At 39.6% G+C, this 144179-nt stretch overlaps 1 long non-coding RNA gene across 1 annotated transcript; it reads right to left on the reverse strand.

Annotated features, from left to right (window-relative positions):
* Positions 1-20603: 20603 nt before the first annotated feature.
* On the reverse strand, positions 20604-118654 carry LOC103352227 (uncharacterized). The gene is made up of 4 exons (XR_519730.4): positions 118018-118654; positions 22891-22947; positions 21847-21910; positions 20604-21365 (listed from the first exon to the last, which is right to left on the reverse strand). It is a non-coding gene; the product is annotated as an uncharacterized lncRNA (long non-coding RNA).
* Positions 118655-144179: the final 25525 nt, after the last annotated feature.

Consider the following 144179-nt stretch of genomic DNA (forward strand, 5'->3'; position numbering starts at 1 on the left):
CAAGTTGGGAATTGATAATTTCTTTTTTTTTTTTTTTTTTTTTTACAGAGGATCAGTTTAGTATGCATTAAGTAAGGATTTCAACAGTTTGCACCCCCATAGAAACACAAAGTGAAATATATTGTTTGAGTACTCGTTATAGCATTAAATCTCAATGTACAGCACATTAAGGATAGAGATCCTACATGAGGAGTAAGTGCACAGTGCTGTTGTTGAGCAATTTTTTACATACCTGTTGGTCATGTGTATGTCTTCCTTTGAGAAATGTCTGTTTAGATAAATTTTTCATTTTTCAATTGGATTTTTTTTGCAATTGAGTTGTTTGAGTTCTTATACATTCTGAATATTACTCTTTTGTCAAATATATAGCTTACCACTATGTTATCCTATTCTATAGGTTTCTCTATGTTGATTTGTTTCTACTGCAGTGCAAAATTTCTTTAATTTGTCTTTTTGTTTTTATTTCCTGTGCTTTGGGGGTCTGATCTAGAAATTCTTTGACCATTTTGACATCCTGAGTGTTTTCCCATTTTTTTCTTTTTTTAAAAGATTTTATTTATTATTTGAAAGTCAGAGTTACACAGAGAGAAGAGAAGGAGAGAGAGAGAGAGGTCTTCCATCCGCTGGTTCACTCCAAAATTGGCCACAACAGCCGGAGCTGAACCGATCAGAAGCCAGGAGCCAGGAACTTCTTCTGGGTCTCCCACGCGAGCGCAGGGGCCCAAGGACTTGGGCCATCTTCTGCTGCTTTCCCAGGCCATAACAGAGAGCTGGTTCAGAAGTGGAGCAGCCAGGTCTCGAACCGGCACCCATATGGGATTGCCAGCACTTCAGGCAAGGGCATTAACCTACTGCACCACAGCGCTGGCCCTTTCCCTTTATTTTCTTCTAATAATTTCAAAGTTTCTGGTCTCATACCTAGATCTTTATTCCATTCTGAGTTTATAGGCATTATATTTAACTAATTTATGTTTTTAAATACCAAGTGTATTCAAATGTAGATACAGAAATAGCTTAAATTTTCCATACTCATGTTTAGACTTTCCTGCTTTAATGTTTCTTAGATCAGGATATATGTGTGTATATATATATGTATATATCCATGATATATATTTATATCGTCTTCAATAGTAACACATTTAATCATATTTCAACATCTATAAAAGATGAAAAATATGTTCTTTTTGTGGTTCTTGCAATTTATAAATGTACTTACTAAAGAATCATGAAATTCAAAAATGTCAATTAAAATGGAGGATGAATTGCATTCATCGACATCTTCATTAGTGTAAAAAGCATGATTGACCTGCTGGCTGGCCCTATATTCTTTCCAGAAGCATCTCAAGCACAGAGCTTTTGAAAGTAGTTACACAGAATCATAAGACTACCATATTCCATTGTATCTTTTTTCCACTCTAAATTAGATCCTTAAAAAACAATGAGACACAGGACATAAAAGAAGCCATATAATAGTTTTATAGCAAAATAAACCTTGTCTCCATTACTAGAAATCAAAAAGATGTATTTTCAGTAAAATTAACTGAATAATAAAAGATATCATGAATATTTTAAAAAGATAAAAGGAGTAAGAATCAAATGGTTGGCTTTAATTCTATTACATAAAAGTATTTTAGATCATATGTGTGTGTGCATATATATTCTTATTATAAAAGTAAAGCATGCTGATTTGTAGACAATTTAGAAAAGAGCCACGAGTATAAAGAATAAAATAAAATCACCCATTAATCTAGAGATAATTAGTATTGACATTTCTCTATATATTCTCTTAGTCATTTCTTCATATGTTAAGCATATGTATGGTTATATTTGAGTGTATAACTAAAGAAATACCATATTTTAAGGAGTAAATGCTTTAAAATGTGATGTTATATATTATTCTTTTCCACAAGTCACATGATGACTATGGATTTGATTGCCTTCCTATAGGGATGGGTTTTGGCCTAACAATCAAGATGCCTCCATGCCATGTCAAAGTGTTTGGGTTTGATTCCTGGATCCAGCTGTGGCTCCAGGTTCCAACTTCCTGCTAATGTGGACCCTGAGAAGGCAGCAGATAATGGATCAAGTAGTTGTGACCCACATGGAGACATAGATTGAGTTCCTGGCTGTTGGCTTTAGCCTTGCCGCCTTGCCTTGCCTTAGCCTTTGTAGGCATTTGGTGAACTAACAGACGGAAGCTTGGGCTCTCTCTCAAATTAAAAAATGAGACAAAATAATTATCCTTCTATTGAGAGTCATATGCAGACATTTGCCAGTTAACTATGGTTTAATTTAAGAATTTTCAACTTTATGATGCAAAAGCAAACACATCCAAGTGAAACTTTACTTGGAATTTTGAATTTTGATCTTTTCCTGAGATAGCAATATGTAATTCAGTCATCTTTTAGGATGTTGGGCAGCTCCCAGTCAGCCCTGCCATCATGAGACTACTTATACTCTATAGTGAGCTTTGTGGCTGAACTTTTATGCTCAGTAGGCTATGTGTATTAAATGCAATTTTACATATATTTTTTGTTTCCGATGGCTTTGGGGGGACATAATTCCATCACAACTTGAGGAGCATCTGTATATTAACAGCAAATTTTGCAGCTACTAATAAACTTATTTTTTTATTATTGTATTCCTTTCAAAATTTTACATTTCTGATGATTATAGAAATTTAGCAAGCAACCAATCAAAGCCACAGCTAGATCTGGTATTTAAATAGAGTTTATAGAGGGTACAAATGAGAAGCATAAAAATACTCTCAAGTATTTCACAAATAATTACTCTTTTTTAGACATCATTCAACTGGGGATACATCAGTAGGCAAAACTTATAAAATATTTGATTCATAGAGCTAGGGTGCCATTATTCTCGTTTGTTAAGATAGAACAAAAAGTTAGAAAAGAGACTATTTTGCAAGAGTTCAGGAGGGAAGGGAGGTTGAAGTATTCTGCTTTGGTCATATTGGGTTTAAGGTGTTTGTGAAATATCCAAGTAGAGCTTTACTAAAGGAGCTCAGAAGATAAGGCATGCATAAGGGAGTTAACACTGTGGAAGTGGATATAGTCATCCAAAGAAAAATGCTGACTGAGAATTATTAATAACATAGGACTTACAACTATGGAATGTCAACATTTTAAAGAGGTATCTGCAAAGGATAGGGAAAGAGAAAAGAGATGAAAGAAGCTCCTAGAAGTAGAGGGCAATGCTCTTTGCAGATGGCATAATCCTATACATAGTGGATCCAAAAGACTCCACTAGGAAACTACTGGAACTCATAGAAGAATTTGGAAATGTAGCAGGATATAAAATCAGCACACAAACATCAACATTCTTTGTATATGCAGGCAATGCCACAGCTGAGAAAGAGCTTCTAATATCAATAGCTACTAAAAAAAAAAAAATCAAATACCTTGGAATAAATTTAATCAAGGATGTCAAATATCTCTACAATGAGAATTACAAAACATTAAAAATGGAAAAACCTTCCATGTTCATGGATTGGAAGAATCAGTATCATCAAAATGTCCATACTACTGAAAGTAATTTACAGATTTAACACAATAACAATCAAAATACCAAAAACATTCTTCTCAGACATAGAAAAAAAATGATGCTGAAATTCATACAGAAACACAGGAGACCCCAAATAGCTAAAGCAATCCTATGCAACAAAAACAAAGCCAGAGGCATCACAATACCAGATTTCAAGATATACTACAAGGCAGTTGTAATCAAAACAGCCTGGTACTGGTACAAAAACAGTTGGAAAGACAAATGGAACAGAATAGAAACACCTGAAATCAAACCAAAAATCTACAACAAACTAATCTTCAACAAAAGAGCTAAAATCAACCCCTGGAGCAGATACAGTCTCTTCAAGAAATGGTTGTATTAAAACTGGATCATCAGCTGGCACCGTGGCTCACTAGGCTAATCCTCCGCCTGCGGTGCTGGCACCCCAGGTTCTAATCCTGGTTGGGGTGCCGGCAATCAAATCCAAAATAGACAAATGGGATTACATCAAATTGAGAAGCTTCTAAACTGCAAAGGAAACAATCAGCCAAGTGAACAGACAATCAACAAAATGGAAGAAAATATTCCCAAACTATAAACCAATAAAGGATTAATAACCAAAATATATAGAGATCAAGAAACTCAAAAACAAAAAAACAAACAACCCACTTAAGAGATGGGTCAAGGACTTAAACAGACATTTTTCAAAAGAGGAAATCCAAATAGCCAACAAACACATGAAAAAATGCTCAGGATCACTAGTCATCAGAGAAATGCAAATCAAAACCACAATGAAGTTTGAACTCACTCCAGTTATAATTGTTTTCAGACAGAAATCAACAAACAACAAATGCTGGTGAGGATGTGGGGAAAAAGGTACACTAATTTACTGTTGGTGGGAATGCAAACTAGTAAAGCCACTATTGGAATAACGTTCAGCAATATCTCAGAAATATGAATATATCCCTGCCATATGACCCAGCCATCCCACAACTTGGAATTTATCCAAGGGAAATTTAATTGACAAATAAAGGAGCTATCACACCTCCATGTTTATTGCAGCTCAATTCACAATAGCTAAGACATAGACTCAACGTAAATGCCCGTTAACAGAAGACTGGATAAAGAAATTATGGAACATGTACTCTATGAAATCCTACACAGCAGTAAAAACAACAACAAAAAAAATGAAACCCAGTCATTTGCAACAAAATGGAGAAATCTATAAATCATCATACTGAGTGAAATAAGCCAGTCCCAAAGGACAAATATCATATATTCTCCTTGATCTGTGACAGCTAACTGAGCACCTAAAAGAAAACCTGTAGAAGCAAAACTGATACTATGAGAAGCAATGATTTAATTCATCCTTGTCCTGACGGTGGAGGAACAGCTTACTATTTTATTCTTTTTAGTATTTTCTTTTTCTACTTAATACTATTGGTTGAACTCTTTATTTAACACAGAATTATTCTTAGGTGTTTAAATCCAATTGAAAATTGATTCCTGTAAAAAATAATAGTGGGAATAAGAGAGGGAGGAGATGTACAGTTTGGCACACATTCCCATGGACTTACACCTAAGGGTAAAGCTAAAACTTGCCATGGAACTCCAAATCCCATTAAGTTGGCAGGTACCAATGGCAACTTACTGGTTAAAGTGATTATTTTAAGTGTATAACTAATCATAAAGGTGGGAATAAGTGTCAAAGGGATCACATAAATAAGACCAAGTGTCTGCTAGTAACAATAGACAGAATTAAAAAGAAGAGAAGGATCCAACATGGGAAGCAGGCCACACAGCAGACTCATAGAATGACAAATGCCCTAAACAGCACTCTGGCCTCAGAATCAGCCCATAAGGCATTCTGATCTGGCTAAAAAGCCCATGGGAGCATTTCAGGCATGGAAAGCCAAGACACTGTGGCAAAAAATGGCCTACATGAAAGCTCTCTGTGAGTGAGATCTCAGTGGAAAGAAGGGACCATCAAAGAAGGAGGTAACTTTCTCTGAAGGGAGAAGAGCACTTCCACTTTGCTTATGTCTTTGTCTAAATAATGTCAGAGTTTGTGGACTCAAAAGGCTTCCATAGCCTTAGCAGCTCATGACAAGAGCCTCGGGTTATGTCATAAATAAGAATATCAATTGTTAAATCAACAACGGGAGTCACTGTGCACTTGTTCCACATGTAGGACCTCTGTCCTTAATGCATTGTACTATGAGATATAATGGTAAAACTTGTCTTCAAACAGTACTTTATACTTTGTGTGTCTGTGTGCATGCAAACTGTTAAAATCTTTACTTAGTATAGAGTTTATCTTCTGTATATAAAGATAATTATTCGTACTTTGGAAACGTATATTCATTAAATAAAAGTTAAAAAAAAATATGAAGTATTCATAGAGTGGAGGGATTAACTAAATTTTCATTGATGTGTATTTTGTGACTTGTCAACACTGGGATGACCTTATTTCCTTATTCCATCTAGTAGTAACTGGCATCTCTGATTATTCATTACTAAATACCAGTTTCCAGTGACTTGGTATTTCCACTTTTATATTTATTTGTACTGATTACCACTGATGTATCTGTAATGCCCATTCAGCTGTATGGATTTTACTTTGCACAGATTGATGCTAAGGAAACAGTGTACTATCCTTTTGGAAAACTGCCTTCAGTTTCATTGTGTAACACTTAAAATTTTTCTTACCTAAATCCTAATCAGAACTGAAGCTATCTTTGTTTTTATCCTACTCTTAATGTACTTATATATTTTCACTTGAAAAAATGGAATAATTTAACACATTAGTGGTGATAAATATGTGTGTAGAAGTGAAATAAACCTCACCACCATATGCATTCAAAAAAAAAATAATTAAAAATAAATCTTAATGAAGAATGGAATGAGAGAGTGAGTAGGAAGTGGGATGGGAGTGGGAGTAGGAGGGTAGGTATGGGGGGAAGAATTGCTATATTCCAAAAGCTGTACCTATGAAATTTATATTTATTAAATAAAATCTTTCTAAAAAAGAAAGAAAATAGATCTTAGTAAAGAATAAGAGAAAGAGTAAGACAGGGAAGAGGAAGTGGGGTGGGAGGGTGGGCACAGTGGGAAGAATTACCAAGATTCTAAAGCTAAATTTGGAAATGCTTGAAGGGCATAACTTCAAAGCAGTATAGTCCTACATACTCTACTATGGCTGATCAAAATAGCAGTTTAAGTTTTATAAAGACCAAATAGGTAGATTAAGTGGTAAGTTGACCATATAGATAGGATCAAGTGGTCAAGTGATCATATAAATAGGACTAAGTGTATGGGAACAGTAGTTGACAGAATTATGAAGAAGAGAAGCCTCCAACATGGGAAGCAGTCCGTAGAGCAGACTCATAGAATGACAATTGTTTTAAGTAGCACCCTGACCTCAGAATCTGCCCTTAAGGTACTCTGGTATGGCTGGAAAGCCCAGGTGGAGCGTATTAGGCATGGAAAGCCAAGACACTCTAGCAAAAGGTGTCCTACATAAAGGACCCCTGTGGGTGAGATCTCAGTGGAAAGAAAGGGACACCAAAGAGGGATGTATTTTTCTCTGAAGGGAAGAGAGGACTTCCATGTTGCTTATGGTCTTGTCAAACTAGTGGATCCAAAAGGCTTCCATAGCCAAGGCAGATCATGTGAAGATCCTTGGGCAATTTTGATGTCATTTGTGTCATTTATTAAATAAACAAGAGTTACTGCACTAACTTCTCACACAGGACCTTTGTCTGCAAAGAATGGTACCATGAAACTTAATAGTAAAATTTGTTCTCAAGAATATCTCAAGGATATTATTAAGTCTCATAAGTTATAGTTGTGTCTAAGAGCTCACAAAAGATATATAGTCCCTAGATTTTTCCTTAAATAAAATTAAGATTCTAAGAGGAAAGAAGGGGGAGGAAGGAAGGGAAATGAGGAAGGGGGTAAAAAGTGAAATCACCTTTGAAAAGCAATAACATAGATCAGCCCTTTATTAGACTGTTGAGGAAATTTTCTCTTAGTTTTTTTTCCTTTACTCTATTTATTCTTTTTTTTCTTTTTCTCTCTTTAATTTTTCTTTTTTGGATAAAACAGGACAGAAAACAAGAAGGTGGGGGAGAATGGATGGGAGGGTGAGTACAGTGACAAGAATTACTGTGTACACAGTGTTGTATTTATGAGATACATACAAATTAAAAATAAAGAAAGAAATAAAAATATAACAAAAAATATAGAGCAATGGATCTTAGGGGAGGGTTTGGGGGATGCATTGCCAGCATAAAGTAGACAGTGGTACTATGTCCAAGAAATCAATCAAAATATGGACTGAAAAGTACACATTTGGAAACATTAAATTCATTACTAACAGGAACTAAAAATACAGCCCCACCCTGAGCTGACATACTTTTTTGACACCTTATCTCTGTTGTCTCCAATATCTCCTTCTGTGGTGGTACCTTTTATTTGTTATGGCCTGGTGCCGTGCCACTCCTGAAATGATGAGGTCAGACATTACACTGTCTGCCCATCAACATCACTGCTTCCATTTTACTTACTCAGACACTTCCAAGACACGAATGTCTTTGACACTGGGCCCCTCAACACACTGAAAACTTTTCTTTATGCCTATTAACTTTGTCAGCTTCGTAGTTCAATACTCTCCCAATAATCTAGAACAACATTGACCCGGTAAACAGGCAACTGCACTTCAAAGACAATGATCATGTGACAATGTTGTGTGTGTGAACAAATGGAAAAGCTTTTCTCATGATATTTTCTTTTAATAATTGGGAGATGGATTCTAGCAATCCCCTTAATGTCAAAACACATCAAAAGTCATAGCTATGTTTCTAGAGCAGGAGATGTAGCTGAATTTCCTTTGAAAATTTTCAACCCTCTTGAGATACCCATTAAAACTAAAAGTCAATCTACTGGCCTGAAATTGCCATTCATCCAATTTATCCATGTCATCTAAAAATCTCTAAGACATAAGACTTGGACCTGAGGAAGACAGAGTTGTTGGGTCAAGTGATTGGGCTATCGTATTAGAGTTACTCTAAAATACTAAGATAATGATTCAAGTGCAGTTGGCTTATTGGGGTATGGTATCAGGAAAAATTAATAAGGGAAAAGAGAGTGAGACGGGGAATTGAAGGCAGCCAATAAAGAGTGTACAATTATGTCCATTTCCCATCGAGTAACTGGAGCTCAACCCTGTTGGTGAACTTAGGGCTTCGGCATAGAAAATGTGCTTCAGACTTATCTACATTTCCTAGCCCCCATTAAGGAGTCGAAGTATGTATACTTATTACTAAAAATCCACAACTGGCAATATCCCTGAGAGAGGTAGCAAAGAAAGCCCTCAGGAATGTGTACTTTCATTACTAAGGGAAAACAGCCTCTGCTCCAGCTTGTTCTGATTATCCTGTTATCCAAAGATACCTTAACATTCTGTTGCCAAGGTATAAGCGCTTGTAGAAATGTGTGAATTTCTATTCTGGGAAACTATCTTGTTTTAAAAAATGTATTGATTGGAAGAATTCTACATTAATGTTATTCAAAATGTTCTGATTATGTTATTCAGGACTTCTATTCTGCATAATTTCATTCTACCAAATTGGTTAGAAAGTGTCTGGTTTGTTTAATGGTAAACCCAGTAGAAAGAATTAGGTACACTTTGGTCGAAGAAGACTTAACATGAAAGACAATTTGATCTTGTTCTAATTTTATTTTCCCTAATACTGCCTTAATCAGAATAGGTTGACTTTATTCCAGCATGCAAATTAACCTCCAAATCCCAACAGATTAACACAACAATGGGTTATTTTTTCAATCACAGCATATAGCTTTTGAGGTACGAACAGAAACCTCTGCTCTTGGGGCTGGAGCTGTGGTGCAGTGGGTTAACACCCTGACATGAAGCACTGGCATCCCATATGGGCGCCGGTTCTAGTCCTGGCTGCTCCTCTTCCGATCCAGCTCTCTGCTGTGGCCTGGGAAAGCATTAGAAGATGCCCCAAGTCCTTGGGCCCCTGCACCCGCATGGGAGACCCAGAAGAAGCTCCTGGCTTTGGATTGGCAGAGCTCCGGCTGTTGTGGCCACGTGGGGAGTGAACGAGTGGATGGAAGACCTTTCTCTCTGTCTCTACCTCTCTATGACTCTGTCTTTCAAATAAATAAAATAAATCTTTAAAAAAAAAAAAGAAAAGAAAAGAAACCTCTGCTCCACAGCATCATCCAGGAATCTGGGCTGAATAATGGTCCATCTCACTTTTGCACCCTATGAAAGAGAAAGCTTCTTTTGTCACTGGTACAAGGGGAGAAAGCATGAAGTATCATGTGTATCCACTGTCTTAATGCTTACAAGGCAAATCATTTTGGCCCCCAACTATCCGTAATCCTTAGCTGCGAGTGGCTGATGGAATTCATAGGTACAAACAGAATATGGAAAATTGTTTTTACTGCATCTATCAAATGGAAGAGACTGCAAAAAAAATCACCATTGTTTAAATATTTGTTTATTTTGAAAAGCAGAGTAATAGAGAGAAGAAGGGAATGACAGAGAGAAAGGTCTTGTACCTTCTGTTTCACTTCCCAAGTAGCCCCAATGGCCTGTGGTGGTCCAGGAAGAAGCTAGTAGCCTGGAACTTCATCTGGGTCTCCCACATGGATGGCAGGAACCCGGGTACGAGCCATCTTCCACTGCTTTCTCAGGAGCATTTTCAGAGAGCTGGATCAGAAGTGGAGCAGCCAGGGCTCAATATGGGATGACAGCATCACAGGCAGTGGCTTAACCCACTGTGCCACAACACCAACCCCCAGACCAGGTGTTTTCAATTATTTACTGAAGGAACTCCCCATTAGGGATTCCTGATGCTTGGAAAGTTATTCTTTGTCCCTCCCATATTAACTGGAAAAGTTTTTCTTTAACGTGTTTTTCCACACTGGTGTTCCTCATAGGATTTTATTTGAAGAGAACGGATTCCACTGCAAGGATCTTTTTTCTAAGATGTCTACCATGAATATTTGGATAAATTTATGCCCAAATTTCTTTAAGAAAAGAAAAAGAAGAAAAGTGAAAAAAAGAAGAGAAACCAGAAAGTGATAAAGATTGAAAAGAAGCTTTAGAGAAAAAACAAAAAGGAGGTAAAGGGAGAGTCTCAGAGACATCAGGGCAGGAGCTGTGAAGGGCTGGGAGCACCAAAGAGCGAGCCACTCGGTCTAGACTCCAGATGTGAGTTCGGTACAGGACACCACAGACACTTTCCCCAGATGTCACAGCTGAGCTACGAATCCTGGACTAGTGATAGAATTGGCAATTTCCTTCAGTGTATTACTTGTCAGTGTATGTGACTGGTCACTCCGCTGCTTGTTTTGAGATTAGGATACCAGGTAATCGGAGAGTCTTCTAATCCTGTAGTCAGCTTTTTGACTGACTCTGAAGAAGTGGAGAGCAATGTTGAAGCCCTCATTAGTGTCCAGAGCAGGTCAATAGTACCCAGATAAGCAGATGTGGCTATCTTTCCAAATGGAGAGCAACCTACGTGATGGAAAGAGGCAGAGTAAATCCAACAGGCTACTGCTTGACCACACCAGGGACTTGCATAAATTGCTGAACCTTTCTGGGAATAAGTGGAATAAGTGTCCTCTAAGATTTAAAAAAATCATCTCTAAGTTCCATTTTGAACACTGGACACTCCATAGTCCTATGAAATGGCACCACTGCTAAGGGATAAACAAGAAAGCTATGTCCCTTCAAAGTTTACACACACACACACACACACACACACACACACATATATGTATATATATATATAAATGTCCCTTCTAGGTTTTTATGCAGAAAAAAGCAAAATATTCTGCTTTGCTTTGCTAAGTCAACATGGTAAATACTTGGATTTTCTCTTTATAAGTGGAAAGCCTTGGGAAGATGGAAATGAGTTGGACACACAATAATTAATATAGCATGTCTTAAAAGACAAAGAATGGTTATAGACAAAGGAAATCATTCAAGGGTCAGCTTGATGCATTAATTCAAAGATCAACAGAATTTTTGTTTCTTTTCCTTAACCTTTTCAACTTTTCTCACTATTTTATTCATAACTTATGCTTATTTAATAAACATGTATTCATGTGATGTTATGATATATTGACAATGAAAAATTGTTAAATCAGGGTAGTTAACAAATCCAGTAACTTACAGTTTTTAGTGATGAAAACATTTAAAATCTACTATTTCAGCTATTTAAAAATAGACAGTACATTATTATTTTAGTCACCCATTCTGTGCAATAGATTACTAAAGTTTATTCTTCCTGTGAAATTGCAACTTTGTACCCTTTGATCAGCATCCCTTTGGTTCCAATACATAGCACTGCCTCTGTGGTAACTATCATTCTCAACATTCATGACTTGAACATTTTTAGACTCCACATATGAATGAGATCATGCTGCATTTGCCTGTGTTTGTATTATTCCACAGACCATCTTGTGCCCTAGGTTCATCCATATTGCAAATGGCAGGAATCCTGACTCTTTTAAAGCTGATGGCATTCCACTGTGTATAGGTACCACATTTTCATTCTCCATTTGTCTGTTGATGGACACCTAGTTTGCTTCTTTATCTTAGCTATCATGAGAAATCCTACAGTGAATAAAGAAGTGCAGATATCTCTATAGCATACTGATTTGCATTCCTTTGGACACGTGTTCAGAAGTGGAATTGCTCAATTGAATGGTGCTGTAATTCTAGTTTTGGTTTTCTGAAGAATCTCCAAACTGTTTTTTTCATTATTAATTTCCATTGCCACAGACTAATGTTTCATATTCACTCATTCATTAAACTAATACTTTGCAACTGCTGCATGCTTTGGCCTAGTGCTTTGATGGCAAGAAAATGGATCGGTCTTCACTCTCAGAAGATTCACTGTATAATTTCAAAAAAGAAAGAAATGGGTATTTTGAAAAAAGAGGTGGAGAAGAAATGTTTCAGGCAGTCACTTGAGGTATATTCAGGAAACTAAAGTTAATGCATTATGTATTGCTTGTTTGACCATAAGTATGTTACTTAAGCTTTCTGAGTCTATTTCCTTATCTGGAAAAGAGACAATAATAGGTTGCACAGAGTTGTTTACATTAAACAAGACCATGTATGTGTAGCATCTACATAGACTAACATATAGGAGGTAACCCAAAATTATAACGAATTGTCATATCATGGTATGGCGTTTGGAAATGACAACTTAGGAGTCAAGATAGTGCTTGAATTTCTAGCTTTGGTGATTGTTTAAATGGTGTTGTCATTCTTTCATTTAAGGAATACGAGAAGAAAAGACATATGGGGATGTGTAACAAGGTAATAAATTCAATTCTGGATGTACTGAGTTGGAAGAAAATATGTACTACCCAGCAGATAGAGTGTCCAGTAAGTGGAGTACATATACCTGGAGTAAATGAGAGAGCTGAGCTGAAGACATGAACTCAGTACACACAAGTCATGGTGGATATAAAACATAATGCCCATTGCTTCTCCTTTCAGTGTCTTATTTTGTCTTTTTCTGAAAAACTCCTCTTCTTTGATCTACATTCCTATCACGTATAACTGTCAACAGATAAATTATTAGCTGATAGAGTTGTATTCAACAGTGGGGACTGGAAATGTTAAGAAAACTAAAATTCTTTGAGAACCCCATAAACAACATCAGTGGGCAAGTTTTTGAAACTTGACAATCAGCCAAAGTTGAACTATTGAACTGAGTTTGGTCATACAGATAGCTACAGACCCCCAAGGCAGACTTTTTTCTATACATGTATTATTTTTTGAAATGAACAGGGCACTACATTGATAGGAGCCATCAGACACATCAGCCCAAGTGAATACTTAAGATTTTCCTAACATTTCTTCCTATTCAATCAATCAAATTAACTATAAAACATCACCATGGTAGCAAATCTGCTTGACCCTCTGTTTTTGCATTTGCTTCAGATTAATATCAGATGAAACACTCAGTGGCTTTCATTTGCCATATCAAAATCACACACATACATACATGAGAAAATTGGCACTAAAAGAGAAAAAAAAATTTTAATAAAAAATTCTTGAAAAATTTGAAGGCGGCCGGTGCAGCGGCTCACTAGGCTAATCCTCCGCCTTGCGGCGCCGGCACACCGGGTTCTAGTCCCGGTCGGGGCACCGGATTCTGTCCCGGTTGCCCCTCTTCCAGGCCAGCTCTCTGCTGTGGCCAGGGAGTGCAGTGGAGGATGGCCCAAGTGCTTGGGCCCTGCACCCCATGGGAGACCAGGAGAAGCACCTGGCTCCTGGCTCCTGCCATCGGATCAGCGCGGTACGCCGGCCGCAGCGCGCTGGCCGCAGCGGCCATTGGAGGGTGAACCAACGGCAAAGGAAGACCTTTCTCTCTGTCTCTCTCTCACTGTCCACTCTGCCTGTCAAAAAAAAAAAAAAAAAAAAAAAGAAAAAAAGAAAGAAAAATTTGAAGGCTACAACTGGGTGAGAAATTAAGGCAAGGTCTCTGAAAAGTGTAGCTGTTCAATAGGAGGGAACTGCAGGAGGCTAGGGGCTGTTCTTGAGTTGGTTTCAACGTGATGTCCCTGCTTTGTGAGCTTCAAGTGTCCCTGATATTGTCTCCATCTCTTCTTCTTAGTATAAAACTCTGTCATGCTTCTACTCTGAAATTAAATTCTTATTTTACTTGGCCTTATTTTCTGCTGTTTTCTATGATCTCAGACTTTTTGGAGCCCCAACTTCTGATTTACAACTTCTCTGCATTTAGCTCTTGAGTTCTCTGTCACAGGTCCTAGGCAGCAGAAGCAAGAGACAGCTCTGGCTTCAAGATAAATAGATACATGATAGATAGATAGATAGATAGATAGATAGATAGATAGATAGATTATAGATAGATATAAATTCTTAAATGGAGAGAGGCTAAGGGCTATGAGATCCTGTGAAGATTATTTCATTACTAAACGGCTACTCATCACAAATCTGATACACAACCAGCACACTAAGTTGATTCTTTCACTGTAATGATGTCACCCTTATATTGATACTGTTGTAGCCATTTCTACTTTTAAAAACCATGAGATCTGGCCGGCGCCGTGGCTCACTAGACTAATCCTCCGCCTTGCGACGCCGGCACCCCGGGTTCTAGTCCTGGTCGGGGCGCCGGATTCTGTCCCGGTTGCCCCTCTTCCAGGCCAGCTCTCTGCTGCGGCCAGGGAGTGCAGTGGAGGATGGCCCAAGTCCTTGGGCTCTGTACTCCATGGGAGACCAGGAGAAGCACCTGACTCCTGGCTTCGGATCAGCGCAGTGCGCTGGCCGTGGCAGCTATTGGAGGGTGAACCAACGGCAAAGGAAGACATTTCTCTCTGTCTCTCTCTCTCACTGTCCACTCTGCCTGTAAAAAAAAAAAAAAAAAAAAAAAACAACAACAACAACAAACAAACAAACAAAAAAAACCATGAGATTTTGGATTATAAACTAGATCGTGTATCCTGGTTTTGTTTTCAATGCCTTCTTGAGATCAGGAAAGTCATTGTCAGCACTTGGAACGTCAATTCTGCCCTCAAAGAAAAGGAAGGAGCAAATGCTTTCTTATGTACTCTAGCATCATTTTATTCATATCTCTATTTTAGAAATTCTCACCTTTAATTGCTATCTAAATCCTTTCAAGCTGCTATAGCAGAATGCCATAGACTGGTTGGCTTAGAAACAACATAAATGTTTCCCACAGTTCTGGAGGCTGAGTACTCCAAGGTCAAGGTTCCAACATATTTGGTGTCCAGCAAGGGTCAACTTTCTGATTCATAATTGGCACCTTCTAAGTGAGTCTTCACACAGTAGAAGTGGCAAAGCAGCTCTCCAAAGCCTCCCTAAAAAGGTTAGTAACCACATAAACTAATCACCTCCCAAGTGCTCCATCTGCTAATACCATCACATTTGGGATTAGGCTTCAACATATGAAGTTTGAAAGAGCGAAAACATTCAGGTCATAGCAATTATAATGATTATTCATATGTCAGTGAGATCATGGACTACATCTTTGTCACCTCTTTATTCCCAGAATTTAGAACATTGCATGTTGTAGGTATTCCATGAGGCTTTATAAAGAACGTTAAAAATATCCCTTCCTCTCAAAGTTGTCAAATATATTAAGAGAAGGTATTACTGTGGCTCAAGTTGGAATGTGCACCTGTCTTCTCTTTCAGCACTGAGAAATACAGGATATAGCATAACAAAGTGTTTCTAGTGTAATAAATCTCAGAAAAAGAAAGGAAAATCCTCACGTTGTTAAGCAATAAAGTCAAAGCCAGAGCCTCATCTGACTAATGCTAAGGAGGTCATTACATGAGAATATACACCAAATATCTAGCTATTAGCACTGTAATGTCCATGTTGGAAAAAGAGATATGGCCTTGAGCTCATGTAAGATAAAGACCTATATTTGAGGGGTCTGCATAAAGATGAGTCTGAAAGATTTGCTCCCTCTATGAAAACCAGCCTAGAAAAAGTCTATCCTGAGACAGTGGTAGAGAAACAAGATCTGAATTTTTACTACCAACTTAATTCAAGAATCACAAATAACAAGTACCTAAAGATTTATCTTAATTGAAGATATATCCCATGAAAGAAGAAAACATTTTTTCTATAAGAGCACCATCAAGAAAGGAGGCTTCAATGGAAAAATGAGTTCCAAGGAAGATGCAATAAAACCCAATCACCCAAGTCATTGATCAATCATGAGAAAGAGCAGAAACGAACAGGAAAACTAGAACATGTGATAATAGAATATTTAAAAGAGATCATAAAATAAGTATATTAAATGTGATGATTAGAGACAAAAGAGAAAAATAAAAACTATAATGGAAGAATATGATCCCATGGGGGCAAAAGCAAATTTATAAAATATCCAAATTAAGTTATTGGTCATTGAAAAAGAAGTAAATGAACAGGATAAATAACAGGAAAAAATGACTACAGAGAGAATTAGTGAAATAGAAGATAAACATGAAGAAACTACACAGAATATACTAGCTAATAATAACAAATATCAGAGAATTCAAAAGACATAGATGATGGATATAGAATGAGTGAAATCAAAATTGAAAGAATAGGTTTTCTATAAAAAAAAGAAAAATGGGACAAATGCATCATTTTTAAAAAATGGATGATATTTTTCTGGCATTGAGAGTAGACAACACTGCAAAATATTAAAATAAAATTCTGTATCAAAACATGATAGAACTTATAAAAGAAAACTCTTAAAACATATTAAAATCAACAGAGTAATTACTTAGAGCAGATTACTTACATAATCATACAAAAAATTGCATGAAGATACCAAAAAAGGGGAAGAAGGGAATGATATTTATCTATTTATCCAAGAGCTAGGATAAAATAACTTTGAATTTAGAGTTTCAACAACAGCCAAGCTATTAGAAAAAATGAAAGTGAAATAAAAATTTTAGAAAAACATTGAAGGGCCAGCATTTTGGCATATTAGGTAAAGCCACAACCTGAAAAGCCAGCATCCCATATGGGTGCCAGTTCAAGTTCCAGCTGCTCCAATCCCAATCCAGCTCTCTGCTAATGTGCCTGGGAAACCAGTGGAAGATGACCCAAATGCCCAAATGCTTGGGCCCTGCCATCCATGTGGGAGACCTGGAAAAAGTTCTTGAATCCTGGCTTTAGACAGGCTCAGCTCTGGCCTTTGCTGCCATTAAGAGAGTGAACATACAGATGGAAGATCTCTCTCTTCTTTTTCTCTGTCTCTTCCTCTCTCTCTGTCACTTTGCCTTTCAAATAAATAAAATAAGTCTATAAATAAATAAAATTGGTCAAGTCAGTTTCAACTATCTGTTTGTAAATAAAATATTTTCCTGAACAATAAAAGTAAATAAGATACAAGGAGAAATATTGAGTTTATCTAAATAAAATCATAAAAATAAAGAAAAAAGCCAGAATATACAAATATTTGAATGAATTAATAAGCTGGATTTAATACACATATCTGTAATCAATGCTTATAAATTATATAGTCTTACTTACCACATATCAAATATGTTCATACTAAAGTTTTGTTAGGTTACAAAAGACTCAACAATAATAAAAATTATATAATAATTATATTTTCAGACTTTAATACCAGAAAAATTGACACAATTAATTACAAAAAGATAGCCAAAAAGTTACATATCTGAAAATTTAGATATTTATTTATAAATAATCTTTGGATAAAGGAAGTTGTAATAGAAGTTGCAAACCATCTAAATAGGATGATGAAATACCACATAGTGAAAGTTTGTAATGCTACTAAATATTGTTGGCTTACCTCTATAGATTTACATAAATGAGTTTCAGTGTCTTCTGGCTTCACTCTGGAGCCATAGCCCGTGGTCAGATCAAGTTAGGAAAGGTCGTGTTAGGGGATTTATTCTTCTGGCATCCAGCCTGAGAGGTTGCCTCTAGCTGGCTGTGCCCCATAGCAGTTTATTCTGCATAACTCTCTGCTCAAGAGTCCCAGTCATGGCACTCTCCCTTGCTTTTACTGGAGCTTTCACTATACAGCTGTTACCAGCCGCAGGCTTACGTTGCTCTCTTGTGGTTCTTCTCCACCCACATCTTTGTAAACAGCCCTGTTGTAAATAAACCCTTCTCCAATTATACTGTTTTGAGAGTGCCATCTGTTTCTTATTGGGACCATGACTGAAGGAATCCATGATGTAGATTTAATTTAAAAGAACTGCACACTCTAAGATAGGGAGGCAGGTGGTAACAGCAACAATGGTGTTAGTTTTGGGGATAACTGGGAACTGGACACTGGTACTGTCTGGATGCAGCAGACAGAATTGCTACCTTTTGTTTCCCAGGGCACATTTATGGATTCTTCAGAAATTCCCCATCCCTGCAACCTCTCACCATGACCTTGGCATGGTCGGAGCATGTCTTCTGCAGCCACATTGGACTACCTGTGATGCTTTCCTCAGGTTCTATGCTTCTAACCTATGGACACTTCCCCTACTCATGTTTTTAAACATGTATTTATTTATTTGTAAGGTAGAGTTACGTAGAGAGAGGGAGACACACACACACACACACACAAATGAGAGAAAGAGAAAGAATCTTCCACCTGCTGGTTCACTTCAAAAATGGCTTTCTGGGATTCATGGTTAGATCCATAGCTTTTAATTATTTAGCCTGAACATCTCAGACTTTTCTTGTTTTCAAACCCCTCCAAGCCAAGCCATAGTCTAGGACATGTGAACTACTCACGGTTGCTCTCCCCTTCCTCATCCCTGGCCCTCACTTCCCATCCCCAGCTGTGGTGATTGATATTTAGCTAGTACATGGCCTTGGAGAATTTTACTCATGATTCCTGGGTAAAAAAGGAAGTAGATGAAAATGTATTACATGTCATTGCTAAACCAGAAGTCCTGATTATGTACTTTTCACATCTAATACTACCAATAGTTATTTGATTGTAATGTTAGTATAACATTTTGTAGATGAGGATACTAAGACTTAGATAGGTTAGTAATGTGTCTGTCCTCTGTCACATGGCTAATAGTCTTATGTGAGCAGGACTCACAAAAGGCAAAACATGGCAGTAATAGGAACATAATTTAACCAAAAACCAAGTATTTCATATTCCTAAGTAATGGGCACTTTAGGTTTAGCAAAAGCAAAATGGAAGGAAGGTAGGATTCCTGTACATCCTCAAATTTTAATGAGTACATAATGACATTCATTGGAGCAAACTGGTCCCAGAGCTTGAATAACAACTTCTCCCTTTCATTTGCCTCGGACTTCAGTCTTTGCCATGGAGTTCCTTCATGCAGTGCACTCTGATCCAGATTAGTATGAGAATCTCCTTGCCATTACAAATTTACATATTTCCCTGGAATGGAATTCTGTCGGAAAATTTTAAAAGATCTATGTATTCATTTGAAAGGGAGAATGATAAATAGAGAGGGAGAGACAAAGAGCCAGATCTTTCATCTCTTGGTTCACTCCCTAAATGTCCCCAACAGCCCAGGGTGGAACAGGCAGAAGCTGATATCCTGGGACTCTTTCCAGGTCTGCCGCATGGGTGGCAGGAACCTAAGTATTTGGCAGGATTTGAATCAGAAATAGAGACAGAACTTCATCCCAGCATCCAATATGGAATTTGGAAGTCCTAAGCTGCAGCTTGACCTACCACCAAATGCCTACCCTTTGTTCAGAATTTTGACGTAACATGACCCGCATATCAACTTTTCAGGTCTTCTCAAGGCATTTAAGAACTTTAATATGTAAGGAAAATTGACTCAAACCACAATCTCATGTAGAATGGGAAACCCAGTATCCTGGCCACCTTTCCTGAAGATTGTGTAGGGAGCTCATGTTTCTCCTATTCACCTGGTTTTGTATCCTGCTTCTATTCTCAGTCTCTACAATTGACCTTATGAATTTCCTCTTCCTTTTAATGTTCTATCTTATTATTGGAAAAAGCCAGATGACTTTAGTTCCCAGAGCTAAAGCTCCGAGAGCACAGTTATTACTGCAGGACAGGCCCTGCCCGGTGCTGCTGCATTGCAAACAGTTAAGAGAGCTATTTACTCCTTATAATCCGTGGCCAATCTTACAGATTTTGTCTCTAGGAAACGTTCATGGTCGCCTCACCTTGGAATCCTTGGTCCAACATGATACTAGATTTTCCTTTGCCCTCCTTTGGATTCTTGCTCTCTCTTCTCTTTTTCTATAGCTATTTTTCCACAACCAAAATGGCCTTATTTCTATTAACACAGAGAATACTTGTACTCTGTCCATACAGAATCCAGAAACATTTTTCAATGATCAAAACGTTGCTCACCAAATAACAAGGAAGACATGACTATAGTAAATACTTAGATCATGTGAGCATAAGATAAACTTTGTTACCAGAAAGAGTTAGGAACGTATCAATTATGAATAGTCATATGCATAATAAGGATAATTCCCATTTGAAACCACACAGGGGCTAATTTTTTAAAAAAGAAAATAGAATATGACCAAAATGCTGTTTTGACTAAAATTGATATTAATATAATCAGTTTATTCTTTTATTTTAAAGATTTATTTATGTACTTCTTTATTTGAAAGCCAGACAGGAAGAAAGAGATATGGAGAGAGGGAGAGAGAATCTTTCATCTCCTGGTTCACTCCCCAAATGGCCACAAAGAACTCCATCCTGGTCTCCCACGTGGGTTGTGGGGAGCAACTGGGAGCAACTCGGACTAGACTAAGTTACTGGAATTAAGACTTATTCTATGCATCTGCTTTCCCACAATATGGCACTGAGAAGGGAAACAGCTTCTACACAGCTGCCTCCAGTTCAACCAATAAACTGTGGGACCTGCTCCTGATTGGAGGAGAGCAGTGTACTCGGCGTGTGGGTAGCAGAGTTGGGATTGGTGGAAGAGGACTATAAAGGAGGAGAGAGACAACATGCACCAGGAACATCTAAGGGGAACACCTGTGCAGCCCCCGAGAGAGCTGGCCGGCGGTGTGCCGCTCCCCTGCGGAAGTGGGGAAAGTGGCAGGGGGAACCGCCCTTCCACAGAGGTGGAAGGGATGGTAGCCAACCCGGGAAGGACCAGCAGCCAACCCGGGAAGGACCAGTAGCCAACCCGGGAAGAACCAGCAGCAAACCCGGGGAGGGCCGAGCAGACAGAAGAACAGCGCAGGGTCCTGTGTCGTTCCTCCACGAAGACGGGGAGCGACAGTGGGTGACATGGTACCAAGGGCTTGGCGCATCATCCTTTGCTTTCCCAGGTGCGTTAGCAGGAAGCTGTAACTGAAGCAAAGCAGTCAGGACTCATACCAACACTCTTATATGAGGTGCCAGCTATTGCAAGCAGTGACTTAACCTGCTGGGTCGCAACACTGGCCCCATAATCTGTTTATTCTTGCAAAGGTGGCAATTATTTCAGCATTGTAACGTGTTTCCGTTTATATATTTTGGGCTTTGCATTAGAAGAGCACAAAAAAGTGTTAACAAATACAGAAAGTATATGAAGTAACATAAATATGTGGGTTAAAATATATGTGAAAATATCTGCCAATCACAATTAATTCACAAAAGAATAGTTGCATCTCAAATAATTGGAAAGGTTCACAAGTCACAGGGGCATAAACATTGCCTTCGCGTTGGTTGCTAAGCCCATGTTACACTGGCTCTGAGTTTTAGTGCAGGGACCATCCTTAGAAATGCCTGAGGAAGCGAGATTGACTCTGAGTAATGAACTGCAATCAGGAAGCATGTGGCAAAGACTTACCCCCACACTGAGCTCCAGGGCCACCCAGGGGCTTCGGCAGACTTCACTCTGATTGAAGTCTTTTCTGAAAATGAAATCCCAATACCACATTTGAAATGTAGTAGGGCCAAACTTTGCATGAAATTTTCCCCTTCCAAAGGAAACCCCGGCCTAATTGCTATTATTTCTCCTTCGACATTAATTTTTATTATTTTATATTGCCTAAAATAATTTTGCAATGTTTTAACACAATATATTTTAGAAAAAAACAGTTCTGAATTCATAAGCAACCCCTATGGCATGTCCTTGGCATTGGCTGTAAAATTCCAAAGTACCTAATTTATTTGATTGATTGATTTTTGAATGTGTAAAAGGGTACCAAGCCCAACAGCATATAACTTTTCTCTTACAAAATGGAATGTGAATGAATAAAAGATAATTGCTTTTTTGTATTCAGGCTGTTGTCTTTACATAGTTTTTTTTCTACAGCTCTGAAGTGACTGAAAAGCATCTTTTTCTTTTTAGAGCAATAAGAACTCACCCTACTATTCCTCAACAAAATTCCATATGCAGACCCAGCTCAGCGCTCTGCTGTTGTATTACCTTGACCAGGATGCTGCCTTACTCTGGTGCAACCGCACCAGGATGCCAGTGAATACAACATGTTCTAGAGACTGAAGCTCACATATTTGGTGCAGAGAAGAGCCTTCTTCTAGAATCTTCTCTGGTTGGAAGTTGCACTCCCAGTATCTTCAAGTTCACAGACTGAGCACAATGCAAAGAAATGAGGTTGTATTTTCCCAAGGAAGCAAGAGGATATAATCTGTAAGTTAGATAGAAGCCTGCACAGTTTAGCATGGACTTAACTAAAGCACTCTTTTCTTATCTCCTCTCCTCTCACTTTCCATCCGTCTTCAACTTGGTTAACAGCAAGGGGCTGACCAAGGAATTGCATTTCCTTATCTTGCTGACCAGAGCAATCACTCTTTGGAAGCCAGGGAGAAGGATACCAGGTGGTTACGAGGTGGGTGGAAGGCTGAGGGACAGGAAGGAACATTCACTCACCTTAGCAGCTCTATGGCCTGCTGCTTCTATGTTCTCCTTCCCACAGCTCTAGAACTCCTATAACCAACAAGAAGTTGGACAAATATTGAGTGCTTCCTAGAGATGATCATGAACTTTTCTTACAACTTTGAAATTTTTAAAGTACATCAATCAATTTTCTGCAATTTTTATTGCCTCAGTCTGCTTTGGGGAGAAGGGCAATGATGTAGGATAATAGTTCTCCCTTCAAATGTATTTGAGATTTCAAATCTAATTACAAGTTCCCTCTTACATTTGGCTTGTTCCATATGTAAAACAAGCCAAAAATGTGACTTTCCCATTCCAAGAATTATAAGTTTTTTTTTAATTTTATTTTTAGGCCAAATAGAAAAACACCCTGGGCTGAGATGAGATTAAAGAAAATTATTTTGTTATTTTTTTTTGTCATAGGTCTTTGTAAGTCTCCAGAAAAAAAAATCATTGTGTTATCAAGTACAGACGAGTGCTTGTACTGTATAATATTAGACCATTGTGTAATCTTCAGGGTTTTTGCATTTTCTGCAAGATTAATCTTCAAGGCCCAGCACCTCCACAGGATCCTCGTGCAAACAAGCAATTGACCTCTAGATTTGTGACAAGGCTGTTGGACCTCTCCAACAACTATGGGCAAAAGCAGCTGCCAGAATTTGACTGTGAGGCTTGACCCAACACTGAAAGTCAAGTACTTTGCCAACAATCATGTCAAAATAATAAAAGAAGGACATATCTGAGAAATTATCTGACTACTGTGCTGCAGGTGCAGTGAACTGGGAATAAGGTGTGGACACATTCCTAGAAGGAAGAGCATTTCTCACAGAGTGCTCACTCTCCCCAAGGCATGTAAGTATCAGCACAATGAAGCATCCTTCTCAGAGTGCCTCTTTACCTTTCATTAAAAATTATTTTGTAACATAGTAACTGAGCAGATTTGTTAGCAGGAGTCCTGGTGCTGACTTCAAAGCCTTGTTGAAGAAAGACTCTTTAAACCTGGAGCTCATAATTTGCATCTGAAACAGCAGCACAGCTCACGCTGTTCTGCCTGTGTGTTTCAAGAGACAGGAATCCTTGGCTTGGAGAGCAGCATCCAATGCAATGGTGGCGTCTTGGAAGTAGGAATGTAGGAATCTACTTACATAGACAGACCTCACTTACTGCAAGCCATTCTGGTCATAAATGTCAGAAAGTTCATAAATGTCAGGTAGTAAAAAACAAGGAAAGGAAATCAGGAGCTTGAGAGAGATGCACAGTACAAAAGACCTTGGCTCAAGTAATCAATATCATCACCCACAAGCATTGCATTGATGAGTTAACCGAACCTTCAGTTTTCTTACCAAACACCCAATCTAGAGAGATTCCCTTCCATACTTTTCCTCCTAAAAGTGGTGAAAACCTGCTTGGGAGAAACAACGAAATGGGAAAAGTCTATGAAGTTGTCTTTCTGAAGGACGCTAGGGTCTAGGGCCTTGTATGAATCTGGGGGAGATATATAGACTCTACAGCTATCCCACTATAGTCAAGTAAATGTAACCTTAATTAAATGGAGTGAACTTTAGTACTAGACATTTAATAGTGCCTCATAAGCAACCAAGTATCCTAAGATAGATTGCAAATTACCTCAGAATATTTCTCCACATGATGTAATTCCATATATATGCTTTGTGCAATTTAAAAAAAAGCATCCCAAGGACACAATTAATAAATCCATAATTAAAAAGAAGGAAGACTATATGCCTAAGGAAACAAAGTGAAGACATGAATCATACTGTTAAAGAACTAATAATAAATTGAAAACAGAAAGAAACATGACATACATAACTGATAACTGCAAAGAGAAAATGGTTTGCAATAAACACAGTGAAGTCTCATGGAAAATGTAGAGATTAAAGCACCAGAGACAAGCTAATAAAAGTGAAAGACAGGTAAGACTGATGCTACATGTTTGACATCCATACATTTAAAATCTCAGCCAATTAACACTCAAAGGTGGTAAGGGAAATTTTTCTTGACATGAAATACTTTATTTCCAAGCTAAAAGAGCACACTATATATCAAGACACATCTGGCATATTGAACTTTATGGAAAAATGAGGAATACCACAGAAGTGCTGACAAAAAAATGAAACCATTTCTAAGAGAGAAAAAAAGAAAAAATTTCTCCTTAGACACATTCAATGATGAAAGTTGAATGTTCTCGGTGAAAGAAACTATGACAAAGAAAATTAAACCCCTTGATGATGTCTTTCAAATGTAAATACACTAGGCAGATATTAAATAATGTTAAGAGTTAAGGGAACTCATGGATTACAACTGTGAATCCCATTCCTAATGTGCTCACAATGAAATTGAAAAAAAAAAAAGAAAAAACCCATATAATGACATAAATTAAATAAATTTTGAAATTACTTTGAAATCTATAGATATGGTTTGGAGCTTGATTGCATAGAATTGTCTTAGAATTATTTCAAATTAACCCAAAAATGTGTGCAGTTTATCTTTATGAAACAGAATGTAAGCAGAATAAACTTTGACAACATAAAACAATCAACAAGATCAGGAGGAGAAACAGGAGAAGATGGGGAGAATGCTTCAAGTGTTAAAATCTATCTTTGTAGTAGGAGTTAATCTACATGTATTCAATGAAAACAGCCTGATTAAAAACAATATTATAACTTTTCATAGTTTTATCTTATCCTTAACAAATGATAAATCTGTGATATGGAAAGTGAGTAGCATTTCAGCTTTTCTTGATTGCACCTCAATTTGTTTTCCTTCTATAATTAAGTCCAAGGAGACTACGCTGTGACTCCTTGGTCAATCCCATATGGGCACTGGGTTCTAGTCCTGGTTTCTTCTCTTCCAGTCTAGCTCTCTGCTGTGACCTGGGAGGGCAGTGGAGGATGGCCCAAGTGCTTGGACCCCTGCACGTGTATGGGAGACAAGGAGGAAGCACCTGGCTCCTGGCTTCGGATCGGCACAGTGCCGGCCGTGGCGGCCATTTGGGGGGTGAACCAACAGAAGGAAGACCTTTCTCTCTGTCTCTCTCTCTCACTGTCTAATGCTATCTGTCAAATAAATTTTTTAAAAAAAGTAAGTCCAAGCAAAATTGAGTAAAACTTACTTAATAATAAATTATGTGGCACAAAAGTATATTGACATCTTGATCTCTGTTTCATTGAGCATATTTTAGATGCAAAATTCACCCATTTTAGGTAACCATATGATTATCCCAATAGATGCAGAGAAAGCATTTGATAAAATACAACACCCTTTCATGATGAAAACTCTAAGTAAATTGGATATATAAGGAACATTTCTCAATACAATCAAAGCAATTTATGAAAAACCCACGGCCAGCATCTTATTGAATGGGGAAATGTTGGAAGCATTTCCACTGAGATCTGGCAGCAGACAGGGATGCCCACTCTCACCATTCCTATTCAATATAGTTCTGGAAGTTTTAGCCAGAGTTATTAGACAAGAAAAAGAAATTAAAGGGATACAAACTGGGAAGGAAAAAGTCAAACTATCCCTCTTTGCAGATGATATGATTCTTTATTTAGGGAATCCAAAGAACTCTACTAAGAGACTATTGGAACTCACAGAAGAGTTTGGTAAAGTAGCAGGATATAAAATGAAACTCTATGGATTTTATTTATTTATTTATTTTTGACAGGCAGAGTTAGACAGTGAGAGAGAGAGACAGAGAGAAAGGTCTTCCTTTTTCCGTTGGTTCACCCCTCAAGTAGCTGCTACGGCCAGTGCATTGCTGCCGGCGCGCTGTGCCAATCCGAAGCCAGGAGCCAGGTACTTCTCCTTGTCTCCCATGTGGGTGCAGGGCCCAAGTACCTGGGCTATCCTCCACTGCCTTCCCGGGCCACAGCAGAGAGCTGGACTGGAAGAAGAGCAACCGGAACAGAATCTGGCGCCCCGACCAGGCCTAGAACCCGGAGTGTCAGCGCCGCAGGCGGAGGATTAGCCTAGTGAGCAACGGCGCTGGCTCTATGGATTTTAACAAATGTATAGTCAGTTAATAACCACCATGATTATGGTCAAAAATATTTCCATCATTTCAAAAACTTTTGAGGCCTCTTCGTAGTCTGTCCTCACTGGTAACCCTCTGGGAAAACACTGAGAAGGTTTCTCTCTATAGGTTCACCTTTTACTGGGTGTCACAGAAGTTGAATCAAATAGCATGATGGAATCTGACTTTTGTATTTAACAAAATGCTTTTGAGATGCACCCACGTGGCTGCCTTCAGTTGTTCCTCTTTATGGCTGTGTGTATTCTATTGTATGGATACCATAATTTGTTTATCTCATCATTTGGCATCTGAGGAATTTTGTATTGTTCCCAGTTTTCAGGACTATGAATACAGCTGCTATAACATTCACACACAGACTAAAGTGCAAGCATTTATTTCTATTTCTTTTGGACAAATAGCTTAAAATGGCTTTTGGCATTCTATGTAGAGTGCATGTTCTTTCACTTAATGCCAAACAGTTGAACTATTTCTCAAAGTGGTTGTACAATTTGTACCACGCCATAAATGTATGAGATTTCTACTTGCTCCTTGTCAACAATTGGCATTGTTAAAAGTTGGCATTGTTATTTTTTTAAAAATCATACTAATAGGTTGTTAGTTGTCTATTTTTTCCCTATCTTTAGTTAATGGTGTAGTAGAGGGGGTGTGGAAGTTTACAGATTTGTCCTTTTTTTCCTGAATTGCTTAAGTTCTTCATAATAAATATATATTATTTACCTTTAAAAGAATTAGGTTTTTTTTTATTTGACAGGTAGAGTTACACAGTGAGAGAGAGACAGAGACAGAGAGAAAGGTCTTCCTTTCATTGGTTAACCCCCAAAATGGCCACTGTGGCCAAAGCTATGCTATACTGTCCTTCAAATCTGTAGCAATGACCCTTCTTTCACTCCTGATATAATTTGTTCTCTTTTTATATCTTGTTCCTCAAAAGATAAGAGACTTTTTTCCCTCCTTTTATTTCTTTTAAGGTTTTCTCTTTGTCTTTAGTTTTCTGCAGTTTGAATATGATATGCCCAAGAGTGTATTTTTACAATTTTTTGATTGTTTTCTGAGCTTCTTGGATTGTGATATTACATGTATTGGAAAAATTCTCAAGACATTATTCAAATTTTTCTTCTGTTCCATCAGTTGTTTTAGTTTTTTTGGTATTTCAATTACATTTACATTAAACTATTTTGCAATTTTTGATATGCTGGTCATTTTTTGTCTTTTTTTCTTTGTATTTAAGTTTGGGAAGATTCTACTGACACATCTTCCAATTAATTGATATTTTCTTTGACCACACCCAATCTAATAATCAACCCATCAAAAATTTTTCGTTTGTTTTTTGTTTCCTTAAAGAAACCTCACAGTTTTTCTCTTTTTATTTAATTTATTGGGAACAAAGAGAAACAGAGAGGCAACTAAATCTCCCATCTACTGGTTCACTCTCCTAATGCCCATAACAGAAATTGAGGAGGCTGGAACTCAACTTTTGTTGAGTCAATGGGTGGCATTGACTCAACTTGTTGGGGTACCACCTGCTGCTTCCAAGAGTGACATTAGCAATAATCTGGAGTCAGGAGTTGGAGCCAAGGCTGTACATTAATTATACCAATGTGGAATGCACACCTCCCGAGATACAACTTAACCATGCTCACCTCTTTTTTCATTTCTGTTACAGTGTTTTTGAATTCTAGCATTTCCTTTTGATTTGTTGTAGATTTTCATCTGTGCTTACACTACTTTTCTGTGTTTACATGCTGCCTACCTTTTCCATTAGAGCCCTCAACATATTTCCATCTAATACTTTCAAAATCTCTGTCATATCTGAATCTTGTTTTGAGTTTGTTTTGTCTCTTCAGATATGTTTTTTTTTTTTTTTGCTTTTCATTATGCTCTATAATTTTGTGTTAAAATCCAGGCATTCTATATTGCATAATGAGAATGATAACTATAAGTTGGTGTATAGTATGAGATTTTGTTTTAATCTGACTTGGATCTGGACCAAATTGAATATTTGTTGTTGCTGTAATTGCTGGTGGCTTCAGTTTCCTCTTGCATTTTGTTTTCATTTTTATCACTGAGTTTCCTCGTGTGTTCTTTTTCTGTTTCCTTCCTAATGCCTTTGTCTTTCCCCATGAAGTCCTTAAATAGGATCCACATTTTGCAGCTCTACTAGTTGGATACCTTTGTGTTTTTTTACTGATGTCTTGTTAATGTGACAGTAAGGTGTGGAAAGGGGAAATGTTATATAAGCTTCTGATAAGCTCTCAGTCTCTCTGTGTGCCTAAGTCCCAGGTCATGGCTTCCAGGGTGTTTTTAGCCTTTCCCTGCTCCTTTTCTAGGTACTAGAAAAGAAAGTTAGAAATGGATGTAGTTAAATAATTGCTCTTCTTGCAGGTTGGTAGGACTCTGGCTACTCTTGGAGAAGAGGGATTTCTTAGGGAGAATATGTGTGTTATTGACATGGTTACTTTTTTCCAACCCAAGACATGAGGGGAAATTTTTTATTTCTTCAAACCTTGAAAACCTGGTAGATCCCTGGAAGTTAAAGCATCATGGCTCTCCTAAGATTTTGTCCCCAGTTTCTCACTCTTAAATTAATCCACACTCAGTCCCTAGAGATTCATTAAAACTATCATTTAAATGTTCTTTCCAGCTAAAAGCTCTAGTTTCTTTTATCCTGGGTTGGCTTATCTTGACAGTGATACTGCATTTTCACCTGTCTCTATTGATTTCAGGTGGTGGTTTACCCTGTTATTTCAACTCCGTAATACCAGCTCCTTGGGATGCTATATCCCATATCTAAGTGCCAGGGATCAAATCCCGCCTCTGTTTCCTGTCCAACTTCCTGCTGATGCACCTGGAAGACAGCAAATGATAGATCTAGTACCAGAGTCCCTCTCATCCACATAGGAGACCTGGACTGCGTTCTTGGTTCCTGGCTGCAGCCAAACCCATCCCCAGCTGTTGCAGGCATTTGGGGAGTGAACCAGCAGATGGAAGACCTCTCTCTCTATCTCAAAGATGAATAAAAATTGAAAAACATTTTAAAAATGAAAATCAATGATTTTTTTCAGTTATTTTCTTGTTGTAAAGATGGAAGTGATGGCTTCCCAAGCTGTTTACATGAAAGAGCTGGAGTCAGAAGTATCTAAACCTAGGATTTTGAGAAACCTGCATCCATGATCCCATGATTCTTAACTACAATACTGTATGGCTCTTTTATCTCTCCTTTGGTCTCTGTGCTATATTGATTAAATTGCCATAGCTTTAACATTTATATAAATATCTAATATCATTATTCTCTTATGTCTTCTCTATTCACAGTTTTTCTAACATTAAAACTTGTATTCAAGAAAGCCTTAAAATATTTTTTCAAAGCTCTAAACATATATATATATTTAAATCTCATTTGGAAAGCATTTTAATCCATAAATGTGACATAGAATAATTGATACATTTATAATATTCACATTTTACAGTGACACATGACTTATCATTTACTACTATTTACTAGCTTTCTCACTATCTTTTATAGATTTTATAGCTTTTCCTTTACAAAGTTCTTCTATGCTATTGTGCTGAATTTATTAACTATATTACATATTCAAATATTCTATTGGCTTGTTTAATTTTCAGGTACTTAAATTGATAAAACTTGAGAGTGGTTTGTTAAATTTCCCCATTAATGTTTTGAAATCCTCCAATGAATATTTTAAGTTTGTTACTGTATGTGAAATTTCCTTTAAGGTTTTTAATAAAACCAACCAACTCTTTTATTTAATCTATGATTCATCTTAATGCTTCATTAATGTATTACTTTTGGTGACCTTCTATTCATATTTCATACTTTTTCCCTGTCATATTGAAAAGATGAGCAGATGTTACAGAATCATTTTCCGCTCCTTTTATGAGGTATATGTATTTTTTTCCATGAATTTTTCAGAGTAAAATGTCCTTTTCTCTTACAATGAGCTTTCTCCTTGGTCTTTTAAAAAATTCTTGACTCATACATTTGTTCATTTAACAAAAATGTTGTGTGATTCAAATGTGTAAAATGGAAACTCCTTGAAGTCTTTGGCCCAGCCATCATGAAGCAGGGTATTTTAGGGAAGACAGAGAATTAAAGGAGAAATTACATTGTGGTCAATACTATGATGGAGACACAACCACAGATGGACTGTTAGATCTCGACTATGTGATCACTCTAAATCTCCACTTTCTTGGGCCAAGAACAAAACCTAATTCCTAGGAGCCTTGGTAGGGAACAGATGAACTCAAGCATTTAAAATGACCATCTAGTTGCCTAGTGCAGAGCAGTTGTTTCAACATTGTTAGCTATTATTTTTGTCATGAATACCACATCTAAAATTCTGCCATTCATCATTTTGTGCCACAGAGCCCTGTATTTTCCTGAAGTACCTGTTACCATGTGGCATTTTCTTCTTTGTGTGTTTACTGATTTCTTGTGTATTTCTTCATATACTGACAGTGAGAAAACAAGAAAATATTGTCCTTGTCTTCACAGAGCTTCCATTCTTGTGAAGAAGATACACAGTTTATAATCAATCCTACAATTAGCTCTATCAGAATTCTAAGAAATTTTACAAAGGAAATGGATAGGTTTTTGAAGCCTGGAAGGTCTGCGTGTGGGAAATTTGGTAGAAACTATAAGGAAATTTACGTTTAAAGCAAGATCTTAAAGTTGGTTAGTAATTAGTCAAGCCAAGAGAGTGAAGAGAGGAAAAGGCAAGTTCCAGTTGTTCTATACATCTCAGGATTTTTAAAAATAGGACAAATATTGATTTGCAAATAAGATATCTATTTGCAATTAGGATATTCCTTTAATTCTATGAGTTATCCAGAAGAATTATTTTATTTTAAATATTTATTTATTTACTCAAAAGGGGGAGTGACAGAGAGAGAGAGAGACAGAGAGATTTTCCATCCATTAGTTCACTTCATAAATGGCCACAATGGCCCAGCTTGGTCCAGGTTGAAGCCAGGCACCTTGAACTCATGCAGATTTCCCACATCATGGCAGGGACCACAAAACTTGGACCGTGCTTCACTGCCTTCCCAGGCACATCAGCATGTAGTTGGATCTGATGTAGAGCAGCTAGGGCTCCAATCAGCACTCTGATATGGGATGGCTGGATGCCAGCATTACAGGTAGCAGCTTAGCTCACGGCACTAAAACACTGGCTTCAGAAAAAAACTTTTAAAAGAAGCCACATATGCAGCCATCCAGTAGTTATTAGGAATCTTGTATATGGGATTCAGTACATAGGCATTGACAGAAATATAAAGATAAGTCACAGTCTTTGCTTTCATCAAATATACAACATCTGTTGTGGGATGTGTGAGTGTAGAAAAATGGAGATAGTTCTTGGTTTAATAAAATCCAGTTGAGCATAAGTGAGAGTAAAAAAATCCCAACTTGAGTGTTTATGAGTGTTGCGCTAGAACCAGTTCTACTCACTGATACCATATGATTTAAACAAGAGGCGCTTCTCTATACTCCAGAATATATGGCTTATTGTGATTCTAAGATGACCCATTCCACCTGACATGGAACTCCCCTCCAGAATCCCTGATAATTGAAACAATAATGAAAGGGGGTTGAGTCAAGAAATCCCAGTTAGATCTTCTCATTATAAAGTGCATTTGGTCGAAAAGTTATACAGCCTTTCTTTGCAAGTTCCCTGCTACCACTATTGTTATCCAGGTAGTTGATTCTGTGAGCATGTCTGAATCATTATCTTTGCCTCAAGCAAATAAATATACCTTTAAAGTGCTAGGATGAGCCGGTGCCGCTGCTCACTAGGCTAATCCTTCGCCTGCGGCACCAGCACCCTGGGTTCTAGTCCCTGTCGGGGCGCCAGATTCTGCCCTGGTTGCTCCTCTTCCAGGCCAGCTCTCTGCTGTGGCCAGGGAAGGCAGTGGAGGATGGCCCAAGTCCTTGGGCCCTGCACCCTCATGGAAGACCAGGAGAAAGCACCTGGCTCCTGGCTTCGGATCAGCTCAGCACGCCGGCCGCAGCACACTGGCCGTAGCAGCTACTTGGGGGGTGAACCAATGGAAAAAGGAAGACCTTTCTCTCTGTCTCTGTCTCTCTCTCACTGCCAGAATCTGCCTGTCAACAAAACAAAACAAACAAACAAACAAAAAAACAAAAACAAAAACAAAAGAATAAAGTGCTAGGATGAGTGTCTTCCAAAGGGCGTAACCAGGTTCTGAAAATAATTTTTAAAAATATGTTCACATTCTTACTAGGGTAAAATGAAGCTTTTAACTGACTTCCTTCCTCAAATTTGACACCTGAACTCAAAAAGAAAATATGCAATATCTACACTTTGAGAGGTCATTACTGGTGATTTTGACCTTCGTGATACATGAAAGAGGACTTCAAAAAGTTCATGGAAAAATAAATCAAGATTATTTGGGTGTAAGTTTTTTTGAAATCCATGCATTATTTTTTCACAATATGCATTTTCCATAGAAGTAAATTCACATACGTTTTATAAACTCATATTTGCATATTTATATTTCTAATGTTATATATATCATATGATTTATATATATACATACACTATGTGGCTCTGTTGAGATACAAGACTTTGTTTTATACTATGTGGGTTGTTATAATCGCTCAGACACAAATAATTTTGATCAAAACAGTTTATAACATGACAGATGGTCTATCCACTATGATTCATTTAATAACCTGAGGTTTGCATTGCTACAGTAGATTACTAAATATTGTTTTTTAGAGGTAACAATTCATCATTATGGTCTCCCCAAGGACTTGGAGCAGATTGAAACTGAAACAAAGTAGCACCTAATACCACAGAAGTCCATAATCAGATACCCAGGACTCCAGGGATATGGCTAGGACAGCAGAATTCCACTTAATGCACCACTCAAAGAAGTTATCATCATGGGCTCTACATTTATCCAGAGGTGCAAAATTTGAACAGCAGGTAGGCAGTTTAGGAATATCAGCTTTTGGCAAATTGTATAAAGGCCTTTTAGCAGGAGGTTTGGAGACAGCAAAAGAGGTAGTGTGTAATATAGTTACATTTCTGAACTTAATTTGAATTATTATTATAGTAAAATAAAATTTTACCAAATGAAAACTTTACTGGGGCAAGAGAAAGAAGCAAAGCTTTCATCAGTAAAATCTGGGACAGCTGCAGCCCCTCACAAGGGTATCTCCTGTGAATTTTAAGGCTTTTGTAACATGTGACCTTGTGCTATTTATAAAAAAGAGAGTATTCCTCTAAGAGCCAAGATCTAAGGCATAAAATGCAATTGATGTTATATGGAGTTTGAAGAGAGTATAATGAACCTCTGAAGTTAAAAATTGATACCAATCCTGAACTTTATAGCTCTGGAATGGAATCTGTCGATGGATGAGCTGGAAGTTTCCAAAAAAAAAAAAAAATCAAATTCCTTCATTCCTTGGGCATGAATAGTAGTCATTAATTCTGGGAATTTATTTTTGTATTGTAATTTTTTTTTCCTTTTCTTAGTTACTGGGTACTAGAGGTCTCTGAGGTGGTCATGATTATCCGTTAAAAGAAATAAAAACAGCACCCTTTTAAATAGCACCTATCATTTATCTGCCCAGTCATGCACAAGCAGCATCTCGCCAGAGGTAAGCACTGGGATGATGGAGAAAAACCAGCACAGAGTTGTAAGAAATTCATGGATCCGCGATGTGAGATGCAATCATCTAGCGCCAAGGCCTCTGCTGTTGGTCCCTACACTGCACTGATTGAAAATGAGGAGACAATCTGTTATTTTAAGGTTTCCTGTTAGTTAACCTTTGATTGAATAAATTTCAGACAATGTATTTGGCTGATGGTTGCTCTTCAACTTAAAAAGCAGCAGGTGACAAGTAATACTGTCCACTTAACTGCAGGTGAAGAGAAAATTAGGAGTTGTGCCTCTTGAGGTGTTTAGAGTTCTCTAAGTGTCTGGGGTCTGAGAGACCAATGCAAGAGTTGCCCAACAGAAGGAGAAAGTAACCAGAGCATGTTCTAAGTGGCACACACTCTCCTCTTAAACATTCCACCTGAACTGACTTCCACAGGTATCCAGAGGGTGGTCATGTTACCATCTCTCTTTTCCCAAGAGAAGATTAAGCAGTAGTGAAAACATAGTTCTGAAGGTGGTATCTGGACCCACGCGTTGCAGGTTCCCCCGAGGCTGGGGTCGCCATGCCCAATTACCTTAGAGTAACAATTTGGCTCAGAATATTCTATTCCAAGAGACCGGTGCTAGCTTTCTTTAAAAGTCCAAATTAATACTAAAATACGGCTGCTTTGAAACTGACTGATGGGAAAATGAAAAATTCAGACACAGACCATCTGCTAATCTAAAACCATCAGTGTAGGGAGTGACATTGCGGTGGGGAGGGGCACATGAGGGGGACAGTGGACTTGTTTTTAACCACATTCACTAAACATATACTACCTCATGACCAGGTATGTATAAGGGATTCAATATATCTTCATTTGCCTCTGAAATTCAACATAATGGGCTTCTATCTTCAATTGTACCGCTTACCCTAAACTGTTATTTTGGAAACACTTGTCACTGCATTGTTTTTATTTCAGCACTTTTTATATGGTAGCACATTTATATGATTCAAAAATTAAAAGCAGACCAGTGTCATGAAGTGGGTTAAGATACTGCTTGAGACACCAGTATCCCGTATCAGAGTGCTGGTTCCAGTCCCAGAAGTTTCGCTTCTGATTCATCTCCCTGCTGATGAGCCTGGGAAGGCATTAGATTATGGTCCAAGTACTTGGTTTCCTGCCAAACACTTAGGAGACCCAGATGGAGTTTCTGGCTCCTGCCTTTAACCTGGAAAAGCCTCGGTTGTGGCAGGCATTTGGGGAGTGAACCAGCAGATAGAAGATTTCTCTCTTTGTCTTTCCCTTCCTCCCTCTCCCTCTGCCTTTTGAGTAAATACATAAATAAATCTTTAAAAATGTAAAAACAACTTAATACAGAAATAGACCCAGAAATATGTCCAGCTCCTACCTCTGCTCCACATTTAGCAATCCTCAGCCACATCATCCAATCCAGGGAAGTGCTATCTGTTTTGTATATGCAATGCATATGAAAGCAAGTATGAATATTTATTAGTTCCATCCGTTTTTGTTTTTTTTTTTTTACAGGAACAGTGGACAGTGAGAGAGAGAGAGACAGAGAGAAAGGTCTTCCTTTGCCGTTGGTTCACCCTCCAATGGCCGCCGCGGCTGACGCGCTGCTGCCGGCACACCGCGCTGATCCAATGGCAGGAGCCAGGTACTAATCCTGGTCTCTCATGGGGTGCAGGGCCCAAACACTTGGGCCATCCTCCACTGCACTCCCTGGCCACAGCAGAAAGCTGGCCTGGAAGAGGGGCAACCGGGACAGAATATGGCGCCCCGACCGGGACTAGAACCTGGTGTGCTGGCGCCGCAAGGTGGAGGATTAGCCTAATGAGCCGCAGCGCCAGCCAGTTCCCTCCATTTTTAGAGCAAAGTTAACACACCCCATACATTGTTCTGCACTCTTCTGTTTTATTCGATTAATCATTGTCTTGGATTTCTTTCCAGATCAGCATATGGTTTCTCATTTTTTTTTTAGTGTCACTTTATACTGTCTCATTGTTTAGATTATCGTAATTTGTATAATCCCTGTTCTGATGAGTGTTTGGGTTGCATCCAATATTTTCTTATTAAAATATTAATACACTGCATAAACTTGAACATGTTTCATTTAACACATGTGCAGGTAAATTTACAGGATTAATTCTCAAATTGTGAATGAATGAATGAAAAGTTATATGAACATAAAACTTTCATGAGTACCATCAATTTGCCTTCTGTAGCACAGCAGTTGTACCATTTCTCCAGCTTCTTCATATCATAACATCCACAGTAAATAAAACAATCAAATAACACTCGAGATAACTAGAAATTATTTGGAGCCTGATAAAAGATGACTTGTGGCTAGAGGGTCAAACTGAGGAATTCTAAGAGACTAGGATTCTTGCAGCTGCATAAGGGTTAGGATGCTCTGTGGCAATGATGCTTCCATCAGCGATGTGTAAGAGTGGTATAGTTCCCCTAGCTTCAAAAGTGAGGGTTCTAAAGGGGGAGTGTGAATTAACCTGCTAGGTAAAGATATATCCATGCAGCAAAGGAGCTTGGTCCTTTCTCACGTTTAAGAGTTTTTTGTTTTTGTTTGTTTGGTTGTTTAAGAGTTTTATAAACTTTTTGTCTGTGAATGCTCTATTCATATTTTTTCTACTCAATTGTTTCTTTTACTATTGACTTGAAGAAGCTATGCTTGGCTGTATCAGTATTGTTGCAAATAGAGTGTTTTGTCAAACTTCATTTAAATATTTGTCAAACAAATTGATAGAAATTATACACTACTATAATTTTAATAATTTTGTGAATATTTTAAATTTATAAGATCAATGTTGAACACTTTTTCCTCTGATTATCGTGTATACCTTCTGCCTATTTTCCTTCTGGACTACATGCTTTTTTACTTTTTTATTTGTTGCAACCTTTATTTAGTGGCACCAATGAGTCATTGACTATACGGTAAATTAAAATTATTTTCTCAAAAAAAATGATGTAATGTTTTAAAAAAAATGAAAGGTGTCTGAAAAGGCAAAGGCAAGCAGGAGAAGCAATTTAAATATAATCAAATGGAAATAAAGTATTTACTAGATTTAAAAAAGCCAACTATATGTTAAGGAAAAAATAGCCTTTGTCTATAATATGAATCACATTTCTTTTCCCTCCAATGTATATTTGTCTTTGACTTACCTTATGTTGTTCTTAGTTGTTTTCATTTTTGCTTTGGCTCACAGAAATTTCTTCTCTATTTTCTCTGACAATTTAGATTTCACATTATTGGTTAAAACAGGACTATTTTTAGGACTTTAATGTTAGAAAAGAATTGTTTCATTTGGAATTGTTACTCCTTTTACACATGAAGCTTTTTTTTTGATGTAGGTGGAATAACACCATTAATTTGTTTTAATTTTTATACATGTGGGTTTGTACATTTTATTATGTTTTTTACTAGAGATATTGCTTGGCTTGTTTTTGTTGTTTGAAATGGTTTTTCCACACCATGCATCATAACTGCTTGCTCTTTGTACATCATAAATTTATTATTTTCTGTTAGTGCTTGCATCCATGGCTTCCCCAAATTCTGTCACTCTTTGCAGTGTTTCAGCTGATTCTCTCGGGTTTTCAAATGTACACCTAATCATCACCAACATCAACCAACATCAACCCAATGTTGATGCTTTCATTTTTCTTTTGCGTTGTCTTGGTGTATTGATTCCTAATGCCAGAAATTTGTGGGAGAATAGAGATATCTTGATGTTGACTGTGGTAGGAATGCCTCTAATATCACTCCACGAAGCATGATGCTGATATCTGTACTGAGATAAATAAGTGTTGACTGTGTTTAAGAAGTGTCCGTCATCTTTACTTAACTGAATGCATTTGTAAAAATGTCTGTTACACTTTGTCAAATGACTTCACAGTGTATAGGGAAATGACTCCTATTTCCCCAACATTATACCTTACATATTAACAGATGCTCTCATGATGAACTTTCTTGTTCTTCTTTTATTTTTAAACCACTTCACTGAGGTATGGTTGGCACACAAAGAGCTGTACAGATTCTGTGTATACAACTTGATGGCTTTGGAGACAAGGCTACACCTGGGAAGCCAGCCCCACAGCCAAAGCCATGACCACATCCATCCCCACCAAACGTTTCCTCCAACCCTCTCTATTTATTTGTATCTGTCTGTGTGTGTGATAAAAATGTAACATAAAAATCTACCCTCAGCAGATTTTTAATGTACAATAGCATTGTACTGCTGCACAGTAGACCTCTAGTTTATTCAACTTGTAGAGTCATATCTTATACTTTTTGATAAATACGTCCCCTTTCCTGTGCACCCCCTCCCCTCAGACTCTGGCAGCCACCATTTCACTCTCTGCTTCCACAAGTTAGACTTTTACCACTCTTCACACAAACAGGCTCATATAGTAATTTTGCCCTGTCTGGTTTATTCCACTTAGCATAGTGTCCTTCAAGTTCATCCATGTTATTACAAATGGCAGGATTTCCTTATTTTTTAAAATTTATTTGTATATTTGTTTAACTTATTTGAAAGGCAAAGAGAGAGAGAGAAGGGAGAAATAGAGAGAGAAGAGAGAGAGAGAGAATGCCCCCAATGCCTGCAATAACAGGGACTGGGCAAGGCAGAAGCAATGAGGAACCAGGATCTCAATTCAGGACTCCCATGTAGGTGGCAAGGACCCAACTACTTGAGCTTTCAAGATTTCCTTACTTTTCAGGATGAATAATATTCTGTAATGGCCCCCATTTTTTAAAATTCATTCAACCCTTGATGGACATTAGATTGATTCCATATCTTGGCTATTGTGCATAATGATAAAATCAATGTAATGAAAGTGTAGAGATTTCTTTAAGATTTTGATTTCATTTTCTTCAAATTAGATTTTAAATGAGATCATATTTTTTTGAGGAACTCTCATACTGTGTTCTATAATATAAATAATATAATATAATAATATTATATATAATATAATATATAATAAAAATAATATATAATATAATAATATATTATATATTATAATATTATATATAATAATATAATATATACTATATAAAATATAATATATATAATATAAAATAATAATAATATAATATAAAATGTGCATTTTAACCTGTAACATTTAAGGATCCTTTTATTATCCATCCTTTCCAACACTTGTTTATTTTGTTTTTAAGCATCATTTTAATGTATGTGAGGTGATATCTCATTCTAATTTAGATTTGCATTTCCCTCAGAATTGTACTCTTAGAATAAATTCCTCTGTCAAAATAATTATTGTTTTATATGTTCTTGCACTATATTTACTAAAATTTTTCTTAGAATGCTTATGTTATTTATAACTGAGAATAGCCAATAATTTTATTCGTGAGTGCATTATCATTATAGGTTTCATTATCACTTTTATATACTCTTCCCAAAACAAGTGTGGAGATTTTCTTTTGTTTCCTGGTCTGAGGAACAAGTTTAAATGATATTGATATTATTTACTTTTAAAAGCTTTGAATTCCCCCCACCATGTAAATATCTAAATCTGCTGCTTTACTGGAGTGATACTTTGATAATTTTATTGATTGTTTCCATTGAAATAGTTCTATTTAGATTGTATATTTTGTGAGATGTCATTTGAGTAAATGATATTGTTTTAAATATTTTATTGACAAAATAAATTTTGTCTTAGGTTTTTCAATTTAGTCTTCTTATGAATTTTTAATTTCCTCTGTTCTTGTACTGCTGGTTTCCTGTTTACTGTTTGTGTGTTTCATTGTTTTGAATTCCAGTTTAAATCCTTTGTCTTGATCAAATTAGCTAATTATTTGCTATTTTAAAACCAAACAGTTTTTGTCTTTAAATATTAAATCTGTTGTATTTCATGTTCACTAAAATTATAAAATATAAGCTATAGGGTTTCTGACACAACTAATCAACTCTTCCTTTCTAACATGACAGCCATACATAATATATGAATGTGTGCATATGACTGTGTTCCAATAAACCCTTATATGGATCTTGCATATTGAACTTAATATTATTTTCATGTCCATTTTTTATTTATTTTTGACCATTAAAAATGAAAAACCAGACCTTCAGCACAGCAGTTAAGACACCCACATCCCATACCTGAGTGCCTGAGTTCTAGTCTCAAGTCTACTCTCAATTCCAGCTTCCTGCCAATGTGCAGCCAGGAAGGCAGCAGATGATGGGTCAAGTGATCTGGCCCCTATCACCTACAGAAGAGGCCTGGATCGATTTTACCAGCTCTTGATTTTGGCCTGGCCCAGCCCTACTTATTCTGGGCATTTGGAGAATGAACCAGTGTGTGGAAGATTCTCTCTCTCTCTCTCTCTCTCTCTCTCTCCCTATTTCAAATAAATAAAATTAAATAATGTAAAAATCATTCCTGTTTTGTAGGCAATACCAAAACAGACCTTGGGTCATATATAATTCATAATCTGTGTTTTTTTCATCTCTACTTTGTCTGACATACGCACATTTCTTTGTAGAATATATAATTCCTCAAGATGCACAATAATGAAAATGTGCCTGTATTGTCTTCTGATATCCTTCCTTTCTCCACCTTACTTTATCAACGTTTTCTTTCTGGTTGCTTTACATTATACTGCCAATAAGAATGTTCTCTCATTGTGTGGGTTTGTGCACATTTACTGATAAGCTTTGACCTTGAATGAACATTGATGAGACAAACTAGAAATGAACCCACCTTCTTTCACCTCTCCAATTATTGTGGCTAATATCCTCATAGAATATGCAGTAATTGTTTTTCTTCTACATTTTATTCACATTTATTTCATCAATAGATGCAAACTCCAAAAGACAAATGCAATATTATTATGAGACAGTGAGCACTGGAAATCTCTAATAACAATCCTGAAATTTAAAAATCTGTATCTAGAGAATCAACACAAATGTGGAGACTGTAAGAACCGTAGGACATGGGATAAAAAGAAAATTAAATGTTGACAGGAGCAATGGTTGAAGGGATATTACAGGTACAGAAATTTCAAGAACTCTTTGGAGGCTTAAATGAAGTTAGCTTGCATTCTTCCCTATGAATTTTCATCAGGAAAATCCTTCCTCACTTACCATTCTGTCTTACCAGTTGCATTCCATCTACCTGAGGCTATCCTCTAACTGAAGAAAGTGGAAAGAGAACCCTTTGAGGAAGAGGAAGAAGGTTTAGCATGGAAACAATAGGCTTTCTTTCTCTAGTCTCAAGTCAATGCCAACTCCCCAGAACCAAGCCAGGTTCCCAGAGGCAATTCTGGACCAACGTTTCTTGGCACAGAGACAGTTTCCAAAAGACAGAGGTCCCTTTGAGCCATATCCTGGAACCTGAAACCAAGCCAAAATAGCTTTGAAAGCAAGAGGGAAGAAGCAGCCTCAGAACATTCCCTGCCACATTTTCACTGCTGGCCTCTTTGCTTTATAATATTTTAAAAATCATTTTTCCCCTGAATGTTTTAGTCTGCTTTTATTAGTTATTTAAAAGGGGATTATCTAAAGGCTTAGGGGACATTCGATCTCATTCCTCCTCATGGCTTCCATTGCAGCACTCTGTCTTTGCTCTTTCCAGCACTGTTTACTTCTACGCTTGCCTTTGGCAGGCAGTAAGTTTATTTTACATTTTACTGAAGTGTGAGGGGAAATACTGATAGAAAAACTAAACAAGATCCCTCTCGAAATGGTATCACCAAGTGAGCAAAGTACCTGAAAGAATCAAACATCCGGGTGCCCAGAACTCAACCCCTGGTTTTTCTTCCCTATAAGGTACCCTTAGCAACCCTTCCAGTTCGGGCTGGTGATAAGATCGCCTGAAGATTAATCACTAGTGAGAGAGGGTTGCATTCGTTGTCAGCCTGCACTGCCAGTCAGAGTCCCCCCTCCCCAGGGCTTTTGTCTAGTTTCCTTAAGCAGTCAGAACAGGGTGCGCGGACTCCTTTGTTGCTGCTTTAGCGAATTGGAAATGCCAAGCCTTCTGCCTTCTTACAAAGCCACTTTTCCTTCTCATGATTCAACTATCAATCGTTTTAGTAAATATATTAAACAGTTTCTCCACGAAGTAGAATATATGACTTACCATAAGATACGTATTTTTAAAGGGAAATTGCAGTGACTGTATGTCAAACTAAAGGTATATAAAAGTACTTTGGAAAACAAAAGTTTACAGCACTATTCACAGAGTAGATATACAGAAGAAGATGTGGGCATGTGTGTCTGTGTGTGTGCACACACATAGGGATACTTCAAAAAGTTCATGGAAAATGAAACTAAACAATAAGTTTAATTTGTTGCCAAAAATTTTGACATCTATGCGTGGATTCTTTCATTATATGCATCTTCCGTAGACATGTTGAAGATTGCTTCGTGTGTGTGTGTATCTGTGTGTGTGTAAACATGTATTCCATTAGATATGTTAATAGTGGAATGACATATACCTATTAATCTAACATGATTAGGAATATAATTTAAAATAGCAATAGTCTAAAAAGCTATTCCAAAGGGATCCATGGGATGGGTAATTATTTATTAAGTGGAGGAGGAAGAGCAAAAGCTTTGAAATACTTTTGAATATAAAAACATGCACTAGGGGCCAGCACTGTGGCTTAGTGGGTAAGCTACCATCTGCAGTGCCAGCATCCCATGTAGGCACCAATTTGAGTCCCAATTCCTCTTCCAATCCAAGTCTCTGCTATGGCCTGGGAAAGCTGTAGAAGACGGCCCAAGTCCTTGGGCCCCTGCGCCTGCATAGGAGACATGGAAGGAGCTTCTGGTCCCGGGCTTGGGATCAGCACAGCTCCGGCCATTATAGCCATCTGCGTGGTGAACACGCAGATAGAAGACCTCTCTCTCTCTCTCTCTCTCTCTCTCTCTGCCTCTGCCTCTCTGTAACTCTGCCTTTCAAATTAATAAATCTTTAAAAACATATGTGGACTAAAGGACTCTACATGAAAGAAAAATCTAATAAATTGGAAAAAATCTAATAAATTGGAAAATTCATTGTATAAAGTAGGTGCCAGATCTGTTTCTAGTTTTCTCAATTCCTGAGTAGAACGTGAAATCTTTATATGAATTTGTATGTGTTTTTTCCACAATAGAAATACCATGGGATGTTGATAATGCATTATGTAATGTGGCCTGTGCATTTCACACCCGGGGGTGGTCCAGATGTCAACAGAGATATAGATGCCACTGTATTTGAGAGCTGCCATAGTATTGATCATAATCTATAAATATCAGTGAGGTGACAAGCACATTTAAAATATCAGTGTCTCATAACATCAAAACCTTTTTCTTGCTCCAACCATATGTCCATTTTGAATTGATTTGACATCAGTTTTACCTTTCTTTGCCCCAGGTCCCAGACCAGGAACCCTAATACCACATGGAATGGAGCCAATTCCCCTGGTGGCAGGAAGGAGAGAGTGTGAACAATTTCAAGCTGTCTCTTAGAACTTCTACTCAAATTCTATTTTCCAAATAAAGTTAATGCCGTGTGACTGACATCAAGTGGCTTAGAAAATGCAATTCTGCCATACAACTGAAATGAGATCTAGACTTTTGCTGAACAGCCCAAAGACTATTGGTAATGAACACTTTTGATGGATAATTCCACTATATTTCTGTTCTATATCACTGACAAAAATAAAGAAATGGGAAGGGCTTCTTTTTTTGTTGTTGTTTAATTTGACTGCCCATTGAGAAAAAAAATAGCCTAATAGAATATATTTTATATGAAAGGTGATAAAATACTATTTTCCTATATGACAATAAGAAAAACATGGTAATAGAGGTAAAGAACAACCTAAATAGGTTTGTTAGGAGGCCTCAGAGCCACAGTATATTAGTTTGCTAGGGATGTCATGTCAAACTACTGTGGACTGGGTGGCTTCAACAACACAAATTTGTTTTCTGCTAAGGTATCATGGAGTCACCTGTGCAGATTTCCTCTGAGGCCTCTCGGTTGTAGTTGGCTGTCTACTCCCTGTGTCTTCTCTGTTGTGTCTGTGTCCCAATCTCCTCTTCCTAATGACACCAATCGAATTTGCTTGGGGTCCAGTCTCATAACTTCATTTTAAAACAAATGCAGTCACATTATAAGGTACTGATGGCTGAGTCTACAACATATGCATTGGAAAAGGAGGACAGGATTCACAATTTACACGAGTAAAGATTCAGAGACTTTGAAGGTAAATTCCTAGAAATTATAGAGACTTAAAGAGAGAGCACTTAGACCATATCAAATGGTCTAACTTACATGTAATTGGAATCTCAGAAGGAAACAAGAGCTAGAGAAGATAAAAGGGTAAGGGAAAAAAATGAAGGGTTTTAAAAAGTAAACGACAGACTTCAAAGCTTCACACACAGGAATCTCAAGCAGCAGCAAATAGGAAAAAAACAGACAGAAAACACACATTCACAAGCACTTCGCATCACATCACATTAAGTATATTATATTTGACCTTTTTCAAAAAACAGTATCTTGAAATCAGAGAAGAAACACACTACCTAAGCAAGAATAAAGATAAAAATTAAAGCACTTTTAGTCAGAAACCATATACTAGGAAACAATGTAGTGACATTTTTTTTCCTTTGTAAGGTAAGTTTATTTATTTATTTTTTAACTTTTATTTAATGAATATAAATTTACAAAGTACGGCTTATGGATTACAATGGCTTCCCCCCCATAACATCCCTCCCACCCGCAACCCTCCCCTTTCCCACTCCCTCTCCCCTTCCATTCACATGAGGATTCATTTTCAATTCTCTTTATATACAGAAGATCAGTTTAGCATACATTAAGTAAAGATTTCAACAGTTTGCTCCCACACAGAAACATAAAGTGAAAAATAATAGATGATTTTTTAAATGATGATGAAATCAGATCAGACCTATTGTCATGTTTAAACTTTAAAACAGTTCAACACAGACTTCTCTGCCAAAAATGTGTTTACAAATTGGCATAAGATCTTAACATTAAAAAATGAACTGTAGGGGCTGGCATCGTGGCATAGTGGGCTAAGTCTTCACCTGTGGCGCCAGCATCCCACATGGGTGCCAGTTAGAGTCCTGGCTACTCCTATTCTGATCCAGCTCTCTGTCACTGCCTGGGAAAGCCGTAGAAGATGTAGATGTCGCAAGTGTTTGGACTGCTGCACCTGCTTGGGAGACTTGGAAGAAGCTCCTGGCTCCTGGCTTCAGATCGGCCCAGCTCCGGCCATTGCGACCATTTGAGGAGTGAACCAATGTATGGAAGACATTTCTCTCTATCTCTCCCTCTCTCTGTCTATAATTCTGCCTCTCAAATAAGTAAATAAAATCTTCAAAAATAAAAAGATATATAAATAAACTGTAGGATTTTGATAGAGATTTACTCAAGACACATAGACTAAAGTTCTTTAGGCAAAAGCATATAGTAACAGAAAGAAACTTGCATTTACACAAAGAAAACTGCTAAAACTTGAAGCAACGTGAACCTTTTTTTTATTTTTAATTATTCTAAAAGATTATTGTCTAAACCATAGATAGTAGGAATATACACTCTTTAAAGTGCATAGAAAAGTACAGTGTTTGCCAACAGCAAAGAAATGGATTAAAAGGACAATTTGGAATATGGTGTTATGTAAGTTTCTCTACAGTACATGAAAAGATATGGTCTTATTTAAATATAGACATTGAGTGATTAAAGATGCATTTTGTAAACCTAGAGCTACCACTGAGCATTTCTTTAAAGGTATAAATAATGCATCAAAAGAGGAGACAAATAAAATCACACACACACAAAAAAAAAAAACAAGTGGAAAAATAAACAAAAACTAGATCAAAAAGCTATAAAATTAGTAAATTTTAATCCAACTGTATCCACAGTTTATTCCTAAATGATAAGTATACCATATACTGGTTTAAAAAAGAAATTTTTAGATTGGATAAATGACCAAGGTTCATGTTGTTTACAATGAATCCTAAATACAAAGTAGTGTGTGTATGTGTGTGAGTGTGTATCTGTGTGTGTCACAGTTAAGAGGATGAAACATTATAATATACAAATGTCATATATATGACATATAATATACAAATATCAATGAAAAGAAAGACTAAGTGATTGTATTAATATCAGACAAACTAGACTCCATATCAAGGAGTACTACTGGGGATAAAGAGGCACACCATCTATTGAAAAAAGAGGCCAATTCTCCAAGAAGTTTAGGAATGTTAATGTTATCCACCTAACAACAGAATTTCAAAATATATGAAGAAACAATTTACAGAATCGAAAGGAGAAGCTAACAAATCCACAGTTATGGTTGGATGTTTATATTCCTCTTTTAGTAATACATAAATCAATTAGATAGAAAATCAATAAGATTATAGAATAGTGGAAGCCACCATCAACTATTTGACATAGCTGGCACTTACAGGACATTTATAAAAACTGAAACAAAAATAGAATACACATGAAACAGTGAAATAATAAGATTTAATAATTTTTAAAATATAAAACAATGGAAGTCACACATTTTCATACCATAAAGGAATTATGCTACAAATCAATGAAAGAAAAATAATGGGAAAAATCCCAAGTATTTTTATTGAAAGAACACTTCAAAATAACCCATAAATTAAAGAGAAAATCTCAAAGGGAAATTTTAAATATATTGAACTGACAAAACATCCTAAAAATACATCTTAACAAAAGTGTGATGCTATTAGTGCAGAACCTTGGAAGGAAGCATCACATAAAAATTTCTATATTAAAAAGAAGGAAGGGGGTAGGCATTTTGCCCAGCGGTTAAGACGTCACCTGAGATGCTCACATCCCAATGGCAGAGTGACTAGATTCAAGTACCAGCTGTTTGTGATTCCAACTTCCTGCTAATGTGCATCCCGGGAGGCAGCAGGATATGGCCCACGTGGCTGGATTTCTGCCAACAACTTTGAGTTCAAAGTTCTTGACTTTGGTCTAACACTGATGTAGCTGGTACAGGCCTCAGGAGAGTAAGCTGGCAGACGGAAGATCTCTCATTCTCTATCTGCCTTTCAAATAAATAAAAATAAATTTTAAAAAGAGAAGAGACCTCATGTTAATAATATAAGCTTCCATCTTAAGAGTGTAAAGAACAGATTTAATTAAGTGGAAAAATATGATTTTTAAAGGTGCAGATATCAGTGAAATTGAAAACAGAATTATGGAGAAAATAAGTGAAAACAATTTGTGTCCCTTTGAGAAAAATTCATGAAACCCTAGTGAGAATAACCAAGAAACAATAACAAAAAAATGGTTGATATTAGGAATCAAAAATGAGAAATAACTACAGATACCATGGGCACTGAGCAAATAGAAAGATATGTTATAAACTATTTAATGCCTATGAATTTAGCAATTTAAATGAAATTAACCAAAATTTGGAAGATACACAGTTATAAAATTTACTCAGGAAGAAATAACTTGGATAGTCACATCTATTAAAGGAATTGATTTCTAATTAAAGACTTTCAATTTTAAATCTCTAATACCATGTGGTTTCACTGGAGTTTGCTACAAGTGAATAGTTGAGGAAGAAATAGTATAAATTCCATTTAATCTCTCCAGGTAAAAGATTAAGAAGTTCTAGAATGGTAGCATGAAGGATTCCTTGCATCCTCTCCATAATGATGTCATAATCGGGTTAAAATTATCTCCCTGATATGTGGAATATACAATTTTTTAAAAAGCAAAAAAAAAAAAAATAAGGAAATGCCAGTGTGTATCAGTTTTACTGAAAATACGGTGTGTGTTTTGTCAAACTTCGTTTTAAATCTTTGTCATTCAAATTGTTAAGAATTATCTGCTACTATAGTTTTAATGAAAACCATCTTTGGATTTTGTCATAGAATACTACAGAAAGTGGATAGGTATTTATTCAAGAAAATCTAACAAATCTTAATCTTGATAGAAAAAAAATCTGGAATTTGGTCCACTGCTCCCTGCTCTCCCTGAGCTCTGTGAGATGAGATGAAATCTCTTTTTCAGGTAGAATGGGTCTGGCACCTAGAGTTTCTTCTTCTCATAGATGCCAGCTTAGAGCTATTGTTTCCCCAAGGAGTAACCGGCCACAGGGTTTCATATATACCTCTAGAATTGTTTTGTAGGATCTGTATTCCCAGCAAGTGTAGCTAAAATGCCTGAGACTTCCTGAAACATTTGTTTTTAAAGGAAAAACCCTGGCCGGCACCGCGGCTCACTAGGGTAATCTTCCGCCTGTGGCACTGGCACACTGGGTTCTAGTCCCGGTCAGGGCACTGGATTTTGTCGCGGTTGCCCCTCTTCCTGTTCAGCTCTCTGCTGTGGCCCGGGAAGGCAGTGGAGGATGGCGCAAGTGCTTGGGCCCTGCACCCGCATGGGAGACCAGAAGAAGCACCTGGCTCCTGGCTTCGGATCAGCGTGGAGTGCCGGCCGCAGCACGCCAGCCACAGCGGCCATTGGAGGGTGAACCAACGGAAAAAAGGAAGACCTTTCTCTCTGTCTGTCTCTCTCTCACTGTCCACTCTGCCTGTCAAAAAGGAAAAAAAAAAAAAAAAAAAAGGAAAAATCCCACCACAGATGTAGTAATCTCAAAATTTTAGGCCCAAATCACTCTAGCCTCACATTGATGGAAGAATGTGCATTTCACACATGGAGAGGCAAGCATAGAAGACCAATGGCTACCACCCAACACCTAATTCATAGAGCAATAGTCACTCTGAAAAAGAGGTCATTGTCCTCACACCCAGGTCTGCAGCACTGGCACAGTAGAAAAAGCAGCTCCAAAAAAACTAAAAGTATAGCTTTATCAAGACAGAATGACTTTGTTTGAAAAACAAATGTGGGGAATTTTAAGTCTATGTATGTTGTCAAAAGCAATGGATATCTTGATGATTGGAAATTAAAATGAGGCTGGTCCTCTATAACAATAATAATAATAAAGGGCAGGCAAGCTAGAATTTTAGTACAGAGAGGACTAGCCCTCCTGGGGTCAGAGCAGGACAGTCATTGTACCAATGCCCAAAGCTGTGGTTTCCAAGAAACAACAACAGAGATGCACACTGTGGTAATAATAGACATCACTGACTAATCCAGCAAAGTCTCTAAGTAATATGCAAAAATAACAAATGATATCAGTATCCAGAGTTACAGCAATATTTTATATACATGTCTGCATTTCAATAAAATTTACAAAGCATGCAAAAACATAGGAAACTGTAATTCACAGATATGGGAGAGGTGGGTAGAAGGCCAGACATACTACCTTTAGGAAGGCCCAGGTGTCATATTTTTTCACACAAAGCCTTCAAAATAGCTAGGATGAATATGTTTAAAGAACAAACAGAAAACATGCTTTAAGAGTAAAAGGAATGCATGATGGTAATATCTCATAGAGATCAATAAAAAGAAGTTATCAAAAAGGACCAAATAGAGATTGTATCATTGAATAATACAATAGCTGAAATGAAAAACTCGCTAAAGGGACATAGTAGAAAACTATAGCTAACAAAGAATTAGTGAACTCAAAGATAGATCAGTAGAAATGAAACAATCTGAAGATGTGAGGGGAAAAAGAATGAAAAAAAATGAGCAGAGCTTCAGAGGAAGATGAGACAGAAGCACATCAATGCGTGTGTGATGAACATAGTGGAAGTAGGTGCAGGCATTGTGGTGTTGGGAGTTAAGCTGCTGCCTTTGATGCCAGTATCCTGTATGTGTTTGTGTTCAAGTCCCTGCTGCTCTACTTCCAATCCAGCTTCCTGCTAATGCGCCTGGGAAAGCAGAGGAAGATGGCCCAAGTACTTGGGCCACTGCTACTCAATGTGTGAGAACCTGATGGAATTCCAGGCTCTTGGCTTTATTCTGGCCCAGGCATGGTGGTTCCGGCCTTGGGAGTGAACCAGGAAATGGAAGTATCTCTTTAATAAGCATACCAGAACCACCAACCATTGAAACTGTGGTCTTAAGTCACCCAGACTAGTACTCCGTAAGTGGTCTTAAGTCATGCAGGCTGCAATTTAAACCCACCAATGCTGTAATGTTAATGTATGATGCTGATAAACCTATCAATATTCTAAGAAACCTAGGCTCAGGGCCCAGTCTCAGGAAATGATTCCCACTGAGACCGTTGGCATTAATAAACTGTTTTTGATACTATGTATATACATATATTGATCCTCTCTCTCTCTTAATATTTATATATATATACATATATGTGTGTGTGTAACTATAACTTTCAAATAAATAAATATTTTAAAAGGAAAATAAAATAAAAAGAAATAATAAATGTTTTTTTAAAAGAAATAGCAGCCAAAGAAGAACAAGAAACAGAAAGAATACTTGCAAAATATAATGCATATGAAACTAAAGATATTTGTGAAAGACATAAACCTATATTGTTGAATAAGCTCAGGAAACTACAAGTAGGATAAATGCAGATCTGCAGCCTGAGTCACCCTAGTGAAAATATTGAGAGACAGGCCGGCACCGTGGCTCACTAGGCTAATCCTCTCCCTGCGGCGCCGGCACTCCAGGTTCTAGTCCCAGTTGGGGCGCTGGATTCTGTCCCAGTTGCTCCTCTTCCAGTCCAGTTCTCTGCTGTGGCCCAGGAAGGCAGTGGAGGATGGCCCAAGTCCTTGGACCCTACACCCACATGGGAAACCAGGAGGAAGCACCTGGCTCCTGGCTTCAGATCAGCACGGTGCGCCGGCTGTGGCAGCCATTTGGGGGGTGAACCAATGGAAAAGGAAGACCTTTCTCTCTGTCTCTCTCTCTCTCTCTTCTCACTGTCCACTCTGCCTGTCAAAGAAAAAAATATTGAGAGACAAAAAGAAAATCTTGAAAACAGTGAGAGAAACATACTCATCAGGTATAAGAGAATCCAATGAAATTAACAACAGACTTTTCAACAAAAAGAATGGAGGCCAGAAAGCAGTGGGATGACATATGCTGAGGAAAAAAATAGAACTGTCAACTGAGAATCTTATATCCAGCAACACTACCTTTCAGGACAGGAGGTGAAATCAAGACATGGCTAGATAAACAAAAGAATATTTAGATAAGCAAAAACAGGAAGACTTTTTTGCAGGCACACAAATTGAAGACATACTGAAGGAATCTCATCAGGCTGAAGGGAAGTAACACCAAATTTACATGCAAAGAGTACCGGTGGGGCTGGAGCTGTGGCACAATGGGTTAAAGCCCTGGCTTGAAGCGCCGGCATCCCATAAGGGCACTGGTTCTAGTCTCAGCTGCTCTTCTTCCAGTCCAGCTCTCTGCCAAGGCCTGAGAAAGCAGAACAAGATGGCCCAAGTCCTTGGGCCCCTGCACCTGTATGGGAGACCTGGAAGAAGCTCCTGACTCCTGGCTTCAGATCAGTGCAGCTCTGGTCGTTGCAGCCATCTGGGGAGTGAACTAGCAGATAGAAGACCTCTCTCTCTCTCTCTGGCTCTACCTCTCTCTAACTCTGTCTTCTCAAATAAATAAACTAAATCTTAAAAAAAAAAGTACCAGTAAAGATAATTATTATCAGATACTATAATTGCATACTTCTTCCCTTTCTTCTCTTAAGGATGTAAAAGGCAACCATAAAAGCAATATCTACATAGTTGCGTGTGTATTTGTGGACCTAGAATCTATAGAAATGTAATGTATTTTACATCACAATAGGAAGACCAGATTGAATCAGATCAAAGAAAAGATAAAACATGTTAAAGCATATTCACAAAGTGAAATCAAGAGAAATACAAATAGTAAGAGATGAGGTAATTATAAACTTCTTAAATACTTGTATAGATGGGCATCAAACCTTTTTGTTTCAAAATAAATGTATCTTATAATTCCATCTTTCATGAGCTTTTTGGGGTACCCTAATATATATTCACTTCCCTTTGTTTTTCTGAATTCTTTAAATTGCATGTAGTAATGTAAAATAATAAGTATAGTAACGTATTATTGGATTTGTAACTGGTATAGACATAATATAAATAGAAATATTAGCACAAAAAGGGTAAAAGAGAGAACAGAGTATATGGAAGTAATATTTCTGATGAATGCTAGACATTGGGCTCATTAGATAAAAACAATGCATAAAGAAAGAAAAAGAAAACATGAGAACTGGAAATTAAAAAAAAAACCTTGAGTTGAAAAATATAATAATTCAAATTTAAAATGCTCTAGCAGAGTTCAAGAGCACACGGCAAGTTGCAGAAGAAAGAAGCAACAGATTTGAAGGTAAGTCAATTGAGATTATTCAGTTTGAGGATTAGAAACAGAAAAGGGACTATGAGACCTGTGATACATCAACAAGTATCACCAGCATATGCATTATAGGAGCTCCTGAAGGAGAGAAGTGACAGGGACAAAAATAACATCTGAAGAAGTAATGGTAAAAAATCCTAATTTCAATGAAAGACATGAATGTACACACCCAAAGAACCCAACACATTCCAAGCAGGGATAACTTACACAGATTTACATTTAGCTACATCACAAACTACTAAAGTAAAAGAGGAAATATTGAACGAATGGGAACAAACCACGTACAATAACATTAACACCTAATTCCTCATTAAAAACCATGGAAGCCAGAACGCTCTGGTACAACATAGACAAATTGCTAAATAAAATGACTGTCAACCAAGAATTTCCACACCCAGAAAAAGAAACCTTCAAAAATTAGGAAAAATTCAGGCCAGATAATAAAAGCTGAGAGAATTTGTTACCAACAGACCTTCCCTACAAGAAATACTAATTGAAATCCTGCAGCCCAACATAAAAGGATGTGCGTTAACTCAAATATATATGGAGCAATGAAGAACACTGAAAAAGACAAATGTACTCAGGAAAACATTAAAACAGTTAAATGTAGGGTGTTTTTTTTATTTGCAAGACTTTTTCTTCAATTTATTTATTTATTTATTTATTTTTGACAGGCAGAGTTAATGAGAGAGAGAGAGACAGAAAGAAAGGTCTTCCCTTTTCCGTTAGTTCACCCCCCAAGTGGCTGCTATGGCCGGCGCGCTGCGCTAATCCGAAGCCAGGAGCCAGGTGCTTCTCCTGGTCTCCCATGCGGATGCAGGGCACAAGGACTTGGGCCATCCTCCACTGCACTTCCGGGTCATAGCAGAGAGCTGGCCTGGAAGAGGAGCAACCAGAACAGAATCCGGCGCCCTGACCGCGACTAGAACCCGGGGTGCCAGGAGAATTAGCCTAGTGAGCCGCGGCGCTGGCCCCTTCAATTTAATTTTTTAAAAAGTCAGTTAAGTCTCTAGTTAACAGTATAGTATGAATATTGACATTATTTTGATGATGGCACAATGCTTATGGAAGATGCTGACATTATGGCAAGCTGGGGGAGAACTTTCTGTAGTAAGGATAAAATCATGCCCTCCCCTCCCCCATCAAAGACTTTAAAAAGAAAAATTTCTTCTAACCCAAAGCTTATCAGCAGTAGAATAGGTAAGTAATTTATTGTGCTTACATTTTGACGAGGGAAAGAAGGCTTAAAGATGGGGAGAAGATTCCCGGGTGGTTTCTGAGATGAAGCTAGTGTTCTGCTTCTTGCATTGTGGTTGCACAGTGTTCAATTTTTCACTCTGTGAAAATTTATTGAGCTAGAATTCAATGCTATTCTGACATTTGGAATATACCACTGGCTTCTAAATTCAAAGAGTCCCATTAAAATTTTAACTCAATTAGACAATAGCCTAGTGCCTACTGAATACATTATCCTTGTTTAATTTTTATCCATTATTGAATTTTGAGCAATAGAGAATATGTAACGACAAATAAATAACCTCTCTTCTCTGCTCTACCTCAAACAGGTTTACCAATATTACCCACAGCTAACAGACTCTTTATTCTTTATAATGTTTTTATTCACATAAACATGCATTACATTTTTAAAGGCTGTGAACATCCAGTCTTGTGCTCAGATCCCAGCCTGCATGTGCAAATATTTCTTCATAATAGATTCCAGGGAGTGGGTTTCCTGGGTCAAGGGGTATGTACATGTTTAAATTTGATAAGTATTCTCAAATTGCACTCCACAATAGGCTGTATCAGTCAACACAATAGTATGTATCCATGCCCATTTTCCAACATTCTGGCCAGCCTTGACACACAACTAACATTTTAATTTATAATTTGATCTCACTGGTGTTTAGCAGATTAGTTTTAATTTCTAAGAAGCTTGCTATTTTCTGAACTGTTGGTGGTGGTGGTTTAGCCTTTTATTATTGTTTCACAATTTTTTTGCAGCAATTCAACATGATAGTGTTGTTAGTAAAAATTTTACTTCTCAAAATATAATAAGGTTTCCTGTGGGTATTGTACGGGTAAAATATGCTGTAAGTATCTACAGCATGAGGCATTTTCTCTGTAGAATATAAGCTTTAATGTATATTCAGCATTAGTGTATTACTACTATTATTACTATTATTATTACAGGGTCATATATTTTAGGGTCGTATATTTTATATCTAACTGGTTTTTTCAAAACTGAGGTTATTTAAAAATTTGTTTCTATGTTAATTTCTTATAGTACTCATGCTAGTTTTTATTTCATTACAAATCTCTATATATCCCTCAAATTCAATTATAGATTCCTAGACTGCTTAAGAAATATTTCAGCATACTTACAGTTTATATATACATTATAAAATATTTATTTATAAACAAATAACAATCCCAGACTCTACCTTTCTCTCTTCAACCCAGTATTGGAGATGCCATGGCAACTAACAAGAAATCTGAGTAGAATCCTTGGGAAAAAGAGAAAGCGAGTGACACCCAGTACATGGGAAACAGTTTCTAATGGGAGAACATCAGGTGTGCAGTGTGGCCAGACCTGGGGGGAGTTTTCCAAACGTGTTCTTTCATCTACTTGCGGGTACCTTTCCACTGGATATTCAATAGCAATACATATTGGAATGGTCCAGATCATTTTCTTCTAATCCCTGAACTATGCAATAGCCTTAGAGCATGTCATATTCTTTTATTAAAATATAACTTGGGTAGGGCTGGCATTGTGGCATAGCTGGTAAAGCTACTGCCTGCAAAGCTTACGATTGCACAAATATGTAAAAGCCAATCCTCAGGGGACTGATGTTGTGGCATAGAAGATTAAACCACCACCTGGGATGCCAACATCCTATAAGAGGTCCAGTTTGAGTCCCAGCTGCTCCTCTTCCAATCCAGCTCCCTGCTAATGTGCCTGGAAAAACAGTGGAAGATGGCTCAAGCACCTGAGTCCCTGCACCCATGTGGGGACTTGGATGGAGTTCATGGTTCCTGGCTTCAGCCTGGCCATCTGGAGAATGAACCAGAGGATAGAATCTCTCTCTCTCTCTCTCTCTCTCTCTCTCTGTACCTCTGCCATTCAAATAAATAAGTAAGTGAATCTTTTTAAAAAGTCTATGCCAAGGCCGGTGTTGTAGTATAGTGGATTAAGTGGCTGTCTGTGATGTTGGCATCTCAGCTGCTCCACTTCCAGTCCAGCTCCCTGCTAATGCTCCTGGGATGGCAGCACAGTTTGGCCTGAGTGCTTGGGCCCCTGGCACCCATGTGGGAGACCCAGGTGAAACTCCTGGCTCTTGGCTTTGTCTAACTGGGGAATGAACCAGCAAATGGAATGTGTGTGTGTGCATGTGTGTGGCCTTCTCTCTCTGTAACTCTTTCAAACAAATAAATAAATCTTTTTTAAAAGATTTATTTATCTTTTTAAAAAGATTTATTTATTTATTTGAAAGTCATAGCTACACAGAGAGAGAGAAAGGTCTTCCAGCCACTGGTTCACTCCCCAACTGGCCGCAACAGGTGGAGATGTGCCAGTATGAAGCCAGGGGCCAGGAGCTTCCTCTGAGTCTCTCATGTGGGTGCAGGGACCCAAGGACTTGGGCCATCTTCTACTACTTTCCCAGGCTATAGCAGAGATCTGGATCAGAAGAGGAACAGCCGGGACTCAAACCGGCACCTATCTGGGGTGCCAGCACTACTGGCAGTGGCATTACCTGCTACGCCAGAGTACTGGCCCTATAAATGAAATCTTAAAAAAAAGTCAATCCTTAAAAGCTAATATTAAAATTGTAGGAAATTGCTGTGGGAATTTGCTGTAGTGATTGACACTGCTTGGGATGCGTGTATCCCATATCATAGTGCCTGGGTTTAAGTCCTGGTTCTGCTTCAAATTTCAGCTTCGAGCTAATGGACACCCTGGGAAGCAGCAGAAGATGGCTAAGTAGTTGAGTGCCTGCTACTCACATGGGAGAATGAACCTGGTCCAGAATGTGGGCATTTGGGGAGTGAACTAGCATGTGGGAGAGCCTCTCTCTCTCTCTCTCTCTCTCTCTCTCTCTCTCTCTCTCTCTGCTTTTCAAATAAATAAATGAGAATTTAAAACAAATACAATTCTACAAAATTGACAGGGCGTAGGAGGAAGTATTGAAGTGTTCAGAGCATAAACAGAAGATATTCAAGTGCCTTGCTTGTCTATATATATATATATATATATATAGAGAGAGAGAGAGAGAGAGAACTCAGAATTTTGAAGCAAGTAGAGAATAATTCCATCTATTCAATGGAAAATAGAAACTGGGGCTGGTGCTATGGTGTAGCAGGTTAAAGGCCCAGTCTTCAGTACCAGCATCACATACGGGCACCCATTCTAGTCCCAGCTGCTCCACTTCCTATCTGGCTCTCTGCTATGGCCTGATAAAGCAGTGGAAGATGGCCCAAGTGCTTGGGCCCCTGCACCCATGTGGGAGACCTGGAAGAAGCTCCTGGCTCCTGGTTTTGGATCAGCTCAGCTCTGGCCACTGAGGCCATCTGGGGAGTGAACCAGCAGATGGAAGACCTCTCTCTCTCTCTCTCTCTCTCTCTTTCACTCTCTGGCTCTACCTCTCTCATAACTCTGTCTTTCAAATAGATAAAATAAATCTTTAAAAAAAAAAAGAAAATAGAAACTATCATAAGAAGACACCTTATCAAATAGAAAACAAAGTAAAATGGCAGAAATAATGGTAATAATTACAATAATAAATACCTATACTTTCCTATGCCAGAAATGAATTAGTGTAACATACAAAGAAACAATATATCAAGGTAAGCTAGGTCTAAAATACAGGCAAAAGTAATACTGTGATAATGTTTCAGTCACAAATGAGGTATATGTAGCCAATACTGGCCTTGAATAAAACAATATAAAAAGATTGATGCTATGCACCTATTAGAGAAAGTTTTTAAACTCAAATACATGCTATTGCCATTTTCTTCTGAGAAATCTCATCTTAGAATCTCAACTGATTGGTCTATGCCCCCAGCCTCAACTGACTCTCTCCTGTCAGCCACTGAGAGCCGTACAATTATAACTTCACACCCTAACATCAAAATATTACTTGATCATGGTATCTCTCGCATTAAAATTGTTTCTCTGTTCCTTTTAAGTCTATTAAAATCTGTATCTACAAAATATCAATATTGTCCTAGAGGCTCCATCAAAATAGTATCTTCTTTCAAAAACTGAGTTTATCTTCCTATATAGCACCAAAGAAAAGAATTTCCAATTTCTAAAGGGTCCATTGTATATACATAATATAAAAACAAGTACTCTTTAACACATTCATTTCAACACACCAAACTGCAATAGGAACTCGACTCCTTCATGCCCTGATTGGATCACTGAAGGAGAGACTTTGCCTGTAAGAGTTTCTGTTACCTCCACATTAATGGAGAGAGGGTAGAGCAGATCATCTTTAAGACCTCACTCAGTTTTCATATTTTATATTTCCTCTCCATCTCTCCTTTGTCCTAATTCATCCATGCAAATAAGTCACTTTAAAACTAACATACAGGAGCCAGTGCTGTGGCTAAGCCTCTGACTGCAGTGCCGGCTCCTGTATGGGCATTGGTTCCTGTCCTGGCTGCTCCTCTTCCAATCCAGCTCTCTGCTTTGGCCTGAGAAAGCAGTGGAAGATGGCCCAAGTACTTGAGTCCCTACATCCCCATGGGAGATCTGAAGGAAGTTCCTGGCTCCTAGCTTCAGATTGGCTCAGTTCCAGCCATTGCGGCCATTTGGGGAGTGAACCGGCAGATGGAAGACCTACCACTCTGCCTCTTCCTCTTTCTGTCTATAACTCTACCTCAAATAAATAAATAAATCCTTTAAAAAAACAGGGGCTGGTGTTATGGTGCAGTGGGTAAAAGTCGCTGTCTGTAGTGCCAGCATCCCATATGGGCACCAGTTCAAATCCCAGCTGTTCCACTTCCAATCCAGCTCTCTGCTGTGGCCTGGGAAAGCTTCAAAAGATAGCCCAAGTGCTTGGGCCCTGCATCCATGTGGGAGACCCAGAGGAGACTCCTGGCTCCTGGCTTCAGATCAGCTTTGCTCCAGCCATTGCGGCCAATTTCAGAGTGAACCATCAGATGGAAGAGCTCTCTCTCTTTCTCTCTGCCTCCCCTTCTCTCTCTATGTAACTCTGACTTTCAAGTAAATAAATAAATCTTTAAAAAAAACTAACATATAATTTTTGTTTCCATAATGTCATATTTATTCTAGAAAAAGAGCAACAAATTCATAATCATCTTTATTAACATGTTTTATATTTTTATGCCACTTTGTTTATTTTATATAACCAAAATCATATTTATATAAAAGATTATGTCATAATTCTATTGTTTCATATTATAAAACTTAGAGTTTGCAAGCACTAAAATGTTTACATTCTTCATTTAATATTTAACTACATGGCTATACAGTTAGTTTCTTATTCTTTCTCTTAGTCTTGCTTTTATATTTGGTGACCTATAATTGCTTCCATTAATTACTAGTTTTAAGTGCTGCAATGTATATCTCTATATATATGTTTAAAAAGTTTTCTTAATCTCTTATATTAAGTGATACAAATAATTTTATATAAAGATATATAGATAACATTGACTAAGGGTTTGCTAAATGTCAGGCATTATTCACAGTGCTTACACTTATTAATTCATTTAATCCTTGCATCTACCTGCTGCAGTAAATGTTAGTAGTATCCCTAGTTCACATAGGCAGGCTCTGAGCCATGTAGGAAAGGTTGAATACCAGAGGTGAAATGACTAGATAGCAAGAGGGAGAACTGGAGTTCAAGTCCAGGTACTGACAATGAAGCATTGCAGGAGCATCAATCAGTACCAGTCATTCCAGGACAGTGCACAGGATAAATTGTCACCTCGCTTCTCCATTCAAATGGTGGCGTTGCATTCCTACTGCGTAGACAGAAGTGGACTACTTCTGTCTAAATGTCTTCTTTAGGTGAAAGAGTGTGCATGTGGTCTTTCTGTTTAGATGCAGCTTACTCAGTCTGTGAGGTATCAGAAACTATATGGGAAGTCCAAAATTTATATGCTTACATTGCCTTGTGTGATGGATGGAGAAAAATGTATAGGGACTACAAAAAGCACCTTCAGTCTCAATGCCAAAATTATTTCCGCAGCAAATAGAAAACTAGTTTGGTTTTGTATTCCTTTATTAATTTGCTATTTTGAATAACTTGCAATTATAAGTTATTTGAATATAAACTACTGTTCCCATAAATTGAATGTTAACCACTGTAGAATGTCCCAGGGTGTGAATGACAATTTCAATGGTCAAGGAAACAAAGTCACTATGGACCTAGTAGTAACATAGGCAGCCTCAGGCTAGCTAAAGCAAAACTCCCAGTATCAGTTTTACATATAAGTTTAATATATAATTAGTCCAGTTTTCATCCACATTTCCTATTTTCTTTTTACTTAACCTTGCCAAAAACATTATTTGGCAGATGGTAAAATAATGAAATCATTGGCTCCAAAATTCAAAATCTTGGAGATAATTAGAAGACTGGATGCAGGTAACATTTATTAGTCATGAAAAACCTGACAGCATGGAGAATTTTGCAACCCACACAATTTCTAAAGGGGGAAAAAAAACCTTTTTTTTTTTTTTTAGCACTGATCAAATTATGTTTCTGTGGCAGGAAAGGAGAAGCACACTTCGTAAGGGCTAACTGGACAGCTTTTCTTAAAGCACAACCTAGACAAGAGGAGTGAAAGGATTCTTTATAAAGTCTATTCCATTACTGAGCCACAAAGGCAAAACACAAATGATGTTTTGAAAATGTTCTCTATTCTAGTTAAACCAATTGTAAGTGCACCAGTCAGAAACAAGTGCCCAGAATAATCTTGGTAATTGTTAAATAGCTGTTAATGAACTGAAACGTCTTTATTACGAACTTCAGTTCCTTCTTAGCACAAGTATTGTTCTAAGCTGAGGAGGATTTTACAGAAACATTCTGGTACAGAAGCTTAGGTTTTTAAGGCTTTACCATTTAGCCATTTCACACACACCATTCCATACAGGAGCTACAGGTACAACCCCACCTGCGCTTCACCAAAAGCAAGTACAACTGCCAGGCATGGCCAATTCAAGCCACCCCACCATCAACCCTATGAAAAAGACATGAACTGTCTTTGTGAATTCCTGCAGTGAGGTTCGGAGCTCAGTGCAGGTTGAGCTGCTGTGGCTTAATGGTGTCTATGTGCTGTCTTCTTAGAGTCAGGTATTTCCTGAAAGAAAGTTTCAAGATCTTTAAATGTATTTCTCATCCTTTAGAAGAAAAAATAAGTTGGTGCTTTGTAAGTTAAATAACTTGCACAGGTGATATCCTGGAAAGAGCGTGGATCTTCCTGTTTCAGGCTGTTTCCTCCTCAGCTGATCTGCAGGTGGGTCTGAAGACCCATCTGCCGAGAGTCACCAATCCTGGTAAGCACAGTCATGTTCTGCAGATACACAAAGGAATGAGTGACACAGCGAAGTAAAGGTGAAATGTATGCATTTGTAGAAGATGAGTCCACATGGGAAAGCATTTGACACAGCAGTTGAGCTTTGCTGCTTGAGTTGACTGCATCCCATAGGAGAGCACCTGCTTCCAGTCCGAGCTCCTCCTCTCTGATCTGGCTTCCTGACAATGTGCACCTTGGGAGGCAGCAGGTAAAGGCCCAAGAACTTTGGTCCATGCGAGACACGGGATTGAGTTTCTGCCTCCTTTAGTCCAATCCATCCTTGGCCTACAGATGTGTGGAGAGTGAAACAGCAGATGGAAGGTCTCTCTGTGTCTGTCTCTCTATCTTTCAAATAAAATGAGAATAAATAAATAAAAATAGAAAAGCCAGCACAGTCACGAGTGAACAATCAGTTGAAGGCACTAGGAAGGCGGTGGGGCTGGAGGGGAGGAAGGCAAGGAAGGGAAAGAAATGTGCTTAATGTTTACCTGTTTCTGCTTGGAATATTGTAACCTTTAAAAGAGAATTTCAGAAGAGTGGTTGTCCTATAGATGTTATCAAAGATTGGGATTCATTGTTCTGGCTTATGAAAGTAGAACTCTAAAATAGCAAGGAATGAGATTCCGTACAAAAAGAAGAAAAAATGTTTTTCCCAGAGAGTTGTCAAAATCTTCTGGACAAAAGGAAAAAGGGGGGCTTAAGGGGCAGCTGAACTCTAAAACCAGGTTTCCTTGGCATATATCATGTACAAATTAAAAATAAAAGTAATGTGTAGCTTTAAAGTCCACATGTTCTTGCAGCTGGTGGAAAGCAGTTCCTCAGAAGTAGGAATGATGGCAGGAAGTAGGTGATGATAATAATAGCTTATGTTTATTGAGTTCCTTGCAGATTGTATTCAAAGTGCTTTTGGCACACGAGCTTTTTGATTACTTAGAATGTCAGGAAAGCGGTTACCAAGGCACTGGGAGGTTAAATTACTTGTCCAAGACTGCAAGACTGTTGATAATGTAACTGGAAACTGAAGTCAGGTGTTATGATTTGAGAATTCCTGATCTTAACCTCTGTGCAGCGTGATTTCATCCTAATACATTTAAAAGGGAACTTTAGGGCCAGCAACACGGCTCAATAGGCTAATCCTCCGCCTGCGGCACCAGCACCCCCGGTTCTAGTCCCGGTTGGGGCGCCGGTTCTGTCCTGGTTGCTCCTCTTCCAGTCCAGCTCTCTGCTGTAGCCTGGGAAGGCAGTGGAGGATGGCCCAAGTCCTTGGGCCCTGCACCTGCATGGGAGACCAGGAGGAAGCACCTGGCTCCTGGCTTCGGATCATCGCAGCACGCTGGCCACAGTGCGCCGGCCGCAGCGGCCATTGTGGGGTGAACCAACGGAAAAGGAAGACCTTTCTCTCTATCTCTCTCTCTCACTGTCTACTCTGCCTGTCAAAAAATTAATAAATAAAAAAAATAAAAAGGAACTTTAGGCAGTTTTACAATCTCTCATTTAGTCCTGAGACCATTACAACAGTACTGCTCTTCTGTAACAGTGGAAGGAAAGCATGTCCTGTGCAAGGGAAATTGATGCTAGAGGGGATTGTAGCAGCTTTACAAATAAAGAAGGTTCATCATGAGGTGAATAAAAGAAGAAAGGAAGGAAGGAAAGAGTGATGGGAAAGAAGGGAACAAAATTTCTTTATGGCCATGCAATAGAGAAATTCAAAAACATGCTGGAGAACATTTCTGAGGCAGAGATAAAACAAGAGCAATATTATTGCCAAAACATCTTACATGCTTTTAGATGCCACCCAAATATCTCAGATGACAGCCATGGTTAACATCCTAGTACTTCGTGGGTTTGTGTATAAACAGATACGCATATAAGTTCAGTAGATATGTATTGAGTTCCTACTGCCACACGTTGTGCAGGCCACTGTGTTCAGAGTGGAGAAGGAGATTCTCTAGTAAAAATTCTTGCAGGAGAGAGAGAAAATTGTAAGGCGTCAGCTAATAACACATGCTACTGAGAAAAAGTTATTATAAAAGGAAGAAGGAGTCAAGGACAAAAGTATGTGTGTGTGTGTGTGTGTGTGTATTAAATTACATACACACATGTATGCACTAAATAAGAGAGTGTAGTGATGAGGTGTCTTTATCCCAAGTAGTGTGACAGCCCTGAGGCTTCGGCTATCTCTCCTCCCACCTCCTGTTTGGTGCCAATATCCCAAATTAGAGAACACCCCTATCGTTCTTCCCTCTGGATCCTGATCCATCTCTAAGGACTTGCAGCCCTGATCCGATACGTGTGCAGAAAGAGGAGCTCTGATGTTTGAATGCGGGGAGTGCCTTCGTCTGTTTCCTGTTGCTAGAACAGAATCCCACAGCCTGGCTGATCTGTAAGGAAAGAAGTCTCTCCCGGTTCAGGAGGCAGGGAGGTCTAAGAATCTGATGACCCTGGCATCTGGCAAGGGCCTTTGTGTTACACTGTAATATGGCAAAAGTCATTACACGCCAAGAGAGCTTGCTAGCAAGACAGGACAAAAGCAAGCCAGAGAGTGGAAGGACACTGGGAATGCATCAGAATTTATCACTAACTCACTTTCAAGATGACCAGTCTGCTCTGTCCATAACAATACTAACCCATTCAAGAGAGCTGAGCCCTCAGGACATAAACACCTCCCAACACTGTTACAGCAGCAGTTAAATTTAAACATGAGTGCTAGAGTGGACATTCAAACTCTAGCATTCTATTCCTGGATCCCCCCAAACTTGTGTCCTTCTCACATGCAAAATATATTCATTCTACCCCAACAGCTTCAAAAGTTTAACATCTTCTTATCCTCAATGCAAAAGGCCAACACCCAAATTCTCATCAGAACTAGATATAGGTGGGACTGGAGGCATAGTTAAAGCAAATTCTTCAAGTGTGGACCCGTGACAGCAGACATGTTATCTACTTCCAAACTGCAATTATGGGACAGGCATAGAATAGACATTCCTATTCTCACAGAGAGAATAAGAAGAAATAAGCAAATGATCCCAAAACCCAAGTGAAAAAGCAATTTCAAATCTTATGTCTCTGGTGTAGTCCTTTATTCAATGTGTTGCCTTCTGGCCATGCTAGGTATTGGAGCCCCAGATCCCCACCCCTGTGGCTTTCCTGGGCTCAGCTCACACCAGCTCCTGGGCCTGGAGTCTCATGCTTATACCTTCTCCAGGCTGGCAAGTGTATGCTGACAGTGCTTCTGTCCTGAGATCTCACAAGCTATTCCGCTCCCACTGCATGGCCCAAGGGAAGAGTCTGTGTCAGCTCTGTCCCTACTGTACTTTCGTGCCTAGGCTCCTGGGTTTTTGTGACATCCTTTGAAATCTAGGTGGAAGTGGCTTTTGTATTTTGTATTCTGCAAGCCTGCAGACTTAACACCATCACTGATTGCACCTACTGGTGTGACCACCCAAACCACACCTGGGCCTGCTTACATCCAAGCTAGGGCAACCAAGGAACAATGTTTTGGAATGCACAGAGCAGAGGCCCCAAGTGGCTGTGGGAAGCAAGTCCTTTCCCCAAAATTGCCCTGCCATCCCAGAGTGCTGGGCCTTTGATGGGAGAGGCAGACCTAAGGATCACTGTGATGCCTTCAGGGTCTTTCCCCCAGTGTCTTAATGAACAGCACCTGGCCCTTTTCTAACTACGAGACCCTTTTTAACAAATGACCTCTCAATCACACCCTTAGTGTTTGCCCCCAAACATGCTTTTTCTTTCTTTACAAGTCTAGCTGTGAATTTTCCGAATCTTTCCATGTTGCTTCTCTTGCAATTTAAACTCTGTTTCTAAGTAATTTATTTCCTTTTTGTACGTGATTAAAAGCCATGTAACAGCTTGAAGGCTTTGTTTCTTGGATAATTCTTCAGCAAGACATGCTCACTCTTCAGCCTTAGGTTCTGCCCTCCATAAGGTCACACTGCAGGGACACAAAGCTGCCACACTCTGCAACTTTATAACCAGGATGGCTTTTACTCCAGTTTCCAATACTTTGTTCCCCATGGTTTGCTGAGACTCATCCTAATGGTTTTTACTGTCTCTGTTTCCACCAACTTTCTAATCACAATCACTTCGGTAATCTCTAAGAAGGTTTAGACTTTTCCTACTACTCTCTTTTCCTAAATCCTCATCAGAATCAACTTTAACACTCCACTTTCAGCAATCTAAACGTCTGATAGCCTGTTCCTTCATAGTCTTCTAGCCTCTTCCCTTTACCCTGTTCCAAAACCGCGTCTGCATATTCAGGTATTTGTGATAGCAACAGACAGCAGTAACCCCACCTTTCAGGACCAATGTCCATATTAGTCAGGGACCTCCAGAAAGAACCAAAAGTTTAGATACAAACGTATGAGAAGGAATTCATCAAAGGAAGTGGCTCTTGTGATTATGGAGGCTAAGAAGATGCAAAACAAGTGGGAAACCTTAGAATTCTTATAGCCTGGCTTAGTCCAAGTCTGCAGGTCTTGGAACCAGAGGAGCCAAGGGTATAACTTTCAATCCGAGGCTGGAGGTCAAGAACCCAGGATGGGAATCCACTGGTCTAAGTACTGGTACCCATTGGCCAAAGAGCCTGAAGTTTGGATTCCCAAGGGCAGGAAAGTATTCCAGCTGCTGTGTTTGTGTTCAACCCAAGGTCACAACTGACTGCATGGGAGCCTCCCACATTCAGGGTGGATTTTCCCCAACTTTGTCCACTGACTCATGTGCCTATCTCCTCTGGAAACACTCTCACAGACACACGCAGACAAATCATCTACCAGTGCTCCAGGGAAAGCTTAATGCAGTCAAGTAGCTGACACCTAAAATTAACCATCTCAAGGAAGAATCAAAGGCCAAGTGAGGAAGGCCTGTAGAGTCTGAGTAGTGAAGAAATCTGTCCAAGCTCCCTCTTCAGAAGTCTGTAGCTGAATTCTACTTTTTGATTAATTTATTTATTTAAGACTCAGAAAGACATAAGAAGAAAGAATCAAAGACAGAGAGAGTGTCCATTTGCTGGTTGACTCCCCTAAATTACTGCAATGGCTGGGGCTGGGGCAGGTCAAAGCCAGGAGCAAGGAACACAATCTAGGTCTCCTACGTAGATGGCAGAGAAGAACTACTTGGGCCATCACTTGCTGCCTCCCAAGGTCTATATTAGCAGGAAGTTGGAATTGGAAGAAATGCCAAGACTTGAACATAGGTGCTTCAATATGGAATGTGAGCATCCCAATCAGTATCTTAAGTACCATGCCAGTTCCCTCTCCTGTGAACTAATTTCCTATTCTGATGCATCTGGAGAATGACAGGGAAATTTTTCCTTGCAGAGAAACCTCTGGAGAGATTGTCTTTGGGTTCATTTTTGTGCATGTTATGGTTATATGAATAAAAGGGATCACATTCCATTACTCAAGAGCAAAACCAAAAGGTTGCATATGGAAGTATGAGTTTGTATGTGTTTGGAAGATAGCAGCTGGTAGATAATTTGTAAGGACTTGAACAGAATGCACGTTGGTCACTATTGCCATCTCCTCATCTAAAGATCAAGAGTTGGGGATTAATAATGTGGTCCCATGCCCAAGAGAAGAAGACAATGTAATAATAAAAGAGGATGCTACAAGTAGCTAAGCCTTCCTAATGCAGGGATGTTTTCCCAGCGTATTCCTTTTCTACCCATAACTATTGAAAAGCAACTGGCTGTTTCTTTAATGTAATCCTTTGTCTATCTTGGAGTTGTCATATCAGGTTCTATTTAAAGGATCCTCTTGCATTTTTGAAGGAGGAGAAAACGTGGTGAAGGTGGATATTATATGAGAAAACTTTTTAAAACCTCCACAAGATACATGTTATAGGAGAAAGTATGAGGAGGAAAAGATTGGGTTTGTTTTCCTTGTTTTCTATAGTCTCTTGACCTGAGTTTCCATCTTGAATCATTGCCACCCTTCCTTGGCAGGTCACCATGTTTGTTTGGATTGGGTACTCTTCTGATCTTTTGGAATTCTCCTGAGGCTTTTAAAAGTGCTTGTCTTTTACTCTGAATTCCCTCCTGTGACCTGCCAAGTTCACAAATAATGCAGGAGGGGCCACGGCACTGCAATTTCTTCTGCAGGTTTCCCAGCATGTGGGCGGATTCAGATCCGTGGTCTAGTTCATCTAACCCAGATGCTACACTTCTTTTCCTTTTTTTCAGCCTATGGGAGGCAGAGACTTGGACTGAGCTGCACTGGCTTCATTCCAACCTGGACAAGACAGATACTGCCTGGCAAGAGCACGTATCTGGAGGAACAGACATGGCTTCACTGCCCCTTCTATTGAAAGCACATGTCTAGCTTTAGCTAGTGAACTCTTGAGCCTAAAGTTATATTGAATTTATAGTCAAAGAACTGGAAGAAATAGCAAGAACTCATCTTTTATGTCCCTTGATTCTTACAGTAAAATTCTATGATTCTAAATAAATTGATACATAATCAGCCTTTCATTAACCTTTGACAAAGATACCCACATCAGTTCATAATCCCTCTATTACATAGACCTTAGGATGTCTCACATTATCTTCTCCCTATCAATTTTCACTTTTGCTCAGGAAAAGAGTAAATTGTATATTTCTGTGATCCAAAGATGCCCTTTTTTGCACATTGTAACGTCTCTCAAACTAGGATGCATTTTACAATTAGTAAAATTATCAGTAGTGCTTTAGGGTGAATCTATTAAAATGTTAAAAATTATCACACTTTAAAATTATTGATGTCTTAGATAAAATGTAGAAGTTATGTAGAAGTTGGAACTTCTACAATTTTTATCTTGGTATTGCTGGGACTATGAAAGCAATAGGAAGTAAATTTCAGAAGTGAATTCAAGTATTAGGAATGAAAGTTTTATAAATCAATTTAATGTGTATGTGTTTGATTCTCTTCCCTCTCATTAACTTTCTGAGTAAAGGAGTTAACTCTATGTTTTGCTTATTCAATACTATATTCACAATAGGAATTGTGGTGTGGTGGGTAAAGCTGCCTCTGGAGATACCTACAGCCCTTATCAAAGTACCAGTTCAGGTCATGGCTGCTCTGTTTCCCATTTGACTTCTTATTAATACTTCCTGGGAGACAACTCAAGTGCTGGTGTCCCTGCGACCCATATGGGATACTCAGATGGAGTTCCTGGCTCCTGGCTTCAACCTGGTCCAGCCCTAGCTATTGCAACCATTTGAAGAGTTAATCAGTGGAGAGAAGACTCTCTGTTGCGCTCTCTCTCGCTCTCTCTCTCTCTTTCTCTCCCCATCCCATCTCTCTCTCTTTCTCTCTCTGTCTTAGTCTTTCTTGTCTGTCACTCCACCTTTCAAGTAGATGAAAATAAACATTGAAAAAAATACAATACTTAGCCCATGATGAATATTATAAGAGCACTGTTATAATGTAAATAAGTAGTCATCATATACGAGAGGACAAGATCCCTGAGAAGAAAATGATGGGAAATAGAGGAAGACAGCATTAAATTTCACAATTATTATCTTTGTACTGACCCACTCTATATAACACTCTATATAACATGACAATATTTTGCATCATCTTGCACAAGAATTTCCATATCAAAAGCATAGATATCGAATTAGCTAATGCCACTATGTATATCCGCAATAAAGAATTTCTTGTGTATCAGTGACTGTACATTAAAATTACCTAGGAAGCTTTTAGAAAATATTTGTGTTCAGACCCCATCTCACATTAAATTAATGCAAGGTCTCTGGAAATAGGAGCCTGGTGCTTTCTTTAAAACCAACTCAATAATAGAGAAAATCACCAAAAAAGAAGTGAGTCTTCAAAAAGGTCAATAAAACGAGTAACCATTTGTTAAGCTAAGAAAGAAGAAAGCAGATATAAAATAGTAAACAAAAAGGAGGACATTGGCAGGCGCTGCGGCTCACTAGGCTAATCCTCTGCCTTGCGGTGCCGGCACAATGGGTTCTAGTCCCGGTCGGGGCGCCGGATTCTGTCCCGGTTGCCCCTCTTCCAGGCCAGCTCTCTGCTGTGGCCAGGGAGTGCAGTGGAGGATGGCCCAAGTCCTTGGGCCCTGCACCCCATGGGAGACCAGGAAAAGCACCTGGCTCCTGGCTTCTGCCATCGGATCAGCGCGGTGCACCGGCCGCAGCGCGCCGGCCGCGGCGGCCATTGGAGGGTGAACCAATGGCAAAGGATGACCTTTCTCTCTGTCTCTCTCTCTCTCACTGTCCACTCTGCCTGTCAAAAAATAAAAAAAAGGAGGACATTACTACATATTGAACAGAAATAAAAAAAAAATTATGAGAGTACTATGAACTATGCATGTGAACAACTGATACCTTAAAGTGGATACATTTTTGGAAACACTTAACCTACAAGACTGAATCATGAAGGAATAGGAAATCGGGATAGACCTATATCTAGTAAAGATATTGAAGCAGGAATTAAAAACTTTCCCACAAAGAAAAATACAGGACAAGATGGCTTAACTGGTGAATTCTTCCAACCATTCAAATAAGATTTAACAGCATCCTTTACCAGAGGAGTGCTACACTAAAAAATTGAGGTGGGGAAACTTTCTAGTTCATTCTGACACCAAAACCAAACAGATGGTAAAAGAAAAGTAAACTACAGGACAATCTCCCCAATCAATAATGATTCATAAATCCTCCACAAAATAGTAGTAAACTGAATACAAATGTATATTTAAATGATTATACACCAGGGTCAGATGGGATTTATTATTGGAATGCAAGAATGGCACACCATTTAAAAATTGATCGATAGAATATACCACATTAACATAATGAGAGAAAAAATACAGGACTTTCAGTTGCTAGGAAATGGCATTTTACAAAATTCAACACCTTTTCATGTTAATACACTCAATAAACTAGAAATAGAAGGAATCAATCTCAAAATAGTAAAGAACTATTTGAAAAGTTCACAGATAACACTGTGATCAAGAAAGACAATGAGAGCTTTTCTCCAACTTCAGGAATAAGGCAACAATGCCTGATTTTGCCACTTTTATTGAACATAGCCCTGGAAGTGCTACTCAGAAGAATTAAGCAAGAAAACGAAACAAAGTCATTCAAATTGGAGAGGAGGAAGTAAAAACGACTCTGTTCACAGAAAACATTATCTTATATGTGGAAAATCCTTGGATCACAATGGGGGTGGGGGGAGAGACAGAGGGAGAAAAAAGAGAAATACTAGAACTAGTAAGAAAAAAAACAGCAGAAATAAAAATCAACACACAAAAATCAGTGGCATTTCTATAGTGTAAAAGTAAACAGCCAAAAAAAAAAAAAGTAAAAAAATAAAACAGTTCCATTTTTAGTAGCATGAAGAAGAATCAATTATTTAAGATAAGTATATCCAAGGAGGTGAAACAGCAACACAGTGACAACTCAAAAATGTTGCTGATAGAAATTAAAACTATAAATAAGCAGAAAAACACCTCATGTTCATAGACCGAAAGACTTGATATTTTAAGATAACAATAATACCTAATACAATCTGCAGATTCATCAGAATCCCTATCAAAATCCCAACTTTGATTTTGCAAAAATGGAAGAGTCATCCTAGAATTCATATGAAATGTCAAGGGACCCCCAAGAACCAAAAAAACAATTGAAAATGAAGAGTAAATTTGAGGGTCTCATCCTTCCTGATTAGCAAGTTCACTAAATCATTGCAGTACTCGAAACAGTGCATAACTGGCATAAAAACAGACTCGTAAAGCAACGGAGTGAAATAAAGTCCAGAAATAACCTTCACATATGTAGCCAAATGATTTTCCACAAGCGAGTGGAAAACCTAAAGGAAAAAATTCTTTCAACAAATGGAATTGGGAAAACTGACCATCATGGGAAAGAATGAAATTGACCACTTACATTAAGCCATATACGGGTATTAACCCAAAATGGATCAAAGACATATAAGTCAGAGCTAAAAGTATATAACTCTTGGAAGAAAATACACAAGAAAACCGTTATATAATTGAATTTGGGAGAATGTCTTAGATATGACATCAAAGCCAAGCAACAAAAGAAAATTTTAATAAACTAAATTTTGCCAAAATTCAAGGCTTTTGCACATCTAAGGACACTATCAACAGAATGAAAAGTTAATCTATAGAACAGAAGAGAATATATGCAAATTGTGTATCTTATAGTTAAGCAGGAATGGTACATGCAGAGTGTATAAAGAACTTCTACAACTCAGCTGCTAAAAAACAGCCAATCTAGTTTTTTCTTTTTGTCACTACTCATTTTTTTTTTATTTGAAAGGCAGAGATACAGAGAGAGAAGGAGAAAGAGTGATGTAATCTTTTGCTGCTTCATTCCCCAAAATGGCCTGAGTGGCTGGGGCTGGGCCAGGCTAGAGCCAGGAGCCAGGAGCTTCTTGTGGATCTCCCATGTGGGTGCAGGATCCCAAGGACTTGGGCCATCTTCCGCTGCTTTTTCAGGTGCAGCAGCAGGGAGCTGGATTGGAAATGGAGCAGCCAGGACTGGAGCCAACACCCATATGGGATGCCAGCACTGCAAGTAGAAGCTTAACCTTCTAAGCCACAGAGCCCACCCCCCTCATCTGGTTTTAAAATGGACAAATAATTTAAACGCACATTGCTCCAAATGAAACATGCAATGGACCACTGAACATGCAAAGATGCTCAATATCACTAATCAGCAGAGAAAAGCAAATCAAAACTACAATGAAATATCGTACCGACAAGATGGCTATTGTTTTTTACTTACAAATAGGAAGTAACAGACATTGGAAAAGGTGTGGAGAAATTGAAACCCATGTGCATTGCTGGTGGGAATGGAGAATGGCACAGTTACTACAGAAAATAGTTTGATGATGTGTCAAAAATGTTAAATATATAATTTCCATGTGATCCAGCAATTCTTCTTCTGGATACACAAAATAATTGAAAGCAGGGACTTGAATACATATTTTTATACCCATGTTCACAGCAGTGTTTCTCACAATAGCCAAGGGATGGAAACAGCCCAAGTATCCTTTGACTGATACAAACAAAAAATGTAATATACAAATAATAGAATGTTATTCATCATTGAAAAGAAGGAAATTTTGACACATGGAACAAGATGGATGAAGTTCGAAGATCTTATGCTAAGTACATAAAGCAATCTAAAGGATAAATAGAGGATGTTTCCACATACATAAAGACAGAGTAGTCAGATTCATAGACAGAAGAATAGTGATGACACAGCTGGGGGGAACGAGGGAGTGGGGAGTTGGTGTTAAATGGATACAGTTACAGTTTGGGAAGATGAAAATGTTATGGAGATGGATGGTGGTGATGGTAGCATAACAATGTAATGTACTTAATGCCACTGAACCATGCATCTAAAAATCATTAAAATACTAAGTTTCATATTTTGTATATTTGCTATAATTCAATATTAAAAATTAAAGACAATCCTTCCCCAGGCATTTCCGTATAGTCAAGTACAGGAGAGGGGTAAGGTTACAACAAATGATAATCTCAGGCAATTCTTTTCATACTTGGCACTTGAGCTTTTCTAGCTAAAAACATTTAAGTTGCTTTTCTCTCTCTGTCTCAGTGCCTGGCACAAAGACCTTGCCATGTAACAATAATCATCACATCTGCTTTGTGTCAATTCCTTTAAATGTCAGAATTGTGCAAAGCTGGTTCTCAAAGAACACAGTGCATCAGAATCATGTTCATATAAACCAGCAGAAGAATCTGGTATGCGACACTGCGTTCCCTAAGAGTGCATTTCTGGGGACCACAGGCTGAGCAGTGCCGAGCACTTTGAACATTATAACAACACATACAGCAATCTATGGGACAGGTTTCAAACCCAGGGGGGCTGGAGCTCAGAGACAATAAATGATTTGCCCAAGAAAAACAGATGGGATTAAATCCCATGTCTCTCTGTACCCTCAACACTCCTTTAACCCACAAGCACAACACATCACTGTATCCTGTAAAGGCCATCATTCCAGAATGCCATTTCCTTAGCAGATTCTTAGCAGACTTCAAAGCAGAGCTAATATTTGGCTAAAAAATATGTTGTTCAAATCTAAAAGTAGATAGATGGGACGGCTTTTTACAGACTGACTTAGTTATGATCCAAGGTAATGTTTGAAAATGCCATCCCTTGGCCAGCACCGCGGCTCACTAGGTAAATCCTCCCCCTGCAGCGCCGGTACTCTGGGTTCTAGTCCTGGTTGGGGTGCTGGAGTCTGTCCCAGTTGCCCCTCTTCCAGTCCAGCTCTCTGCTGTGGCCCAGGAAGGCAGTGGAGGATGGCCCAAATGCTTGGGCCCTGCACCCACATGGGAGACCAGGAGAAGCACCTGGCTCCTGGCTTTGGATTGGCGCAGTGCACTGACTGTACCTGCCATTTGGGGAGTGAACCAGCAGATGGAAGATCTCTCTCTCTCTCTCTATCTCTCTGTCTCTAACTCTGCCTTTCAAATAAATAAATCTTTCAAAAGAGTATTCTGCAAAGAGCTTTCACCTTAATGATCCCCAAAGGAAAAAAGGAAAGGAGGGGAAAAAAGATAAAAAAAAAAAAAAGGAAACAACCAATGCATGAGGGAAAAAAAAAGAAATGAAGAATAAGTTGGAATTCCTAGATCTAGCTGATGTTCTTTGCTCAAATGCTTTAATTAATAGTGCCAGTCAGCATTGGCTGGGTGCATATTAGATATGGTAACATGTGCCAATTAAATAGATAAAAATGAAAAATAAGTGAAAGAAGAAATAGTTTTTACAGGTGTAAAATTCTGGACACATGGGATGTTTCCATCTCTTGGCTATTAGAAATGCTGCTATGAATATGGGTATAAAATATTCATTTAAGTCCCTGCTTTCAATTATTATTTTTTTTTTGCTGTTTAGCTAAGAACAAATTCATGTTTGTTCATTCTGCAAAAAAAAAAAAAAAAAAAGGAATCTTAGGCAATTATTTTGACCATCATTTTATAGGTGTAAAATAGGCACAGATAGGCCGGCGCCGCGGCTCACTAGGCTAATCCTCTGCCTTGCGGCGCCGGCGGGTTCTAGTCCTGGTCGGGGCGCCGGATTCTGTCCCGGTTGCCCCTCTTCCAGGCCAGCTCTCTGCTGTGGCCAGGGAGTGCAGTGGAGGATGGCCCAAGTCCTTGGGCCCCGCACCCCATGGGAGACCAGGAGAATCACCTGGCTCCTGCTTTTGGATCAGTGCAGTGCGCCAGCCGTGGCGGCCATTGGAGGGTGAACCAACGGCAAAGGAAGACCTTTCTCTCTGTCTCTCTCTCTCACTATCCACTCTGCCTGTCAAAAAAAAAAAAAAAAAAATAGGCACAGATAATTTGGTAACAAGAGTTGGTGTGTTTACTCCAAAAGTTAACGTATTTCACCCACTCTAGTACTCTCTGCAAAAATGGAAGGATATTAGTTGCTGTGGTTTGAATTCAGTTTGAGACTGTCCCCAGAGTTTCGTGTGTTGGAAATCTTTTCCCCAATGTGGCCGTGTTCAGGTGATGGGATTTTAAGAGGTGAAATCTAATGGAATGGAATTGGCTCACAGATCACTGCCCTCAAAAGCAATTAAGGAATTCTCAAAGGACCCCAGTTACTCCCCACGAAAGTGGATTCTATAAAAGAAGGAGCATAGTCTGTGAATTTCACTATCTTGCTGTGTGATCTCTCCTCCCTCTTGCACTAACTCCACCAAGTTGTCAACCAGAAGGCCCTCACCAGAGTTAAGCATATGCTAGTACCATGCTCTGAACCTTTGAAATTGTGAACTAAATAAACCTGTTTTCTTTTTAAAGTACCTAGCCTCTGGTATTTTTGCTATAGCAAAAGAAAATGGACAAATACATTAGCTCACTTAGGGAATCTCACCCTCAGACAGAACATGCTGGTATTGTTTTCTGTTTTTTGAAGCTTACTTTGAGATAGAATGGGCAGTACTAATGGCTTGATCAACTCTGGCACCTCAGCCATCTTTGATGGTAACTAGATCTAAGGAGGTGTATCTTGTATACAAGGCTCAACAGAAAGTCTTCAAAGTAACTCTGCCCCCCAGTTGGATCCTAATTATACCACAATGCCTGCGTAGTATTAGATGAGATACTGAATCTCTGTGCCTCAGTTTCTTTAGAGATATCATGACACAATTATTGTACCTAACTCATAGACATGTTGGGAGGATTACAGCAGGTAAACACATACAGCTCTTAGAATAGCATCTGGAACATTACATCTAGCTATTATTTTTGCTATCCATTTTTAAATATTGTCCCTATGTTATGATTACCACCTATTTTCAAGTAAAATGTGGAGTGCCTTTTTTTTTTATTATTTTCTAGATTGTGTTTTTCTACAAAACATCATGGTATAAAAGGATACCACTAATATGATTAGGTAGCAAGACAGGGAAGCTCTTTTTCCCATTTATTTTCCTGTGAGCAGTTACATCCTAATTCTCCTAGAGGCGATTGCTATGAGAGAGTAACTCTGATTAGCCACACCAGCAAAATTTAGCCTGCAATTTCATGCAAAGTGACTTCACATAAGAAAAAAATGTTTCCCTAAACTATGTGCATAGGCTATTGTAATATTTGTGGTTGCAAAATGAAAGCTATTCCTTCCTTTTGCTACACCCTTCAATGTTTGCTCAGGTGCAATTTGATTTCCACATGAACTGACTCAGAAAACTTACCAGGGAGCTGCAGAGAAGTTGTCATTCCGGCCCCTAATAACTCCTCAAACAAAATCATATTCCTGCAAAACGGTTACATAAAGTGCCTCCAATAAATCTCTCTGTGTATTTGTACCTTATTATAAACCCCATCGGCCATCTGCCTTTCAGCATGAGCACATTTTTAATCAAGCAGTAAAGCATTCAGAGTATAAAGTTCATCTTAGCTGGAGCTGCAGTGAACTGATGTGTCCCCCTGGTGAAGGAGCTTGGCTGGGGAGTTTATTGTAGTTGCCCCAAAGTTCTGTTTCCGGTGCGCCTGACTGCACTTCGCAAGCGGCAATGATCAGCACACTTAAACGAGATAACCTTGATTTACTTACATGAGGGCTGTTCATTCTGGATGGATAGTTTTTCTTTTTTTTTTAATAAAAAAAGAGTTCACCAAGTCTACCCACCAAAGACATGTTATTCAAGAACCATATGAGAAATAAAATAATACAAAGCAAGATAAACCCAGTTAATGCCAGAAGTGGATATCACATTTACAAAATATAAAAGAAGTAGGCAAATGACGTAAAGGAGCCTGGGACAGATGGCATCTCCAGTCAAGGCCAGTCATCGGGTTCCTATCAGATGCATGATCCTTGGTAACTTCTCCAGCAGAGCAGTGGCTTCTGGACTTGAGGCAATCCACTGGCAATTTTGTAGTCTTTTGTATGCTGATTCGTTTTCTCAATAAGTCATATTCATTCTTTTGAATTGTAATTGGAACTGTTTCACTGACTTTTTACAAGCCAGGAATAAAGAGAAAAGCAACTGAATGTTCCCTTTCAATGGCTTTAAACTGTGACTAATATGTGAAGCAAAATAAGTTTTTAAAAGTAAACACATTTCAGATGCTTATTATTTTATTTTTAAAAGATGAAATAAATCTTCACTTTGTCTATATCTGTATATGTGTATATACATATTGGTCTATGATATTTACCTAGACTATGATTTAAAAATAAACAGAATTTACAGCCAGCAGGTTAATGAGGCATTTAAAGCAGGCTGCAAGGTCAAAAGCCAATATAGGACTCTGCAAATCTGGATTGTATTCCAAACACTGCTATGAGTCATCAGCGATATAGAATTGTCGGTGATGTTACTTAGAGGGAGCAAGCCTGGAGAGACAAATTAAGAAGAAAAAAAGAACTAAGATAGTCTTGATATTTGCACATTACTTAACCATCACATATCTTCTATGATTGAGTATTTTGGTCCAAATGTTTCATATTATGCTGATTTTTACAGGAAAAATATACATGAAAGTTTTTGATCCAATACCTTAAATTCATATAGAAGTCAAAGTACATCGGAGTAGATTCTTTTTTTTTTTTTTTTTTTTTTTTTTTTTGACAGGCGGAGTAGACAGTGAGAGAGAGAGACAGAGAGAAAGGTCTTCCTTTGCCGTTGGTTCACCCTCCAATGGCTGCCGCAGCCAGCGCACTGCGCTGATCCAAAGGCAGGAGCCAGGTACTTATCCTGGTCTCCCATGGGGTGCGGGGCCCAAGCACTTGGGCCATCCTCCATTGCACTCCCTGGCCACAGCAGAGAGCTGGCCTGGAAGAGGGGCAACCGGGACAGAATCCGGCGCCCCGACCGGGACTAGAACCCGTTGTGCCGGCACCGCAAGGCAGAGGATTAGCCTAGTGAGCCGCGGCGCCGGCCGGAGTAGATTCTACTAACAGCTACCAATGATGTCTTGTCTTAGCCATTAGGATACATCTGCCAGCCTTATTAGCCACTGCAGTTTCCCAAAGCCCAGGTTCAAGGTCAGTCCACCGTTGTCCTGCCTGATTCCTTGGAGCCAGTGTTCTACACCCCTGGCTCACCTCCGCTTTCCTCTTTCACACAGCCCTATGTATCTCATTTTCTTCTGCATTCTTTTACTACTTCATTTCCATATATTTTTCAGGCTCTCCAGATTGTAGTGTATCTCTTTAATTTTCTTTACCCCTGCTTGAATTTATGCTTTTTTATAGCATGAACAAAAGTCATCCCACAAATACCCTCCCCACTTATTTCAGTCCCCTCCCTCAGAAAAACCCAGGTAAATCTTGCACAATATGAGTTTTTTCAAATGTGAAGCCAGAAATTACCATTGCTATTTGCCAGTGACCTGGTCAAATAATAAAAATGAGTTATTTTATCCCTAGTAACAAATTTTAAATAAAAATATGGAATTGAGACACTTTTGTGTTTACAGTTGGATGGTGTCTTAGTGATTATTTCATTGCACATCTTTATTTAATAAAAGAATCCATAGCCCAGAAAGACCAGGGTCTTATCTCTGTATAGCAGTGGCAACGCTGTAGCCAAGTCCCTGTACTCCCCAGCAAAGCGGCCCCACTGTCCCCTCAGCCCCTCTGAGCAGCTAGCTGCCAAGTGATGAACACGCCTGTGCTCAGTCCCTAGGGAGGAATTCTGTATCCCATGTTCTTACCCAGGCTCAGTCATTAAAAGGTGACAACTTTGAGGTAGTCACTAAAACTCGATCTCAGCGTTTCCATTTTCAAAGTGTATAACCCTCATCCATCTATTCAGAGGAAATGTATATAGATATAGATATAGATATAGATATAGATATAGATATAGATATATTCAGTCCTCCTTACCACCCAGTTCTACATACATGGAATCAACTAACAGTGGATTGAAAATATTTCTAAAAAAATTTCTAAGAAACCATGTATTGAAAATGTGTAGACTTTTGTTCTTGCTATTGTTCCCTACACAATACAGTAAGACAACTATTTTCATAGCATTTACATTTTATTATGTATTATAAGATATCTAGAAATTACCTAGAGGATACAGGAGGATATGTGTGGGTTACAGGCAAGAACAAGTACTACAGCCTCCTGGACAGGGAGTCCTGAAATCAAACAATGCCAGATACTGGAAGACACTCTGCAGGTATGGACGCACACATCTCAAAAATATTTCTCACTAAAATAAACTTATTTTAATCCAATTTTCCATGAACTGTTGGAATATGTATATATATGCATATATATACAGATATGTAGATATATATGTATACATGAATACAGAGATCCTTTCAAAACACATAGAGCTTTTGAAGACATCATTTAGAAATTGAGTTTTCCTCAATGAGCAATAGCATGATGAAAAGAGGAAATAAATTGCCTTCAGTCATGAATGCATCAAGAAGACTCTATCTCTTATCCTCCAAGAGCATCATTTAATTACCTACAGTGATACCGATTCAATGGACCACCTATCCCAATTAAGCAACAGTGCATGCTAATTATCATTAGACTTAATTGGTTTCCCAATTCAGCAACTTCCCTGATCAAGCCTACCCCAGTTAAGTGGCATTTATTGAACCACCTGAATCTTGCTTAAAAGAAACAAAAGAAAATTTCCCATCTCAAGTTCAGCAAATATAACCTGGTTTCACCAAGTCACACTAGCCAGTTTCTAATTAATTTTGCAAAGCATACATAGAGGTTGGGTACAGGAACCGTATCTTCTTCCAATTAGACTGAATATTTTAGTAAAAATCAAGTAAGACCAAGCAAAACATTTCAAACTATGATCAGTAAATGTGTGAAAATTAACAAATATTTAATAACATATCTCCTTTTTTTCCTTCTTGCATATGTTTTTATCAAAATTTTATGATTATTTGGTCCTTTCAGATTTTCCACAATAGAGATCTAAAATAGCATACATTCTAACAGTAGGAAAATGTAAAGATGGGGGGAATACGCTCTTGGGCTTAACTTTCCTAGAGAAATTTACATGCTTATATATTAGTTCCCTAGCTTAAATCACATGAATAAAGAAGGTGAATATAAATTGTAGCACTTGAGAACCACTCAGAGTAAGTGCTGACCTTGGTTGAATGGCCCCATAGTCTGGATAGATCCCGGAACATAAGGGCCGAGTATAGGTGAGAAGGAGCTAACCCTCCTTCTGAGTGGCAAAAACACTTGGCTAGGCACCCAATACCCTGGTGTTGAAAGTCAAGCTTCAAGTAGTTGTTCCAGATCTGCTCCATAACACTATATTCCCCAGCTTGAATTAGCTTATGCAAAACAAGAATGAATGTTGTTGAGCTCTTGTTTGAGGCAGGCTAGAATTATCACCTTACACCCTTCCAATCAGAGTGAAAGAGGGGGCAGCATCAAAAGAAACACTTGCCATTTAAGAGTCCTTTTCTCAGTACATCCCGCAACATGATGGGACAAGAGGAAGATGCAAAGACTGGCAGAATCCAGTTACAACATGGATATAGTTTTTACCTTTCTTTCCAGGACAGTAAAACTGTCATGTATCTGAGAACAAGCCAAGGCTGCAGTGGGCTGGGGCAAGGCATAGGTGGTGATGACAGCAGAGGTCCCCTGGTACCACATATGTGACACCAGTAGCACTATTGTTCAGCAGTGTGAGCTGGACTAGTACCCACTGGTCTTCACCGTACTTATTGTCAGTAAGTCAATGAAAAGGGAGAACAGTGAAAAGTTTAGTGTAGCACATGGAGTAGGAGAGGAAGGCAGCAGAATGGTAACACACACCAGGGCGTGTGGGTCAAGCTACTTGGGCTGGTTCATGCTAATACTCTCCAGGACAAGTGTGGCCCTATCTCAAGTGACCAGAAAGGTCTATCAGAGAATTTAAGTCAACAAGAAGACTCTAATCTTGGGAAGTCAGCAATTCTCTGGAAGTTACATTCTCAGAAGCAAGGCAAGGAGGGCCATTCCTCAGAGATTGCTATTTGCTGACAATTCTAATAATATTGCACCAAAGGAACAAAACTTCTTATGACACTGACAGATGATGATGATGATGATGATGATGATGATGATGATGATGAGTTAAAAATGGAGCAGGCAGCGCTGTGGTATAGTAGGTTAATCCTCCGCCTGTCAAACCGGCATCCTATATGGGCACCGGTTCATGTCCCAGCTGCTCCTGTTCCAATCCAGCTCTCTGCCAATGGCCTGGGAAAGCAGTGGAAGATGGCCTAAGTGCTTGGGCTCCTGCACCCACATGGGAGACCCTTAAGAAGCTCCTGGCTTCTGGCTTTGGATTGGCTCAGCTCCATTGTGGCCATGTGGGCAGTGCATAAGCAAATGGAAGACCTTTCTCTCTGTCCCTCCCTTTCTCTGTCTATAACTCTACTTCTCAAGAAAATAAATAAATCTTTTTTTAAAAAAATAATGGGACTGGTGTTGCACAGTGGGTTAAGCCGCTGCTTGCAATGCCGACATCCCATATCAGAGTGCCAGTTCAAGTCTTGGCTGTTCTGCTTCCAATCCAGCTTCCTGCTAATGTGCCTGGGAAGTGAGTGGAGGTTGGCTCACACGCTTGGGTCCCTGCCACCCATGTGGGAGACCAGGATGGATGGAGTTCCTGCATCCTGGCTTTGGCCTGGCCCAGAACTAGCTGTTATAGATACTTGGGGAGTGATCCAGGAGTTAAAAGATCAGTCTCTGTCACTCTGCCTTTCAAATAAATAAAATAAATAAATATTTTTTAAAATAACAATAATACAAAATAATACAGTCATATTTGATTTCAGTTTTCTTTGTACTAACTTAAAGTACTTTGGGAGCAGGGTTCCAATAACAAAGCAAGACGTGTAGCATAAAATGATTTACCTTTTTTGCAAGAAACTAACACACATTTTAGAAGTTAATAGAGCCTTTTTAAAATGTATTTATTTATTTACTTTAGGAAAAAGGTAGGGAGGAGGGAGAGAGAGAGGCAGAGAGAGAGAGAGAGAGTGTCCTCCATTTGCTAGTTTACTCCATGTTGTCTGCAACAGCTGGACCGGGCCAGGCAGCAGCTGAGAGCCAGGAACTCAATTCAGGTCTCTCACAGAGGTGGCAGAGACTTAACTATGTGAGCCATTAGCCTCCCGGGCTGCATATCAGCAGGAAGCTGTACTTGGGAGCAGAGTTGGTAGTTGAACCAAGCACTCCACAATATGGGATGCTGGCATCGGAAGCAGCAGCTTAACCCGCTGAGCTACAACAGCTGCCCTAGAAACTAATGTTTAAGCACTAAATTATTTAGGCAAAGAACTGAGTTTCCCAATCATTGTCTAGTGCTACTTCCATTACCTGTGATAGAAGCTTCTTACACCATTTCACTGTGCTTTCTAGTCCCTCCCTTCTTATCAAAATGGGGACAAAGATATGCTACCAGTTACTCATGGTCATGCTTTCTGAAGACTTTTCTTGCAGATCTGAAAAGAATCAGTCAGCAACTTTCATATATCCTGATAAGTTCTGTTTTCTACCTACCCCTGGAGACTTCAGTGAGGAAACACAGGGAAGCCCATTCCTGGGCACACTCAGTGAGTAGGAAAGGCCAGAGGATTCATGGGCTACAGCATATGTTGGGGAATCACCCAGCACTTGTCTGAATATATGATGGAGGCCCCATGTTTATAAGATGAATGCAAAGAATCACCGATACTGATCCTTAAACTAGTTAATTAACAGAAGATTAAAAACTACACAGGTCTGTCAAAAAGTGGTGCTAATTACAGGTATTTATGTGGACTACAAGATTTTGACCTGCACTTCAGTGAAACAACACCAATCATTAAATGTGTCAGATCAGCTTCGGTGTGAATTGTATTTTATTCATTTTCTGTCATCAGCAGTTACCAGACACCTGCTCTACACAAAGTTACTCTTCTCTCTTCCTGCACTGATTTCCAACGTTCTGGGATGTTTCACTTGCTTGCTCCTGAATCCCTGCTGATGTGTGGTGGTATTCTTATAAGTAACTCTATCAATTGCCTACCCACAGCTATTCTCCAACTATCTTAAATAAACCAAAATTTGTTCAGACACTCATATTTTTTTTTCTCAGCAGCCATATCCTTGGGGAAATGAGAGCCCTAGCCCCAATAAAGTTTGATTTATCTAACCAATTGTGGTCATTTCATTTCGTTATCAATGATCTGTTTAGCAAGGGCCATGAGACTCATCTCTGGCTAATGAGATGTGAGGGTAAAACTGCTGGAATGGCTTCAGAAAAGGATTTCCTAGCCTCTAATAAGTGCCCAGAAGAAAATAAAGGATTTTTTAAACCATATCTTGACCTTTGACACTGAAATATAAGACTGTGATGTTGAAGCGATCACAGCTATCATACAACCATGATGGATCACTAAATCTAAGGGCAGCAGTTAGGAGGAAAGCAAATAGAGAGAATCTGGATCCTCTATGCTATTATAAAACTAATGAATTGTCTAACACTAGACTAGAACCACCCTACATGGAATATGTGAGATATACATGATATATACACATATGCCAGTGTACTTCAAAGGTTAATGGAAAATGGAATTTAAAAATAAGTTGAAGATTCCTGCTGTGGCTCAATAGGCTAATCCTCCGCCTTGTGGCGCCGGCACACCGGATTCTGTCCCGGTTGCCCCTCTTCCAGGCCAGCTCTCTGCTGTGGCCAGGGAGTGCAGTGGAGGATGGCCCAAGTGCTTTGGCCCTGCACCCCATGGGAGACCAGGAGAAGCACCTGGCTCCTGCCATCGGATCAGCACGGTGCGCCGGCTGCAGCGCACCGGCCGTGGCGGCCATTGGAGGATGAACCAATGGCAAAAGGAAGACCTTTCTCTCTATCTCTCTCTCTCTCACTGTCCACTCTGCCTGTCAAAAAAAAATTAAAAAAAAAAAAATAAGTTGAAGATTCCAAGATGGTGGAATAGAGAGGGAGCTTACTGCTCTAGTCTAGGGGAAGATAGTTTAAAAAAGTGGAGAGAGTGAAATCTCAGGGAAGAGTTATGGAGAAAACTGCAGTGGAAACTCCATGCAAGTTAGAGGGATGCTGTGGAACTACGTGGAGGGGTGGATATGGGGACAACACAGGACCCCAGCAGCTAGGAGCCTCAGCACCAGCTTTGGAGGATAAGGTGAGACCAGACTGCAGCAGCCCAAGCCACCAGTGATAAATCTGCGGGAGGTCCTGGCATGATTCTGGCTTGGGGCCCTGTGAGGGACCTGCCAACCTAGAAGGGGGAAGAAAGGCATGTTTCTCTCTCCTTGCCCACCTGACAAAGTCATCCTGTAACTAGCTGAGAAGAGTGCAGCTGCCATTTTGGACATAGGTAACAGCTGTGCCAGCTTGTGTATGCCACACAGCAATCAGGAGACACCTGGGTCTGGCTGGGTGCATTTACAGGGGCCTGGGTACCTGTGACTGTGGGAGCCTTGTGTGCTGGGACTGTGAGCACACTGTGGCTGTGTGGGAAGCACAGGGTGTGACTGGGACTCTGGGCAGTCGCTGAGGGCAGCTCCACACAATCGGGGCTCACTGATTGTGTGGGGAGGGTCATTACTGCAGGATCCATGCTCACACTGAGGACTGTACAAATTCTTTGTGTGTTTCTGGATGAATATTGAACCCACTGGGGCTAGTGTCCAGGCATTGGTCACCTTGGAGGAGATGAGGTGAGTGTGATTCTATGCCAACAGAGCTAATCAAACCCTCCCCTCTGATAAAGAAAAAAAAAAAAGAGAGAGAGAGCGAGAAAGAGAGAGAGATTTACCATGCCCAACTTGGGTGTCACCTTGGACACTGTCCTTACCCTGGAGCATTGAACAGAACTCCCTGGCCACACCCAGCATATGCCTCTGGGTAATGACTGCAGGAGCAGTCACTCCACTAAGCCATAGAGTTCAAAGATAAAAACCATCAGAGGGGAAAAAAATCAAACCAACAAGTATCTCCACAAGTGCCTAAAAATAAACACAGAAATTCCAAAAGCAAGAATAAGGAAGACGACATGACGTCCCAAACCAAGGAACACAGCAGCATTTCAATACCACAATGTGACGATGAAGAGACTGAAGAAATATTGGAAATGGAACTTTAAAAATTGATTTTAGAATTACTAAGAAGTAATCAGAAGCAAATCCATGAATTAAAGAGATTCATACCGGGCCCGCATTGTGGCATAGCGGATAAGCCACCGCCTGCAGTGCTGGCATCCCATATGGGCACCAGTTCGAGTCCCAACTGCTCCTCTTCTGATCCAGCTCTGTATTAATGTCCTAGGAAAGCAGAAGATGGTCCAAGTGCTTGTGCCCATGAACCCATGTGGGAGACCCAAAAGAAGCTCTTGGCTCCTGGCTTCAGATCCACATAGCTCCAGCTGTGAGCCAGCAGATGGAAGACCTCTCTCTGAATCTCCCTCTGCTCTCTCTTGCTCTGTAACTCTATTTTATTTATTTGTTACAAATAAATAAATCTTAAAAAATTTCCAAAAAAAAAAAAACAAAGAAATCCATACATGACATGAATGAATATTTTCCCCATGAAATTGAGAATTTAAAGAGAAATCAAAATGAAATATTAGAAATGACGAATTCAATAGATCAGATAAAAAATGTGGAAAGCCTTGACAACAGACTCAGGGAGGCAGAAGAAAGAATATCTGAGTTAGAAGACAGATCTCTATTTCATTCATATATGAGATAATAAAAATGTATTATTTAACCTTGTTTTGGTTAGATTTCCTGTTATTTCTTGCTAAGTATCTACAGTGATTTATTAGTGAAATAATTAGGTGAAGAGATTTTGCAGCCAGGCATACCAGGATCTGAGGGCTTGCTCTACCATTTGCTATCTGCCTGACCCTCAGTTTTTCATCCATGAAATATAAAAACCATAATTTAATATCTAGTGAGTGCTTAATATTTGCTCAAAAAGTTTGTTAGTAATTATATGGTGGTTCTGGTTGATGTAAAAAGAAACGATAAAGTAGGAAAGGGTATTTAGAAGACATATAGGAGTTCTGAATCTGACTAGATCTGAGGTGTAGAAAAATATTGATAGAAAGAAATTTACATTGACCATGTTTTGCTGCATCGCTATGTCCTTCAGGTTGTGCAAGAATGAATCAGATAGGGCCAGCGCTGTGGAGAGGTAGGCTAAGCCTCCACCTGTGGTACCGGCATCCCACATGGACACCAGTTCATGTCCTGGCTGCTCCTCTTCTGGTCTAGCTCTCTGCTGTGGCCTGGGAAAGCAGCTGCAGATAGCCCAAGTGCTTGGGCCCCTGCACCCACATGGGAGACCCACAAGAAGCTCCTGGCTCCTGGCTTCTGATTAGCCCAGCTCCAGCCATTGCAGCCATTTGAGGAGTGAACCAGTGGATGGAAGTCCTTTCTCTCTATCTCGCCCTCTCTCTGTAACTCTACCTCTCTAATAAATAAACAAATCTTTTTAAAAAATAATGAATAAGGCATCTTTTAAAAAAGAATAAATAAGATACATAAATAGAAGTGAAGTTCGAGGAAAAAAAAAAGCTAATGTAGAACTTTAAGTATACGTGATCATGCATTCTTGATTCTGTGTTTAATTTGCTTTCAAGACTGCAATGTGACTGAAAGTGATTTGAAAGCAAATACTTGGCCCAAAGTAGTGGACAAAGAAGATTGCTGATGAGGGCAAATTGGGACAGGGTGAATATCTTAAAGGAATAACTGATAGGTCACACAGCTTACCCAAAAATGAAGGAGTAGAAAAGAAATCAAGTCCACAAATACTGAATGATTACTATGTGCCAAGCAGCACGGTGGGTGTTGGGAACACGTATATTTTCTCAGCTCTCTCAGTCAAGTTTACCATTCACCACACACATGTGGCTAATATTAATTTCCAAGGTAAAGTCTTAAAAATGAAAATAATGCTTATACTTCAAAATTGCTTAAAATATTTATATTGGCTACAGCCCATAAAGGAATTTACAGTTTGATGCCTTTCTGTCTTACATCTAATTTTTTTTTTTTTAGATGTAGTTTTGGTGGGGAATATCTTCTAGCAGTTGCTGAGAAAGATCTCGGATCTGGGTTTTCCAGAGAGCGATGGCTGAGTGACATTCTCTGCTGATTTATGAAGTGGCAATCAGATCGTCTTCCCACACCTGGGGGAGTTCAGCCAACAGCAGCTTGCAGGTGTCACTCAAGTCTGGCTCAAGCCTGGCTCCAGGGAGTCTGGCCAGAACCCTGCTTCCTCATTCCCTGTCCTGGAGGAGCCATCTCCCGCCAGCGCCAGCGTGGGGGGAGTGTGTGCCTGTGGGTGGCTGAGAATCCTTATACTCCCCTCATGGCTCCATCCATTTCAGCGTCTAAATAGTAGTCAAGCACTTAAAATAACATCAAGACACGTTCCAGCTTGCCCTGCCAGTCAAAGGGAAAAGGGGGGAAAAATGGAAACCCTGCGTTTCAGAACCCCAAGGGCTTTCTGATTTGTTAGGTTTAGCAGTTTAGAGGATTAAAAAGGCAGAAATATTAGGAAGAGAAAAGAAAACAGAAAGAGCCAGCATTTCCATTGAAACAAATCAAATGGGCCGCTGGGCCCCAGAAGAAAAGCATCAGGTACCTGGGCAATCTTATTTATTATTCTTGCTTCACAATTAAAATAAAAAAAACCTAATAATAATTTCCTAGACATTTTTGCTTTTTTTGCTATGCTAGTCACAGTTCCCAACTCCTTTATCAACGCTACTCTGCATATGAATGGGCTGTAATTGAACTGTCACATTCATGAAGGTCAGTAACCTTTCATTAGGAAGAATGTGTCTTTCTTGATAAATTATAAAGTCCCTGGGGATTTGAAAGCATATTCAAGAAAAAAAATTCTTTCTACTATACCTTGAAAAACAAGGATGGAAAAAGAGACAAAATACAGATTTTTATGTTATTTGGTGTAGGAGCACAACGAATGCTTATACTTCTGCTTAATTTGGTTTTTGTGTGTTTGTTGTTTGCTCTAGAGGGTTTGGGTTTTTTCTTTTTCTTTTGTTTTGTTTTGCTTTTGAGCAAGCAGTGAGGAATTATCTTCATATCCCACCAACCTTGGCTTTTTGCATTTTGTTGGCACCTCTGTGCAAAATTGTCTAAAGCAAGATTTTTCCTGATCTCCCTAAGACAAAAAATGGAAACTCTGAATTCTCTTTCATTAAAAAAATTACATAACTAATCTGTTCTTTAAAAAAACAGAACTTACTTATTGTTTTTATAGCACCCTTCAGCATTTTCTGTTGAAAAGATCACAGGAATTGTGTGCAATCAGAACCCCTGGAGAAGTGAGTGTTGTACAGCAGTTAAGCGAGAACGTGGGATGCCCCCATCCAGTATTTCAGGAGTGCCTGGGTCAAAGTCCAAGTTCCACTTCCCATCCAGTTTCCTACTAATGTGCACCTGAGACGCAGCAGTACTTGGGTTCCTGCCACCCACGTGGGAGACCTGGATGCAGTTCCAGGGTCCTGGCTTGGGCCTGGTCCAGCCCCAGCTGTATGGGCATTTGGAGAATGAACTTGTAGATAGGATAAAATATTTCTCTCTCTCTTTCTCTCCCTCTCTCTCTGCCCCCCTCTCCTCCTCTCATCCTCTCCCTCTCCTCTTCTTCTTTCTCTCTCTCTTTCAAATAAATAAAAATAAATAGAAGTTAAAGCCCATCTCTGAGTGGTGCACATTCTACTCCTCCCTGCCAGTGGTGGACGTGGTGATTAGCATAGACCAGACCTCAAAAAATCACCTTTGTGCTCAAGATGACTGACTCCAGAGTGAGTCTGTCTCTGCCCCAATTGTCTGCTTGTGCTTTATGTGATTTTGTTAGGTAGGAAGTCAGAAATGAGCTTATGTGTGTGTGACAAAGGCCTAAGACATTGACATCCAGGTCCAGCATCTGCATCTCAGAGTCATCCTGATAATCTTCCAGGTGCAGCCCAGTATCTGCACTTCCGTGTCCTGTCCCTCCATCCTTCCCCTTGTCTGATAGCTTCAGAGGGGAAACTCAGAAATGAATTTTTCATATTTACATCCAAAAAGTCCTTTGTTCCAGGATGAGAAGAGGTGGGAAGGCAAGACCCATCCCCTTAAAAACCCCGGCCTCAACCGGACTGCGCACTCAGCCCTCTGCCTCTCTGCTGAGTCAGCACCTGGCCTGCCCGGGTGTATTCTCTCCACTCAACCATGTAACCTCACTCTCCCCCAGTCTGAGCGACTGGGCTCTCTCTCTCAGGTCCTGTCTGGAGAGGTGCCCATTCGTTCTTATGGATGTCCCTATCCTAATAAGCCTTGCTATGATGTTTTCCACTTACTCTCTGTCTCACGCCTGAATTCTTGCTTGTGTGAAGACAAGAACCCTTGCTTTCTCCGGTAACAATTTGACTTGAGATCATCTGGGGATCTTACACCAGAGCTTCAGGCTGGTTAGCACTAACTACCATCTTCCTTTAGTTTAATGTATCTTTGTTCACAATCTATAAATTATTAATAAATTTAAAGTGTATTAGTATTTTAAATGGAAAACGTGATCAGTTTTAACAACTTAAAATTGGATTAAAAAAATCCTCTGGCAGTATTGACATTGAAAAACACACACTATTTAACAAGAGGAAGACATTGATGCCAAACTAAAATAAAGGAACATGAAAAACTCAATGTACTATTGCTTGTACCATATTGGTAGGCTCACTGCTTATTTGATATACTGAGAGCTTCAATTCTTTACAAACTTACTCACCAGCCAAATATGTGGATATGCATCAGTGCAAACATATAGTCTGCAAATAGAAATTTTAAATTTCTCATAAAGGAAACAAAAGAGAATTAAAAACCATTAGCAAGGAGTTCCTTTCTTTCTCTTTCAAAGAATATTGGCATTATGTGTAGGTCTTGCAGTGGCATGTGGGATATCAAAAAAAATATTCCTCTACAGCAATAGTTAGGCATCAACTAAGAAAACACAACCCATGCCAGATAATTCAACAGGAAGGATGAACTAGTGGAGAAAATGTTTGTTTTCAAAGGCAGCAGAAGAGCTAAAAGGGCAATGAGGGAAGATGAGCATCGACTAAGTTACTACCACTGATAGGGCTGGCAGGACAACAATGCTGATTTCAGCTGCCCATACATGTGCATTGGGACCTCACAGCTGAAATCCATGAAAAGGATTTTCAAACACAATTTTCAGAGAACTAAAACTAATTATTCAAACAAGTATGCCAGCAGGTGGAAGCTGGACTACCGCATGTCTGCCTGGTGGGAGTGGGGAATTTAAAGGAGGAGCTCTCTGGTGGGAGCTGAAGCTATGAGACGAGGAGGAGACCTCACTAGGCAGAGAGAAGCAAGGGAATAATCTGGCATCTCCTTCCCTCCGATCCTCCAATCTCTCTCTAGCGTCTCTGTTATGTTATCTGGAAGAAAGCTCCAAGGATGCCTGGGAAATGTGGATGCAGGTTCACTATCCAATCCAAGAGTATAGGCGTCAGGGCATGGAATTCACTTGAGAGTAAAGACCAAATGGTCTCCAATACATCTCCAATCAGAATGAGTAGTCCAAGACAAGTCTGATTGTAGGAACCAACAAATAGGGTGCGTAGGCAAAAGAATAACAGCACTGATTCATGGCATTAAAACTGACTGTACTTAATTCCTCCTAGCGCTCAATTGTGTGATTTCTCAGGAAGTAAAAGAACAAGGCATTTCATAAAGAAAATCTGTATTAACAGTGAAATGGTCCAAACTGAGTATTTGCAATGTGCATATCAGAAAAATTTACCAAAAAGCAAAATTCTTGGTGTGAAGCTGCCAGTATATAATTTCTGGGACACTCCAAATCGTGACTGTACTTATAAAACATGATTTCAAAGAAGTATAGCTAATTTCTCAAAATTGTGTCAAAACTCAAGCCCAACTAATTTTTCTTCTTTTATTCCTTTGACAAATTTAAATATTAAAAAAGCAATCAAATAAAAAAGCTTTCCATTCATATGAAGAACAGAATATACTTCGATGTATGTAAGATTCTGTTTGGATTCTTAAATATCTCTTCTTTTTAAAAGCAGAAATGATTAACCAGGAGATTCAGGCTAGGTTTTTGTGTATGCCGGGTAGTTCCAAACCATTATTGTGGGTTACCTTTCCTTGCACAGATGAGAAAAAGTTTATTTAACAGACTCAAAGTGAAAGAGCATCTGATGAGACACCCTTTGACATAAGCTCAGAATTTCTAAGCCTTGGGAAAGGCTGAGTTGCTCTGTCTTCACAACCACACAATTTCTTAGGGTGACCCTGTCCTTGCTCAGACAGTACTTTTCAGACCGGAATACTGTAAGATCCCCAAAAGTACAAAGTAGAGTGTGAAGAGGTAAAGAGAACGAGAGGTAGGGCTTGGAGGTGGGATGGAGGGGAGCTCTCTGCTCTCCACTCTGACCTTAATCATAGCCACTTCACTAATTAGGGTGCGGACATTAGATTGACTTCCTAACTATTCCTTCCCATTCTCTATTAAACTCTCCTTCTGTACTATAAGGCTTTGATTCCAGTTGGTGATTGGTCTTCAAGCCAATCCTATAATCCCATTAAGCCTTTTAGCAGCTGCTTTAGGAGTCCAGCAGAAGGCAATCAGAAGTCCCATTTCCTCACAGGCATGTGAACCTGGTTGGCCCATTGAGACCCAAATGAAAGGAAATTAATTTTGTGTTAGAAACTCTTTCCCCCACCAGGTATGAACAAGGGAAAATTACAGTTATCAGATGACCATTAAGAGAATCATTCTTGGGATACACAGGCATCCTTAGTGTAGACAAAGGATGGCCCAGTGTCTACACGTCCAATCTCTTCTGATTGCAGGCCTGGTTAATACTTCAATGGGAGGAAAGGAAAGGCTATCCTGGATGAACTTCTAAACAGCCGACTCAGCCAACCTTGAAGCTCACCCTATGTTTAGAAGCCTTCTTACATATAGTAATCTCTCCATTGGTAAGCCTGTTTGAGTTAGATTTCCACTACGTGAAACAGGCACTCTTAACTGACAGTGTTCCACCTGTAAAAAGATTAAAGAATTCTCTCCTAGAAGAGTTTCTAATGAACTCCACATTTCAGATAGACTCCTAAAACTAGAGTTCTACTTTTCTGATTTTTTTTAGATTTATTTATTTATTTGAAAGGCAGAGGTACAGAGAGAGAGAAAGATTGACAAAGAGAAAAGTCTTCCATCTGCTGGTTTACTCCCCAAATGGCCACAATAGCCAGGTCTGGGCCACGCAGAAGCCAGGAGTCAGGAGCTGCTTCCAGGTCTCCCATTTGGTGCAGGAGCCCAAGTACTTGAACCATCTTCTGTTACTTTCCCAGGCATGTTAGGAGTGAGCAAGACTAGAAATGGAGCAGCTGAGACATGAACTAGCACCGTATGTGATGCCAGCTTTGCAGTCAGTGGCTTAACTTGCTAAGCCACAATTCCAACTCCTGCTTTTATGATTCTAAAGGAGAATTCTAATTTTTAAAACTGATTTTAATACAGTGAATTTTGTGTTTACAAGCTCTGACCTTGTTTCAAAGGGCTTCCTTGTTCTACAAGTGTGTGGCTATATAAATCTGTTCTAAAACAAAACAGTGGCCAAATAAGGTTTTTTTTTTTTCTAAATGTTGTTTTCTACTTTTTTTTTTTTAAAGTTCATTTACTTATTTGAAAGACAGAGTGACAGAGGAGAGAAAGAGAGCGATTTTCCATCTGGGGGCTCACTCTCCAAATGCCCACAAGAGTGAGATGCTGGGCCAGACCAGTGCTAGGAGACCAGAATGCAATCCAGGTCTCCCATGTGGATGCAGGGACCCAAGTATTTGAGCCATCAGCTATCATATGCTGCCTCCCAAGGAGCACATTCTCAGGAACTGGATCAGAGTAGAGGCAGGATCCAAACCCAGGCACACCAATATGAGATGTGGTGGCTGCACTTCAACACCACTCCTTTTCTACTCTTACATCCTCTTTTCCCTTTCCTCCCTATGACACTCAACCCTTCTCTTCAGCTCCCACTATGTTTGTTTTTCCTGTACTACCCACCACCATGATCAAAGTCCTACCTTCATCTGTCCTCAAATACCCCAAAGTGAAGGACTCAGAAGCAAAGTTACCACCCTCATGTCTCCTGCACCCATTTCTCCCCACAAGGCTAGTCATAGAAACTGGAATTTCTCTTTAACAAAGGGAGTCATAGAAACTGGAACCCCTTTTCCCAAAGCAAGCCTTAAAGTCTAAAAATATTACTCTGCTCTTCTCCTGCTATTCTGTTTTAGAGCTCATCATGAAGACATTTTCTTACTAGCATGTCTGAAGGAAGATCATAAGCCCCCCCATTCTGTTTACATGACTGTATATAAAAAGACTTCTAAGCATAGGGTGAGCTTCAAGGTTGGCTGAGTCAGTTGTTTAGAAATTCATCCAAGATAGCCTTTCTTTTGCTCCCATTGAAATACTAACCAGGCCTGTGATCAGAAGAGATTGGATGTGTAGACACTGGGCCACAAACATTCTTTCCCTTTGTCTACACCAAGGGATCCTTCCCCATACCTAAAGGAAAGACTGTTGCTCAGATACAGCAGGAACAATATTGTTGGGTTTTGGGTTTTCCTACTGGTCTATTACTGTGAGATCATACACTTTCTGCTCAATCATGTTTCTTTTTCTATTATTTTATTTAAGATATGCAAACTTCATCATGTATTTAATAAATACAGATTTAGGAACACAGTGATACTTCCCACTCCACCCTCTCTCCCGCTTACACTCCCACCCTTCTCCTCCTTCCTCTCTTGTTCTCTTTTTCTCTACAGCCTTGTATGCTTCATCAAACCTAAGCCTAAAAATAAATAGTTCACCCCAAGTCTTCAGGCCTGCAGTCTGGAGACACATAAAAGTTTGATGACATAAATTTGCTATGCTTTTCCTTTGTTAATCTGTATTTTGGTATAGGGGTGTTGGCCATGATCTTGAATGATGAGGCAGCAAAAAGATAACCTACAGATAAATATCCTGCTACCTGATCTTCCTGGTACCCAATCTTCACTTAAAATTTACTCTGTGTTGCACTTCTCACATTGGCCACCTGGAATTATTGATAAATTCATTCAGACTGAGCTCTTCATGGGCAACTTTGGCAATGGGAACTTTAATTTGTGACCAAAGTACCTTGCAGGAAACAGAAGATCTATAAATGTCTAGTTGGCCAATAAAAACATTAGTGAAATAAGTATGTGAACCCATTCACAGAGTAATTATATGAATCAAAGAAATTTTGAAATACAGTATCATAACCCCCACACATGATTTCTAATAGAATCTGAGACATAATAACCAGTCACTGGAGATAGGTGTTGGGGAACTCAGCCTTAAAGTTAGCATGAGCACCTCCCAGCACTCAAAGACCTGCTCAGGAGGCTGTGGCAGGGCCTGGCAGCTTGCCCTTCCAACCCCCCTCCCATCCTGTGCTGCCTCTTGCTTACACAGGGAAAATGAAACTGGTGCCAGTGTTAATACAGCATAATTTATAAGCTGAGAAGAGAACGCAGCATGTGTTCCCTTTTCAAGTGAAACAGACTGTTGCTTTAGAATCAACTGAAGATGGAGACGTTACTTGGAAACCAAGGCAACTGCTGAATCCCCAGACCCTTTGTGCTTCCTAGGATTTACCCTGCATGAGACTGGCAGCACCAACTCACAAAAAAGACGGGTCTGACATGTCTCTGGCAGATTCTTCTGATAAGGCTGCTCCTGGGGCCCAGAAAGACCCAGTCCAGGAAGGAGACTCAGGGTAACTGAGGTCAGAGAACTTAATTAGAAGAGAAAGTCTGTAGTGCAGAAATTATTTCTCACCCATTATGTACAGTTTCAGAGATGGTTGAAAGCCAGACCCTATCACAGAAGCAGGCTATAAGGCACACATTCCTCATCTCTGTATCTGTTCCTTTGAATTTGTTTAGAGAAGCCTGTATCCCTATCATACCCATACCCCTTTGCTTCCAGCATAGCAACTAAGATTATTTAACTGAACAAGTGCATGCAAACACATGTTTTTACCAAATTCCAGGTTCAACTTTAACTCAGAGAGAGCAGAAGGTAAGAGCTCCTAGGGCAGGAGGCCCATTCTCAAAATGGTAGTCAGGCTTATTCACAGTTGGATTTCAGAGTGGGCATTTGCCATAGAGGTTAAGACACTCACATCTCATGGCCGGCGCCACGGCTCACTAAGCTAATCCTCCGCCTTGTGGCGCCGGCACATCGGGTTCTAGTCCCGGTCGGGGTGCCAGATTCTGTCCTGGTTGCCCCTCTTCCAGGCCAGCTCTCTGCTATGGCCAGGGAGTGCAGTGGAGGATGGCCCAGGTGCTTGGGCCCTGCACCCCATGGGAGACCAGGAGAAGCACCTGGCTCCTGCCTTTGGATCAGCGCGGTGCACCGGCCGCGGCGGCCATTGGAGGGTGAACCAACGGCAAAGGAAGACCTTTCTCTCTGTCTCTCTTTCTCACTGTCCACTCTGCCTGTCAAAAACAAAACAAAACAAACAAACAAACAAAAAAAACCAAAAAACAAAACCACCCACATCTCAAGTCTGAGTATCTGGGTTTGAGTCCCAGCTCCACTCCCAGAACCAGTTTCCTGTTAACATGCACCCTGGGAGGAGGAGGCAATGGCTCAAGTAATTGGGTACTTGCCACTCATGTAGGAGTCTTGGATTGGATTCTCAGCTCCAGCTTTGGCCTGGCCAACTACAGTAATTGAGGAGTGAACCAATGAGATGGGGGTGTTTCTCTCTCTCTACCTCACGAATAAATGTAAATACATAAATCAAAAAAAAAATAAAATAAAACATTGGTTTCTTGTCTTTTCCATAGGTCCCACAGTGGTTTTATTTTTCTGCTGATTTTGACATTTATGAAATCTTTTAGGAACCTGCTTTCCAGATCTTCCTCACAGGCCTGATTATTGACTTCAGAGTTTGAATTGGATTTTGTGCAGTGATATCTGCATTTCTACTGCAGCTTAAACTTTTATATATATTTTGAAGATTTATTTATTCATTTATTTATTTGAAAGTCAGAGTTACAAGAGAGAAGAGAGGCAGAGAGAGAGAGAGAGAGAGAGAGGTCTTCCACCCGATGGTTCATTCCCCACATGGCTACAATGGCCGGAGCTGCACTGATCTGAAGCCAGGAGCCAGAAGCTTCTTCCGGGTCTCCCATGTGGGTGCAGGGGCCGAAGGACTTGGGCCATCTTCCACTGCTGTCCCAGGCCATAGCAGAGAGCTGGATTGGAAGTGGAGCAGCTGGGGCTCAAACCGGCACCCATATGGGATGTCAGCGTTTCAGGCCAAAGCATTAGCCCACTGTGCCATAGCGCCGGCCCCTTAAACTTTTATATTTATATTTAGGTTCACATTACTACTTTCCAGTCCTTGGCATCATTTGCTGCTGTATTTAGGCCCTTAGCATTTGGTTAATCTCATGTTATCTATCTGAATGACAACTAACCCCAGTTATAATAGAGTATTGAGCCAGAGATCCCCTTTGGGACAGGATACCCAGGACAGGAAAGGCCAATGACACTGATTATTCTGCTAATCCCCACCATTAAAATCAAGAGCCAGGGTACTCCATGTAGTGTAAGGATGGGATGCTGAAGAATAAAGCTGGAGGACCGCTAGCACCCGGGAAGAACATGATAATGACACCACATCTTACATTCCATTTTAATGGCTGCGCTCTTCATAGTTAGGCATACAACTCTCTGTGTGATGAACTTGGCCTTGGTCTCTGAGATCCAGCTTGGTGCTAGAATACTATAAAAGGATCCCATGGCAGCTGTTTAGTGATATTTTGAGTCCCTCATTGTCTGTAGTGATTGTCTTACAGAATACCTTTTTTTAAAGTTTCTATTACTAAACCACACTGATGTCTTCAGATTAAAGTAGTATATCACCTACAGTTCTATTACAATTTAGAATGTGGCTAAGCCATCAGTGGCCTATTGGAGATCATTTATTCAATAATTATGTATTACCATTACTTTCCAGGGTTAACACTGGAGGAGAATGGGACATGGAACAGAAAAAACTTATCATGGAAGAGAAATCAGTAAGGAATTTCCTATGGAAGAGGAAGATAAGACAGGCTAGGAGTGTGCCCCTGGGATGCACTCAGCTCTAGCATTGCTGGGGGTGGGGGAGAATCCAAAACAGATAAAGGAAAGATAGAGACTAACTCCCAGTTCTGTAAGGCAATTTTGCCTGTCCCGCTTCCTATGACCTATATGGTTATCTTTTATATAGGACATGAATGCTCAAGTTCTTTATATAAAAGGGCTGGTATAATACCCATATTTGCATGTGAACTACTCACATTCTTCTGTATACATTAAATGGTCTCTAGATTACTTATTATACCTCATACAATATGCATGCCTTGTAAACAGTTCTTCCACTGTTCTGTTTAGGAAATAATGACGAGAAAAAGAAATTTGTATATGTTTAGTATAGACGCCATTATCATAAGTCTACCAACATACTGTATCAGCAATATAACTTTTTAAAAAATTTTTTAAGATTTATTTATTTATTTTAAAGTCATAGTTACACAGAGAGAGAAGGAGAGGTGTGTGTGGGGGGTCTTCCATCCAAATGGTAGAGTTAGTCTTGCCCCAAATGGTAGAGTTAGAAACATACCAGGGGATTCCAATTCAATCCCATCAAGGTGGCATGTACCAGTGCCATCTCACTATTCCAAGTGATCAATTTCAGTTCACAATTGATCATATTGAAAGGACTAAGAGTCAAAGGGAGCACATAAACAAGTCTAGTACCTGCTAACACTAACCGCTAGAATAAATAAAGGGGAGAGTGATCCAACATGGGAAGCGAGATACTCAGCAGACTCATAGAATGGCAGATGTCCTAAACAGCACTCTGGCCTCAGAATCAGCCCTAAAGGCATTCCGATCTGGCTGAAAAGCCCATGAGAGTATTTCAGGCATGGAAAGCCAAGACACTCTGGCAAAAAGATCTCTGTGAGTGAGATCCCAGTGGAAAGAACAGGTCTTCAAAGAAGGAGGTACCTTTCTCTGAAGGGAGGAGAGAACCTCCACTTTGACTATGACCTTGTCTAAACAAGAGAAGAGTCGGAGAACTCAAGGGGCTTCCATAGCCTTGGAAACTCATGACTGGTGCATAGGGAGATTACTGATGCCATAAACAGGAGTGTCAATTTGTAAATTCAACAACAGGAGTCACTGTGCACTTACTCCTCATGTAGGATCTCTGTCCTTAATGTGCTGTACATTGAGATTTAATGCTACAACGAGTACTCAAACAGTATATTTCACTTTGTGTTTCTATGGGGGTGCAAACTGTTGAAATCTTTACTTAATGCATACTAAACTGATCTTCTGTTAAAAAAAAAAAAGAAGAAATTAGCAATTCCCAACTTGACTCTCACTGGGATTAAACATGACAATAAGTCTGATCTGATTTCATCATCATTTAAAAAATCATCTATTATTTTTCACTTTATGTTTCTGTGTGGGAACAAACTGTTGAAATCCTTACTTAATGTATACTAAGCTGATCTTCTGTATATTAAGATAATCAAAAACGAATCTTGATGTGAATGGAAGGGGAGAGGGAGTGGGAAAGGGGAGGGTTGTGGGTGGGAGGGACGGTATTGGGGGGAAGCCATTGTAATCCATAAGTTGTACTTTGGAAATTTATATTCGTTAAATAAAAGTTAAAAGAAAAAGAAAGGAATGAAACAGACTAGATACAAAGGAAGTTAAAAAAAATTTTAAGATTTATTTATTTATTTATTTATTTTAAAGTCATAGTTACACAGAGAGAGAAGGAGAGGTGGCGGGGAGGGGGGTCTTCCATCCACTGGTTCACTTCTCAGATGGCCACAACAGCCGGGGATGCGCTAATCCAAAGCCAGGAGCCAAGAGCTTCTTCCGAGTTTCCCACATGAGTGCAGGGGCCCAAGGATTTGGGCCATCCTCTCATCCTCTACTGCTTTCCCAGGCCATAGCAGACAGCTGGATCGGAAGAGGAGCAGCAGGACTAGAACTGGCACCCATATGGGATACTGGCGTTTCAGGCCAGGGCATTAACCCACTGCACCACAGCGCCGGCTCCAGTAATATAACTTTTTAAAAACATTTTTTAGCATTTAATGAACCTACAAGCCACCAGACACAGACTGTCCCTGTGACAAATTCCCTTAGTCTTCACAGCTCTTCTGCAGGAGAATTGAACCTTCTCAATGACATGCTTCTTCCCTAGAGCTTTGTAGTAGCCCAATCACATCATGTCAATCATGCGAGCAGCTCCAGTCTTTTATTGTGCCAGCACTTACTGGTGCCTGCTCACTGACCTGGGTCTACAATTCATGAAGGCTGATGATCGGGCAGAAATTCTGGTGCCTATTGAAGTGGTGATGCCTTGTATAAACTATCCCCGAACAACACAGGTAGTATTTCTCAAAATTGGTCCTGTGATAATGCACACCACCAGCATCACCCAAATCTCCTGAGTGCTTCCAGTGCTTGTCCACATGGCCCCAAGGGTCCCAGTCTTTCAGTATGGATGACAATACAGCAGCCAAGATCAAAGAGCAGCAAGGTGGTATTTTTTAAAATATATATATATATATTTTAAAAGTCAGAAATGCAGGCAGATATAGGAATAAAGACAGAAAGCTCCCGTTCACTGGTTCACCCCCTAAACGCCCAAGGATTGGGCCAGGCCCTAAGGAGCTGGGAAATCAATTCAGGTCTCCAACGTGGGTAGCAGGGGCCTTACTTCTTGAGCCATCACCTGCTGCCTCCAAGGTTGCCTATTAGCAAGAAGCTGGAATCACAAGCAGAGCTGGGACTCTGGTTATGCTCCCATATTAGACACAGGAATCCCAAACAAGGTCTTATTATCTCCTGTGTCAAATGTCCACCACAATATTTTTAAATTTTATCTGATATATAATAATTATGCATGTTTATGGGGTGCCATGCAATGTTTTGATGCAAATATACATTGTGTGATTTTTTTTGTCTTTTTTTAAATTCTTCTTCTTACTTTAATTTACAGATTGTAAAATCCCTTCATTTCTTTTTTTTTTTTACTTTTATTTTTATTTAATGGATATAAATTTCCAAAGTACGGCTTATGGATTACAATGGCTTCCCCCCATAACATCCCTCCCCTTTCCCACTCCCTCTCCCCTTCCATTCACATGAAGATTCATTTTCAATTCTCTTTATATACAGAAGATCAGTTTAGCATACATTAAGTAAAGATTTCAACAGTTTGCTCCCACACAGAAACATAAAGTGAAAAATAATAGATGATTTTTTAAAATGATGATGAAATCAGATCAGACCTATTGTCATGTTTAATCCCAGTGAGAGTCAAGTTGGGAATTGATAATTTCTTCTTTTTTTTTTTTTTTTAACAGAAGATCAGTTTAGTATGCATTAAGTAAAGATTTCAACAGTTTGCACCCCCACAGAAACACAAAGTGAAATATACTGTTTGAGTACTCGTTATAGCATTAAGCCTCAATGTACAGCACATTAAGGACAGAGATCCTACATGAGGAGTAAGTGCACAGTGACTCCTGTTGTTGAATTTACAAATTGACACTCCTGTTTATGGCATCAGTAATCTCCCTATGCACCAGTCATGAGTTTCCAAGGCTATGGAAGCCCCTTGAGTTCTCCGACTCTTCTCTTGTTTAGACAAGGTCATAGTCAAAGTGGAGGTTCTTTCCTCCCTTCAGAGAAAGGTACCTCCTTCTTTGAAGACCTGTTCTTTCCACTGAGATCTCACTCACAGAGATCTTTCATTTAGGTTTGTTTTTTTTTTTTTTTTTTTTTTTTTTTTTTTTTTTTTTTTTTTGCCAGAGTGTTTTGGCTTTCCATGCCTGAAATACCCTCACGGGCTTTTCAGCCAGATCGGAATGCCTTTAGGGCTGATTCTGAGGCCAGAGTGCTGTTTAGGACATCCACCATTCTATGAGTCTGCTGAGTATCTCGCTCCCCATGTTGGATCACTCTCCCCTTTATTTATTCTATCGGTTAGTATTAGCAGGTACTAGACTTGTTTATGTGCTCCCTTTGACTCTTAGTCCTTTCATTATGATCAATTGTGAACTGAAATTGATCACTTGGACTAGTGAGATGGCATTGGTACATGCCACCTGATGGGACTGAATTGGAGTCCCCTGGTATGTTTCTAACTCTACCATTTGGGGCAAGTCAGCTTGAGCATGTCCCAAATTGTACATCTCTTCCCTCTCTTATCCCCACTCTTATGTTTAACAGGGATCACATTTCAGTTAAATTTCAACACTTAAGAATAACTGTGTATTAATTACAGAATTCAACCAGTCATATTAAGTAGAACAGACAAAACAACTACTAAGAGGGATAATGTATTAAGTTGTTCATTAACAGTCAGGGCTATGCTGATCAAGTCACCGTTTCTCATAGTGTCCATTTCACTTCAACACATTGTGTGATTTTTAATAAGGGTAAATATATCTATCTCTTCAGACATTTATCATTTCTTTATAGTGAAAACATTGAAATTATTTCTTCTAGCTTGTTCTTGAAAAATAAACCATAGATTATCATTATCTATAGACACTCTACATTTTTGATCCATGATTGGTTGAATACACAGATATTGTACCTATGCTCATAGAGGACCAATTGTATTTGCTAAATATTCAGCTCATCACAACCTCCTTCTCTGTAGGAAATCTTTTAGCCAAGTCAACCTGAATATGAGAACGTTGTGCTACATGCATCTTTAAATTAGCGCCAGAAGACTATAAAACACAGTATGTCAAAGAATACTAAGAAGCCACTGCAGCGTCCCAGGACAAGTCAAAGGAAGTGTGTATCTTTCCCAGAAGCTTTCCAGGAAGAGATGTAGAGACAGAAAGTCTGACAGTGTAAGTTCAAAGCAAATATAAAATAAAATCACTCTAGATAATCCACGGCTTAGTTAAGCAAACTTTGTTTTAAAAAAAGAAAAGTGTCCAAGTACATGGTTTTCATAAGTAGCTCAGTGCAAACTCTTGATTCCACACTCTTGGTTTTTAAGTACTATTCCTCTGAATCTGCCCTGTTGGAGACAAGGGCATCCTAGTGGTTATGGGAAAACATACTCTCATTGCTTGCTCCCAGCCTCCTTAGTTTGCCTTGTTAGCACTGTTTTGATGGTGTTTTGTGACCTCTGTGACATACAACCCTGATGGTATGCTGTATGGTGGCAAGTTCACAGGCCCTTGTATAAAATGCTGGGTATGACAAGTAGAAGGCCTTTAGACTAATGCTTCTGGTATACAGTGTGGGGAATTTGAAAACAAAGAGAAGAGTTTCTTTGTTTTTTTTTTTTTTTTTGGTTTTAATATCCTCGTTGAAAAAATTAGCAAGAACTCTCTCATCAGGTAGATGAATCGCATTTGAAGAAACCAATGTTTCTTTTTGATTCCCAAACATAAAAGATAGTAAAAATAAAGCAGAAGTAGAAAAATGCTAACAACTGAAGGTTTTAGCTAATGGAATTGTTCTTTACACATTTTCAGTAAATTTCTGTTAGTATAAAATTTTTAAATAAAAAAATTAGGGGAAAAATAAAAATCACCCAGGGCTGGGGAAGCCAGTATGTGGACAGTCAGTACAAGAACACTGGTCACATCTCAGTGACTAATTATGTTGGCTCAGAGGCTCATGGGATGCTCACCAAACTAATCCACTTCTGCATATTTTAGGTTTCTGTGGTGAAAATTATTTTTAATAAAATGAGAATATTTCCAGCTTTGCCCCTCTGTTAGTTTCCTTCGATGCTCTCCTTAGGTGATTGTCTCTTTCCACTTTCAGTAGTTTGAAACCAACCAGAATTACAGTTCCACTTTCCTGAAAGGGCAGTGGGAAATGAAATTGTGTTGACAGAAGCTAAATTATTGGCCTGTCGATCCTTTTCTCTCTCTCTCTTTATCAGTATCTACCAAAAAATAGTTATGTGTGGGCAATTGGCCTAATTTTATGTTAGGCACCAAAACAAGAGGGTCGCGTAGGGAGGGAAAGATTTCTTTTCCTCATTTGTTGCTAGATTTTATGGCTGCGGCCCTATAACAAGAAACAGACTGATGAAAGAAAAGCATATGAATTTATTCGATACAAATTTTATGTGACATGGAAGTCTTCATAAGAAAATGAAGAACAGCTCCTGGCTGTTGCGGCCATCTGGGGAGTGAACCAGCAGTTGGAAGATCTCTCTCTCTCTTCTCAATCTCTCTCTCTCTCTCTCTCTCTCTCTCTGCCTCTTCTCTCTCTGTGTAACTCTTTCAAATAAATAAATTTTAAAAATGTTTAAAAAAAAAAACATTTTGCTTAGTCAAATAAGCCAGTCACAGAAGGACAAGTACTGTATATTTCCACTCATATACCTTAGAGTACATGGAGCGGACAAATTCACAGAGGGTCAGATTATAGTTGCCAGGGACTGGAGAGAGTGGAAAATGTGGCTGGACCATTAAGTAAGTCCAGGGTTTCTGTCTACAGCGATGAAGATGTTCTAGAGATAGACGGTACTGATGGTGGGGTTCACACCACTAAACCCTGGTGCTAAAATAGACAGAATGGTCCATTTTATATGATGTAGATTTAATTATCATGAAGATAAAGATAGAAAGGAAAGCCTTTGTCCTCACGGATCTTTGAGATGTGAAAGCCTCCTTGTTGGGTCACAGGGTAAAAACCCATGTTTCCTTCCCACGGCTGGGTAAATTGCTGGTGGAAAATTCTCACCTAGAAGCAGACCCAAACCTGGGTGACAGAGGCCACGAGAGGGGAAGTAGCAGGAAAGGCTTTTTGAGTCTCTGCCTGTGGGGAGACCTAGCCTGTGTCCTGGAGACCTCCTGGCTCACCAGCAGTTGACTTGGAGTGGAGGGAGAGGGGAAGAATCCCGGTAGTGCTTCTTGTAATACCTTGTTAGTGCTTGTAATCAACATGGCTAGGATGAAAGAATTCTGGCTTCAGAACAGAAATGCTGTGCTTTAAATTAAATCAGTTCCCTGCTGGGAGCCACTTACTCCCTTTCTCTGCCACAGCCAAGGAAACAATTCAGAGGTTTCTCCGCATGGTTAGCAGCATGAGTGACCTTCAGTCTTCCCACTTAAAATCGATGCAAGATGATCCCGCGGGCTTAAATAAAAGTCTTTGTCCCAGCTTCCCTGTCTTTCTTCCTCTTCCAACCAAGCCTGCATCCCCACCCCCTTCTCTTATGCATGCGTGCCCAGGAGGCACTAAACCCTCCTCCTCCAAACGCATCACCTTTGCACCTGGCTGAAGCCACAGCGGTTTCTCACCTCCTTACTCTGCTCTCTCCTGGCTGATGAGCAGCCAGCCAGATGGCCATTCCCCAATCTCCCAGCATGAGTTTGACTGACAGGAGCCTCTGATAAACCTCCCAAGAATGAAGTCATCTTCAGGTCACTGCAGCTGCCTGGCCTTTAGCACCCCACCGCAGACCACCATTATCTGCTGAATAGGAGACAAAGGAAATTAGTCCTGCTTCCCTATCATCCCCATTATTTCCTGGCTGATTTAAACTAGGAAGCAATGAGATGCCCTTCACTTTCCTCCAAAAGGTACAAATGTCAGCTGTTGAAAAATGCAAACATGAAGCTTTGCTATGTTAATGGTTGGGTTCCTTTGTTAGGGCTGAGAAGTGGAAAGTGCATTTGATTCCCTGCCCTTGAGGAAAGAAGTAATAAGCTCCTGATAAACTTCTTTAACTACACACACCTAGAGATGCTGAGGTCCTTAAGCATTCAGTATTTCAGTTAGAGAAAGAAAGAAAGGCCGGGCATGAGGCTTCATTTCCACCCTTTTACAGCACACTTATCCCTTTGACAGACAAAGAATCTTAACCCTAAAATTGAAAGGAACAACAACAAAAAAATCCCTTCGCCATTCCCAAAGCAATTCTCTCCCAGAAACGAATATTTCAGTGCCCTGCATAGCCATAAACAAGGTGTAGGTAGCACGGGCCACCTTAGATCTGACATTCAGGGAGGTGGAATTTGTTGCTACAGGGAAAATGGAATTATGGCAAAAAGGCTCGTGATTGGGGAAGAATGTTTTTAAACTACAGATTGATTTCTCGGAGTCCTGGAGGTTAGGAGGCTAATCTGAGAGCAGGTTTCTCCTGAGATCTCTCTCCCTGGCTTGCAGAAGGCACATTCTTACTGTGTTCTCATATAGCTCCTACTCTTGCTTAGGATACTAGCCTTACTAAATACGGGCTCCCTTCTAATGACCTCATTTAACCTCTGTCCCCTCCTTAAAGGCCTTCTTTTCAAATATAGGCACATTGTGGGTTAATGTGAATTTTGAAACTGAGCAAGAACTCACAGCATTTGGATTATGAAGGGCTATCAATCAGTCCTACATTCTTCCTTAGGCAATGGAAAGGCAACAGACTGATGGGAGAGGGGGAACCCTCAGAAATATAAGTGGATTAGTGAAGAGAGAGATCAACTAAAAGACAAAAAGGCAACAGGTGAAAGGAAGAGAGCCTGAACTTCATGTTGGTAGTAAAATAAACAGGATGCAAACTGAAAATGTTCATGGGGAAACAATCAACCATGGTGAGCAATAGAGGAAAGATGACCTCAGGATATTAATTCTAAAAGATTGGGGAATGGTTAAAATATGGAATGGGCAAGGAACTACTGATACCACAAGATCAACTGGAAAGTTCGTAAACTCTGAAACTGAAGTGTGGACACACTATGTTAACAATACAAACTTTGGCACCTTCTGCATGTGTAACCTTAACAATGTACTTAACTGTCCTGGGCCTCAGTAGCCTCTTGGATCAAGTTGAGGTGACAGAACTGACCTCACTGGGTGGTTTATGCTTATGGATGAATGGATGTCTCCTAATTCAACTCTGAGATAGAATTTAAAATTACCATGAGTGGCTGGTTGCACAAGAAACTCAAGAACAGTATATGTTTAAATTTTCAAGTGGAATAATGTAGAATAGAAAAGAAGACAGAGAGCAATCAAGTTAAGAGTCATCGTGAGCCATGAGATGATGTGGAAGCTGTGATGTGGCTTTAACAGATGAGAAACAAGTACGAGCTTGGGCACCATAACCAGGAAGGCAGCCCTTGCAAATCACGTTACAGTTGTCCTCACTGGAAGCTGGACACACATAGTTAGCCAAGGGAGAGGTTGAGAAGTGAATTAAGTCACTTCCTGCAAACTCATGAAAGGAAACCATTTGGGGATCTCCTCCGTCTCCACAGAAGAAGGAATAGGAAAAACACATGGACTCAAAGCAAAGTACAAGAAATATGAGGAAGAAATCTGACAAGGTGACTGCATATGCTAGGGGCTGCACTATGTCCCCTATGATTCATATGTTGAAGTCCTAAGCCCAATTCCTCAGAATATGACTGCATTTGGAGATGGGGTCTTTGCAGAGTTAATTAAGCTAAAATGGGGTAATATAGGTGGAACCTAGCCCAGTATGGACTGCTGTCCCTATAAGAAAAGATTAGGGAGATCAAGTGTGTGGTACAGTGGGTTAAACCACCACTTAGGACACATAACCCATATTCAAGTGCCTAGTTTGAGTTCCTCCAATTCTGTGCTTCTGATCCAACTTCCTGCTGAGACACCTTGGAGGCAGCAGAATATGGTCCAAGTAAAAGGGTTCCTGCCAACCACTCATGTTAATTTTGGATTCTATCTCAGAGTTGAATTAGGAGATACCCATTCATCTATAAAGCATAAACCACCCAATGAGGTCAGTTCTGTCACCTCAACTTGATCCAAGTCCCAGATGGAGTTCCTGTCTCCTGACTTTAGCCTGGCCCAGCCCTTGGTACTGAAGGCATTTGGGAAGTGAAGCAATGAAGGGAAGATCTCTCTGTCTCCGCCTCTGTCTCTGTCTCTACCTCTATCATCTCTTTATCTATCTCTATCTCTATTTCCACCAGTTACCCTGAATAAAAAATCAACCAATCAATCTTTAAAAACTGGTAGTTATGAAAAAAAAGAAGAGATGAAGACAGAGGGAGAACCAAAAGAAGACACAGAGAGAAGATGATGTCTACATGCCCACTGAGAGATGCTTCAGAACAAACCAACCCTGCTAATACTTTGATCTGACTCCCAGCCTCAGGACTCCAAGGAAATAAATTTTTGTTATTTAATTATGCAGTCTGTAGTACTTTGTTATGACTTCCTGAACAGGCATTAAAGACTTCTGTTATGTCTCCCTGCTTTGTATCTTTGATATCAGACTGAAGACTACATGGGGAAAGATCTCATCAAATCTTCCGTGCACCCAGATGGAGTTTCTGGCTCTTGCCTTTGGTCTCACCCAACCCAGCTGTTGTAGGAATTTGGGGAATGAACTGCTAGATGAAAGATTTTTCTCTTACAAATAAAATAGGAAAAAATTCTTATGTAGCTCTGGTGAATTTCAGTACTTTCCTAGGCATCATTGGGTTCTTTGGGATACTATGCAATTTTTTAATTTATTTATGTATGTATTTAAGATTTATTTGAAATGCAGAGTTACAGAGAAAGGGAGGGAGAGGCAAAGAGAGAGATATTCCGACATTTGGTTCACTCTGCAATGGCTGGAGCTGGGCCGATCCGAAGCCTAGAGCCAGGAGTTTCTTCTGGGTCTCCCATAGGGGTACAGGAGTCCAAGCACTTGGGTCATCTTCCACTGCTTTTTCCAGGCACATTATCAGGGAGCCGGATTGAAAGCAAAGCATTCGGGACTCAAACCAGTGTGCATAGGGAATTCTGGCACCACAGGTGGTGGCTTTACCTGCTATGCCATAGCACTGGCCCCACCATGAAATTTTTTTAAAGTAATGATCATTTCATTTCTTATACCTGACACTTGGATTCTCTCTAATTAATTATTCAAAAAAGAGGAATATCTATGGAAGTAAACCATCTTGGTATAGTATTTATATATAAAACTTTCTAGTCAAATTATCAACCTAAAACATGTATCCTTCCATATAACACATCACCCACCTGCTAATTAATTAATACCTTCTGTGATCAGAAACTCATCTTCATGGGGCTAAGTTTGCATTGGGCTGGAGTCTTTGGCTTTCAGTAGCTGACGGCAGATTATATTGATTTTGATTTTTTTAGTGTCCCTGTATATCTCCCTACTCTGCCTCTTAACTTGTCTATGACCCAAGCACACAGGGGCAAAGTCATTTCAAAGTACTTTTTAAGCTGAGCTGAACATAAAGAACCTCCTTTTCTCTCTGTGTACTAAGCTTGATGGATGACAATCCACTAAACTGTGCAGCCGTAAATGAATATGAAGTCTTTTCTAACAGTAGGGAGGAGGGGGGGGGAAGAGAGAGAGAGAGAGAGAGAGAGAGAGAGAGAAAAGAGACTGCTTCTAGTCCTCTCTATGGCCACTTCCTCTTTCTTTCCCACATTGTGGTTATGGGAGCCAACTCCTTTTGCTTGCTTAAGATACTTCAAGTGACATTGCTGTTACATGTAAGTACGAGAGTTATTTGAGGAATAAGTATAATTCATCCTCTTCAAACCAGCTCTTAAAATGTTTGAAAGCCATCATTAGAGAGAGTGTAGTTTTATTGTCCAAGCTAGGGGACTTTTGAGAGTGAAACAGAATGCAATTTGCAATTATGCTGGAACAACAGCCATAAACTTAAACTGTTCTAGCAACACTGTTGTTAGCCTACCCTTTCCAGTCCACATGTCCCAGCTTCCTCACCCTTTCATAAATGTTACAATAACAAATGCCCTTGCTACCTGGTTCTCATTCTTCAGACACTCACCATTTGCCAGTGTCTCTCCTGGAATTCTGCAACTCACATTGGATCCAGTATTCAAGATGTGATTGACCAGGGGAACAGAATACTTAGTTCGGAAAACATATTACCATTGATCCCACTGATGTAGCTTCAGATTCAATCTCCCTCTTTGTCTTTCTCTTAACACATTTTATTTTGGCTGGTACCTGGTTGGTGCTTACGGACCAATAAATGAATAAATTACTTATTTGATTTGGAAATCAACAATAATTCAGTTGGCTTTGAGGGGAGGGAGTTCATGTTTATCTGGGCGTTTTATTGTTATTACTATTGTTTTTTTAGAGAGAGAGAGAAATAGTTCTATCTTCCATCCACTGGTTTATTCCTCAAATGGTCAGAATAGCCAGGGCTGAGCCAGGCTGAAGCCAGGAGCAAGGAACTCCGTCCTGGAGTATTTGGCCATCTTTCTCTGATTTCTAAAGGACATTAGCAGAGAGCTGGATTGGAAGTGGAGCAAGCTGGACTTGAACTAGCAATCTTTCCCAGAATGCCAGTATTGAAGGCAGTGGCTTAAGCTATTGAGCCACAACAGCAGTCCCACATTTCTCTGTTTTAAATTCCAGCTTGTTAGTGTCGGTTTATTATATTAGTTGGTATCTCACAACACCATTCTACCTCCTGCTCTTCAATAAATTTAATGATAAGTGTATCTTTTATTTATTATCATTATTTATATCAGATTATGCTTTGTGCACTTCATATAGCAGTCCTTGTTCTATACATTATAGGCATTTAAAATATTTATTTATTTATTTGAAAGGCAGAGTTAGAGAGAGAGAGAGAGAGAGAAAGAGAGATCTTCTACCTGCTGGTCCACTCTCCAAATGGCCACAATAGCCAAAGCTGGACTGATCTGAAGCCAGGAACAAGGAGTTCTTCTGGATCTCCCATGTGGGTGGTAGGGCCCAAGTACTTAGACCATCTTCTGTTTTCTCAGGTGCATAGCAGGGAGCTGGATCAGAAGTGGAGCAGCTAGGACTTAAACTTGCACCCACATAGGATTTTGGTGCCACAAGAAGTGGCTTTACCCACTACACCACAGCAATGGCCCCACTTTCATTTTTCAAATAAATTTTCATTTATCTGAAATCAGTTAATATCCGTGATAAATGCTAAAATAGATACCATGAGAATTCACATTTTACAGATGGAGAAATTGAGGTACTGAAAATATTAAGTAAATTGCCTGAGGTCACAGATTATCAAAGGCAGAGGCAAGGTTCAGAACCATTTGGACTCCAGAATCTGTCCTCTTAATCGCGTTGCTATTATCAGATTCTCATTCCTTGATTGTCAAGGCTTGGAACAGGACAGGGCCAAGGGGGAGACACCATGGCATCCCTCCACAGACACACAGCACACACAGTATGTTTGTTCCCTAGCTATTGTTGTCCCTAACTTAGAGTGATATGAATAAAAGGCAGTGTCATGCCCAGACACACTTCCAGTTTAAATGCTTTGAGTGTTTTCAAGCATTATTTTAATAACCCAATCTAGAATCATTTGGACAAATGTCACCTTGAAAGTTTTTGTCCTGTGGACCTAATTCCATGCCTTCTTTTCCTTCTTCCCTCCTCTCCCTTCTCTTTCTTTTTCCCCATTCTCTGTACCTTCCCCCTTCCTCCCCTTCTGCCTGTCCCCTTTCCTCTCTCACAATCTTCCTCTCTATTCCTCTCTTTCTCATTCTCTCCACTTGCCTAGCTGTCATCTCCTCTCCTCATCCCATGATTTCTTAACTATAACAGCCCTACTTTCTAACCTAAGTGCTTAATTACAGCTGTTATCAAATCTATACAATTTTTAAATTTTTTTAATGTTCACTTATTTGAAAGGCAGAGAGAGCAAGAGAGAGACAAAGAGAGAGAGAAAGATCTTCTATTTGTTGGTTCACTCCTCAAATGCTTACAACAGCCAGGGCTAAGCCAGGCCAAAGCAAGGAACCTGGAATTCTATCAGGTCTTTCCCTTGGGTGGCAGGGATCCAAGTACTTGGGCCTTTATCTGCTGCTTTACAGTGTACATATAAACAGGAAGCTGAATTAGAAGTGGATGAGGTACCAACATTGTGATGCAGTGGGTTAACTCTGGCATCCCATATGGGAACATGGGTTCAAGTTCTGGCGGCTTCACTTCTGATGCAGCTCCTTGCTAATGTGCCTGGGAAAGCAGCAGAAGAAAATGATCCAAGTCCTTGGGCCCAGCCATCCACATGGGATACCTGGACGGAGAAGTGGATGAGCCAGGACTCCAACAGCATACTCAGATATAGCACGCAGACATCTCAAGAGGCAACCTAACCACTGCACTGAATTCCTATCCATGAGAACGTTTATACTTGGTACAACAAAGATTTGCCAGACCAACTGACTGGAATTAAGTCTGAAAATCTTTCTCAGGGCTGGAGCTGAAGCACAGTGAGTTAAGCCACCATCTGCAATGCTGGAACCCCATGTGGGCACCTGTTCAAGACTGCCCCACTTCTGACCCAGCTCCCTGTTGACGGCCTGGGAAAGCAGCAGAAGATGGCCCCTGCACTTACGTAGGAGACCCAGAAGAAGCTCCTGGTTCCTGGATTTGGCCTGGCCTGGCCCTGGCCGTTGTAGCCATTTCGAGAGTGAATCAGTGGATGGAAGATCTCTTTCTGTCTCTCTCTCTCTGTAACTGTGCCTCCCAAATAAATAAATATTTAAAAAGAAAAGAAACTATTTCCTGATTTTTTTTCCTGAAACATAATTTCACTTCAAGAAATTTGAATTTCAACCTACCCATTGCAGCAACAAATCAAAGTGAAAGGCAACAGTACTGAGCAATGTGAGTGGCACATAGAAATTATAAAGTGGTTATTAAGTCAATGGCTTCAAAGATAACAAGACAGTTATCCATATATCTCCAAACTGAAATCTGAGAGTTGAGAAATTAAATCCACAAAATATCAGAAGCACCTGATTCTCTGGTCATCCCACATGCAAGTTCTTTTGAAGACAGAGGAATGCAAGGTACCATATAGAATAGTACCATGGAAATCAGTTTGACTATACAAACGCAGGTCCTAAACTTAATTTGGACAATTCTGAAAGAATTCAAGAGTCCAGATATAAATAAAAATGTAAAACCTCACTGCTGTCTTGCCTGGCTATCAGGTGGCCAACAGACTGCCCTTGGGTAGGGCAAATCAGCAACAAACGTTGCCTGCTGAGAGAGGAGTTTCACCTCTCTGCAAGAATGAATAGAAGAAATGTAATTCGTCTGCTCAGCTCTTATGCAATGCCAGGTAACCTTAGAATAAAGAGGGCTTTGAGGGAGAAAGCCAGACTTCCCAAACACATTGCCACAATCAGATCCCCTCCTGTCAGATGCCTGCAGACACAGCGACCAACATGTCCCAGACTGCTCATTGCTATCGCTCGGATTCATGAGGCTGTGTCTCCCACAGAGAAGGATGGGAAATAGAAAGGCTCCAAAGGCTCTCTCGGCGAAAATTCTATGGTGAAATTCCATTAGACAGAAGCCAGCTCTCTGCTGAGTGAATTGAGCCTTTTATCAGTCAGATTTGTATACATTATAGAAAGAGCCAAAGAAGGGAGTTACTGTACACCTCGTATATTTTTAGTTCCCTAGGATTAGTTGCTATTGGACTGAATGTGAGGGGAAGAGGAGAAACAAATCCACTTCAATCTTTGCTGTATGTTGGTGGCTTTTTGAGGTCTCCAAGGTTCGCTGGGCTTGCCTGTTTGCTTTTCTGATCTACCATGGTGCATTCTGCAGTTTGACAAAGGACATGTTATCTGTTCCATGTTCCAAATGTCACCTCAGATAATGCCCTGGTGTGTGTGTGTGTGTGTCTGTGTCAGAGAGAGAGAAGCACATGCATGCATGCAAACCTTGATTTGATCTTAGCTTTGAGACTAACTCAAAAGCAGCACAATAACAACACTTCAGTTGACAGAATCAACTGGGAAACTTCTGCAGCCCTCGTACTGTCTTCATTGACTTTAGTTATTGCAGAAGCAATTCTCTGTGGCAAAGCCAAAATAAAAAAGAGCAAACTAATAAGATACATGGATGTGCAGATAGTATTGCTGTCACTAGATTATGATAAAAGCAGCTGGTATTACGGCTTTGGTGTTTTGCAGAGTTCTGTGACTAGAGATAACCCTTCTACCATTTTATTCACTGCCATACTTTTTTGTCAGAGAGACAAACTTAACTACTTCCCCTTCCACCTCTTTTCAACAATTCAATGTTTTAGTCATTCAGTGAATGTTTATTGAGCACTTATTATATGGCAGGTGTGTAATTGGTGCTGGGAAAATAACAATGAATAGGAAAGACACAGTCCCCGTCTCCTAAATCTAGATGATTTGTCTTAATTAAAACAATGATAAAGATTCATTACCATAAAACCCCAAAAAGTTCAATTGTAGACATCATCTATCCAGGGATAGATAATGCAGGAATGCCAGCCTCATCTCTGGGAATAAGAGAGGAGGTAAGCAACAAACACTAACAAAGATAATAATTTACTCTGGGGCTAGCCTTGTGGCATAGCTCGTTAAGCTGTCACCTGAAATGCCGGCATCCCATGTGGACGCTGATTTGAATCATGGCTGCTCTACTTCTGGTCCAGCTCCTGGATAATAGCCTGGGGAAAGTAGCAGAAGACAGCCCAAGAGCTTGGGCCCCTGCCTCCCATGTGGGAGACCTGGAAGAGGCTCCTAGCTCCTGGCTTTAGCCTAGTCCAGACCTGACAGTTGTGGCCATTTGGGGAGTGAAGCAGAGGATGGAATCTGTGTGTGCGTGTGTGTGTGTGTGTGTCCCTCTCTCTCTGTAACTCTGCCTTTCAAATAAATTAATCTAAAAAAAAGAAAAGAATCAATCAGCGAGGTGTTTGTAGCAGCACCTTCTTCTTGCCCTCAAAGGTCATGAAAAGAAGAGCAAGTCTGCTTTCTTCATCTATCTCTAGCAGATTAATCTGATTCCAGACTTCCAGTTGGTTTTCATTTCTTGCTAAACTGCTTTTATATACTCTCTTTTAGCTTTTTTTTTTTTAATTGGTGATGCTGAATCAATGAGCTTCACCAAGCTCTACTTCTTTGGAGTACATTTGGAGTGTACGAAAGTGAACAGCCCCCTCCTCAGATGGAAGTGGTGTTGTACATGTGCCTGCAACCAGTGTAATTGCAAGGGGCCGCTTGCTCAGAAAGATCCAAACCTCGGTTTAAAACTCTGCCCTTGCTGCCTGAAAAGTCTTGGGACTTTTTGAGCAAGGAGCCCCACATGTGGGCACTAAGCCTTGCAAATTACATAACCTGTCCTTACAAAGAATGGACAACTGGTAGGAAGATTTGCACTCTGGGGGTGGAGAAGCTCTGCTTGGGTGCTAATTTTAAGCTCTCACTGCCGCTTAGCTTTAATAAATACTGAAGGATGGAGCCAGTGCTGTGGGGTAGCTTGCAGTGCTGGCATCCTGCATGAGTGCCAGTTCAAATCCTGGCTGCTACACTTCCCATCCAGCTTCCTGCTGATACTCCTGGGAAAGCAGCAGAAGATGGCCCAAGTGCTTGGGCCCCTGTACCCACGTGGGACAACTGGAAGAAGCTCCTGGTTCCGTGCTTTGTATTGGCCCAGCTCCAGCTATTGCAGCCATTTGGGGAGTAAATCAGCTGATGGAAGCTCTCTCTCTCTCACCTTTTCTCTCTATATACCTTTCAAATAAATAAATGAATCTTTAAAAAATAGACATCGAATATTGAGAGATTTGGGCATTGGATAGTTAATTATAGATGCTTAAGTAATAATTCATTGAACAATTATTTTCCTAATATTTATTCAACAAAAGGTTACTGAGCAAAGGCCTTATACATGGATCAAATAAACCTTAAATCTTAAAGCTTCCATTGACCAATGGCAGCTGAGCTCTTGATACTTAATATGTTAAAGGAATAATGAAGAAAGCACTAGGCATGATGATTAAATTATACTTACAAATTCTTATGTGGAAGGCAGTATGTTGACTATAACATTTGTACATCAGAAGACCTGGTTCATAGACAGGGTTTTTGTCTGACTATTTAATTGATCTTCTCTGAGCTACTTAAGCATTTTGGGCCTTCAGAATTTTTACATACAGAGATAGTAATACTGTGTTTCTGGGTTGGTGAAAGTATTAAATTAAATAGTTGTAGGTTAAAGTGACTATTATGTGTCTGTGACACATGGTAAGTACTCAGCAAATTACTGTGTTGGTTTGGTATAATTATAAGTCTACTTAGAGATAGTAGTAGCATTCTTCTGCATGAATACATTGAGAAAAAAGTAATGAGTGGCAAAAGTCTCTGAGAGAAGAATGATGTAGGCAAGGCAGGAGTCAGGAAGGGGCAAGGAGCTAAGAACTGCCAACATCCAACTACGTGCATTGTCCAAATCCCATCATCCTCCAAGCTAACTCAATAAGGCTGAAGGCTTGGCACCCCCATCCTTTATCAAGCAGCTGAGCCTCACTTTTCTTCACACTCCAAATACCATGACATCTTCCTGGAGACTACCATGTGTGCTGCAGCTCCACCCCAAATCCTGTCCTCTTTGAATCTTCAATAAGACCCTGCCTCAGACCCCACCCCTACCGTGTAAAAGGATGCCTGGCTAAGGGTAAATGTCTCTCTTGAGGTTGCCTGTACTCACATCTGAGTGTGCACCATATTTTTGCTTTCCAATAAATCCAACTCTTCTAGTCATCTTTAAAAAAAAAGGGCTATTATAAATTATTAGAATTTAACAGGTTATAATTCTCAAAACAGATCATCATTGTACTTATTTTTATCTTCTCAACACTAGCTGACATCACAATCACTGACCTGAGAATTCTTCTTTCTCTTTAAACAACATTTACAATCTACAGACTCCCAGGGATGTAGATACTTAGATAAATTCCACTCAGATTCCAGGAAGGTTGTTTGTGTGATGTGCTTATATACATGCCTATGCACAGTCAATTGAAGATTCCAAAGTGGAATCAGATTAACTCCCTACTATCACCATCCCTCAGAATACTACTTTCATCCTTGTAGAATGAAACAAGTAAAGAATTTGGGATTTTCTTCCAAGTCATGTTTCAGACTATGCTGTTCTTTCCTACTTCGGGAAATGATCATTGTTTGCTTTAATCAGGGCCTTGTAGCCAACTCAGAAAGTAGATTTTGTACTTTTTTATTTAAAAGACAAAATTCACATCAAGTCAGTTGAGATGATTTAATTCTAAGGGGGACACTATCATTAAATTCCATTTCTTGGCTCCTGACTATGTCCTAGCTCATCCTGGCTCTCTAGAGTCTTTGGAAAGTAAACCAGCAGATGGGGTCACTCTGTCTGTCTCTGTCTTTCTGCATCTCAAATAGACAGATGACAGACAAATTGATATAGGTAGATAGATCGATATTAAAAGATGGTCTCAGGGGAAAGGGTAGGTTAGACATCTTCAAAGTGATAGTGATGGTTATTATTCAGGAGTTCTGCTCAGTGTTTCTGAGAAGATATTGAATAATCACCATAGCCCATGTTAACTGTTCAAGAAGCAAATTACATTAATTGTGAAATTTAAATATTTGTTATAAAATATTTGGAATTATTTCATTGCAACCCTTATTGAGTGTTAGCTATTTGAATAAATGCTTTATAAATATAACCCAAAATAATTCACTGAAGTGGACCCATTTTGCAGAAGATGAAATTGAGGGTTAGAGAAGTTGGGGCAGTTGCTCAGAATATTTGTACCTGGAAGCAAGCTGGGCAGATCTCTTCCAGACAGTTGGGTGGGACCCAAGTGCTTGAGTTATCACTATTTCTTTCTATGGGAACCCAGGCACTTTGATAGGGGATGCAAACCATTCATTCAAGTCATGTCTTAACCACGGAGCTATCACTTCCCTCAAATAATTCTCATTTTAGAAATAAGAGTGAGGTTTAGTTTAGATAAGAAATACTTCCAAGACATAGAAATATTTTCAGCATGTGGTATGATCTTGCTATCTAAGTTAATCAATAGTTTGAGGACAAAAGTCAATCATCATCATGGTGTTAGTATTTACTGTGTATTTTTCTCATTCTATAATTCTAAACAAACCATTTGCAGTCAGGCTGGCAAACATCCTCATAATCAATTTGTTCTGTGCAAGTGTTGCATGTGTGGGGTAATTGTTGGTGTGTATGTTGATGTTGGCCAAGTTAAAATCTCCATTGCTTATCAGAATATGTCAAAGATTTCATACCTGCCAAATGTGAAGTTTGCACCTGACAGAAGAGGAAAACGTTTTACCATGACTTATTGCATCTGTTGCAGGAAAACGAAATGAAGTTAGCAAAGATACTTTTTTAGCAGAGCTGCTGTGAAAGCAATGGAAAGATACACATAGAAAACCAAAAGGAGAATTCACTTAGGTGATGTTTTTCTTGGATTACTACCTACTTGTTTTCTGCAATTTTCTGCCCAGAATGAAAGGTATACAATACCTTTACATTTCTAGATGTCAAACTCTGCAGCTTCTGTTACTTGCTATCAAATGAAACAAAGTCAGACACCCAACACTTCAGAGAACGTATTAGTTACCACAGTACACATGCCAAAAAATCCCAAGAAAATATCCAAAACTCTATATAAAAGGTGACTAGAAGTGCCGTTCTGGGAAAAAAGTTTTAGGATTTTTTTAAACTGGGTATCTTTCAACTTAACTAGCTTTCTAGCCCTTTTACTAGTTTATTATCTCCCGGATCCAACATGTAGGTCTGTCTTCTGGATTCAACAGTAGGTCGTTTCATTTGAGCTTCTGTCCAAACGTCCAAATGTCCCCAGAGTGTCTTTGTGCAGTGCACCATCTAATAGGTCATCCCACAGTCCCATCATCTTCTGTCCCTTCCTTCTTAGTAGCAGTGCTCATTGCCTGACTCTTTTACATCTTCTGTTCATTTATTTATTGTTTGTTTTTCCTTCTAAGACGTTTACGTCATGGGAGTGGATACATTGAACCAACCACTGTACCTCCCTCCAATACCCAGAACAGTACCCTACGTCTGACACAAACTCAATAAATATTTGTTGAATTAATTAAATACCTGTGAAAACCAAGGCAAGCCATATGGAGCTGGCTGCAGTCCACTGACGTGCTGTTTTCCGATGTCACCTAAATCCTCCTGAAGAGAACCTTTCAGGGAGGTAATCTTTAGTCCAAGTTTCTTGCACTCCTTTCTTCTGTTCTCTGCGTAGTCAGCCCAAAGGATATTTGAGTTCAATTTGCAGAGAAATGCCTTAGATAGAAATGATAATGTCCCCTCAACTTAAAAGGGCTGAGCATGTTTTCAAAGTGTTTTATGAACTGGAAACCTTCCTATGAGGTATTCCACTGCAGCCCCATAAAACCTTACACCCTGCTGGAATTTCATCCTGTTAAATTTGGCAGTTTCCTTCCTCAAGTAATGAGTTCAATTCATGTTTTCATTGAAGTTCATACCAGATACAAATCAGTGTCACTGCCACAGGCAACGGTTTGCAGAATTCCCAGGCACTCGGGGCTGAGGGAATGAATGCCAAATTCTCCCTTTCACAAGGGGGCTCTGTAGTGTTTAACTGTCATTTGCCCGTGTCTGTGCCAGGTCCCGTGGAGGCTGTTAGCTAAGTGGGCTTCCAGCTTCTATCTCAACGCACGCTCATCTTCCAAGCCTCTTTGCATTTCCTGTGGTAATCCCTCTTTGTGTGCCTCTGAGAAAGAAACAATAATTGCTTATGTTTTTTTTTTCCACGAGGAAAGTTCAAGAGCACAAGTGGTTTTAGTTAGAGATTCAATAAACACTTTGGCAGCAATGAGCAAAGCCGTGTAGAAAAGACCTAGTGGTTCTTCCATCTCTGCTTTGCAGTGGCTATTTTCACAGGAAGAAAATGGAAGATGGTCAATAAAAGAAGGGATTACCTCTACCCTTTATGGAGACAGCAAGTAACTAAAAACTAATACCTACTCAATGGCTCCTCAAAGGTGATGTCATCAGATGACTGGTGTGGCAATAGCCATGATAACGACAGCGTCAAGAACCTCCTCCAGTGCATGGAAGATCTTCCCCAACCTGATGAGTCCGTGCTGGTTGTCACTGACTGTATGACTTCCTGCAGGCAAACACCTAGAAACTCTGGACAATGCCATCACCTTAGGTCCTCGGAGAGAGCTCTTCAGCCAGCTCCTCCGTTACCCAAGCCAAGACCTCAGCTTCAAAGAGATCACACTGATTTGGAGGAGAAAAGACAGGTTAGCACAAGATTTGAAACTAAAAGGAGATTTTGGGGGCTGGTGCTGCAGCACAGTGGGTTAAACTGCTGCTTGCAGCTCCAGCATCACATATGGGCAGCCCAAGATGTTCCACTTCTCATCTAGCTCTCTTCTAAAGTGCCTGGGAAAGCAGCAGAAGATGGACCAAGGTTTGGGCCCCTGCCACTGATGTGGGAGAATGGATGAAGTTCCTGGCTCTTGGCTCCAGCCTGGTGCAGCCCCAGCCATTGCGGTCATTTGGGGAGTGAACCAGCAGGTGGAAGGGCTCTCTCTCTCTCTCTCTCTTTCTGTCTCTCTCTCTTTCTGTCTCTCTCTCTTTCTCTCTTTTTTTCTCTCCTTCCTGCCTCCCCCCTTTCTGTAACTCTGCTTTCCAAATTTTTTAAAACAGAATATAAAAGGAGAGAAGTGCATGTGAAGTAAAAAAAATCATAATACATTTTTATTTATTTTTATGTTCCTGAGAGCCAAGTAATTGTCCCACACATCATTTTTACTTACCTCATTGAAAACTGCCTTGAGGCAGAATTAGATGAGAACAAATGACATCAGAACTCTGCACTGCCCTAATCATGGGAGTGAAACCATGGTACAAAGAACCTCCCCCTTTTCTTGATGCCAAGAGAGGTAGACCACAGAACCTACTCTGGGCTGCTTTTTGACAGACCTGTTGGGAGCCTATCTGTGGGACTTCTTCAGTAGCCGTTTGACTAGACAATGCTACAGGCCCTATTTTCTTTATTTACAAATTTAGATGCTGTCTTGGTCTATTTCATGTTATGATAACAAAATACCTGAGGCTGGTCCTTAATAAGGAAAAGAGATTTATCTTGGTTCATGATTTCAGAGGCTGAGAATCCATGCTCGTATGGCCACACCTGACAAGTTTTTCATGCTCTGGCATCATAGGATGGGAATGTGTGTGGTACATACAGAGAAAGCCAAACTGATGGGTAGCCTCACCTTTTAACAACTGTTTCCAGGAGTTGAGCACCCTGTGACCTAGTTTCCTGCCATGACCCACATCTTAAAGGTTCCAACACCCCTCCATACTATTACATTGGGACTGAGTTCTTACCACTTTGAAACTTTGTGGGGGACAAAGCACATTCAAACCTTAGCAGATGCCTGGTGATGATTTGCAGTTTCCAGCAAATCTCTATTTGCTGAATCTCTATTAAAAATAGAGTGACTTTTCTGCTCTCCTTTCAGCAGATTCTTCTAAACCCTAAATTGGCACCATAAATTGCATGCGACTGAAATATATCCACATGTATTCCTTTAACATGATGGCTTTTATACCAGTGAGGGCCATCCATCAGTAAATTACTGTGTACTATCATGAATTATTTATTGGGGCTGCAGCTATGGTACAGCAGGTTAAATTGTAATCTATGATGCTGGCATCCCATATGGATACTACTTCAAGTCCTGGCTGCTCCACTTTCAATCCAGCTCCCTGCTAATGTGCCTGGGAAAGCAGCAGCAGGAGACCCAAGTGTTTGGGCCCCTGTACCTATGTGGGAGACCCAGATGGAGTTCCAAGATCCTGGCTTCAGCCTGGCTCAGCCCTGGCCTGTGGTGGGCATTTGGGGAGTGAATCAGCAGGTGGAAGATTCTCTCTCTCTCTCTCTCTCTCTCTCTCTCTCTGTAACTCTGCTTTTCAAATAAATACATAAATAAATTTTATTTTAAAGGGACTTCTACAAGGAACTCAGTATACTTTTCTACCTCCAGGGCTCTCAGTTAAATGTTTTTGTCTTGTTCATCAGAGAGATGGTGTTTCTATGTTAAGATGGCATGAAGATACTGCAAGCTCAACTTTTAATAGACAAAACTAAGTACAGGCATTCCAAAGAAATCTGCTATAGCAGTGATTCCCAAGCTTGAAATCTACTAATTCTAGGCATTGCACTAGAAGTTGAATACTGTAGGAAAGTATAAATGACATAAGCTCTTTGCTGTGTATTAAAAGTATGGGGCTAGGGGCTGGCATTGTGGTGCAGCAGGTAATGCTGCCATCTGCAATGTCAGCATCCCATATGGATGCTGGTTCGAGTCTTGGCTGCTCCACTTCTGATCCAGCTCCATGCTGGTGCACTGGGAGGACAGCAGAGGATGACCCAAGTGCTTGGGCCCCTGTACCCATGTGGGAGACACAGAGGAAATCCCTGGCTCCTGGCTTCATTCTGGCCCAGCCCTGTCGCAGCCATTTGGGGAGTGAACCAGAGCATGGAATCTCTGTCTATCTATCTCTCCCTCTCTGTAACTCTGCCTTTTAGATAGATAAATATATCTTTAAAAAAGTATCGGGCTAATATGTGAAATAATAAATCATTAATATAAGCTGGACATGGGGCCGGTGCTGTGGCGCAGCAGGTTAAAACCCTGGCCTGAAGTGCTATCATCCCATATGGGTGGGTGCTGGTTCTAGTCCCAGGTGCTCCTCTTCTGACCCAGCTCTCTGCTGTGGCCTGGGAAAGCAGAAGATGGCCCAAGTCCTTGGGCCTCTGCACCTGCATGGGAGACCCAGAAGAAGCTCCTGGCTCTTGGTTCCTGGCTTTGGATTGGCGCAGCTCCAGCCATTGTGGCCATCTGGGGAGTGAACCAGAGGATGGATGACCTCTGTCTCTCTAACTCTCTGTAACTCTGTCTTTCAAATAATATAAAATAAATCTTTAAAAAAAATAAGCTGGTCACAAGGCAGGAGAGATGATATGTAAAATCTACTTCAGATCCTCAGGCATTTGGCTTAAGGCATATCCTCTATATTACAGACTGTATTTTGCTTATTCAAATAAGTCTCAGCATTTTGAATGGTTATATTTTAAATTATCATATCTCACCTTAGCATGCAGGAAGCAGCCTGGCTTTTAAAAACTGCGTTTCATCAGAAATTGATTGGTTGCACCCTCAGTGTGCCTGTCCCAAGAAACTATTGTCAGCGTAAGAGATGTTGTCTCCCATTGTCAATGTCACATCTACAGATGGGCTGGGTCTCGCTTTGGCGTGTTGAGAGGTACATGTTCACAATCTGGGGCACCACTTCTGAATGGTGGGTTCTGCTAGCTGCAGAAATTGAAACATAACCACCCGATGAAGAAATACTACAAAACCTCAGAATTTTCTTCAGCAGCCAATGGGAAGGGAGAACCTGCTGGACTGTTAAGATGGGCAGCAAGCAATTTTAAAGAAAGATGATGGGAGAGGCAGGGGGAGGCTGGGAGAGGACACAGCAGGAGCAGGAGGGAGACTGAACAGAGCGGGGATGGGACATTGGATGCCAAGTTGTCAGTAGAGAAGGAGGGTGACGCTCTTACAGAGCTGGGAGAGGTCAATAAATCACCACCCTTATCTTGCAAACAGAGCCTGTGACTTCAAAAATTAGCTCATTTATTCTGCACAATTAAATTTATTGAAGTGTGACAGAAAAAGTTTAGCAGCCAGTGAAGCAGAAAGCCGGCAACAGCCGAGGCGAGCATCTGAGTGAATGACACAATTAGTTGATTTTCATTTTATTTATCAATATAATTATTGAATTGTATTTATCCTTTTTCACAGATTTCTACAATTATTACCATGCAGGCCTCTAGGGAAAGAATTAGTTCAAATTTTCAGCCTAAGTTAATGTGATTATGAAGTAGCTAATAAAAAGAAACTTCTTTAAAGTGCTACACAATCGTGTATTCAATGTCACCCCCATCACCCGGCTCAGAAACCCACGCTCTTTTTCATGAGAATGCCGTAAATTGAATTCAAATTTCTGAGTGCGTTAAGTCCCCAAGTAAGGACTGAAATGGGGGTGACCAGGACCTGCCTCCCTGATACTTTAAACCAGTGAAAGATTTGTATTGAATTTTAAATTTCAGGTAGAAAGTTTAAAACTTTTTTTGGTTTTGAATACAATATAGAAAGAAACTCTAAAATATTCCTAAAACTTTATGAAGTATAGAAAAGAAAAACAGAGTAGATGTGATGGGACTTCTGGCTTTATTGCTTTATCTTACGCTTTCCAGTACCTGGCATTCCACTTTGTAATTACATATATGGAAGACAGTGTAAGTTACAGCTGGCCAGACAGTACTCGTGTTGCAGAGGAGAGATGCTGAGAGCCCTGACACAGAATTTCCAGGAACATAGTTTATCCACCTAAAGCAGCAATGTCTGAAGATGTGGCCTCTGAAGCTCCAAATCGCTTCTCCCAGTGAATCAACAGGCTTCCTGCAGGATCTGAAAAATCATCCATTTCCCACAGGGAATTCAGTCTCCTTCTTCACCTCCAGGCATCCCAGTTCAACGTTTGTTGTCTTGTGCATTGGAGAGATGCTGTTTCTCCATTTAGATGGCCTGAGGGGCCAGCGCTGTGGCATAATAAGATTAGCCTCCACCTGAGGTGCCATATGTGTACTGGTTTGTGTCCGGGCTGCTCCACTTCTTGTCTGGTTCTCTGCTACGGCCTGGGAAAGCAGTGGAAGATGGACCAAGTACTTGGGCCTCTGCACCCATGTGGGAGACCCAGACAAAGTTCCTGTATCCTGGCTTCAGATTGACACATCTCCAGCCATTGCAGCCATCTGGGGAGTGAACCAGCAGGAAAGACCTTTGCCTATCCCTCTTTCTGTCTGTAATTCTGCCTTTCAAATAAAATAAATCTTTAAAAAAAAAGATGGCATGAAGGCACTGCAAGTTCAACTTTTAATAGGAAAAACTAAGTACAGATATTCCAAAGAAATCTGCTAAAGTAGTGATGCCCACACTTGAAATCTATAAGGTTCACTAGGAGCATTTTTCCATTCCTATTTTAATTTTTGAGATAACATATTTTAAATTTACATTATAGTCAAAGGCTTATTGCCCCACTAAATAAAGAGTTCAACAAATAAAGACCACAGTTCAGCAGGAATATAAACAAGGGTTATAAAATTAATCAAATGAAAAATGTCAATTTGCTTACATATAGTGAATTTTAAAATAGTCACAGATCATTAAAACTAGTGATATAAGCTGACAGAGAAAGACAAATATCACATGTTCTCCCTTATATTTGAGAGTTAAAATTTAAAAAAAAAAAACAAAAGAACAAAAATGAAATAAACAAATGCTTGCATGTATCAGTTTTACAGCAGATACAGTGTTTTATCAAAACTTTTCTATAAATCTTTGTCATAAGGAGCATTTTGAATTGAAGATTTCCAGGTCCTACCTCCAGAAAATGAAGTGAGCTTGAATTTTTAGACGAGTAGTACATTGGCTGTGGCCTCGGAACCAACTTAGGGAAATATTGAAAGTGCTTGAGTAAAACACGAATTTGCTAGTAGCACCTCTTCCAAAGATAAGCAGTACTACAATCTACAAAACTTGGAGGACTGCTCCCTCACAGGTGACGATGAGAACACTACATCCTGATCTTACCATGGGCCGATAACCTAGTGCAAGCACAATTGATCGCTGCCACATATTCACTTGTGATACCTTATCCAGTAATTTTTGTTTGACAGTACTTGTCGAAAGAGTCAACATTTATTTAGTCTCCATTGTGATTTAAAATACTTCTCTACTCCTCTTTTTCTTACACTCTCCCACTTAATCTGCCAAAAAGATCTGTCTGTCCTTCATTCAACATGTCTCGAATCAATCAACTTCGTTGGTAGCCACTAGTGTAAGCCATTGACTTCACTCTGGAGGCAGTGTGGCTGGTGCAGAGGGGATAAAAAAGAATTAGATTTTCATAGCCAAGTGATCGCTAAAGGTCAGATTGTGCAGGGCCTCAGAACCTTCAACTTTAGACTTTTTTCTAAATATAATGAGATGTCCTGTGCATTCAGATCTAAGTTATCCTTCTAAACGGCTCATTCTGACAGCTAAACGGAGTATATGCTGTGAAAAGAACAGATACTCTTTGGCTTATGATGGGATTACATGTCCATAAGCAGGGCAGGCCTTGTGGTACATTGGGTTAAGTCACTGTAGTATCTCATAGCAGAGTGCCACTTTGATTCCTAATGCTAGCTCTACTTTGGATTCCACTCCCTGCTAATGTGCGAGGGAAGGCAGCAGCAGAAGGCCCAAGTACATGAACCCCTACCATCCAGGTGGGATATCCAGATGAAGTTTCTGGCTGCTGGCTTCAGCCTGGCACAGGCCCGACTATTGGTGGCCTTTCAAGGAATAAACCAGCTGATGGTAGATCTTTCTTTCTTTCTCTTTGTGTCTCTCTGCCTTTCAAACAAAGACAGATCTTTAAAAAGAAAAGAAAATACTATAAGTTGAAAATGGGTTTAATGTAGCTGCTATATCAAACACCATAAAAATGTTACTATAAGAAAAAGACCAGAAAAAACAAACAAACAAAAAAAGGACAGAAAGAAGAGTGTTAGCAAAATGAAGATCGAGGCCTTTCTAAAGCTATGCATTCCTGTCTTCATCTGTGGGTCTTGTTTTGGTTTGGATACAGTTTGAGTGTATCCCTGAAGGGTTCACATGCCAAAAGCTTGGTCACCAGTGTGGCACGGGTGGTAGGTTACGGAGCCTTTAAGAAGTGGAGTATAGTGGGATGTGATTAGTTCATTGGGAGTGATGTCCTTGGAAGAGATTGACTGAGTTCCCATGGCTGCAGGCCACCCCTTGCATCTGGCTCTTTCTTTACATAGCCATTTTCCTTTCTGCTTCTCTATCACGTTGTGACAGAGCCAGAGGGTGCTTCACCAACACACAGACTGATGTGTCTTCTTGATCTTGGACTTTCAACCTCTAAAACTGTGAGGTAAATAAACCATCTTAAATTTATAAAGTAATCAACCTCCAGCATTTTGTTATAGCAACAGAAAATGGACTAGTACAGGTCTAGAGTGGGCTTAGACCTCTCACCATCCTCGATTGAGCTGCCAAGAGCCACATCTTTGAACTTAGCTTGATTTCTGATGCACAAGTTGTAGGCTTAGATAGGGAGAGAAAAGACAGTAAAAAATAGCAAATATTTATTTTGATTCTGCCAGTCCCATTGTCTAGGAAACCAAAAATAAATTCAGTCAAATTTTATGTGTTTAAGTTTCATTGGTGAGTTGTAGAACAGAAACTGAAAGTTTTATGTAATAGCTTTTACTAAGATTAAGACATGGAATTAGATAGATTTAGTCACCTTAGACACTAAGATGAGATGTCTTCATAGAGCTTATCATTTTAACATGACCCCATTAGGAACCATAGCTCTCTAGCTGAGCCGTTGAAAGAAAGAAGAGGTAATGACAATCTAAAAAAAAAAAAGCTTGATTCTTAGGAAACAAAATGGAATTACTGTTTATAACATGATTGTATGTCTACACTACCATAAGTATTGTTCTGAGCATTTTCTGTGTTTTCAACTGTTTAATCTTTGCTACAACTGTATGAATAATGTATTATTATGTGAAGGAAAAAGGTAGGATGGATAGTAGTTGGGCCATTAAGAATTTAAAGAGTTGGATTTGAAATTCAGTTTAAACTCCAAACCTCATTTTCTTTCTTTATACTGTAAGTTCCATGGCATTATTATAAATGTTAAATAAATTTTAACAACTTCAGCTATGCACCAAATGATATCATTAAATAAAATCCTTAATTTATAGATCTGGAAAGATTATTTTTTCCTTGTAGACTATTACATAGTAGATTTGCTCCTTATGTAGAAAAAAACGTGTTGGGACACATTCAATCTTCTTGAATTCATTTTCAATTTCTTTTCCCGGGCCAACTATAATGCAAACCATAAATGGCTATTATACTTGTCCAGCTAAAATTAGCATTGTGTTAGTCTTGTTATGGAAAAGCTGTTGGATGTGAATTAGGCTAAGAAAGTTGGATACAGATCACCTAAAATGAAACAGCCTGAAAGAGAATTCTACCCCCACCAAGAAGCTGTGCAGCAGATAGAACACATTCTCCAATGCCAAAGCACATAAATCAGAGAGCAGTTAGTGGAGTGTGGCTCTGAAGCACATGTTCTGATATTAACAAGTCCTTTTGGTGAAGGATTTTTCTCCACCCTGAGTTTTGCTCTCTCTATTGCATCAAACTGGTAATCAGCACCTCCTCTTAGAAGTTCCTATGATATACAATGTCCATGCTTTCCCATTCAGCTGCACTACCCTCAATATCTTTTGTTCTCCCCAAATATATCAAAGTCCACAAATAAATTACATGTTTTGTATATTTCGTTTAAATTTTGCCATTAATATCATAACAATAAAAACTCAATTGAGCATATAGGTATAAACAGACGGATTACCTATGTATTATCTTTTCCACATTGCTCAAAAATCAGTGATTATGAAATTATAATCTCTCCCTTTCTCTTTCCCTTAATCTCTCTCTCTTTTTCCTTTCTTCCCATTCTCTCTCTCTCTTTTAAAGGTTTATTTTCTTTATTGAAAAGCAGAGTTACAAAGGGAGAGGGAGAGACTGAGAAATGTTCCACCTGCTGGTTCACTGCCCAAATGACTGCAACAGCCAGGACTGCGTCAGGATGAAGCTAGGAGCCAGGAGTTTCATCTGAGCCTCCCACAAGGCTGCATGAGTTCAAGTATTTGGACTGCCCTCTGCTGCCTTCCTAGACAGGTTAGCAGGGAGCAGGATCTAAAGTGCAACAGCCAGTATTCAAACTAGGGCCCATATGGAATGTCACTGTTGCAAGTAGCAGCTCAACCCATTATTCTCCCCTGACACACACCTCTTAAAAATGTTGGGTCTGAGATTTACCAAGGTATTTGCCTGTGATCCCACATGCACATGTGGAAACCCAACTGCTTGACTCTATCCCTGTCCACTGCAATGCATGCATGCAAAGGAGGCTGCCCAGCATGTGCAAGGCTGTGGTTAGAGAAAATGGATTCATGTGGCTAATTGGAGGTGATGATGCTGGTATCTCTGTGTTCCTTGTTCTGGAAATAACCTTTTTTATTTTCTTGAAGATTTGAGTAGAACTGAGTGAAGCTCCTTCCTTTTTTCACAAAACATAACAAAAATCTAAACATAATTTTAACCTTTTTGTATTGTCTTGGAATCATATTGATTAAGTGACCTAAAAGCTTAGCAAGATCTATTTTCCTTCTTATCATTTCAGAAGGCATGTTTTAAAAAGAAGTCATATTTTTGACAAATATTATTTCTAAGTAATGTTATAATCTGTTTTGTCTGATTACACTGAGTACAGTTGGAAGGAATTTTCATGAGCCTCAACCCATCTCATCTGCACCTTGTACTCCAGTCTTTAGTATATATAACCTTGTCAAGGTTCATGTGCTGTACCCACTAAAGAAAAGTTAAAAGGACTTCTCAGAATTTTGGAACCACTTTAGTGCCTGGAGAACCATTGCCTTCTTTATTTGACTCATTCCCCTGTCTAGCACCCTGGCTGGATATACAAACTAGTCATCTCTTCTGCTCCCTTAGAGATAAACAGCTGTGTCACCAGGAGCATCTGTTAGCTATCAGAACTCCATGTGGACACTGTAGGGACTTCTGACGTTTACCCAAAGCCCTAGGATAGAGTAAAACTCCAAAGAAAAGACCTTAGTGAAGGGCTGGAAATGAAAACTAATAGATACTAAAGAATCACTTCACCCAACTTGAGACCAGGCAGAAGCAAGCAATGGTGCAAAGGAGGAAGGGGAAAGGGAGGAGAGGGAGGAACAGGAAAGGAAAGGAGGAGAGAGAAGCATGGAGGGAGGAGGGAAGAGAGAAAGAAAGGAAGAACCAAAAAGAAAAATGTTTCTGTTAGTTTTATTTTAATAACTCGATTTACATGTAACGAAGCAAAGTGTAAAGTTGAAACTAGTCAGGTCAATAAAGAGAAGATCGAGACTTTTAAATAGATCCAGAGGCCTCTAATAACTACTGGCCATCACTGAGTCTGACACAGAATCTAGTTGTTTTAGTCTCAGAAATAGAGGGAAAAAGAGCAGCAAAAGCTGAGAGCATGTCTGGGAGGAGCTGGGGTGCAGCAGATCAATGAGGGGGGTACAAGGAGAAAGATGGAGGAGAAAGCAGCCGCTGAGTAAGGGGAAAGCCGGAGAGGAGAATGAAAAATAGTGCGGGTGAGAAACTCATTTCTTTTAAAGCCATCAATCTTTTGAAACTTCTCAGAAGCTCTTGCAGTTATTTCTTTATTATTGTTGATGTAAGACATCATAATTCATAAACTCACTAAGACCATAATCTGGGTCTCATCCATTTCTTAAAATCTCTCTCCAAAATAATTCACTATGTCATTTGTTTAACAAGGATCAATGTTTTATCAAGATCTAAGGACATGGCTTGGTATCACAAGATATTAAACTTAATACAAATTTATGTGCAGCAATAATAATGAAAATACCTCATCAGGTTTATATATTTCATAATAATGATCCCAACATCATTTATATGGGCATTGGTACTAAAAGTATTTTGGAACAAAACAAGGCTTTCAATATTGTGATGATAGTCTTTGAAATGTATCTTTCACTTCTCTCATTCTGACCTTCTCCTTTGTTCCCAGTTTAACCAAATCTTATTCTCTAAAGAAAATAGCATTGAGCATGAATATCAAGAAAACCTATTTTTGTTCACATCAGTATTTACACAGGAAACTGCAGTGTCTCTTGGAAATTCTGTCATCACTTGCTCAAAATTTTACATCTTCACATTTTTTCAGAAGTGGTTCAGCAGTTTGGGCAGCTGCATGGGATGCTGGTATCCCTTATCAGACTACGTGGTTCAAGTCCTTGCTACTCCATTGCTTTTGATCCAGCTCCCTGCTAATGCACACCCTGGAAAACATCAGATGATGGCCTAAGTGCCCGAGTTCCTGCTACCTATGGGAGACTCAGAGAGAATTCCTGGCTCCCAGCTTCTGCCTGGCCTAGCTCGCTGTAGCTGCCATTTCATGAGTGAACCAGTGCACAGAGTTTTTTTTTTCTCTCTCTCTCTCTCTCCATCTCTCCATCACTCTGCATTTCAAATTAATAAATACATCTTTAAAAATAAATAAAATTAACATTCTCAAACACAATTTTTCCTGTGTTTATTTAGAATTAGATAGAAAAATTTTGTGTGTGTCATCTCAGAACAATAAATCAATTGCTTTAAATGTGAAATCCCAAAAGCATATATTGAATTTATGTTTTCCTTTGCTAGCATGTGCTTTGCTCACAGAGATCATTCCAGATCAAGTAGTTTAACAGATTATTGAAAGATTTGGTTATGATAACATTTCGCTTCTGCATTTTTTTTCTTGCACCTAGTATATGAAACAGTAAAACAGACAGCAGGCCAGAAAGTCTGAAAACAAATATACTTAGCATTTGTCAAGTAGTTTCTGTACTGCCAGTGTACAAACACATGACAAAAGCAAACCTCTTACCCTGGACTACTCACTATGAAAATCTAAATTTTCCCTTCTCCCCCAGTAGTTGTTCAAGCAACCGCTTTTAAATCAAATATATGCAGCTGTAGTTCTGCTCTCATGCGTACTATAAATTTGCCCAACTCTTTGTGACTGCTTATAGATGATATTGACTTACATATGATTGATTTAGGACTCATAATGTATGATTTACATTTTAAGATAAGAATGATGTCTTATATATACTTTACTGCTTAAAACATCTCCACAAATATCACCAGTTCTCAGACTAAACCTATGAGTTAAATTGCTTTGCATAATCACAGAAAAGAGGTACAAAAAAGTGGCAGGACCCAGAATATTAACCTCTTTACATGAGTTTAGCTTTGATAGAGTCTTTCCTCTGCACAACAGCTTTCTCTTTCCAGGTCCCACAAGCGGCCATGTGGACTGATCCCTACCTTGAAAAATCTTACATCCTATGTAGGCCACAGAGCTGTCCAGTCTAAGTCATAGTGCCTCCTCCCTTCTTCTTTCAGTTAGCTCATTTATACCTGCCTTCATTTTAAGAGAGGTAATAATATCCAAACTAAGGACATGACTCACAAGCCTTCAAGCAAATTGGCCTCTTGCAGGACTTAGTTCAGATGCACTACTTTGAAGCATAGTAATTGGATTTATGCCACATGCTTCTCAGTCAACAATTGATTAAGATGGCTGGGTCCTCTCCAAAACTTTCAACCTTAAAACAAGGATTATCTCTGGGCTTCAAAGTCACCTTCAGGTGATTTTTCCTAAACAGACAAATAACTAGAAAGTTGAATTTGAGCATTTGGATGAATCTGTGCACTGTTATGCTTAAAAGGTTGGTCTTTTTCTCTTTTCATAACATACCCAAGTGAAGCAGTGTCTTAAAAAGTTAAGCATAAGTTTAGCTTATATGAATATAAATAGACTAATATAATATAATTATATTAAATATGCATTTATATAACATAATATATACCATATAAACTAATATAACCTATTTGATAAGCATAATATTAAACAAAATGATTCTGCAATTTCACCCATTGGTATCTATCCAAGAGAAACTAGAGCACACGGCCTTGTGAAGATTTGCCTATGAACGTTCAGGGTATCATTAATCATAATAGCCAATGGATACAAACAATACAAACATCCCCTACATCTCCTGAATGGGCAAACAAAATGTGGTATATCTCTACAATGGAATACCATCCAATAATGAAAATACATGGATTCTGGATAAATGCAACAACATGAGATAATCTCCAGAACATTATGCTGAGTGAAAAAGCTAAGCACAAAACACTACATTTGCATGGATCCACTGATATGAATATTCCAGAGAAAGAAAATCTACAGATTAGTGGTTGCTTGGGACTGGAGGAGGAGAAGAGATTGACTGCAAACATGCACAGGGATCTTTTAGGATGATAAAGATGTTCTAAAATTCATTTTGGTGATGGTGGTCCAACTCTGCAAGTTTACTAAAAATCATTGAATTATACACTTAGCATGGGTAAATTTTATGGTGTGTAAATTATACCTCAATAAAGCTGCTGTCATGGCCATTCTGCAGACATTAAGACCATTTAACATTTGATTCAGATGTCAAGACTGGTGATGCCACATACACACCAAGAGAATATGAAAAGATTTACTGTCCTCATAATGAGGCTTTCTGCGGATGGCCTGGCAGGCTTCCCACATTGGTCTGAATGACAGTAGGTTGGATGATGAGACAGGAGACTGGCTTGTGTTTTATTGTGGTTAGGAGGTGGAACTGGGGTAAACGTTTTCTTTCCTGCTTTCCTATGAGGGCAGGGACTTATGTGTTTGAAAGTTTTGCAGGCACCGGGGGTATCTGAGATTTGTTATCAGCTTTCCCAGAGGAGAGGCAGAAGGAAGACAAGAGAGGACTGTAACTTAAAAAGCTGTCAGTGGTCAAACATCAAACATGGAGTTAGGGTGGGTCTTTGGCTGCTGGTTAGGATGCCTGCATTCCACAACTAGGGCGGTTCTGTGTTCAATTTCTGGCTCTAGCCCCTGAGTCCAGCTTCTTGCTAATGCAGACCCTAGGAGGCAGTGATGATGACAGTAAGACCCCTGAATTGATTTTGCAGGTCTGACTGGCACCTGACTGATGCAGCATCTGGGGAGTAACCAGTGAGTGGGAATTCTCTTTCTATCCCTCTCTCCGACCTCTTAAATAATTACATTTAAAAAATCCAAGACGATAGTCTTGGACTCTTACATCTGTTAATTCTTTTCTACCAGCATACATCTTTTTTTCTCAAGTCATCTTATGTGAGGTGACCTCAAAAAGTTCATAGAAAAATGGAACTAAAAAATGAATACAAGCATAGATGTTTGGCCTAGCAGTCATGACACTGGTTAAGACCCTTCATGTCGAAGTACATGGGCTTGATTCTGGGTTCTAGTTCCTGCCTCCAGTTTTCTGATAATGTAGGCTTTCAGCAAAAGCAGTGAAGGCTCAAGTAGTTAGGTCCCTGGCACTCATATGGGATACCTGGACTGAGTTACAGGCTCTTGGTTCCAGCCCCAGCCCAGCTTTGGCCAGGCCAGCTATTTGGGAACTGAATCATCAGATGGACTCCCTCCCTCCCTCTCTCTCTCTCTCTCTCTCTCTCTCTCTGTGTGTGTGTGTATGTCTACCTCTTGAATTAAAAAAAGTTTAGTTTGCTGAAAAAAATTTTGAAATCCATTTATAGTATTATTCTACAATATGCATTTTTTCAGGAACTTTTTGAAGACTCCCCTTATCTTCCCTGAGTGTATCACATGAAACCCTATTTATGGCATTTGTCAATCTATTGTTCATTCATTGTCTTCCTTGATAGCTGATAAGCTGTTTAGGGGTGTTCTTTAGAGCTCAGTTCCTTCATGGTACATGGAACATTGTGCACACCATAATTATGGAGAAGAGATGACAGATAGCAGAAGTGAATAAAGGAGGGAAGAAGAAGAGAAAAAAATCAGGTCCATAGTAAAACTCTTCCTCATAAAGTGAGCTTCTCCTACCATTCCCTCAAAGTCCATGTCTGCTCCATCCTACATTTTTTAACTTCTTAATACAAAGAAAATAATGATAGAACAGTTTTATAAAAGTGAAGTTTAGGCCAGCACCATGGCTCACTAGGCTAATCCTCTGCCTGCAGTGCCTATACCCCGGGTTTTAGTTCCAGATGGGGCACTGGGTTCTAGTCCCGGTTGCTCCTCTTCCAGACCAGCTCTCTGCTGTGGCCCGGGAGGGCAGTGGAGGATGGACCAAGTGCTTGGGCCCTGTACCCACATGGGAGACCAGGAGGAGGCACCTGGCTTCGGATTGGTGTAGTGCACCGGCAGTAACGGCCGTTTTGGGGGTGAACCAATGGAAGGAAGACCTTTCTCTCTGTCTCTCTCTCTCTCATTGTCTAACTCTGCCTGTCAAAAAAAAAAAAAGTGAAATTTATCACTTCCTCATTGCCAAAGAAGCAACTTCATATGAACCTTACCCTTTTTTGTTTGACTATTTTTTTTATATAACATGTTTTCAGTTTACATTATAGTCAAAAGCTTAACATTCCACTAAATAAAGAGCTCAACAAATAAAAAGTAAAAAGACCATAGTCTAACAGGAAAATAGACAAGGGCTATAAATAATAATCAAATAAAAGGGTAGTCAACTTCACAAATATAAAGTAAATTTTAAAATAGCCACAATGCCATTAAACTATGTCATTTCAATAGTGTTATACTCAGGAAAAAAACATTTTCTGATGATTTTAGGTATATTCTATATTATTTTCTCTAGATTCTTACCTCTTAATAAGTTCCAAGTGCTGCAATACCAGTGTTTCCTTTACGTAGTAGATACTGAATCCTTATTTGCCAAACAACTTTCCAGCTTACCGTTGTTCTGAAAGGAATATTGATAGCTAATTCTTTTCAGTTTGGATATTAACTTAAATTATCATGCTACACATCCTCTATGAATAGATTTTAGGAGTGTTTTAGATAAGACTACTCCAAGTAGACCCTGCTCTTTTATATCAATTGTGTAACTGTACATACTTAGGTAACAACATTGTAAATATATTTAGTTGTTTATGGTTATGTGTGTGTGTGTGTGTAAAAATCATAATCTAGAATCATTGAGGAAACACTGATTTAAAAGTCAGAAGACATAAGTTCTGGTGTTGGGCATAAATCATGCCAAACTGGGTAAATCATATAATCTCTTTGAGTTTCAAATTCTCTGTAAAATGGAAGTAAAAGTCCTTGCCCTGCAGAAAAGCAAATAATAAAATGTGGTTGGAAGCTCTTGGAAAATTTTGCAATTTCACACCATTTTAAGATATTTTTAAACCTATTTCCAGCTCCTGAAGAGATGACCCAGATATATAATCAGTTGGGAACACAAGAGAACCATATTCTACTATTGCCAAGAAGCCAAGACCTTATCTGTATGCAGACTGTAAGTGGTTTGCAAGTTCAGATGAAGGACAGCATACTTGAATGATGCGATCAGAGATAGACTTTCAAATGTGGGGCAGATCCTTCTTACTCACTAACTCACCCCCTCCAACCCCTTCCTCTTAACCTGCCTCCGCTAGGTATTCATTTTTCATGTCTTTTGCCCTACGTTTGACAGGCAACACATTGCTTGGTCAAGGAGATACAAGAGAATGTCTGAGGATTCCTGGGAAAACTTTTACTAATTCAATAAAAGGACAGATATGGCAGTCAACTCTCCTTCCCCACACCTTCCTTCCTTGATAGGATGGTCATCATGTACCAATACCATAAAAATTCAGCATACTAACATGACAGAGTGGATTGTCTGCTTCCACAGTTCTTGTTCTAGGTGAAAATTATTGTCTTGAATCATTCTTAGTTGGATTTCTCTTATTGCAGGCAAAAGCAAGTAATACAAGATAGGACACAAGACATGAATGATTTCTCCAGTCAAGTATTGGCTGAAAGAAAAGTGCCCATTGCATTAGCTGTGATTAGAACAAGTTGCATTTCAACACAAAGGAGACAAACACAGCATAACATGCTTTGTTTCCCTGAATTTGGTGCCAGTAACCCATCTTAGTGCTGCTGACAGTATTCTTCACATGTGCTTAGCATTTCCTATTGGCCTTAGCCTCTCTTGCTCATCAGTATTTCTGCAGAGAAATGATAGGCATGTGGATAACAATTATATGCAAATAAATATTTGGCTCAGCATGGGAAAGTACTTTCTAATAACTAGAGATACTCAGCATGAGATCTACATCATGTTGCATTTTTTCAAAGATATATATTTATTTGAAAGGCAGAGTTGGATAGAGGGAGTCTCACACACACACACACACACACACACACACACACAGATCTTCCATCCACTTGTTCACTTCTCAAATGGCTTCAATATCTGAAGCTGAGCCAGTCCAAAGACAGGAGCCAGGAGCTTCTTCCAGGTCTTCCAAGTCAGTGCAGGGTCACATAGAACATACTCTGCTGCTTTCCCAGGTGCATGAGTAGGGAGCAGAAGTGGAGAAGCCGGGACTCCAACCGGCACCCATACAGGAATGCTGGTGCCACAGATGGGAGCTCTACCCACTACACCACAGCACTGGCCCCAGTGTTTCATTTTTCTAAGAAACCAACCCATCAGAGAAGCTATGGAGTAGGTCTCCTGAGTGGAAGGCAGATTGCCTTCAGCTATGACAGTCTAAGACTATCTGACTCTAGGTTTAGGGACTTATTAGACGCTACCATTGTACAGTAAGCGTAAATTGCTACCTCTTCCCATAGGGAGTTTCTAGCATAAGGAGCTACCTAGTGAAGAAGGAAAGATATTAACATGACAAAGGAAGTTGTCCACATTGCTTTATTCAGCACTCAATGAAAATTGATTTTGTTTTATATGTGCATGCATGGAAATTAGGGAACACAAGTTATTTTCATGCAATCATCTTCCTGCTTCTGGGGACACTAAGCAATCATTTAGAGCTCTGCCCCAGACAGCACGAGCTTCTAGTTTTCTATTGTTGTATGGCTCAGCAAACATATTATGAAGGACAAAAAGAACTGAAGTGATTATTATACTGCTGGCATTATAATTGGCTTCTCCTCTTAAAAGCTAATGGAACCAAAGTCACTGGGGATAATTTTGCCTCACACTGCTTCTCCAAGTTTGAACAGCCATGGAACTCCAGACCACTGCAGTACTGAGCATGCTTGATTAGTCCCTGAAAATCTACCCGGGACTATTTTATGTAAGTCACTTTACATGTATTATTCAATTAATCCTCATATTCATCATTATCTCCATTTTACCACTGGGTAAACTGAGGTACAAGATGGTTAAGCGATTTGACCAGGCATCAATAACTGATAAGAAACAGAGTAGGGGGGCTGGCGCTGTGGCATAGTGGGCTAAGTCTCCACCTGTGACACCAGCATCCCATATGGGCACTGGTTTGAGTCCCAGCTGCTCCATTTCTGATCCAGCTCTCTGCTAATGGCTTGAGAAAGCAGTAGAAGATGGCCCAAGTGCTTGGGCCCCTGAACCCATGTGGGAGACCCAGATGAAGCTCCTGGCTCCTGGCTTCGAGTCTGCTCAGCTCAGGCCATTGTGGTCATTTGGGAAATGAACCAGTGGATGAAAGACCTTTCTTTCTGTCTCCCTCTCTCTGTATCTCTACCTGTCAAATAAATAAAAATAAAATCTTGAAAAAACAAAACAGAGTAGGATTCAATTGTAGGTTTTTTGCTAACTCTACAACTTATAGTCTTGCTACTCTATTCATTTTATATTGTTGAATGGTAGATATTTGGTGAGTTCCACTCAACAGCTTTTCACTTATCTAGATATGGAGAAACTGTAACTGCATGATAGCTATTCATAGAATATCACTAAGTATGGTTAAGATATAGTATATGAAACAGATAAGCATGGTGAAGTTTCTGATAGTGAAACAGGACAGATTACAAATACAGAGGAGACATCTAAACTATGCATTTAAAAATCTTTGTTTTTTGAAAGAGTTATGAAGAGAGAAGGAGATAGAGAGAGAGAGAGAGAGAAAGAGAGAGAGATCTTCCATCTGCTGGCTGTAGCAGCCAGAGATGGGTCAGTTGGAAGCCAGGAGCCAGAAGCTTCCTCTGGGTTTTCTGACATGAGTGCAGGGGCCTAAGCACTTGGACCAACTTCTGCTGCTTTCCCAGGCTCATTAGCAGGGAGCCAGATCAGACGCAGTACATACAGGACCCAAAACAGCACTCATGTGGGCTGCCAGCATTGAAGATGGCTGTTTAACCTGCTGCACCATGATGCTAGACCTTGTTCATTGTTTTTGAAAGAGGCACAGAGAAGGATCAGATTATGAGAGAGAGAGAGAGAGAGAGAGAGAGAGAGAGAAACAGACAGACAGAGAGAGTGAGTTCCTATCCACTGGTTCACTTCCCAAAAGCCTGGTACACTCATAACTGAAGTCGGGAAACAACTACTCAATCCAGGTCTCCCACGTGGTGACAGGAACACAAGTGTTTGAGCCACTACTACTGCTTCCAAGGTCCACCTTAGAAGGAAGCTGGAATCCAGAGCTGCAGCAGGGACTTGAACCCAGACACTCTGATTTGGGTTGGAGGAATCCTAACCAGTAGCCTACCTGCTAGATCAAAGACCCTCCTCACCACATACTTTTTTTTTTTTTTTTTTTTTTTGACAGGCACTGTCCATTGACAGTGAGAGAGAGAGACAGAGAGAAAGGTCTTCCTTTGCCATGGGTTCACCCTCCAATGGCCGCCGCGGCCGGCGCACTGCAGCCAGCGCACCACGCTGATCCGATGGCAGGAGCCAGGAGCTTATCCTGGTCTCCCATGGGGTGCAGGGCCCAAGGACTTGGGCCATCCTCCACTGCACTCCCTGGCCACAGCAGAGAGCTGGCCTGGAAGAGGGGCAACCGGGACAGAATCTGGTGCCCTGACCGGGACTAGAACCTGGTGTGCCGGCGCCGCAAGGCAGAGGATTAGCCTAGTGAGCTGTGGCGCCGGCCCACCACATACTTTTAAAGTTATTCTTTTTTAAAAAAAAATGCTTAAGTTTTTTTGAAGCTTTAATGCTTAAATTTTTTAAGGGAGCTCTTCTGGAGCTCACAGCTTATTGTGAAAACAAGTTACCTATCTGACTCTTAGCAAGCCAGACAGGATGGAGAATTGTAAACGAGGTCTTCTGATGGTTTTTGTCCCTGCCTGGTAACTGAATGCCAATCTGATTGTCAAATTATTTTTTACTTCAAAATTATACCTAAAAAGTCCACTGCCACCAGTCCCTTTGGGTTTATTCCTCTCTTGGAAGCCCCCCTCCATGCCTCTCTGGCTGGAGGCCTTGGACTCTAATAAATACTTTTAAATCTCTTTGCTGTCTGCTTGGAAATGCTTCTTCTATGTGAGACAAAGAACAGAGGTGACAATAATTTCTCTGCCGTTTTCCCGTGGCAATGGCAGTCATCTTTATTATTTAATTAAGAAAAACACACACATTCAGACACTTTTAAATGGTAAATTCAGAGACTTCTTTAAAAAAAAATGGCAGAGGAAAGTTGATATCACTTCTACCATTCGTTTCTTTCTTCTGATTTTAAGAATGTAGCCTATTTGTGTCTTCACTATTAAGGAAGGGGTACTTTGCTGAGATGTTACTGAAGACCAAGGGTACCACACAGCAGGTCAGACATGACGTAGCATATGCCCCAGCAGATGTGACTTCTCCACTATAGCAACTCACCTATCTTACCACATGCCACAAACTCTCAGCTCTCAACTGTGTTACACACATCTCTCTGTGTATTGCAATCAAAGTCTTTGTGGAGTGTGCTTCCTTTATTTCCTTGTAAAACAACACCAAGTTTCCACTTCTACTCTATCCTGCATTTTATTTTTTTATTTGGAATTAATAAGTGGCAGGCCCAAGTTTTATGATTAGAAGCCTAAAAGGAACTTTCAAAATACACGAAGGCTAATAACAAAAAAATGACAAAACTACTTCAGCTTTTTACATGTACATGATTGCATGTATAGATACAAAATAAACATGAAATGTGTATACACTTGAGATATATATGCTCTTATTTCATGAAAAGGCCACTCTATTATTTTAATGTCAGTACAGCAATAAAAATTACAAAACCCAGTATTTCAAGTACTTCCCTGCTGGGCTGATGACTAATTTATTTCTTTAATTTGCTATAACCCCACAAAAGATAATATTCTTTGGAGACCTCAGTTCTGCCTGTATTACTTGCTCTAAGAGATTAATGAGGTAGCAGAGACAATTTCTAATGGAATCCCTTGGTTTTCATCTGCCCCCTCCAGAGCCCCTCCTACAAATTCAGTTAACAATTCAGTGTTATGAATCCACTAAGTGCTGTTGGCATGTTTGATGGGGAGAGGAAGAGAAGGGATGGACTACAAATGCAAAATCCTTTTCCTTTCCACCCTCACCCTGCACCTCTGAGCTGCAACATAATAGTTGCCTCACTCATCTTTCATAAGGTAAATATTTTCACATTTAGCTCAAAACATTCAATGTCCCCAAAGAACTTCGAAGTTCTCCATGTTGCAAAAATGATCCCATTTGTGGTTCCGGACATTTCTAGGGACTAATTCACATCCCATCTCCCCAGAGAATGCATAAGTCACAGTTTATATGAGGAGTTCATTATTGCCCTTTTTCGATAACGTTACCTGGTGGAACAAGGACATAAGCCTCAGCCATTTTAGGTTTCTTGTTACCCCAGCCTTCTTTCAAGAGATCAGTTCCATCTCACACCCTGTATTCTTCCCCACCCCACCCCCAACATTCTTTTCCAGGTTTGGAAGCCAGTGGGCCAAACCTGAAGAACCAATATGGAGAAGCACATCTCTGCCTATTGCTCCCCACCCTCACCCCTAGCCCACCTAAGATGCAAAAGGGCCAAGCCTGCTGGGGTCTGGCCTCTGCCATACGTTCCGTCTGTGAGCATGATGGCAGTTGATCAACATCTGTGAACTTATTTTTTCTGAACAAAATTCGGTCTGGTTATGAGTTTGTATTCTGTCTTTTCTCTGTTCTGCGACTTTTTTCTAATATTACCTTCAGTTTTTTTCCAGTATTTTTGATGTTAACACCTATCTTTTAACCATGATACCTGCAAGAAAAGTAAAAGGTAGCTGAAAACATAAGACATAAAAGTGTGTGTTATATGAGCATTTGAAGGGGAAGCTAAAAATCTGTCCACTACTGATGACGAGCACTCCTTGTATCATCCAGAGAACATCCCTGAGGTTAAACACCAGTGACTGGCACGGGTTCTCCATCTTGCTAGTAGCACTGCTAGCTTGGTAGAGTAAGAGACGGCCAGGTGATGGGAGCTGAGAATTTTGACAAAAGCAATATTTCTCACAACAGCTGCAGAAGGGCTGCCACAAAAGAAAATTTAAGAATTCAGAACTTCTGACTCTCATTGCAAATTTAAATGGCAACTGCAGCATAATAGTAGAAATGGAAATTGGATCCTAAAAATGTTCTTGAGTGAAAAAATGTTTCTTACATGATATTCAGTGAAACAGAAAAAACACAAAACTGAATGATATGAACATAATCTGGGAGGAAAAGGAGATAAAGACAAAATGAGGCAGATAGAGAGGAGGAGATTGAAAAGAGAGTGGAAGTAGTTAAACCAAAACACTAACAATGAGTGGTAAGATGATCTGTGGTTATTTAATTTTTGTGTTTTTTAGCATTTACTATACAAAATGCAAAATAAACATTGTAAACACATTTTCAGGATTAAAAAGTTTTAAGGAAATGAATTGTATCCTTATTTGGTTCATCATATAACAATTGCATCTTCCACATTTGTGTCTTCTGACCATGAATTATGTCAATTTCCCTCCTCCACCAAAATTATCCTCTTTGTTTTTAAAATATTTATTTATTTATTTGAGAGGTAGAGCTACAGAGAGAGGGAGAGACAGAAAGATCTTCCATCTGGTGGTTGACCCCCCAAATGTCTACAAAGGCCATAGCTGCAGCAATCCGAAGCCAGGAGACAGGAGCTTCTTCAGGGTCTTGCACATGGGTGCAGGAACCCAAGCACTTGGGCCATCTTCTACTGCTTTCCCAGGCCACCAGCAGAGAGCTGGATTATAAGAGAAGCAGCCAGGGCTGGCGCCGTGGCTCAATAGGCTAATCCTCCACCTGGGGTGCTGGCACACCGGGTTCTAGTCCCAATCAGGGTGCCGGATTCTGTCCCGGTTGCTCCTCTTCCAGTCCAGCTCTCTGCTGTGGCCCGGGAGTGCAGTGGAGGATGGCCCAAGTGCTTGGGTCCTGCACCCGCATGGGAGACCAGGAGAAGCACTTGGCTCCGGGCTTTGGATCAGCGCAGTGCACTGGCCACAGCGTGCTGGCCATTGTGGGGTGAACCAACGGAAAAGGAAGACCTTTCTCTCTGTCTCTGTCTCTCTCTCACTGTCCACTCTGCCTGTCAAAAAAAAAAAAAAAGAGAGAGAGAGAGAAGCAGCCAGGACACAAACTGGTGTCCACATGAGATGCCGGCACAGGCAGAGGCTTAGCCTACTATGCCACAGTGCTGGCCCCCAAATTTGTATCCTACCTGTTAGAGCTGGAAAATGAAGGGGTGACCAAGTCAATGTCCAATTCCTACCTTATTATAACTGAGTTAAGAATCTTGAAGGCCTACTATGGATAATGTATCAGGGCTGGAAACAAAAGTTCTTGGGATTAGAAGAGGATGTGCAGTGGTAGAAACACAGTTCAAAAGACTTCATAATCTGGGAGAAACTAGTACATAAATGATGGAACCACATCTCCCACATTACAGGAGAGATTTCTGAGAATCAGGCCTCTGCTCTGCTCCTATTGGAAATATTTCACTGTATGTATATATATATATATATTTGTATGTATATATATATTTTTATATATATATTTCTTTATCATAGGCAAGCCTAAAACTTGCATTCCATGACTAATACAATAACTAATGTCTATTGATCATGTTATGTGCCAAATATATGCAGAAAACCTAGATCTAATAGCTTACATGTATTATCATATTTAATTCTCAGAAGATACCTTGTTAGGTGATAATGAAATTTGGGGTTAGAGGTTAAGCCTCTTCTCCAACAGCACACACTAAAAATATGGAACCCACTCTTGAATGCAACTCTATCTGACCCTGAGCTTATGCTTTTCTCCAACATTCTACAGCATCCTACAGAGCACACTAGGAATACAAAAAAGTATTTAAAAAGCTGGCTGGGCTAAAGTAAGCCTAGATTTATCTTCGGTAATTTTACCTTTACTTATGGTTACGTAGCCACTTCAATTAGTATATTTGATTAGAAAGGTTAAATGAGAAGAGGTAAGGTGATACTAATGCAGTGATTTAAGACATATAGGATTTTATTTCTCTTTGCATAATGACCTACTGTATCAGTTTAGAGCCAGGCTCTTCTCCACTTGATTATTCATGAACTCTTCCATCCTCAAGATTTGGTTACCAACATGTGGCAATCCAACTTTTGCAAGGAAGAAAGAGCATGGTGATGCAGACATGTGAGTGTCTATGGATCATTCCTGGCAGAGGCACCTGTCGGTTGCACTCCATTCTGATGGTGAGAAATCAGTTATCCATCCACACCCCAGAAGAAGGACTTGGGTAGATGAGCCATAAAGCACAGCAGAGTTTTAAGGTTGTAGAAATAGGAAAATACAGCTGCAATCTAAAGGGAAAGCCCTACTCAGTCTTGGAGTATTTGGGAAACAAATTTCTCAGAGTATGGGATTTAGGGCATCCAGCAATTTTATTGAAATTCACTGAGAATATTTCAGATTCATTTGCTGAGAATGGTCCCAGAAAACTGAAGAATTTAAGGTTACTCTGGTTACAAGTGGCAAAGATGACTGTGATAGAAGAAATCAATAGACTTAGAAGAAAATATCCAAGTCCAGAACTTGCTACTACTTTTCTGATTTAGGACAAATCGACTTAATACCTTAAGCTTCAGTTGTCTATGCAATTAAATCAGGAAATAATACCACATATGGTTGTTGATCAGTAAAATGAACTGATGTATGGGAAATACATTTGTGCTAGTAAAATGCTACACAACTATAAAGTAAATGCCCATATCCTAAATGAGAGGGTGTGAGTTCCATACCTGGTTCTGGCACCTGATTTTAGCCTCCTGCTAATGCAGACCCTTGGAGGCAGAGTTGATGGTTCAGGTAATTGGGTTCTTGCTACCCATGTGGGAAACCTGGACTGAGTTTCTGGCTCTCAGCTTCCCTCTCTCTTTCTCTCTCTCCCCTCCCTCCCTCTGTGTCTGTCTGTTTCTCTCCTTCCCAAGTAATTTTTTTAGAAAATATACCACTGTTCTGGAAAATATTCAGAATGTGACTACCATTGCTAAAGATATGTTTATGATTAGTGATAGGGAAACAGAGCAATAAGTAAAAAACCCTGAGGGTGGAAATGTGACTGAAGAGCCATCTGGGGGTTAACAGAAGACTTTGG

This window comes from Oryctolagus cuniculus, chromosome 5 (genome assembly GCF_964237555.1).
Source record: "Oryctolagus cuniculus chromosome 5, mOryCun1.1, whole genome shotgun sequence".
NCBI classification, from domain to species: domain Eukaryota; kingdom Metazoa; phylum Chordata; class Mammalia; order Lagomorpha; family Leporidae; genus Oryctolagus; species Oryctolagus cuniculus.